General features: G+C 44.1%; 1 protein-coding gene across 1 annotated transcript; it reads right to left on the bottom strand.

Annotated features, from left to right (window-relative positions):
* Window positions 1–43,843: 43,843 nt before the first annotated feature.
* On the bottom strand, window positions 43,844–138,895 carry NUAK1 (NUAK family kinase 1). Its single transcript, XM_066591477.1, has 7 exons — window positions 138,326–138,895; window positions 97,085–97,205; window positions 69,374–69,525; window positions 64,057–64,122; window positions 51,210–51,329; window positions 49,429–49,561; window positions 43,844–49,237 (listed from the first exon to the last, which is right to left on the bottom strand). Exons 1-7 carry the CDS (start codon window positions 138,599–138,601, stop codon window positions 48,126–48,128), a joined length of 1,980 nt encoding a protein of 659 aa, XP_066447574.1. The 5' UTR covers window positions 138,602–138,895; the 3' UTR covers window positions 43,844–48,125.
* Between the last annotated feature and the right edge of the window lie 5,284 nt (window positions 138,896–144,179).

The raw sequence follows: 144,179 nt of genomic DNA, 5'->3' as shown, positions 1-144,179 counted from the left end.
CAACATCGGTTTAATCTGCCAGTGAACCGACTGCTGTGCGACGTGCCCACACAGTGGAACTCTACGCTCCACATGTTGGCCAGGCTCTATGAGCAGCGTAGAGCTATAGTGGAATACCAACTCCAACATGGGCGGCGTAGTGGGAGTCAGCCTCCTCAATTCTTTACAGAAGAGTGGGCCTGGTTGGCAGACATCTGCCAGGTCCTTGGAAACTTTGAGGAGTCTACCCAGATGGTGAGCGGGGATGCTGCAATCATTAGCGTCACCATTCCTCTGCTATGCCTCTTGAGAAGTTCCCTGCAAAGCATAAAGGCAGACGCTTTGCGCTTGGAAACGGAGGCGGGGGAAGACAGTATGTCGCTGGATAGTCAGAGCACCCTCCTGTCTATATCTCAGCATGTTGAGGAGGAGGAGGGGGAGGAGCATGAGGAGGAGGGGGAAGAGACAGCTTGGCCCACTGCTGAGGGTACCCATGCTGCTTGCCTGTCATCCTTTCAGCGTGTATGGCCTGAGGAGGAGGAGGAGGATCCTGAAAGTGATCTTCCTAGTGAGGACAGCCATGTGTTGCGTACAGGTACCCTGGCACACATGGCTGACTTCATGTTAGGATGCCTTTCTCGTGACCCGCGCGTTAAACGCATTCTGGCCACTACGGATTACTGAGTGTACACACTGCTCGACCCACGGTATAAGGAGAACCTTTCCACTCTCATACCCGAAGAGGAAAGGGGTTCGAGAGTGATGCTATACCAAAGGACCCTGGCGGACAAACTGATGCTAAAATTCCCATCCGACAGCGCTAGTGGCCGAAGGCGCAGTTCCGAGGGCCAGGTAGCAGGGAAGGCGCAGAGATCAGGCAGCATGTACAGCACAGGCAGGGGAACATTCTCCAAGGCCTTTGCCAGCTTTCTGGCTCCCCAGCAAGACTGTGTCACCGCTCCCCAGTCAAGGCTGAGTCGGCGGGAGCACTGTAAAAGGATGGTGAGGGAGTACGTAGCCGATCGCATGACCGTCCTCCGTGACGCCTCTGCCCCCTACAACTACTGGGTGTCGAAGCTGGACATGTGGCCTGAACTCGCGCTGTATGCCCTGGAGGTGCTTGCTTGTCCTGCAGCTAGCGTCTTGTCAGAGAGGGTGTTTAGTGCGGCTGAGGGAATCATCACAGATAAGCGTACCCGCCTGTCAACCGACAGTGCCGACAGGCTTACACTCATCAAGATGAACAAAGCCTGGATTTCCCCAGACTTCTCTTCTCCACCAGCGGACAGCAGCGATACCTAAACAATACGTAGGCTGCACCCACGGATGGAAGCATTGTTCTCTATCACCATAAAAAACGGGGACCTTTTAGCTTCATCAATCTGTGTATAATATTCCTCCTCCTCCTCCTGCTCCTCCTCCTGAAACCTGACGTAATCAAGCCGAACGGGCAATTTTTCTTAGGCCCACAAGGCTCAGTCATATAATTTTTGTAAACAATTTTTATACGTTTCAATGCTCATTAAAGCGTTGAAACTTGCACCTGAACCAATTTTTATTTTAACTGGGCTGCCTCCAGGCCTAGTTACCAATTAAGCCACATTAACCAAAGCGATTAATGGGTTTCACCTGCCCTCTTGGTTGTGCATGGGCAATTTTTCTGAAGTACATTTGTACTGTTGGTACACCAATTTTTTGGTGCCCTCGCCTACATTGTAATCCTAGTAATTTTTCGCCCACCTGCATTAAAGCTGACGTTACCTCAGCTGTGCTGGGCACTGCAATGGGATATATTTATGTACCGCCGGTGGGTTCCAGGGAGCCACCCATGCTGTCTGTCCACAGGGACTTCACATTAGGGATTTGTACCTGCCTGTGTCTATGTATTAAAAACCCCGGTCAGACTGGGGCATGCAGTGTGGGCCGAAGACCACCTGCATTTAATCGGCCGTTACCTCAGCTGTGATGGGCAATGCAATGGGATATATTTATGTACCGCCGGTGGCTTCCTGGGACCCACCCATGCTGTCGGTCCACACGGAGTTGTAACTCCATGTGTCCACTTCTAAAGAACCCCAGTCTGACTGGGGCATGCAGTGTGGGCTGAAGCCCACCTGCATTAAACCTGACGTTACCTCAGCTGTGATGGGCACTGCAATGGGATATATTTATGTACCGCCGGTGGGTTCCAGGGAGCCACCCATGCTGTGGGTCCACAGGGACTTCACATTAGGGATTTGTACCTGCCAGTGTCTATGTATTAAAAACCCCGGTCAGACTGGCCGTGCCAACCCTCTGCAGTGTGTGCCTACGGTTCCTCCTCATGGCAGACGCACTTATAAATAGACATGAGGGTGGTGTGGCTATGAGGCCAGCGTGTGGCATGAGGGCAGCTGAAGGCTGCGCAGGGACACTTTGGTGTGCGCTGTGGACACTGGGTTGTGCGGGGGGGTTGGGCAGCATGTAACCCAGGAGAAGTGGCAGCGGAGTGTCATGCAGGCAGTGATTGTGCTTTGTTGGAGGTAGTGTAGTGCTTAGCTAAGGTATGCCTTGCTAATGAGGGTTTTTCAGAAGTAAAAATTGTTGGGGGGGCACTCTTGCCACTATTGTGGCTTAATAGTGGGACCTGGGAACATGAGATGCAGCCCAACATGTAGCCCCTCGCCTGCCCTATCCGTTGCTGTGTCGTTCCCATCACTTTCTTGAATTGCCCAGATTTTCACAAATGAAAACCTTAGCAAGCATCGGCGATATACAAAAATGCTCGAGTCGCCCATTGACTTCAGTGGGGTTCGTTACTCGAAACGAACCCTCGAGCATCGCGAAATGTTCGTCCCGAGTAACGAGCACCCGAGCATTTTGGTGCTCGCTCATTTCTATATGTCACACATTAGTCACATACCTGATATATCTACCTGTGTACTGAAATCTGACTACACTATCCACCTGCTCCTCTGTACCCCAAACTCATACCTACATGTGTATCAACCTCTAACTTCCCTGACCACGCTACCGATCCACACGTTACAACAAAAGACTCCAACCCTTAACCGGATCGTAACTCCCTATTTATTATCATGTACTGTACTTTGTTGTGGAATTTTGGTATGGACGCAACAACTTAAATTTTGCAATTCGCCTTACACATTACACAGTATTTGGAATTTCATTGGTACTTTTCCCAGAGTCAGAATGTAGCACCATTACTATGTACTAATCGATATAGGAATCTGAATCCAAAATGAATTAAACAAGATCAAAAGCAGACTTGACATATCCATCCATGGAACAGTTCTTTGATCAATACAAATGTCTGGTTATTATATACTGCTCGCTTTGAAAAACAGGGAAGACATTGCATTCTTCCAATGCTTACAGCACATTTTCTCTGGTTGTTTGGATTCATGCCACTGTTTAAATATAGGCAGGTTTTTTTTTCCTACCAACATCTGCAGTTTGATTATTTGACTATTCCTGGCATATAGACAAGCCACAGCAGAACACACTATTCTGTGATTAACAATCTCTGAAACACAAAGGAAATTGTTTTCATTTTAGGTAGGTCTTCTTTTAGGTATAATTCCTCAGTATATGGTGAATGTGATGCATCAACCTTTTTTTTTTAAATTGGATAATATCAGTGAAGAGTTGCTTGAAAGATAAAATGCTACCTTCCTAGATTTTTCCTATACTTTGCTGCACCAAAAACTGCATCAAAATTGCATAGATAATTTTCCATTCTCAGTAACAGCAGAACACCTGCTTTAGATCAAGTAGCTTTTCTCTGTCAGCAGGGTCCTAATAAGGAACAGAGTCAGTGGTGTAGTTATAAGGGTCACAGGGGTTGCAGTTGCAACGCAACCCCTAAGCCAGGGGAGCCCAGAGGCCCCCCTTGGCACTGTAGCGCAGCATCGGGAGAAAGTTTCCCCAGCTTGCAGCCCCTTGCACTGCATATCTGCGCTATCTGTACAGAGGTTATCACATTTTCCGGTTACAGGCCTCGTGCTGCTGCTAAGCACCCAACTCCTTCCTCAACAGTATGTTGCAGTGCAGGATGAGCTAGTGGAGGAGTTGAATACTTAACAATAGCATGAGGCCCAGAACTGAAAGATGTGATAACCTCTGTGCAGATAACATCCTGGAGTTGCAGCGCGAGTGGGTGATATGGACCATGCTGATATAACCTGGGTATGTTCTGTATATAATTATATATGTACTGCTGGTATAAGTTATACCTCCTGTTTATAGTGATATGGACTATGGTGGTATAACATAGGTGTATACTGTATATAATTATATGTGTACAGCTGGTATAGGTTATACATCCTGTGTATAGTGATATGGACCATGACTAAGGGGCTCCAAACAAATTTTCATTTAGTCTAGGAAATGAGTCATGTTTGGAAAGCTTATGCCAAGGGGCTAGATCATGTAAGTACATTTATTTTTCAGCTGTACACAGAATGGTTATGTTTGGGTACAGACGCAGATGACCGCAGGCTGTATAATTTAGGTACTAGTAAAGGTGAGATGACTGCAGGCTGCATGTTTTGGGTCTTGAGGGATAACTTTGAGCTGGACACTGATCCGGAAAATAATAATAAACGATAGATGTCACCAATCAGAGATGTCACCTGTGATCACTGGAGGTAAGGGCATTTTTACAAGGGGCAACAATTGCTCACATAAGCAGTTTTCAGTGGTAAATGTCTTGTGTAACCACAGGACAGATGACTGCAGATTGTGTGGTTTAGGTATGGGTGCAAGTGCAGGTGACTGCAGACTATATGGTTTAGGTATGGGTACAGGCACAGATGACTGCTGTATCTAACTTAGCCAACTAGATAGATGGATATGGGTGTGTATTTATTTTTTTACTGGTGGAGGACTGTGGGTGAGGCATACATTTTGGAGCTCATGCCCCTAATCTTTTCAGACTTCAGCAACATCCCTGGTTGCTAGTGTCACATGTGTGGGTTTTCTAAGAGACCCAGTGATGCTGCAGAAAGCTCAGAGCAGACCAGCAGTCATCAAGTGCGATAAAGGGCGGTGGGAGCCCTGAGCAGAGCTTTTACACCTTGAGCCTTTCACTGAACAGAGTATTACAAGTATACTTTAACATGAAAAAAGTCGCTAAAAGGCTATATTCACATGTGATAGATTTGTTTCAAAAGTTTCTGCAACTGTTTCATACATCTGAAAGGAGCTTGCAGAAATCCATGCTGCAGAAACAACCCCATTCAGATGTATTAAACATGTGCAACAAATCTATTTCTATGGTGTTCAAGTCAGGTGACAATGGCCACTCAAGAATTTTCAGGACTTCTTCTGAAACCAAACCTTGGTGGACTTTGAGGATCATTGTCCTGTTAAAAGGTTCAATGATGCCCAAGCTTCAGTTTCCTCACAGAAGTTCTAACGTTTTCTCCTAGGGTTTTCTGAAACTTCATTGAATTTATCTTGCCCTCCACATGCTTGAGGTTTCCAGTACAAGTGAAAACAACGCAGGCCCAGAACATCACTAAGCCACTGCCATGCTTCAATTGGACAGGGTCCTCTTTTCAGCACGTGCTTTATTTTTGCTCCTCCAGACGTACTGCTGTTCCATAAGCCCCCAAGAATTCCACTTTTGCTTCATTGCTCCACAGAAAACAATCCCAAAACTTCTGGGGCTTGTTTATATGATATTGAGTGTAATGAAGCCAACTTTTGTGCTTTTAGGTCAGTAGACGTGCACATCTTGGAGTTCAGTCATGCAGACCTCATTGTTTAGTATGTTTCTTACTATGCAAACAGAAGCCTCGGTGCAACTAAATTTTGCTGCAGGTGTTTTGCAGTCACTGGAGATTTTTTGACCTCCTGCCTGCCCAGGAATCTGGTGGCATCTGGTGATAATCCTCTTTCTGCCATGTCCAGGTAGTATATCCAGCATGTTTTTAACTTTGAACTTGCAAGTATGCTTCCAACAGTTTCTCTTGTGTCCTTGCTGTCTTTTTGTATCCTTTTCCTTGTGTGTGCAAGGCATTGATCTATTCTCTTAACTTTTTGAACTACTGCCTTCACTTTTCCATATTTCTAACATGCAATCAAATATCACAGTCAACAAAGTCCTAGCTAGCCCAGGAATTCCATTATCTAATGCACACTTGATGCAAGTAATGAAGTCCTTAATTATGCCAGATTCAACAGATGTGGTTTTGTAACCTTTGTATAGCAGGAACAAATGTCTTACCAGGATGGATGTCCTAAAGGCAAAGAACATTGGAAGACACTATCTTCTCAGATTCAATGCGATACTGAGACTCTGGACAGGTATGAGACACATCAAAGGACTGGAAAGAGCATCAGCCTTAACCCTTTCCAATCCAATGTTGGGCCTGCCCCGACATCATCATTTCCCTCCACAGCTCCGATGTCTGGGCAGGCCCGACACTGCAGTGCAGGAGTGGATCTGCACCCGATCGTCAGACACATCGGGTGCAGATACACTCCTGCACTGGTCCTCATAGAGGACCCCCGAGGAGGAGGCAGAAAGAGTTTTTAACTCTTTCTGCCTTCTCCTTTACACATTACATAGCGCTCAATTAGTGCTATGTAATGCAGGAGATTCCGGACGGCGATCATGTGACCGCTGGGTGCCACCTGACCCCCAGCAGTCACATGAACGCCGAGACGGGAGCCTGCACCGTGGCCGCATTCTCCCTTCTGTCTCCCGGCTCGGCGATCATGTGAGCGCTGGGTGCCACCTGACCCCAGTGGTCACATGATCGCCGAGCCAGGAGGCAGAGGGAGGTAATCAGCCCCCCCCCCCCCCACGGTGCAGTGAGCACCTGCACCCTCCTGAACTCTGTCAGTTCAGGAGGGTGCAGGGAAATGTATTTGAGAATGAATGAGAAAAAATAATTGGATTGGAAAGGGTTAACATTCTTATCAGCAGAGTGGAAATGAAGCAGAAAATTGAATTGTGCAAAAACCAGGGAATAGCAGGCCTGTTGGCGCTTTATACTGAAGGTATGCTAAATCATTATGGTCCATGAATATACTGACTGGCAAGGCAGAGCCCTCCAGCAAGTGTCGCCCCTCTTGTAGAACTAGTTTAATTGCCAGAAGTGCACAGTATAAAATAGAATAATTTCTTTCTGAGGGAGAAAATAATTTTGAAAAGAAACCACAGATGCCATTTTCTTTAACCTTGGAAGCAGAGGTGTAGCTAAAGGCTCATGGGCCCGGGTGCAAAAGTTTATCTTGGGGCCCCGCAACTTCTCTAAACCCCCCAAATTTCTTTAACACTACTGCTATTACCACAATGGAAGACGTATCAAACTTGAAGTAGAAAGGCTCAGCTGGATCTGGCTGGTAGAGTATGGGCGCTGAATAAAAGGCAAATTTGAGGCCTTGAAAGGACTTCTCAGTGTCTTGGGACCAAATTCTAGGATTAGCACCACATCAGGTCAATGCTGAGATGGTAGTAATTCTCAAAGACCAGGGAACATTGAACAGTTCAGGGCAATTCCAAATAGCAGACAACTTCTCTGGATTTATGCGGAGGCCTGTGGCAGATATAATATAGCCTAGAAATGGAAAACTGTTCTGCTCGAAAACAGATTTCCCAAGTTTCGTGTAGATCGTTGGCACGAAGGCACTGAAATATTTATTGATGTGGGAACCAAATAGAAGAAAAAAATTAAAATATCATCCAGATATATGACTATGGAGGAATATCATAGGTCTCGGAATATATTATTAATGAAATTTTGAAACACTGCTGGAACATAACATAAGCCAAATGGCATGAGAAAAGTAATAGTGTACATTGTGGGTACTCAGTCTTTTATTTGTCACCTTTACAAATTCTAATTTAGTTTGTAAGTTCCATGTAAATTCAAGGTTAACAGCCACGATCAGTGTCAGCCCAGATTGTTGTTCAGGGGTCCCAAACGCCCGCCTTCCCTGTGATGGGATTGCAAAGGGGCGCCATTCAGTGACCATGGCAGCTGAGGGCCTTCTGATGGCCACCTAGGCTGCCATAAGTAAATGCTATCTATCTATCTATCTATCTATCTATCTATCTATCTATCTATCTATCTATCAAAATGCCGTTCAATGTAATACTGTGGTATTACATTATACTGTATGACTGATCAAACAATCACAAGTTCAAGTCCTCTATGGGAGCTAAAAAAATAAGTAAAAATAAGTTTAAAAAGTTGTATTAATATTGGAAAAAATAAAAAGAAGTAAAAGTTTTTAAAAGCCTGATTCCCATACTAATATATAATAAAAATAAAAACATATTTGGTATTGTGAGGTCTGCAAAAGTCCAATCTATCAGAGTAAGGCCTTAGTCACACGGGCGTTTTTTCGCATGACGGATGCGCATCCGCAAATCGCGTGACTGGGGCCAAAAAAATCGCCCGAAAAATCTGCTCCTAGCCGCGTTTCATTAGAAACGGGCCGGAGCTGTCCAGCGCATTGAATTCAATGGAGCCGGCAATACAGCCGGCTCCATTGAAAGCAATGCGCTGCGGGCGAGCGCGGGATGAATTGTTGGGAAGGGCTTAAATATATAAGCCCTTCCCTGCAATTCATCCAGAAAAGTGTAAAAATAAAAAAAATATATATACTCACCTTGTCCCGGCTGTATTGCCGGCTCCATTGAATTCAATGGGCAAACATCGTTCTTCTCTGCCACAGCTGTTACAGCTGTGGCAGAGAAGAATGATTTGTCTTCTATATATTCTCAATGGGGTCGGCGCTGCTGCCGCCAGCCCCATTGAGCGCATATAGAGAAGAGAACAGGAATTGCAGATCGCAGATAGGTGCGATCTGCGATTTCTGTTCTATAATTTATCGGACGAGCGCATAAAAAGCGCTCATGTGTCCGATACCATTGCAAAGCAATGGTTTTAAAAAATCGCCGGACGCATGCGCAAATCGCGCGAAAAAACGCCCGTCTGACTAAGGCCTAACATATTATTTACACAGCACTGTGAACATTGTCAGAAAAAAAATACACACCCCAGAATTGCGCTTCTTTTGGTCATCCCGTCTCCAAAAAAAAATGTAACAAAAAGCAATCAAAAAGTGACATGATCTCCAAAATGGTGCCAGTAAAAACTAAAGTATGTCCCTCAAAGAATGAGCCCTCACAGAACTTTCTCAACGGAAAAATAAAAAAGTTATGGCTGTTAAAAAATGGCAGTAGAAAATAATTTTATTTCAGTTATTTTATTCTTTAAAAGTAGTACAGCAAAAGTACAAATGTATAAATGTAGTATCGTCATAATTGCCACAATATATACACCCTGAAATCAAGACACTTCTAAAGATGGCAGAATTGCATTTGTTTCTATTTGGAAGTTTTTCAGTACATTATATGGTACATATAAAAAATACAACTCGCCCTGCTAAAAATAAGTCCTCATACAGCTGCATCAATAGAAAAATAAAAGAGTTAATAATTTTTTTGAAAATGAAGAGAAAAAACTGAAAATGAAAAAAGAAGGGCTGTTTCCTTAAGGGATTAGAAATGCTATCTTTTCTCCTTAGGGAGAGACAGTGAGTGAGGAGACTCAAAAGGCCATTCATGCTCCTCTGGGTAATATGCAAATAAGGGAGATGAAATAATACCTTCACAGTGCCACTTATTGGAAGGCAGCATTCCTTCAAGCCAAAGTTAGACTCTTCATACAAGCCTTGTAACAATGACTGGGAATTAAAAGCAAAGCCAGACTCCATGTACAGACAGCTGTTTCAGGGTTGTTGCCCTTCATCAGTGTGCATTAGGAGTCTGGCTTTGCTAGTGAGAGGCCTGGGATTGGGGTCAGAAATACTATCTTTTCTCCTTAGGGAGAGCACCTAGACAGTGAGTGAGGAGACTCAAAAGGCCATTCATGCTCCTCTGGGTAATATTCAAATAAGGGAGATGAAATAATACCTCCACAGTGCCACCTATTGGAAGTCAGCATGCCTTCAAGTATGAATGACTTTTTGAGTACCTGCACATTTTACTTTACTATTTTATGCTGCTGGGATCGTTAACATCGGCACGGGACACAACCGCACCATGATTGAACCAGCTGAGCAGCTTAACTAGTCTCCGGTGTTATCAATTAACACTGTGAAATCGCTCAGTTTCATGTGCGATTTCATGCAGACTGGGTGCGCATTTGGGCACTCCCATAGACTCCCATGGAGATTAGGGTGTGCAACTGCGCAAAAAGTAAAGCATGTCACGTATCTTTTCACGCGCCCGAAAATATAGCGCAAAAATGCTGAATGTGAAGGAACCCATTGAAATCAATGGGTTTTATTATCTGAGGTTTGCACAAGAGATTTTACGCACATGAAAATACGCACAAAATCGCTTGTCTGTAGGAGCCTTAACCCTTAGGACGGGTTCACCTGGCCGTAAGCATAAAACACTGCAGGGGTCCCACTGCGGTTTTACAGCTGTGGAGCCTGCCGTGACCCTGCATACTGCAGTGTATGGCGTCAAAATTGTACTGCGCATGACAGCGCATCTCACACATGCTGTCATGCGCGGTATTGTTTTTTTTTTCTTATATTTCCCGCACCGTAATTCAACAATGGGCTCTATTTCTTGAATATCTATTGTATATACATGGCAAAATAGAACATGCTGCGTTCTTCTTTGCACCTGTATATTATGGAATTCCAACATGCTAATGTGATCGGAACTGCATAAGGCAATGTAACTGATAGCCTGCGAGTTACCACGTATTACATGAGCATACAGAGCCCGCGTAATACACGGTAAACATATGCCCATGTGAGCTCGGCCTTAATTATATACAGTATGAGGCTAGCAAATATTTTAAGCTTCTATGTGTGGTTACTTTGGGAACTGCATAGGTAATAATTAGAGATGAGCGAACGCGTTCGTCCGAGCTTGATATTCGTGCGAATATTAGGGTGTTCGGGATGTTCGTTATTCGTAACGAACACCATGCGGTATTCGGGTTACTTTCACTTCCTTCCCTGAGACGTTAGCGCGCTTTTCTGGCCAATTGAAAGACAGGGAAGGCATTACAACTTCCCCCTGCAACGTTTAAGCCCTATACCACCCCCCTGCTGTGAGTGGCTGGCGAGATCAGGTGTTCGCCTAATATAAAAGTCGGCCCCTCCCGCGGCTCGCCTCAGATGCCTGGTGAGTTAGATGAGGGACAGTGCTGTTTATACCGGAGCTGCTGTAGGGAAAGAATTGGTAGTTAGTGTAGGCTTCAAGACCCCCCAAAGGTCCTTATTAGGGCCACTGATAGCTGTGTGTTGGCTGCTGTTAGCAGTGGAATTTTTTTTCTTCTCAAAATCGGCTCTGCAGAGCGTTGCACCTGGCATTAGGGACAGAAGTGCTGCATAGGCAGGGAGAGTGTTAGGAGTGAGTGTAGCCTTCAAGAACCTCAACGGTCCTTTCTAGGGCCATATTTATCCGTGTGCAGTACTGTCCAGGCTGCTGTTAGCTGTGCTGCATTTTTTTTGGGCTTCTCAAAATCGCCTCTGCAGAGCATTCCACCCTCCATTGATACTGCAGGGAAAGAATTGTATAGGCAGGGCCACAACACAGTTATTATTCATTGAATATGCGCAGTGCTGCCTTTTGGTGGAAAAACAACTGGAAACAAATCTATTTGTCCAGCCTGTGTCCGTCCTTACGGGCGGTGGACACGTGTGAGCTGCGTGAAAAACATTGCTAAATCATACGCACCCAGCTACGCTTTACTGCTGGCTTCGCCATTTCCTTTCCTTAATTGGGAAAAAAAATACCTGCTCTGCCAGAGTTATAATAACTCTGCTACCCTCACGTTCTGTGACACATAAGCAGGGACACAGCACAGTTATTACACTTCTCATGTTCATTGAATATACGCAGTGCTGCCTTTTGGTGGGAAAAAACTGAAAACAAATCTATTTGTCCAGCCTGTGTCCGTCCTTACGGGCGGTGGACACGTGTGAGCTGCGTGAAAAACATTGCTAAATCATACGCACCCAGCTACGCTTTACTGCTGGCTTCGCCATTTGCTTTCCTTAATTGGGAAAAAAAATACCTGCTCTGCCAGAGTTATAATAACTCTGCTACCCTCACGTTCTGTGACACATAAGCAGGGACACAGCACAGTTATTACACTTCTCATGTTCATTGAATATACGCAGTGCTGCCTTTTGGTGGGAAAAAACTGAAAACAAATCTATTTGTCCAGCCTGTGTCCGTCCTAACGCCTGTGGACACGTGTGAGCTGCGTGAAAAACATTGCTAAATCATACGCACCCAGCTACGCTTTACTGCTGGCTTCGCCATTTGCTTTCCTTAATTGGGAAAAAAAATACCTGCTCTGCCAGTTATAATAACTCTGCTACCCTCACGTTCTGTGACACATAAGCAGGGACACAGCACAGTTATTAAACTTAGATTATTCATTCACTAGAGGCAGTGGGGCCTTTCGTTTTCCCAAAAGGGCAAAAATTATATTTGGCCTGCAGTCTTGCGCCAATTTATTTCCTGCCTGTTAAATCAAATCACTGGTAATACAGCATGCTGAGGGGTAGGGGTAGGCCTAGAGGACGTGGACGCGGCCGAGGACGCGGAGGGCCAAGTCAGGGTGTGGGCACAGCCCGAGCTCCTGATCCCGGTGTGTCGCAGCCGACTGCTGCGCGATTAGGAGAGAGGCACGTTTCTGGCGTCCCCACATTCATCGCCCAATTAATGGGTCCACGCGGGAGACGGTTATTAGAAAATGAGCAGTGTGAGCAGGTCCTGTCCTGGATGGCAGAAAGTGCTTCGAGCAACCTATCGTCAACACGCAGTTCTGCGCCGTCCACTGCTGCAAATCCGAATCCTCTGTCTGCTGCTCCTCCTTCCTCCCAGCCTCCTCACTCCACTACAATGACACCTGCTCAGGAGCGGGAACACTCCCAGGAACTGTTCTCGGGCCCCTGCTTAGATTGGGCAGCAGCGGTTCCTCTCCCACCAGAGGAGTTTATCGTCACTGATGCCCAACCATTCGAAAGTTCCCGGGGTCCGAGGGAAGAGGCTGGGGACTTCCGCCAACTGTCTCAACAACTTTCTGTGGGTGAGGAGGATGATGACGATCAGACACAGTTGTCTTGCAGTGAGGTAGTAGTAAGGGCAGTAAGTCCAAGGGAGCAGCGCACAGAGGATTCGGAGGAAGAGCAGCAGGACGATGAGGTGACTGACCCCACCTGGTGTGCAACGCTTACTCAGGAGGACAGGTCTTCAGAGGGGGAGTCAAGGGCATCAGCAGGGCAGGTTGCAAGAGGCAGTGCGGTGTCCAGGGGTAGAGGCAGGGCCAGACCGAATAATCCACCAAGTGTTTCCCAAAGCGCCCCCTCGCGCCATGCCACCCTGCAGAGGCCGAGGTGCTCTAAGGTCTGGCAGTTTTTCACAGAGACGCCTGACGACCGACGAACAGTGGTGTGCAACCTTTGTTGCGCAAAGCTCAGCCGGGGAGCCAACACCAACAGCCTCACCACCACCACCATGCGCAGACATATGATGGCCAAGCACCCCACAAGGTGGGACGAAGGCCGTTCACCGCCTCCGGTTTGCACCCCTGCCTCTCCCCCTGTGCCCCAACCTGCCACTGAGATGCAACCCCCCTCTCAGGACACAGGCACTACCGCCTCATGGCCTGCACCCACACCCTCATCTCCGCTGTCCTCGGCCCCATCCAGCAGTGTAGTTCAGCACACCGTTCAGCCGTCGCTTGCGCAACTGTTGGAGCGCAAGCGCAAGTACGCCGCCACGCACCCGCACGCTCAAACGTTAACCGTCCGCATAGCAAAATTCATCAGCCTTGAGATGCTGCCGTATAGGGTTGTGGAAACTGAGTCCTTCAAAAGTATCATGGAGGCGGCGGCCCCGCGCTACTCAGTTCCCAGTCGCCACTACTTTTCCCGATGTGCCGTCCCAGCCCTGCACGACCACGTCTCCCGCAACATTGTGCGCGCCCTCACCAACGTGGTTACTGCCACGGTCCACTTAACTACGGACACGTGGACAAGCACAGGCGGGCAGGGCCACTACATCTCCCTGACGGCACATTGGGTGAATTTAGTGGAGGCTGGGACAGAGTCAGAGCCTGGGACCGCTCACGTCCTACCCACCCCCAGAATTGCGGGCCCCAGCTCGGTGGTGGTATCTGCGGAGGTGTATGCTTACTCCACTAAAGCACCCTCCTCCTCCTCCTCCTCCTCCTCTGTCTCGCAATCAAGATGTGTTAGCAGCAGCATGTCGCCAGCAGTCGGTGTCGCGCGGTGTGGCAGCACAGCGGTGGGCAAGCGTCAGCAGGCCGTGCTGAAACTACTCAGCTTAGGCGATAAGAGGCACACGGCCCACGAACTGCTGCAGGGTCTGACACAGCAGACCGACCGCTGGCTTGCGCCGCTGAGCCTCCAACCGGGCATGGTCGTGTGTGACAACGGCCGTAACCTGGTGGCGGCTCTGCAGCTTGGCAGCCTCACGCACGTGCCATGCCTGGCCCACGTCTTTAATTTGGTGGTTCAGCGGTTTCTGAAAAGCTACCCACGCTTGTCAGACCTGCTCGTAAAGGCGCGCCGGCTCTGCGCACATTTCCGCAAGTCCCACACGGACGCTGCCACCCTGCGCACCCTGTAACATCACTTTAAGCTGCCAGTGCACCGACTGCTGTGCGACGTGCCCACACGGTGGAACTCTACGCTCCACATGTTGGCCAGGCTCTATGAACAACGTAGAGCTATAGTCGAATACCAACTCCAACATGGGCGGCGCAGTGGGAGTCAGCCTCCTCAATTCCTTTCAGAAGAGTGGGCCTGGTTGGCAGACATCTGCCATGTCCTTGGTAATTTTGAGGAGTCTACCCAGGTGGTGAGCGGCGATGCTACAATCATTAGCGTCACCATTCCTCTGCTATGCATCTTGAGAAATTCCCTGCAAACCATAAAGGCAGCTGCTTTGCGCTCGGAAACGGGGGCGGGGGAAGACAGTATGCCGCTGGATAGTCAGGGCACCCTCCTGTCTATTTCTCAGCGCGTACAGGAGGAGGAGGAGGAGGAGGAGCATGAGGAGGATGAGGAGGAGGGGGAAGAGACAGCTTGGGCCGCTGCTGACGGTACACCGGCTGATTGCCTGTCATCCTTTCAGCGTGTATGGCCTGAGGAGGAGGAGGATCCTGAAAGTGATCTTCCTAGTGAAGACAGCCATGTGTTGCGTACAGGTACCCTGGCACACATGGCTGACTTCATGTTAGGATGCCTTTCTCGTGACCCTCGCGTTGCACGCATTCTGGCCACTACGGATTACTGGGTGTACACACTGCTCGATCCACGGTATAAGGAGAACCTGCCCACTCTGATTCCCGAAGAGGAAAGGGGTTCGAGAGTGTTGCTATACCACAGGACCCTTGCGGACAAGCTGATGGTAAAATTCCCAGCCGACAGCGCTAGTGGCAGAAGGCGCAGTACCGAGGGCAAGGTAGCAGGGGATGTGCGTAGATCGAGCAGCATGTACATCCCAGGCAGTGCAACAGTCTTTAAGGGCCTGGCCAGCTTTATGGCTCCCCACCAAGACTGTGTCACCGCTCCCCAGTCACGGCTGAGTCGGCGGGAGCACTGTAAAAGGATGGTGAGGGAGTACGTAGCGGATCGCACGACCATCCTTGGTGACGCCTCTGCCCCCTACAACTACTGGGTGTCGAAGCTGGACATGTGGCCTGAACTAGCGCTGTATGCCCTGGAGGTGCTTGCTTGTCCTGCGGCTAGCGTGTTGTCGGAGAGGGTGTTTAGTGCGGCTGGGGGAATCATCACAGATAAGCGTAGCCGCTTGTCAACCGACAGTGCCGACAGGCTAACACTCATCAAGATGAACAAAGGCTGGATTTCCCCAGACTTCTGTTCTCCACCAGCGGACAGCAGCGATACGTAAGCAATACGTAGGCTGCACCCGCGGATGGAAGCTACGTTCTCTCTCACCATCCAAAACGGGGACATTTCTGCTTCATCAATCTGTGTCTAATATTCCTCCTCCTCCTCCTCCTGCTCCTCCTCCTGAAACCTCACGTAATCACGCTGAACGGGCAATTTTTCTTAGGGCCACAAGGCTCACTCAAATAATTTTTCAGAACAATTTTTATAAGTTTCAATGCGCTTAAAAGCATTGGAACTTTAACTTGAACCAATTTTTCGTTACACTGGGCTGCCTCCAGGCCTAGTTACCACTTAAGCCACATTAACCAAAGCGATTAATGGGTTTCACCTGCCCTCTTGGCTGGCCATGGCCAATTTTTGGGATGTACATTAGTACTGTTGATACAGCAATTTTTGTGGGCCCTCGCCTACAGTGTAATCAAATTAATTTTTAGCCCACCTGCATTACAGCTGACGTTACCTCAGCTGTGTTGGGCAATGCAATGGGATATTTTTATGTACCGCCGGTGGGTTCCAGGGAGCCACCCATGCTGTAGGTGCACACTGAGTTTTTAATACATCTGTACACTTCTAAAGAACCCGTCTGACTGGGGCATGCAGTGTGGGCCGAAGCCCACCTGTATTACGCACGACATTACTACCTCAGCTGTGTTGGGCAATGCAATGGGATATTTCTATGTACCGCCGGTGGCTTCCTGGCACCCACCCAGGCAGTGGGTCCACAGGGAGTTTAACCTACATGTGTCCACTTGTAAAGAACCCCAGTCTGACTGGGGCATGCAGTGTGGGCCGAAGCCCACCTGCATTAAGCACGACATTACTACCTCAGCTGTGTTGGGCAATGCAATGGGATATTTTTGTGTACCGCCGGTGGGTTCCAGGGAGCCACCCATGCTGTAGGTGCACACTGAGTTTTTAATACATCTGTACACTTCTAAAGAACCCGTCTGACTGGGGCATGCAGTGTGGGCCGAAGCCCACCTGTATTACGCACGACATTACTACCTCAGCTGTGTTGGGCAATGCAATGGGATATTTCTATGTACCGCCGGTGGCTTCCTGGCACCCACCCAGGCAGTGGGTCCACAGGGAGTTTAACCTACATGTGTCCACTTGTAAAGAACCCCAGTCTGTCTGGGGCATGCAGTGTGGGCCGTAGCCCACCTGCATTAACCCTTTCCAGTCCACTGTGTGACCTGTGAAGACATTAGGGTTTAAGGCTGTACAGCTCCGTTGTTGGTAGACGTCCGTCGGGGTTCTCTTACTGTATATTGCCAGCCTCTCTGCTGTCGGAGCCTATCCTACGTGTCAGCTCATGCAGTACTGGCTTTAGCCAGCATATAGCGCCGTTGTATAACGGCAGAAAAAGAGTAAGCCCCCTAGGAAAACCATATACAAATTGGATTGGAAAGGGTTAAGCACAACATTACTACCTCAGCTGTGTTGGGCAATGCAATGGGATATTTCTGTGTACCGCCGGTGGGTTCCAGGGAGCCACCCATGCTGTGGGTCGACAGGGACTTCACAATAGGGAGTTGTACCTGCCTGTGTCTATGAATTAAAAAGCCCGGTCTGACTGGGGCATGCAGACACCTTGACAGAATGAATAGTGTGTGGCACATAGGTTCCCCATTGCTATGCCCACGTGTGCAGCTCCTGATGGCGGTGGCACAGGATTCTATTTCTCATTGCTTCTGTACAGCATTGTGGGCTATCGCTCCGCCACTTTTAAAGAGGGTCGCTGCCTAGCCGTGCCAACCTCTGCAGTGTGTGCCTGCGGTCCCTCGTCATGGCAGACGCAATTCTAAATAGACATGAGCGTGGTGTGGCATGAGGGCAGCTGAAGGCTGCCCAGGGACACTTTGGTGTGCGCTGTGGGGGGGGAGGGGGGGCGGTTGGGCAGCATGTAACCCAGGAGAAGTGTCAGTGGAGTGTCATGCAGGCAGTGATTGTGCTTTGTTGGAGGTAGTGTGGTGCTTAGCAAAGGTATGCCATGCTAATGAGGGCTTTTCAGAAGTAAAAGTTGTTGGGAGGGGGGGGGGCCCACTCTTGCCGGTATTGTGGCTTAATAGTGGGACCTGTGAACTTGAGATGCAGCCCAACACGTAGCCCCTCGCCTGCCCTATCCGTCACTGTGTCATTCCCATCACTTTCCTGAATTGCCCAGATTTTCACACATGAAAACCTTAGCGAGCATCGGCGAAATACAAAAATGTTCTGGTCGCCCATTGACTTCAATGGGGTTCGTTGTTCGAAACGAACCCTCGAGCATCGCGGGAAGTTCGTTCCGAATAACGAACACCCGAACATTTTGGTGTTCGCTCATCTCTAGTAATAATCTACTTTAAATAAAAACACTTAAACATCAATATACTTGATCAGCAATAATATGAAAAATCCAAAAAGTCTTCAAAAATTTATGAAAACGTTTAAAATAAAAACTTGATTTAAACAATAGGTCATTATTAGAGATGAGCGAGCGTACTCGGCCACGCCCATTTTTCGCCCGAGTACCGCGATTTTCGAGTACTTCCGTACTCGAGCGAAAAGATTCGGGGGGCGCCGTGGGTGAGTGGGGGGTTGCAGCGGGGAGTGGGGGGGGAGAGGGAGAGAGAGAGGGCTCCCCCCTGTTCCCCGCTGCTACCCCGTGCCCCCACGCCTCCCCCCGCCCCCCGAATCTTTTCACCCGAGTACTGAAGTACTCGAAAATAGCGGTACTCGATCAAGTAATTACTCGAAATGAGTGCGTTCGCCAAATTTCCTTTAAACAAGGGGATCAATATTACATCAGCAGGACTTTCTCAAGCAGGAGTTTTGTGCCAGAAAGGAGTTTCCGGATGGGGGCTTTTCCGAACAAACAGGCAATGCGAAGGACCAGAGATGCAGTGCTCTGCCGTGACAGAAATGAAATATACTGTATATACAACATACCCTGTGCCTCCTGAACTACAGAAATCCATCATTGGGATTAGCTGTGAACTTAGTGCCTCTTCTTGGATGAGTTGCTGCACTAAAAAGTCATTCCTCAGTCAGTCGACATAAAGCCGCGCACACAACACAAGAAATTGGGTGCTGAACATGTGAACAGTTGCTCATAACTGGAGTCGAAACTTTTAACATTTCATTTGCATCCCTCTTGTTACAATTATTGCTGATTCAAGCATTGTGGACTATTGGTGTCCATAACCAACTAAGATATATGCTTTTAATTCATTAAGGGGCGCAGGAAAATATGCACTTTTTAAAAAAAAAAATTAAATTGGATTTCATTTGAATATATTTTAAAGGTAAGATTGACCAGCGGCCATAACCACAGCTTGATCCATTCCATCTGCACTATGTCAACTTGTCTGCTACCCAAGTGTCTGGAACATATGCGGGTATGTGGCATATGAGTAAGACTTTATTAAGCCGAAAGTGGATTTGGTCCCTTTTATAGATCTCATATTATGTCTGGTTTTAACTTTGAAGCAAAGCGCTAACTTTCCAGTGAAAATTCTGCTGGCAGAAGTTCATTCTATTATCCCTTAATAAGATCCCCCTGTTTAGATGGACATTTTTGCCATGAGGTTCATATGAATACAGCTAATCAGAAATATTAGCTTTTTTAAGCTTGGTGTAGATTTGGAATAATTAGTGAAAGAACATGACATGATTTCTTGATGAATGAGAACACTGTATATTTAGTATTCATTTATTACTTAAGTGTACAATTGGCAATAGCAAAGAGCATCCAATGAATATGGCAAAAGCTAGACATAGTTAATAATGTCTGTATTCAGATGAACAATCCCTATTACTGTGTGAACAGGAACAATCACAATTTTTTAACAGGGTCTAATGGGTTCTAGAAAAAAAAAGTTGTTGACCATTTTTTTTATTTTTTACAAAACATTTAAAACACTAAATATGGAAGTGATTTCAGGATGATAATCTTCCCAGGAAAGAGAAGTAGACCCCTTTGACGTGTTGATCCACATTTTTTTTCATGGTTATACAGTATATTGTTTAGGCTACATTCACAAACAGTGAATTTTGATGTGGATCTGCATTAAAATCCACACTAAAATCCACTTTAAAATCTGCATGTAAAACATGGGTTTTTGTTGCAGAACTTTCGTATAGATCTCATCTCTTCAAATGAGGAAGTGAAATTCGCATTAAAATCTACAGCGAAATCCGCGTGTTACATTTTGACACACATTTTCTTTAGAAGTTAGTTGTCGCCAATAAGCCTGCCTTTTACATATATAAGGAAAGGATACTAGGAAGATCACAGATAAAACACGAAGCCAAAATTGATACAATTACTCTTTCTTACTGCTTTTTCCTCCAGGGGGCAGTAACATGCCTATATAACTTTAGTCATTGAAGATATGATATCTCAGTTGCTTCAATCCATTGCTGCTGTTTTTGGATCCAGCAAATAGATGTGATAAAGCATATTTATTTTTGCTTCAATAATATTTATTTAGAAACATTTGCAGAACAAAGTAAGATACATTACAAACATTAATAAACCAAAACATATGATGTAAAAGAAAGTACAATACAAAAGCATGCAGTAGCCATGTAGTATGTGCCTTAGGTTAAGTAGGTTATGGAAGAAAGAAAATAACTATTGGTTTAAACAATGAAATAACAGAATAAGTATGTAATACCAGGTAAAACAAAAGAAAATTACTTCCATAGCTCCTGGGATTTAATGACTGACTGATAGAAGAAAGGAGTTTATACAGGTGGAAGAATATACTGCGGTCATCCAGATATGCACCGATAGCAAGAATCCAGGTTTACCATATATATTGAAATTTCAAAAATAAAGATGTTTTGCATGCAATTATTTTTTTCATATACAAATGTCTGGTTGTATATGATGGCAGTTTCTCCTATATGGGGATATCAATACTCCTGCAGTGTCTAAGTATGACTAAGGCCGTCTGCACACGAGCAGATTTGCATTGCAGAATCCGGAGCAGATGAGAGAAAAAGTGATTCTTCCTGCACATGAGCGTAAGCTAATTGCGGTTTCCGCTCAAGAAGGAAAATCGCAGCATGCTCTACTTTTAAGCAGCACAGATGAAGATACAGAAAGGCTGATATGCGCAGACACCGCTGCTGCCAGGGCCAGATTCCACTGTGGGATTCCGACTCTGCCGTGTGCGGGCCGCCTAAGTTTGATATTGCCAGCATTTCACATGCCAGAGTTCAGAACTGTGGTAGGATTACATGGGAACCAACATTCATCCATGCCAGTTTTCTGGACAGCATAACCAGCCAGAGAGGATAATAATTGAAAAACAAAGTCCCAATATTAATGAAGAAGAGGGCAATTCCATAATATGCGCAACAAGGATCCCCTTCCGCTGCCACAATTTCTCCAACAATTAGCTGAACAGTTGGGATACATTTGGGCCAGACGAACTGGTGTATAATACCATCTTAGTGTGATTTTCATTAATGTTCCTATATGTGTGGTACATTTGAGTGTTCTACGAGCTAAAAAGAGGGCTTGTTTCCTTTCTTCGTCGCTAAATTTCTGATCTAGCTCCTCTTTTTTGGAAAGGGTAAGTTCTTTTAACCCCTTGAGTGGCAGGTTTCCTACCACCCTGTCGTGCCCACCAGGGCAGGTTTTTTAAAATGGTCTAATCATTGAATTTCAACTAGTTTCGTCCAGGACTCGCAGAACTTCAGGCGTGCTCTAAAAACGCACCTCTTCAGGGAGGCATACCGCATTCCCTAAACAAACCTCTCTGTACTCCGCCTGATAACATGCTCCCTGACCTACTGACTGCAATCCCTGCTAGCCATCATAAACCGCTCCTGCAGTCACACCGTTTCTGCCGTCACACGGCTAAATGTCTGACCATTGTCTGTGTATATCACCCCTCACTCTCCACCTCGCCATACCGTGCACATCTCCAGCCCCTTTACCTTCTGTATCACCCCATTACTTGTAGTATGTAAGCTCGTTGGAGCAGGACCCTCACCCCTATTGTTTCCATCAACTGATTACTATGTAACCGTGGTTCTGTAATGTTTGTATTTTGTCTTTCTGTATTCCCCCCTGTCTATGTAAGCGCTGCGGAATATGTTGGCGCTATACAAATAAAGATTATTATTATTATTATTATTAGTTTTGCAGTTGCGTCTTAAGAGCCATAACTTTTTCATTTTTCCATTGACAGGGCCATATAAGGGCTTGTTTTTTGCGGGACAAGTTGTGATTTTTTAAACAGGGGGGAGGAAAAAAAGAAATGGGGAAAAAAGAAAAAAAGGGGCCATGTCATTAAGGGGTTAAATAATGTATTAACTTCCTTCTCTGGGTCATTACGATGCACACGGATACCACATGTGTGATTGTATTTTTTATTTTTTACAAAGTAAAGGGAGACAAGTGTTTTTTTAATTTTTTAAATAATTTTTTTAACTTTTTTTTTTTTATTATTTTTTTTTTAATTCTTTTTTTTTTGTCCCTTTAGGGGACTTCCACAGGGACCCATCAGGACCCCTGATCACATTCCGGGGGTCCGATGGTGACAGCCCTTTACATGCTACATGACAGCCCTTTACATGCTGCAGTCACATAGACTGCAGCATGTAAAGGGTTAACACAGCAGAGATCGGAGGTTGTCTCTGATCTCTGCTGTAAGAGCTGGTACCTAGCTGTCCTCTGACAGCTAACAACCAGCTCTCCCTGCCACAGAGACCATCGGCTTGCTTCTGACAAGCCGATCGTCTCTATGGCAACCTGTAAACAAAGCAGGAGGTTGCCGACATATCGGCAATATCTTCTGCTGGTTTTTCAAAGCCCTTGCACTGCTCTGTGTGGGTCTGTGCAGGCAGAGCACACTGTCACAGCTTGTGGCATTGTGCTCTGCAGCTCCCATAGTGATACATAGCCCGGAAATCTTCCGGGGTATATCACTATGGGCAGTGGAGCTCGTCACGGAAAATTTCTGGGCGTGCCACTCAAGGGGTTAAAGCAAGCTGGACCATGTAGTATTGTGTATATTAGCCTTAATGCTTTAATTCCTTTAGAGAAAACTTGATATTTAAATTGCCCTGGAATAATAGTGGTTTGTGTACTTGTAGGAAGTTTTGTTTTTGCATTAGTCCCATGGGGTCAAATGATATTGAGATTTTAGTTGCTTAAATGAGACCAAAGATTTCTGTCACAATAAGGCAGGGCTCACACGAATGGGTCAGATTCAGTATGTGGATTTCTGAAGCAGAAGACCTGCTATCTTTCGCAGAAAGTAATTGTGAATGATCGCGGAAAAGCGCGTATGCAAGCATTTTTCCGCACGGATGTATGCTGTGCACAGTGCATGGCCGTACAGAAGAAAGATCTCTCTCTGCCCTCTGCTACGGCAAAAATGTATGGCCATTTAAGGAAAGCTGAGTGTACCTTGTGAATGACGTTATATGACCCATGCTACGGCGATAGCCTGCTGAGGGACAGCAGAGTGTACCCTGTCATTGAAGTCCAGGTGGCCCTGCAGTAGGGCTGCTCACATCAAGGCTTCAATACGTCATATGACGGAGGAATTAAATGACAGAGCCCACACAGTTATGGATTCATCCAAGAATTCCTACCTGATGGCTATCAGGCACCTTTATTTATAACTCCAATACATTGGGTGAATCACTGGTGATTGGACAGTTAACTTTGCAAGGTAATTGGTTAGTTTTCAATTCTACATTTCATAGGTTAATTTTGTAAGACATTCTTGTGTCCATATGATTTCTAATTTCCAAGAAATATCATAGTTCATTGGGCAGTTCTCAATTCAACCTTTCATTGGTCAATTAAATTGCACTCATTGGACATATTCTTATCCTTCATTTGCATACCCTCAAGAAACTTTTAAGTCGCAGTGAATAACCTCTTGACAGAGTGCCAAGAGCCCAAGTAGAAACTTATCTTAGCATATGTGTCCCTGTACATAGCTAAGAACATGGTCACGTGGTTTATCTAATACATTCCATGATTATTTTGTGGCGTAGGTAATAATTTAAACATTATATATATATATATATATATATATATATATATATACTGTATATATACATATACATGTACACACACACATCTAGTCCATGATTACTTTATATTTTATTATTACATTATTCTATTGTTTAATAAAGGCATCAACACTGCCTCTTAGTTATATTTTGATATTTTTGGTACAGCTTCTAAGCCAAATGTGGAATCTTCTTTATACTCTTATCTTGACTTATGTCTCTCGGTATATACAGAAATTAGAGAAGTTGTTTTCTGGCATATTCGACGGTATTTGCTACTGCATAGTTTAAATTCATACAATATATATATATATATATATATATATATATATATATATATATATATATATATATCTCAATTATCCATAATCAAATATTTTTCGTTACATCCCCTTTGAATTTGCAAGCATTTCCGCCACTCATATGCACTGCAATTCCGTATGGGCGACGGAACACTCATATCCATTGACTTCAACCTGCACTAAAATAGAGCATGCTGTGATTCTTCTTCTGTTCATGGAATACGCAATTCGTATCCATGAGTGTTAATGAAAAAGCAAAAATGTATGCCTTTCAATGCCCACGTTTCACTGTGGCTCACCCACGTGGACGGCGATTGCAGAATCTGCAATCCAAATCTGCCCGTGTAAGCCCAGCCTAAATGTGCGAGTATAAGGATACTTAATGATCTCCACTTTGAAATATTCAGATATGGGATGGCATATTGAAACAGGTCTAAAGTAATATATTCTTTACGGAGGAAGCTTTGGGATTTTGTCTGGTTGTGGAATTTTTCCAATATTTTTAGAGATGTTTGAGGGAGCGGAGATAGGTGGGGCGGCAAAGGTAAATGCCATGGAGGAATTATGAGTAAAGATTTAAATGGGACAAGAGAGGCTAAGTGGTATGCAATAAGAAACCAGTGCTTCTGGTTCCCAAATCGCCACCATGGAGCTATTTGGGAGACTAGAGTAGCTATATAATAGTCTTGAATATCTGTGAGGCCTAGATCTCCTGCACGTGTCCCTTGTAAGTATGGCCCTGGTCTCTCGTGGCCAGTCCAAACAAATTGAGGTAGGATTTTGTTCATGCTTATAAAAAAAATGCTGTTGTAGTTCAATAAAAAAGAGTGCGGAACATACATGAGTCTTGGCCAAATTCTTTTATGATCTCCAATGCATTCTAAAGGGAGGATATGGGATCTTATAGTATCAGGAGAGTATCATCAGCATATAATGATCAAAGGTGAGAACGATCACTGATCTCTATTCCTTTGAAAGAAGAATTTGCTCTAAGAGCTTAAGCTAATGGTTCCAAGTAGAGATGAGCGAGCACCTAAATGGTCGAGTCCGCGTTATTCGAGTAAAATTCGAGAGCTCTACTTGAGTAACGAACCCCATTGGCTACAATTGGAGACTTGAGCATTTTTGTATGTGGGACGCCGGGTGCCGTGTTTTTTTTTTCTCCCTAGGTTCGTCTCTCTCTCTCTCTCGCCTACAAGACAAAAAATTTGCCAATGACGCGTGCTGCGTGGCAGCGCAGAGGGGCCAAAACAGGCACGTCACAGTGGGGAGGAGCCAAAAACTGGGGCGGGGTCGAACATGGCTTGATGCTTGTTCGAGTAACGAGCACCATCGAGTACGCTAATACTCGAACGAGCAACTTGAATGAGCATCAAGCTCGGCAGAGTATGTTCGCTCAACTCTAGTTCCAAGGACAGTATAAAGATCAGCGGGGATAGAAGACAACCCTATCTAGTACCATTGGTAATTTTGAACTCATCTGATAAAACACAATCGGTGAATACTTGTGCCAAAGGGTTTGAATACAATATGGATATGGCGTTGAGAAAAAGGCTGTTAAAGCCCATTTTATCTGGAGATGTGAAGGAAGGTCTTATAATAAGCATTTGTAAAAACCATCCGGGCCAGGTGATTTGCTGATTGGTAGGGAGTTGATATGTTTGAGCACCTCTGTAATAGGTTAAGATCTTCTTGTTGAATTTCTGAGAGATTAGGTAAATTGATTTTTTGGGGGAGAAATTCTTAAATTTGTTGCTTTGCACTTGGGAACGTAAAGGAATTGTCTTTAAGATTGTATTAAGACGAACAATAATCCAGAGAATTATTTACTATATCTATGGCATTAATGAGTTTTCCTTTGTTGTATTGGCCAATTAGATATGGAATTCATGATTTGAGATGTTGAGCTTTAAGACAAGATGCCAATAACGTCCCCGATTTATTATTTTTAGAATGATATTGGGCATTAGTCCTATTTAATTTCATCTCATAGTTTTGTAGTAAGTGACTTTGAAGTTTATGTCGGTACTGAAAAAGCTCTTCTGCTTGTTGGTGTGTTTACATCTGTTTACTCTGTGATTTGAGATATAGCATTCTGTTAAAAAAAAATCATTTAAGGTTTTAGCCCTTTCTTTTTCCACATGGCATCCTATTCTGATAAAAGAAGCTCTTACATATGCCTTATAAGCCACAAGGTATGCTGGTTCACGTTGGGGGACGTATTGTGAGTCAAATAGTCCTTTAAATCTCTGTCCAGATTGTTCCGCCTGAATTAATAATCATTACTACACCAAATATATGTTGGTGGTTGGTTGTAGGGTTTTGCAAGGGTCAAGGAGATTGCAACATGATCAGAACAGATGATTGTTTCAATTGTTCACTCTTGCAAAAGTAATAGTAGATTTCTATCTAATATAAACAATTCGATCCTTGAATAGCTGTTAAGAACAATCGAATGAAATGGAGTAATGCATCTTGGAGCTATGAATTGCTTGCCAAACATCAAAAAGCCCTTCTTTCTCCCATAGGTGCACAGTTGTCATCGTGGGATCAATTTTGTTATGCCATATCAGGCTATGGTCATACCTGGTATTTGATAAAGAAAGGAGATAAAAAGAGACAAAAGAAAACAAGAATAACAATACACAGTCTTTTACAAACTTGCAGATGAAAAGGGAAATGTACCAGCAAGGCAGATTTGAAAGTCAACGATGAACTTATTAGCGAAATTTCGCAGTGTGCGATACTTCCAGTAGGCGATGTCTAGACGATGTTTAGGTTGTCTAGGATCTCTAGTAGGCAAGAAGATGTCTAAAATCCATTGACATTAGAGAACAATTCATTCATCCAACGACTTAACAACAAAGGGAGTGTCTCTGTGGATTATTAGTAGACACACAGGAAATCCCCATTTATATGCTATTTTATTGTCTCTGAGCAATTTGGTGGTAGGAAGCAGTTATCACCAAAGTTGCAGCAGATAAATCCTTAAATAAGGACAATACTTGATAGGGCGAAGGTAATGGACCTGTTTTCCTAACTGCCTTAAATTGTTTTTCTTTGATATGAAAGAAATGAATGTAGGCCAGGAAATCTCTTGGTACGTTATCCATTAGATCTTTAGGACAGGGAAGTCTGTGTGCCCTATCATTTATAAGATCCTACAAGGAGCACTTTGGTAATAGCGACTTCATCAGATTCTGCAAGTAAAGCATCAACTCAGAGGTGCAGACTATTTCTGGGATTCCTGTCCTCCAAGTTTGCCACTTTATATCAGAGTTTTTCCAGTTGTAATTCCAAGTTGTAATGGGAGCCTATAAGATTATTTTGCGATGATGTTAATTTAGCCATTTTAGTCTCCATGTGGGTGATTTGTTTCTCAGCATCAGTGATAGCCAAGTTGAGATGTTAAATAAGTTGAGCAAAGTTGGATTGTAAGAAAATTTGCAGTGCTTTCAAAATTGTTTTCATGGAGGCAATTGTGACTGATGCATCTTTAACAGGAATATCATCAAAAATGTCTGCAATAGTTTCAGATAAGGCACGGTCACTCACCCCTGCATCAAATACCGTGTTTCCCCGAAAATAAGACAGTGTCTTATATTAATTTTTGTTCAAAAAGGTTTAACATTTTTACATGTATAGCTGCCTGGACACTATTTAAATTGTCTTTTTTTAATTAACTGTTAGCAGGGCTTAAAGGGGTTGTCCCGCGAAACAAAGTTGGGGTATACACTTCTGTATGGCCATATTAATGCACTTTGTAATGTACATTGTGCATTAATTATGAGCCATACAGAAGTTATTCACTTACCTGTTCCGTTGCTAGCGTCCTCGTCTCCATGGTGCCGTCTAATTTTCAGCGTCTAATCGCCCGATTAGACGCGCTTGCGCAGTCCGGTCTTCTCCCTTCTGAATGGGGCCGCTCGTGCCAGAGAGCTGCTCCTCGTAGCTCCGCCCCGTCACGTGTGCCGATTCCAGCAAATCAGGAGGCTGGAATCGGCAATGGACCGCACAGAAGACCTGCGGTCCACCGAGGGTGAAGATCCCGGTGGCCATCTTCGCAAGGTAAGTAAGAAGTCACCGGAGCGCGGGGATTCGGGTAAGTACTATCCGTTTTTTTATTTAAACCCCTGCATCGGGTTTGTCTCGCGCCGAACGGGGGGGCTATTGAAAAAAAAAAACCCGTTTCGGCGCGGGACAACCCCTTTAAGTTTGGAGTAGGGATTATATTTCAAGCATCCTCAAAAAGCTTGAAAAATCATTTTGCATCCTCAAAAATTCTGGAAAATCATGCTATGTCTTATTTTCAGAGAATGTCTTATTTTCAGGAAAACCGCGTAGTACCTCTGGAGGAGTCATTCTCTGCTTTTGTTTTGCTGTTCTAGCCAAGGGAGAGAAGGCCATGTTTGTCATGCAAATGGAGAAATTATGCTGATGATGATAAGGCCATTGCTGGAAGTCTCACTCGGTTTTCAAAGGACTTTCCCTCGGGCTTATGAGCAAATTTGTGAAGTAAGCTAAAAGTGCTCGTAAATCAATGGAGCCACATGCTCAGATCAAGGAATGCTTCCCAGCGAGCTTCAGGTGGTGCCTTCTTGGTCCCTTGCTGGAGACTAAGAGAAGTAGGAATTAATCAACTTCTCCTGTTTAGTAGATGATCGCTTCCCTCTCCACAATATCCTGGATGGATGAGAAGCAGGTGAGGTCCATTTTGCCATAGCTTCAGTGCTTTGAATCTATGGTGGATATCACTTAGAATAGTGATAGACTTTTAAGAGACACTATTGGGATAAGCAAAGATAATGTCAGCAGGGCCAGATTATAGTTGGAGCAAATGTAGCACTGGCTCCAGGCCCCACATCCCTCCTTATTAAGGGGACCAAAGGTTGTTGCCTCTCTCTTGTAGGCTTAGAGGGGCCTCCTAATCCCTCTCCATAACATTCTTTTGCCTGTTCTGACATAGCGGATGGATATCTCAGATCCCTGCCTCCGCTGATGTAATTTAGGCTCACCTCTGGCTTCCTCAAGCACACTAGTTGGCAACTTTGTATAAACTCCCACCCCTCAGCACGGCCTTCCTCTGGTCTTCGTCGATGGTCAATAAGCATTTTCTCTTCCCCTGCAGGGCCCTTGCATGGTGGCAACGTCCTCATGAGGTGAGTGACTGATGAGCGCAGTGAGCAGCAACAGGCTGGACTGGTAACTGTCTGTAATTAACTAGCTGATATCTTATGGTCTGGATTAAAAAGAGTTATCACTCATCTCTAAACTTGTTACTCAATCTGCTCAGAGTGTTAAGCAAAATGTGATGGACTCTAAGTCAGTAACATCTTCTTCTACACTATTTGCCAGGCCGAGGGATTAGCAGGAGTCAGAGAGGAGAGCTATCTCAGATCAGATAGCAAGCAAGCAGCAACAGCATTCCTACAGCGTTTTTTACTGCACTGAGGGATTCCGTCAGGGGGTTCCATCACAGGTGCAGAAAACAGGATTGTGAGGGAACCCCCAAAAGGAAAAGAACACAATTATTCACTGTCATTAGTGAAATTACACATTGGTGTCCATTTTACAAGGGTTCTGCTATATATGGAGTATAGCATAACATAGTCAACTACGCTATTCATACTCCAAATATAACAGTAACAAAATGAACACTTGAAAAATAGACACCAAAGAGGTGTCAGTTTCACTAATGACAGTGAATAGTTGCGTTCCTTTCCATCTGAAGGTCCGTTGCAGTTCTGTTTTTAGCACAAGTGATGGAACCTTCTGATGGAATCCTACAGCATAGTAAAAACAGTGTAGGAACACTCCTTAATTGCACGTTCAAGTTCCCCAAGGGGACTTAAAAAAAACCTGTTTCATATAAGTGAAATTCAAAAATCCTCCTTTTCTAATTTTCACAAAATTTTCAAAGCAATTAAAAATATATAGTTGGCCACATCGTCACATCCAAAAAAGGTCAAACTACCTCTGGATGGCTTTATGTATCTCATGGTGAATAATGTAAAAAATCGTAATGCCAGAATTGCATTTTTATGCTCACCCCGTTTCCCGATAAAAATGACATGTCGTATTCCTGCCCATAGAAGAGACAATAATTAGAACACGCAGATGCATGTCAATGTGTGGGCTGTCCATATATTGGATAGAAAGGCAGCATTGCTGCAAGTCAAAGACTCTTTATACAAGCCTTGTAAAAATAACGGAATTAAAAGCCAAGCCAGAATCCATACACAGACAGTTGTTTCAGGGTGTTTGCCTCTCATCAGTGTGCAGTAGGTTTGTATAAAGAGTCTAACATTGACTTGCAGGAATGCTGCCATCCAATAGGTGGTGCTGCAGAGGTATTGTTTCATTTCCCTTATTTGCATATTACCCAGAGGAGCATGAATGGCCTTATAAGTCTCCTCACTCACTCACCTTCTAGGTGCTTTCCCTAAGGAAAAAAGATAGTGTTCCTGACCTATATCGGATAGCACACAGACAGGCGTTCGTGTGGTATCTGATGTGAGTTCTGTTCAAACCTCTCAGGCACAACTCACACATTTGATAAGTGTACACCCGGCCTGAGGGCTTAACCACACAGGTGTGTTTTAGTCCTGTTATGCGTGCATGAAAATCATGGCCACACAACAAGATGAAATGAAACCATTGATTTGATAAAAACAAAAATCCCCAGTTCATGCGCTAATACACTCCATAGCGGCGAGCGTATTAGTGCATGCACCCACCTGTTTTCTGGCTGAACAATGAGTTACTTCTCTTATGGGGAAATATCTTGTTTTACACTGCAGTAGTTGTATGGCTCTTATGGGGAGATATTTTGTTTTGCGCTGCGGTACTTGTATGGCACTTATGGAGACATAGTTTATTCTGCAGTAGTTGTATGGCACTTTGGGGGAAATACGTTTGTTCTGCACTGCGGTAGTTGTATGCCACTTTTGCGGACTTGCATTTGTTCTGCACTGCTGTAGTTGTATGGCTCTTATGGGAACATAATTTGTTCTGCACTGCAGTAGTTGTATGGCTCTTGGGGAGATATAGTTTGATCTGCACTGTGGTAGTTGTATGGCACTTCTGCTTTCACCAAGCACTTGGTGGTGTATTTTGTGGGGCACAGTTTATCATTTCAGATATTGTCATAGGGACCATATGTTAGTTGTGGGAACTGGTGGGTCCCATCATAATGGAGTTGCTCCATGCTTTAGGCAGTCTTAGGGCAGAGACACGTGAGCATTTGCGCAAATACGCTCGCCGCAGCTTTGCATATTTGCGCCTGAACGAGGTTTGAAGAGCAACATAATTAGCATTGTGCACGTGTCTGCACATATTACTGTAATTTTTGCGAGTTTACACATGCATGACACACCCCTTCCGTGGAATGTAATGGCTATTTAAGCCTAATAAGGCCTAGTCTTCTTTGCCTGCATTTTGTGCAGTGTTTCATCCTTCCCCCTGCATATGTGCGCAACTTCCATAGACTTTTATCACAGTTTCACTGCGCAAACTGCAGGAAAATAGAGCACGTCCTATTTTTTTTTTGCTCATGCAAACACACTTCTGAGAATGAACCTAGTAAAATCAAGGGCTTCTATTCTCTGTGTTTAGTGCTTGCACATAAACACGCTTGTGTGAAGGAACCCCTAAAATAACAAACAGAACAGTTCTCACCCATTCGCTGCTACAGGGTTCCATCGATATTGTCTCACCCTCCTCCCAATCATTGCTGAGAAGGATGACATCAGTGAAAGTCACCTGACTGCTGCACAGTCCCCGTACTGAACTCTTGACATAATGGTGCGCAGGGTGTCGGCACTGATGCCTTAAAGGGGTTGTCCCGCGCCGAAACGTTTTTTTTTTTTTCAATAGCCCCCCCGTTCGGCGCGAGACAAACCCGATGCAGGAATAAAAAAAAAAAACGGCCAGTACTTACCCGAATCCCCGCGCTCCGGCGACTTCTTACTTACCTAAGTAAGATGGCCGCCGGGATCTTCACCCACGGTGCACCATGCGATGCACCGTGTGGTCCATTGCCGATTCCAGCCTCCTGATTGGCTGGAATCGGCACACGTGACGGGGTGGAGCTACGAGGAGCCGCTCTCCGGCACGAGCGGCCCCATTCAGAAAGGAAGAAGACCGGACTGCGCAAGCGCGTCTAATCGGGCGATTAGACGCTGAAAATTAGATGGCACCATGGAGACGAGGACGCTAGCAACAGAACAGGTAAGTGAATAACTTCTGTATGGCTCATAATTAATGCACGATGTACATTACAAAGTGCATTAATATGGCCATACAGAAGTGTATACCCCCACTTTGTTTCGCGGGACAACCCCTTTAAGAACTGACGGTGATGCTGCAGCCTCTGATTGGGTGCAGTAGTTAGGCGACTTCCACTGATGTCATCTTCCACAACAATCACCGGGAGGCGGGTGAGACAACATTGATGGTTCCCTATGGCAGAGGATGGGTAAGAACTGCTCTGTGTGCTATTTTAAGACAGTTGGAGCTATTGCAGGAATGTTGTCTGGCAACCAGACAACCCCTTTAAGACCAAAACCCACTTTATTTTCATCTATGCAAAACATTCCTGGCTATAACCAGAAGAACTCTGCAAATTCTTGTAGCAATCTGATATATCTCTTCATGGAATACTTTGTTCATCAGCAAGACTAAATTGCCCAGAAATTATGTTATAAAATGATAACTATAATCCTATGACCCATCTATTTTATAACTTTCATGTGTTAAATGGGAAGTCAGGGAGGGTATCGTTCTCCTCAAGAAGAGCACCTAGAATATTCCCATTTATGGCCTCTTTCACACAAGTGTCATTTTGATGCTGAGTAAGTGCGTCAAAAAAAATCACAATCTAAATGAACTCATGATTTCCTATGGGTTCTTTCAGATGAGCGATTCTTTTTGACGCGCCACGAAAATCACCTCTCAAAAGACAATCGGCGTGGTTTTTCAATGTCGAAATTTCTCGCTGTCAAAAGATAGGACATGTCTATTTCTTGACGGCGCAGTGCCGGCGGCTTCTATAGACTCCTATGGAAGCCGGTCGGCAGAGAGAGGGGAAGCGGCAATCTCCAATAGAAGCCGCAATGCGCTCGTGGCTGCTATTAATTCATGCGATTTAAACGCTCAAATAGCAGTGCTGTTTTAGCGTAGCTATCTGAGCGTTGAAACAATGCTTGCGTGAAAGAGCCCTAAATGGGAGGGAAATGTTTTCCAAATAGTATCCCATATTAGCTCTTCACACACTGTTCGCATCAGTCCAAATACACTCATGCGAAGAAGCTCTTAGGGTGCATTCAGATGACCGTATATCAGCTGGGTTTTAACGCCGAGCCGATATACGGCGTCTCTCTCTGCAGGGGGAGGAGGCTGGAAGAGCCGGGAGCAGTGCTCTGAGCTCCTGCCCCCTCTTTGCCTCCTCTCCACTATTTGCAATGAGAGGAGGTGGAATGGGGGTGGGGCTAAGTGTTGGGAATTAGCTCTGCCCCCGTCCCGCCTCTCCTCATTGAAAATAGTGCAGGGGGGTGGAGAGGAGGCAGAGAGGGGGCGGGAGCTCAGAGCACTGCTCCCAACTCTTCCAGCCTCCTCCTCCTGCAGAGAGAGATGCCGTATATCAGCCGGTGTGAAAACCCAGCCGATATACGATCGTCTGAATGCACCCTTAGGGCGCCCACCCACTGGCGTTTTTTTTCACTGCGAAATTCGCAGGTTTTTTTTTTCTGCAGGGGGTCTATGGGACTTGTAATGTAAAAATCGCGATCGCGCAAAATCGCGATTTACCGCGATATCGCGATTTTGCGCGATCGCGATTTTAGCTTTGCATGTCCCATAGCCCAAAGACCCCTGCAGGAAAAAAAAAACGCTGCGAATTTCGCAGTAAAAAAACGCTAGTGGGTGGGCACCCTTATGGTGAAATGCCGAGGTTTCTAGACCTTATAAAAAACAGATCCCAACTGACCCGATAGAATATGTTGCAAGCTGTTGAATTTTTCAGCTTGGATCCCATAATAAAGGTGGGATGTCTTTTCTTTCACAATTTTTTTGAAAAAACATTTAAAAAATGAAAAGATACATGTGTTTCTAACCAAAGATCAGACTATTCATTACTCAATGGTTTCAGTGTAACGGAAAACTGATTTAAATTAGACTAATGCAGATTTGTAACCCTTTTTGAAGGAAAAGTTTTTGTTTTTCCACCCTTAACCAATATAAAATGCTTTTACTGAACACATCTATAGTAAAAATAGACCAAAAATAAAAAGCAACAGAAGTCAATGGTATGAACAGTCTAATTTCAAAGCATTCCTGTCCATTAAGACTCATTAACTTGTCTTCTTTCAGAACAGATTACAACGTTCATTTCTGTAACATGCAGTTCTCTCTTCACATTCACTGGGACCATCTGTTTTTAATTTGGGTCTTGACTGCACAGCAGGCAGGTTAGCAACGCTCAAACGAATGCAAAGAGAGAAAGAAATACTATACAATACTTCCAAACAGAATATATCCACTTACTTAAACATTTTGTGTATTTATAGCCTTGACCTGCTTGGAAGGAAAAGCCATTTCAGGACAGGACAAAATACAGATTTTTGTCTAGCGCCTATTCCAGAGAAATCACACATATAAATAAAAAGATATTTTAAGAATTTGCAGTATGAGGGCTCGTTTACACCGGCGTTAGAGTCAGGTAATCATTTCTGTTTCTCTGTTCCGTTAGGGGGCTGAGAAACGGAAATAAAAAGAATTAAACGGTTCCATTGATTTCAATGGATTTGCCTAAAAACACACACAGCCATGCATTAATAAAATACTTAACACTATTTTTTCAAGGTAATGTTTTTCCTTTTAAATGTCTTGTTTTTCTTTTCTTACCTTCATCTCTAGATTTTCAAATTTCTGTTTTAATAACAATTGCTGTATGCATTTTTGGAATCTTTGATAGGAAAAAAAAGCAGCCAGTAGGAAACCTCGCAATTAAATGTCCATCATATAAAAGCAAGGAGATAAATATGTGGACAAATGAATCACTGCAGGAGCTACATGACTTGCCTTAAAGGAGTTGTTGCAGAATTTCATAGTTAACCACAGGATTGGGGTAACTTCCTGATTGGTAGGGGCCTTCTCTGCCGGGATTACTACATCCTCCTCAGTGAGGAGGAGACTGAATGGAGCACCAGTCACTCAAGTGCACCAGTGTTCCATTAACTTTCAATGGCCCTGCCGAACTACCTGAGCGGCACTCACTCGGGTATTTCAGTAAGCCCCACTGAAATGAATGGAGCAATGACGGCGCATGTGCAGGCAGCACTCCAATCTTAGTGATGTCACTATGGCAGGAGAGGTGACCCTACCGTGACAGGAGAGCGGGACATGGAAGTTTAGTTCCTGAGATTGGCAGGGGTCTCAGAGATCATACCCCCACTGATCAGCAGGATAGGGGACAACTTAAAATTCTGGTACAACCCCTTTAATGTGTTTTTAGTAGCGGAACATTCATGGTCCATCTGCCTATGCTATAAATAAAGCAAAGCATGTCAGTTTTGTTTCTCCCCTTTAGATTCAAATGTACCACTGCAAAGTAAGGGTACTTTTACACAAGCCGATCGTTGCCTGAGTAATCATTCAAAAGAGCAATTAAGGGCTACTGTCATCCCATATAAACGCGGGACACAGCAGGGCACGTGAGCGAGAACTGTCACCTGTCAGAGTCGCTTGTTTTTTTAGCTTACCTAACTGTTGGCTCATTTGAACAGATGGTCATTCATTCAATTTGAGCCATAATCATTTAGTGTGAATGTGAAAAAAATCGCTCATTTGTCATTTGTGGTTGTTTAGGCTGACTTTTCAGTCAGCTTAAGAAATCTCGTTAGCTTGCTGGCTTGCCGTCCTTTGTAAATGCTCCCCGCCCAGTGCTTCATGGGGGGTGAAGCGCAGAGTGAGAAGCAGACAAGAAGCCCGCAATCCAGCAGCAAGTCTTTCAGTTTAAATGCTCTGCACAAGTGCTGATGACCTTAGTGGTGACGCCAGCACTCGTGCAGTCATTTAAAAGACTGTCGGCCCTTGTAAAAGGGCACACGGGCCTTAAGCGCCCAACAGTCATCCCATGTAAAGATACCCTAAGGCCAGTTTCACATCTGCACTGGAGATTCCGCTTTCCTGCTCCGTTCGGGGCAGCAGGAAAGGGGAATCCTTGCAGCTAATTGTTTTCGTTTCTGGATGGAACCAAACAGTTCCGGGCAGACCCCATTGACTATAATGGTGTCCACCATTTTTCCGCCCAGCTGACCAGCTGTTGGATGAAAGCGAAAGAGCAGCATGTAGCACTTTTTCTTCTGGTAAGAACAATCAACCCCATTTATCTGTGCTTACATGTACTCCACGTAGTCAAGTATAGTCGCAATACAATTTATGCGATTGTAACTAGAGATGAGCGAGCACCAAAATGCTCGGGTGCTCGTTACTCGGGACGAAATTTTCGCGATGCTCGAGGGTTCGTTTCGAGTAACGAACCCCATTGAAGTCAATGGGCGACCCGAGCATTTTTGTATATCGCCGATGCTCGCTAAGGTTTCCATTTGTGAAAATCTGCGCAATTCAAGAAAGTGATGGGAACGACACAGCAATGGATAGGGCAGGCAAGGGGCTACATGTTGGGCTGCATCTCAAGTTCCCAGGTCCCACTATTAAGCCACAATTGCGGCAAGAGTGACCCCCCCCCTCCCAACAATTTTTACTTCTGAAAAGCCCTCATTAGCAATGCATACCTTAGCTAAGCACCACACTCCCTCCAACAAAGCACAATCACTGCCTGCATGACACTCCGCTGCCACTTCTCCTGGGTTACATGCTGCCCAACCCCCCCCGCACAACGCAGTGTCCACAGTGTCCCAAAGTGTCCCTGCGCAGCCTTCAGCTGCACTCATGCCACACCACCCTCATGTCTATTTATAAGTGCGTCTGCCATGAGGAGGAACCACTGGCACACACTGCAGAGGGTTGGCACGGCTAGGCAGCGACCCTCTTTAAAATGGGTGGGGCGATAGCCCACAATGCTGTACAGAAGCAATGAGAAATATAATCCTGTGCCACCGCCATCAGGAGCTGCACACGTGGGCATAGCAATGGGGAACCTATGTGCCACACACTATTCATTCTGTCAAAATGTCTGCATGCCCCAGTCAGACCGCGGTTTTTTATAAATAGTCACAGGCAGGTACAACTCCGCAATGGGAATTCCGTGTGCACCCACAGCATGGGTGGCTCCCTGGAACCCACCGGCTGTACATAAATGTATCCCATTGCAGTGGCCATCACAGCTGAGGTAACGTCCGATTAAATGCAGGTGGGCTTCGGCCCACACTGCATGCCCCAGTCAGACTGGGGTTCTTTAGAAGTGGACACATGCAGTTACAACTCCGTGTGGACCGACAGCATGGGTGGGTGCCAGGAAGCCACCGGCGGTACATAAATATATCCCATTGCATTGCCCATCACAGCTGAGGTAATGTTATGTTTAATGCAGGTGGGCTTCGGCCCACACTGCATGCCCCAGTCAGACTGGGGTTCTTTAGAAGTGGACACATGCAGTTACAACTCCCTGTGGACCCACAGCATGGGTGGCTCCCTGGAACCCACCGGCGGTACATAAATATATCCCATTGCAGTGCCCAGCACAGCTGATGTAACGTCAGCTTTATTGAAGGTGGGCAAAAAATTTATTGGATTACACTGTAGGCGAGGGCACCAAAAAATTGGTGTACCAACAGTACTAATGTACGTCAGAAAAATTGCCCATGCCAAACCAAGAGGGCAGGTGAAACCCATTAATCGCTTTGGTTAATGTGGCTTAATTTGTAACTAGGCCTGGTTAAAATAAAAATTGATTCAGGTGCAAGTTTCAACGCTTTAATGAGCATTGAAACGTATAAAAATTGTTTACAAAAATTATATGACTGAGCCTTGTGGGCCTAAGAAAAATTGCCCGTTCGGCGTGATTACGTCAGGTTTCAGGAGGAGGAGCAGGAGCAGGAGGATGAATATTATACACAGATTGATGAAGCTAAAAGGTCCACGTTTTTGATGGTGATAGAGAACAATGCTTCCATCCGCGGGTGCAGCCTACGTATTGTTTAGGTATCGCTGCTGTCTGCTGGTGGAGAAGAGAAGTCTGGGGAAATCCAGGCTTTGTTCATCTTGATGAGTGTAAGCCTGTCGGCACTGTCGGTTGACAGGCGGGTACGCTTATCTGTGATGATTCCCCCAGCCGCACTAAACACCCTCTCTGACAAGACGCTAGCCGCAGGACAAGCAAGCACCTCCAGGGCATACAGCGCGAGTTCAGGCCACGTGTCCAGCTTTGACACCCAGTAGTTGTAGGGGGCAGAGGCGTCACGGAGGACGGTCGTGCGATCGGCTACGTACTCCCTCACCATCCTTTTACAGTGCTCCCGCCGACTCAGCCTTGACTGGGGAGCGGTGACACAGTCTTGCTGGGGAGCCAGAAAGCTGTCAAAGGCCTTAGAGAGTGTTCCCCTGCCTGTGCTGTACATGCTGCCTGATCTCTGCGCCTCCCCTGCTACTTGGCCCTCGGAACTGCGACTTCGGCCACTAGCGCTATCGGATGGGAATTTTACCATCAGTTTGTCCGCCAGGGTCCTGTGGTATAGCATCACTCTCGAACCCCTTTCCTCTTCGGGTATGAGAGTGGAAAGGTTCTCCTTATACCGTGGGTCGAGCAGTGTGTACACCCAGTAATTCGTAGTGGCCAGAATGCGTGTAATGCGAGGGTCACGAGAAAGGCATCCTAACATGAAGTCAGCCATGTGTGCCAGGGTACCTGTACGCAACACATGGCTGTCCTCACTAGGAAGATCACTTTCAGCATCCTCCTCCTCCTCCTCCTCAGGCCATACACGCTGAAAGGATGACAGGCAAGCAGCATGGGTACCCTCAGCAGTGGGCCAAGCTGTTTCTTCCCCCTCCTCCTCATCCTCCTCATGCTCCTCCTCCTCAACGCGCTGAGATATAGACAGGAGGGTGCTCTGACTATCCAGCGACATACTGTCTTCCCCCGCCTCTGTTTCCGAGCGCAAAGCGTCTGCCTTTATGCTTTGCAGGGAACTTCTCAAGAGGCATAGCAGAGGAATGGTGACGCTAATGATTGCAGCATCGCCGCTCACCATCTGGGTAGACTCCTCAAAGTTTCCAAGGACCTGGCAGATGTCTGCCAACCAGGCCCACTCTTCTGTAAAGAAATGAGGAGGCTGACTCCCACTGCGCCGCCCATGTTGGAGTTGGTATTCCACTACAGCTCTACGCTGCTCATAGAGCCTGGCCAACATGTGGAGCGTAGAGTTCCACCGTGTGGGCACGTCGCACAGCAGTCGGTGTACTGGCAGATGAAACCGATGTTGCAGAGTGCGCAGGGTGGCAGCGTCCGTGTGGGACTTGCGGAAATGTGCGCAGAGCCAGCGCACCTTTCCGAGCAGGTCTGACAAGCGTGGGTAGCTTTTCAGAAAGCGCTGAACCACCAAATTAAAGACGTGGGCCAGGCATGGCACGTGCGTGAGGCTGCCGAGCTGCAGAGCCGCCACCAGGTTACGGCCGTTGTCTCACACGACCATGCCCGGTTGGAGGCTCAGCGGCGCAAGCCAGCGGTCGGTCTGCTCGTCAGACCCTGCAGCAGTTCGTGGGCCGTGTGCCTCTTCTCTCCTAAGCTGAGTAGTTTCAGCACGGCCTGCTGACGCTTGCCCACCGCTGTGCTGCCACGACGCGCGACACCGACTGCTGGTGACGTGCTGCTGCTGACACATCTTGATTGTGAGACAGAGGTTGCGTAGGAGGAGGAGGAGGAGGGTGGTTGAGTGGAGGAAGCATACACCGCCGCAGATATCACCACCGAGCTGGGGCCCGCAATTCTGGGGGTGGGTAGGACGTCAGGCGGTCCCAGGCTCTGACTCTGTCCCAGCCTCCACTAAATTCACCCAATGTGCCGTCAGGGAGATATAGTGGCCCTGCCCGCCTGTGCTTGTCCACATGTCTGTTGTTAAGTGGACCTTGCCAGTAACCGCGTTGGTGAGGGCGCGTACAATGTTGCGGGAGACGTGGTCGTGCAGGGCTGGGATGGCACATCGGGAAAAGTAGTGGCGACTGGGAACTGAGTAGCGCGGGGCCGCCGCCGCCATCATACCCTTGAAAGCCTCCGTTTCCACAACCCTATACGGCAGCATCTCAAGGCTGATAAATTTGGCTATGTGCACGTTTAACGCTTGAGCGTGCGGGTGCGTGGCGGCGTACTTGCGCTTGCGCTCCAACACTTGCGCTAGCGACGGCTGGACGGTGCGCTGAGAGACATTAGTGGATGGGGCCGAGCACAGCGGAGGTGAGGGTGTGGGTGCAGGCCAGGAGACGGTAGTGCCTGAGTCCTGAGAGGGGGGTTGGATCTCAGTGGCAGGTTGGGGCACAGGGGGAGAGGCAGCGGTGCAAACCAGAGGCGGTGAACGGCCTTCGTCCCACCTTGTGGGGTGTTTGGCCATCATATGTCTGCGCATGCTGGTGGTGGTGAGGCTGGTGGTGGTGGCTCCCCGGCTGATCTTGGCGCGACAAAGGTTGCACACCACTGTTCGTCGGTCGTCTGCACTCTCAGTGAAAAACTGCCAGACCTTTGAGCACCTCGGCCTCTGCAGGGTGGCATGGCGCGAGGGGGCGCTTTGGGAAACAGTTGGTGGATTATTCGGTCTGGCCCTGCCTCTACCCCTGGCCACCGCACTGCCTCTTCCAACCTGCCCTGCTGCTGCACTTGCCTCCCCCTCTGAAGACCTGTCCTCAGTAGGCGTAGCAAACCAGGTGGGGTCAGTCACCTCATCGTCCTGCTGCTCTTCCTCCGAATCATCTGTGCGCTCCTCCCTCGGACTTACTCCAATTACTACTACCTGAGTGACAGACAACTGTGTCTCATCGTCATCGTCCTCCTCACCCACTGAAAGCTCTTGAGACAGTTGCCGGAAGTCCCCAGCCTCATCCCCCGGACCCCGGGAACTTTCCAAAGGTTGGGCATCGGTCACGACAAACTCCTCTGGTGGGAGAGGAACCATTGCTGCCCAATCTTGGCAGGGGCCCGAGAACAGTTCCTGGGAGTCTGCCTGCTCCTCAGAATGTGTCATTTTCATGGAGTGAGGAGGCTGGGAGGAAGGAGGAGCAGCAGCCAGAGGATTCAGAGTTGCAGCAGTGGACGGCGCAGAATTCTGGCTGGTCGATAGATTGCTGGATGCACTTTCTGCCATCCACGACAGGACCTGCTCACACTGCTCATTTTCTAATAAAGGTCTACAGCGTGGACCCATTAATTGTGAGATGAATGTGGGGACGCCAGAAACGTGCCTCTCTCCTTATCCCACAGCAGTCGGCTGCGATACACCTGGATCAGGAGCTCGGCCTGTGCCCACACCCTGCCTTGGGCCTCGGCGTCCTCGCCCCCGTCCACGTCCTCTAGGCCTACCCCTACCCCTCAGCATGCTGTATTACCAGTAGTGCAGAAACAGAACGCTGTAATTAAATGTGCCGCTTATTGGCCTATGGTCGGAGGCTGACTTCCCTTACAGAACGCACAGCAGAGCCAGGAAACAATTTTCCGCACGCCTGTAGTGAGACGTAGGTGCGTATGACTGAGCTAGTGGAATTCACAGCGCAGAAGCAGTCAAGTGGCCAAAGGCCAGTAGTAGGCCTTAAGTATTTTGCTTCTATTTTTTTAAAATGCTGAGCTGATACAGCAGACAGATACTGTAGGCAGCGTATAATATTATGTATACTCTTTCCCTCTGGCGGGATGACGGCAATCATGTAACAGAGACAGCAGATCCAGGAAACAATTTTGCGCAAGCCTGCTGTAACGCTTAGCTGCGTATTAATTAGGACTACTGCCCCCAGCAGATAGATACTGTAGGCAGCGTATAATATTATGTATACTGTTTCCCTCTGGCGGGATAACAGCGCTGAAGTAAGAGAGACAGCAGATCCAGGAAACAATTTTGCGCAAGCCTGCTGTAACGCTTAGCTGCGTATTAATTAGGACTACTACCCCCAGCAGATAGATACTGTAGGCAGCGTATAATATTATGTATACTGTTTCCCTCTGGCGGGATGACAGCGCTGAAGTAAGAGAGACAGCAGATCCAGGAAACAATTTTGCGCAAGCCTGCTGTAACGCTTAGCTGCGTATTAATTAGGACTACTACCCCCAGCAGATAGATACTGTAGGCAGCGTATATTATGTATACTGTTTCCCTCTGGCGGGATGACGGCGCTGATGTAACAGAGACAGCAGATCCAGGAAACAATTTTGCGCAAGCCTGCTGTAACGCTTAGCTGCGTATTAATTAGGACTACTACCCCCAGCAGATAGATACTGTAGGCAGCGTATAATATTATGTATACTCTTTCCCTCTGGCGGGATGACGGCAATCATGTAACAGAGACAGCAGATCCAGGAAACAATTTTGCGCAAGCCTGCTGTAACGCTTAGCTGCGTATTAATTAGGACTACTACCCCCAGCAGATAGATACTGTAGGCAGCGTATAATATTATGTATACTCTTTCCCTCTGGCGGGATGACGGCAATCATGTAACAGAGACAGCAGATCCAGGAAACAATTTTGCGCAAGCCTGCTGTAACGCTTAGCTGCGTATTAATTAGGACTACTACCCCCAGCAGATAGATACTGTAGGCAGCGTATAATATTATGTATACTGTTTCCCTCTGGCGGGATGACGGCGCTGATGTAACAGAGACAGCAGATCCAGGAAACAATTTTGCGCAAGCCTGCTGTAACGCTTAGCTGCGTATTAATTAGGACTACTACCCCCAGCAGACACGCAGTAAACTGAAGACGGTCACAGGCAGCCCAAATATAGTATTTTTCCCCAATTTTTTGGAAAAAGCCCACTGCCTATATAGCCTGAATATCTCTTTCCCTGCCTCACCAGTACTGGCCATATACTCTGTACAATGACTGCAGACTGCGGACGCAATGCTCTGCACGCCCGATATACAAAAAAAAAAAAAGTGCAACACTGCTAAGAGCAGCCTCAACAGTACTGCACACGGTCAGATGTGGCCCTAAGAAGGACCGTTGGGGTTCTTGAAGCCTAAAATAACTCCTAACGCTCTCCCTATAGCAGCTCCGGCACCAGCAGCACTTTCCCTGATCTCTGTCAGAATGCATCTGTGGCGAGCCACGGGAGGGGCCGATTTATATACTCCGGTGACACCTGATCTCGCCAGCCACTCACTGCAGGGGGGTGGTATAGGGCTTGAACATTGCAGGGGGAAGTTGTAATGCCTTCCCTGTCTTTCTATTGGCCAGAAAAGCGCGCTAACGTCTCAGAGATGAAAGTGAAAGTAACTCGAACATCGCGTGGTGCTCGCCACGAGTAACGAGCATCTCGAACACGCTAATACTCGAGCGAGTATCAAGCTCGGACGAGTACGTTCGCTCATCTCTAATTGTAACCTTTTAAAAAACACTTTGCAAGTTATTGCATGGAAAATGGACAATGGAAAAGATTAAAAAAAGCAATAATCACGGTATTTTATTCAATACAAAAATCAGATAAAAATTCCAAAATGTAAGCGGTTAACACTTCATAGGCAACATCCTTGCGTACAAACTCAACTTTAATTAATAAACCAAAAATTGGCATAAAGTTGCACCAATTAAATTACACCAAATATATTACACTTCTGAAAATGATTTAAGAGCAATAAATAAAAGGCAGAGTCAAATAAAAATCACAATTGCATTACAAAAATATTAAATAAAATAACAAATACTAGTAACAATGTGCAGTCAAGTTTTTTTTTGTCTTCTAGGAATGAAAACATGCCAGTAAGTCCCTAAATAACATTTCCAGTTTGGCAATAAGCACATAATTGCTGCTCATTCACATCATTGATATTTTATATTCCACTTACAAAAACACAAAAGGCCTGGGCAAACACCGTCTGTACAGAGTACCAGTTCTTTGGTAGCATGCACTTTCAGAATTACATTAAAGGGTACATTCATTTGGGAAATATGGCCTTTTGTTACCTCAAGCTACATATACTGTATAGTTCTTCCCCACATATTCTATAAGTATATATAAAACCCTACAGAATAATAGCATATAGAAAATAGTATCCACATTATGAATCATTACACATTATAGATATCTATCCAAACCAAACCTATATCTATGAATAACATGGTACAATAGCTACAAAAGTCATCCCAAACTAGTGCAGTTTTAAATATAGTAGTACTATACTAAGAAATCCAAGAACCTGTCATGTTAAAAGGGGTTTTCTTATGAAGACAACCCGTTTTTGAATTAAAGATGGCCCAGCGGTCGGCTTTTATTCCCAGGGGAAATGTAGTATTGCTTAAAAGCAATTCGAATGCGTGGTTGACCACATACAGCATAAAGGTGCGGGTCCACCAGAGCGAGAGTCACGTTTGTGGGCAGCTCTCCCCTTAGCTCATAAATAAGGATTCTGAGCAGCGGACCCCTACGATGTTCGTCTGCCCTAATAAAGAGTCTTCATCAGAAAATCCTATAAACTACTATATATTGCATCACAATATTTAATTTTCATTTTCTGACAATAAAAATAAGAATGATACAAAATATACAAAATTGAAACCTAATAAATACCATTATTATGCCCAGATGACTGAACAGCAAGAACGCAGTGAAAGGGCCCAACATGCACAAAATAAAAAAGTTGTATCTTAATTATAAAATACTTAAAAGGAGAACATGAGATAATTTTATCACTTTAGTTTAGATCACTGATTTAAAAAAAATGGTTTTTCATCCATCTAGTTGTCCGGTAAGACCAACCACCATAGCTTTCGGAGCTAGTCTGTTGTTGACCATAAAAAAATGTTCTATCACTTTTAAACTCACCAGTAAAAATGGCTTACCATTTACAATGTTTTGATGGGAGGGGGAGCCCAAAAAGGATGCCTGGCATCCATACCCATTATATACTGTCAGACCCTTTTAAAATTATAGGATATGGTGATGTAACTCCAATGACTATGGCCAGCTTTTGTGTACGATATACAACGACACGAGGCATCAAATGTCATACGACCGTAAAAGCTACGCCGTGTAATGGCCATATAACTGCTTACGCAATTTACCACTGATATCTATTGGAATCAAATAAAAGTATCATTCGCATTGCATGTTGTAACCCACATCACACAGCTTAATCTAGCATAAATACTGGGAATACACTTCTAATAAGCATGCTTTTACGCTGTCACGGGATACTAACTTACTACCTCGCCGTTCACTTAATATACATGGTTCTACTATGACGTATACAGCTATCTGGCAGGATTTATAGGTATATTTAACATTATTGGTAATCTCCCTGTGCAAGATATTCAAATCTTTTGCGTGCAGGAAAACAAAATTGACTTTGCATCCGTTCCCATTAATGCTAGTCTCCATTCTATTGGTTTCCTCTTCCTTTTCGATGGCAAGATTAGTGTAGTCTACAGCACTCTTCTCCTCCATGGTTGGATTAAAACCAAATCTGTGAAAGCTGTTATGGCTTTGGTAATAACAGAAGCCTGGACACCAACATGAACAGGTCCTTAGACTGACAGGGAAACCCTTTTAGTTACAATGTACACAACTCATTACTATACTTTATGTCTAGTCTACACAAACAATTCATCTTAGTATGTGCAATACACGTTTCCACATATAGTTTGCCCAGGCCTGTCACATAACCAATGTGTGCATGTTTTCAGGAAATCCAGTTGACCACTGAACACTTTTATGGCATACGTTACGTCTATCGCTTTCTTAGACCTAACACCTTCAATATTCTATTCAATCTTCTGTCTTCCGTTACCTCCCACATACTTTCTACTTGCTACTTTATTTCCATTTCTCAATATACATCCCATTGCATTCCAAGTGAAAAGCTTTTCCTACTTGCCATGAGCCACTTTTATCAACATTTTCTAAACAATCTAATCCAAGATCACATATCCTACTCTGAACCCATAAATACTTAGCATCTTTCATTTGCTGACAGTGAGAGTAAAGACATTTGAACTGTATGCTCCATGGAGTATTTGCCAACAAAAATGGCTGTAATGGGTTCTTCATGTGAAATACATCTGGAAGTGTGTTTCGGCTACAACTCAACCAAGGAGAGTGCCTCTTTCATTTTTAGCTAGGCGTTCTCAAATTATATTTGGCATGTATTTCCAAATGTGCTTTAAATCTTAAAGAAAACATAAGAGCAGGGCACACCCATAACCAGAAACGCTTGGGCACCTGTCACTACATTTTCTAATTGATGTTTTTTTTTAAAGAATCCCATAAATTTTGAAAGTAGACATGATTGAAAAAAACGTCAAACAGTGGCAGCAAAGTATTTAGCCTGTTTCTATATTCCAACATTTATTGAAAAGCCACAATGCTTTCTATAGGTCTGACACGGTCTACTTTCTCTCAAAGTTTGCCCTCACACTGCCAGCCATAACATTTTAGATTTATGTCCCTCTGAATTTACCCCTACTAACTGCTACTACTAACGACATAACCCATAAAAGGTGAATAAAACTACAAAATGGTAACAATATATTAACCAGTAGTGGCATTATTTATACATTTAATAATATTAACAGACATAAAGGTGTTGTCCCAACTGACAACCCCTTATAGCATAGAGGCTGGCTGGCCCAAGGAGCAGCTAATCACTGTGGGGCGAGCTTCAGGAACCCCTGATTACAGATGTCAGCACATTACCTCTGCAATAGCCACTGCAAAAGAGATGTAGTGCTATTACTGTACCTACTAGTACAATTTGAATACATGGCCAACTATCTAAACTATTGACGCTGTGAGTTTGCGTGACCGGCTCTTGGTTATAAGTTTGCCACTCAGGCTCATAATAGGCATTCCAGAGTGGAGGATCCCCCTATTATGTCCATACTCCCCTAAGCATATGAAAAGGGGTTGTCTTCATGAGACAGTTCCTTTAAGTTATAATACCTAAAGATCTCTAAAAAAAAATGTAATAAATAATAATCTTCAATTAGATCTTCAAACAGATCTTCAATGAAGAGTTTTTGTGTTTGAGTACCTCTCACAACACCTTCACGTTGGCAGCTCAGTGTCCATAAGGAGACACGGGACGTCATAGTAAACAGTTAGAAACTTTCTTTTATGGGGCAGTAAGGGAGTAAAACAAGAATTCTGTTTGCTATCAGGTCAACTGTCACTATGAGCTTACTATACTGCCAAGACACAGGACTGGAAGTGTTGTCATAGAGTCACACGAGAGTGCTTTTGACTTTAGGAGGTCTATAATTTCAACCTCTGTAGCAGCACAAGAAGCTGCTATCTAAAAATCGTTTTCGGTTTTCTAAGACATGCCAATGAGGCTTTAATAGAGATCTGGTATTCTCATAAGAGTTAGAGTAGAATATCCTACTCTTACAAAAGGCATATATTATTACTATACTTTACATACTACTACATTTGATAAAATCCCCCTAAGTGCTATCAATTCATTCCCAACAAAAGAAAATTAAAAGTCGACCCAATAAGGCTCATAGATTATTGACTAAACGTAAATCTTTTTACACAAGTGAGAACTATATTGTATAATTGAGCAATACAAATATTTTGTTATCCACCCACTTTCAATGTGAAGGAACCACAGAACAATGTTCCTTCCCATTGTTTTGATATGTTCCTACAAGAGGCGACGTTCTAAACCATCACTGTCAGCAAAGTAAGTTCCTTGCCATAAAAGTTTAGCCTCTCCGTAACTACTTGAGTTTGTTGCAAATCTCTAAAGCTTTTTTGTAAACCTGAGTGACGTCATCCATATCTGTAAGTAAAGAAAAACTGCTGTCCGTAAAACGATTACGGTAACGTTTCAGGTTTTGCGGCCGAGGACTTTTAGGAAGTCCTTCGAAATCCTTAATAAAAAGTATATTTTCAGCTGAAACACAACTACGTATTCTTTGTCTGTTTGGTCTTCCAGCTGATAATTCAAGCAATTCAAAAGAGTCATTAGACAAAATACTGTCATCACTAATGACACTAGAAGGACGACTGTAGCTGCGAGACAGACCTTCCCCAGCCATGGATTCCAGTGATGTTGTGGCAGGACCGGCCACTGAGGAGTCTGTGTTGCTATTAGAATATTTACTGTTGTGCTTCAAGATTCCTTTCCGCCTGTACGATAGACTGTGAGAAACTGTTCTTTTTGTTTCGTTAATAACTTGAGATGTCTCATGGCTCTCTGTCCCGTCGTTGTCCAGTAGCTCTGAAGACTCACTTCTTTCCGGCGATGAATAGTACCCAGACTCCCTCTGCTGTGTCTTTTTTAAAATGCCTTTCTTCGGCATTGTTGTGGACTGCTTTGAGCTGTATGATATTGGTTGCTCAAGTTCCCCAGTACTGTTAGAACATGTATTTGTTAACACTTTCTCCGTGTCAGCTTTACATGTAGGAGACAATACTGGGCTGATAACCCCTTCTATATGACCGGCACTGTGGCAACGGTGCTCACTGTTACTTCTCTTTTTTAAGATACTCTTAGGCCTCTTTGATATGGTGGTTTCTTCTTGTAATGCCTGTGCAATGTCGTTGTCCTTTTTGGATTTCTTCAAAGACCTCTGTCGATCAACAGATGCTTCAGATGGCTTTGAAAGGCACTTGGTTTTGTTTTCAGATTCTGTCTGCCGGTTAGTGGAGCGATGATGCCAGTCAATGAACCTGGCAAGCAATGGGGATTCTGAGTCTCTTAAGACATCACAGTCACACACACTAGTCTTGTAGCTCCAGTTAACCCACCAGTGGTTTGCGATATCTTCAATGGTTGCCCGACGCTCAGGATTAACCATTAGCATCCATCTGATTAGTCCACGGGCATCTGTAAAGAAAAAAAAAATGTATGTGAAATCTAAATGCTCTACATACTCTATGCAGTCATGTGCATTAATACACGTCTTGTTTTTACATTTATCATTTTGAGTGAGTCAATACAATACACAGCTAAAGTGAAACACTGTCATACAACATCTGCAAATAATACCAATTTTCTGATTCCCACCATATAATTACCTGAGGGCTGGGTTGGCTCTCTGTATTCTCCACTACTTATTTGGCGAATTAGGTTTTTATGGTCAAACCCATCAAATGGCATGGTGCCGTAAACCAAAGTATAGAGAAGTACACCAAGTGCCCAACTGTCAACCTGAAAGAGAAATGTGTAGTTCAGAATATTTTAGCTATATCAAGAATTATACATATAGAATCGTTGTGTCATGCTAAGAATACAATGCGCTATGCTTACTCTATTCTAAACTAACTAAACCTTTAAAAGGGAACCCATCACTTTGTATAAGCATCAGTTATGGTCCTTCTGGATAGGTCCCGCAGAGTCTGGGAGGGTACTTAACCCTTTCCAATCCAATTTGTATCCTGGTTTTCCTAGGGGGCTTGCTCTTTTTGTGCCGTTACACAATGGCGCTATATGCTGGCTAAAGCCAGTACTGCATGAGGTGACGCATTGGATAGGCTCCGACAGCAGAGAGGCTGGCAATATACAGTAAGAGAACCCTGACGGACGTCTTCCAACATCGGAGCTGTACGGCCTTAAATCATAATGTCTTCAGACGTCAGACAGTGGATTGGAAAGGGTTAATATATTTACCCTTTCTGCAGTTGTCACTCCAGGAAGTTAGTGCTCCATCTATCTGCATGACACTTTTTATTGAGTTCGTGCGTGCATGCTCCAATAGAGAACAGTGGAGTGGATTGGATGGAAACAATCATACTGATAGACAGAGCACCGAATTCCCAGGGTGACAGAGCGGGAACAGGGAGTCTGTTAAGTATAAAAAATTATACCCCTGGACTCCACAGGAGCTAGCCTATAAGCATCATTACTTAGAAGGTGAAAAGTTCCCTTTAAGTAGGTGCACCAATAGACCCTGACCATTATTTTTTTAGGAGGAGTCAGGGTCCTCATTATTATACTTATTGACTGGGTCATGAGGCTGGCTTGCACAGCTATGTTTTTGCATATTCCAGAAAAACAAAAAAGCACCTATAGAGCGTTGTCTGTCATGTCCATGATGAGATTATTTCTGCAACTCTTCTGATATACTGGCCTTGCCTTGTGTCCCAAGCTCTGCAGATAATACTCTTTACTCCAAACTTCCCAGCACAAACTCTTCTATGCTCCCTTATTGCATCAGCAGGACAGAACTGCCGGTTACAGGACCTGTGGGTCATCTATTCTGCTTCCCCCAGGAAGAGATTCATTAATCTATTAGATGGATAGTAAAACTCCTTATAATCCAAAAGGGAGCGATGTGACAGTGAAGGGATTCAGCTCATGTTGCATTACAAAAAAAACTACTCACAAAAGTGCTAGATAAAATAAATGATGAAATGCCTGACGAGGCAATTTTACAGATTTTAATCAGTGTGCCGGGAATTCTTAAAAAACAAACTCTAGCCAGAATCTGGAAATATCCTATGAATTTATTTGTTTGAGTAGTACATTTTTGTACTAGAATGCTACTTCACTTCCAAGGAGAAAAATAAAGCGTAGCTGCTTCTTCATCATCCCATTGCTTATTTAGTCAATGTGTGCCCTATTTGCCCTGTTTTGGGGTGCTTTACACAGATTAGCCATTACTTGTAACTGAAGAGAACTGATCAGATAACAAAAATGATCAGATCCAAAGATCATTTGGCACATTTATTACAGCCTGCAATACCGCTACATGTGAGTTCAGATAGGCAAGAACAACAAACGTAGAATGAATGATCACCATTAAGGTTTGGAGGAGAGAATATTGCTAGAACAGTGTTAAATAGCAGGCATTCCTTACCTCTGGACCTCGATAGGGCTTCCCATTTACTATCTCTGGGGATGCATATAGAGGACTGCCGCAAAATGTCTGCAAAAATTTGTCTTTTTGATAGAGATTTGACAGACCAAAATCTGCAATCTGCAAGAAAAAATGAAAATATTTAATGACGGTATTTTCCTATGTCTTTATATCAAAATCAACAGCAATCAAGGTATTAAGACCAGAGAGTCAACCAGGATGGGAATGAAAAGCAAAGAATTAATCTGCTAATTAATATTAACTTTATTTTAGCTTCTACCCACACAGTAAAAGCCTTCTGTCCATCCAATTTCACTAGAACGTCTATGAAACAGATGATGGCCATGATATGATGCATGGAGGACAACGGCATTGGTTGATGAATTTCTTTCTAGTGAAACGACATGTATTGGACCATAAAACATACTTTATTACCAATATTTGAATCTCTGTCCGGACCTCTTGGGGCCAGACACGTTTTTATATAGTCTTATAAAGTAAGCATAGAAGCTGGACACCTGAATTAAACAATGTCCAAGTTTCCGAAGAATGAGAGTTCGATGGGGATTAGACCGTAACAGAAAAGTTGGCGTATTTGTGCTTGACTCCCTTCTGAAGCAGCTAGCTACCCTTTCGTATTCTTCCACTATCTTTTCATAGCACCAAAACGTAAGGGGTACGGACACCTTTTATTTCTAAAAGTACATGTGATGCAATAAAAAATGCGATCAAACAGATTTGCAATTGATGCGCAAATTTTTTTTCCTTTGTTTGGCTTCCACATTTGCACCCTACAATACAAACTGCTCCTTGCCATTCATTTTGTCCTCGTTTGTCAGACAGTTCTGACAACTCGGTCCAACCTCCCCTGAAAGCTATACTGTGCATGAGAGACATCATAGCAGCAGATTGGGCAGCGTCCGTTAGTATTAGAGCGACATAGCAGTCCCTAAGGGCCCATCATTCAGATTTCTGCCTGTTTGCTGTGAATGGAGATCATTTTGACCCACCCGCCTCCATTCAGTAAGTGATCCTCGCTCCTTTGTGAAAGGGCCCCAAGTAGCAGAGATATGTAGTCTGAGAATACAGTGAATAATTATGGCAATACCTTACACCTTGTTATATAGGGGCGCTCAGAGAGCTCTAGATAGAGGCAATGTTAGTGGGAAGGCAAAGGAATTATGGGAAGTAGTTATTTACATAATAACCCCACCCACAGGAAGCCCTGGCCACATCCAAACAAAGGTCCAGCACAAAACTCAGCAAGATGATTGAAGTAATCAGCATTTCTGAGCTATGGTAGCATCACAGGGAGCATTGGGGCACATATGGGGACTTTGCTGCACGTTCATAAGCTTGGAAAAATAAGTGACATAAACCCCACTGTAAAAGATAATTGTACGGTTAATTAACATCAATATATTAAACAAACTTTCTGTCAATCCAGATGGATGCAGACACTGTGTTTTCCTAACACTCTCTTCTGAAAAGACTGGCAGAATTACTTGGTTATAAACTGAAAATAGACTTGTCCTCGCCAAAGTTTTTACAGTGTTCTCCAGGAATATCCATGGGAGTTTTCTTCAGCGTTATGATGGATAAATCTCAAACATTGCTTTTTTTTTGCTGTGCAAAAAACGGTTAATACCGTACATCAAGCTCTGAACACCACCTTACATACAGAATAAACCTGCGTAAAGACTTGAGTGACTTTATAAACATAATGCATGATTTCTCTTCTGCTGATCCAAAGTTACAGCCTGTATTATAGTTCAAAGCTGCATTCACAATTCTACAGGCTTCAGAGCTGAACGCCTCCTGCATTAAATGCAGAATCAGTCTATTTGCCCGCTCACAGTGTGCTTGTTCCATCATGATCATATCGACCCATAATAGGCACAACCAAGTGCAAGCTGGATGAAGCTAAGGGCAAAACGTGCGCAGGGTTTTGCAGACCCTCGGTCACAAGCTAACACTTTATTATGTGCATGATTTGGAGCTTGGTTGCGCCTATTGTAGGTTGACATGATTTTCTAGGAGTTTCTCATATGTGTGACCTGAGATGTATTTCCCTGTGTATTGATGCTGTATGTTCGGTTGTTTTAATGTTTTAATATATATGTAATTTTCCATAAAGAGTTTTTTAATGATCATTTTTGCTGTCCTGTCTTGGCCATTTTTAGGGGGTTATTAGAAGGAAGCAAAGTGTATGATTGTGCATATATACAGTATTATATATGTTATATCATACTGATACTGCAGAAAGAGAATGCACTATTTAATACATGTATATATACAGCACGGTATTAAAAATAATACACTATTTCCAAAAACATGCAGAACTATAGGAGGTCATTTGACCTGCCTCGAAACCTAATTCTCATACACATAGATTTCTTTTCATTTCCCTTATCAATTCTCACTGGCTGCGTTGCAGGAAGATGCCCTTGTGCCTTCAGTCAAGAAGAGAACACTACCAATGAATCTATTGCTAGTCCATGACCTTTGTCCATGTTCTCAAAAAGCATTTTCCCTCAAAATTGCACATTATGCTTTCCTTAAAAAAAACAACCGTGTTCTTAATAGCAGGGAATGTATGAGGCATGAAATGCAAGGCATAATGTATTTATTTTCTCATGAAGGAGCGGTTTCTGCAGCCATGTTTTCATTATGGCTATTCAGGAAAAAAGTATTTACATTAAAGTCCACTCCCATCCTCACAGACTGATGCTTATCAGCTTTTCCCATTAAACTTGTCAGACTCCTTGAAGCAAGATTAATAGGATTTCAGATTACTTAAAGGTCTTGGCACTTAAAACCCAGCAATTTAGTTCTGTAAAAGAGGCAAAATTATATGAATGATTTTAGAGAAATATTTTAAGCCTATTTTTGGAATATGTACACGTTTCCTATCATAAATCTGCTGTTTGACACGATGACAAGCTCTGCGGAATGTGTTGGCACAATGTAAATGGCTAAAATAAATATATACAATATTCAAACTGCACTGTGGGTAAAAGCATGACACTGCCCTGGTTTCATATCTTCCTCGGAACCTTCGGCCGGCGGTTAAGTCACCGATCCGACTGAAAATAAAGGGCAACTGGGCAGAAAGCAGACGAACCCCATTATAGTCAATGGGGTCCGTCCGGTGCTGCTCCAGTCTGTCCAGAGATGGAACCGTTTGGCTGCAGGGATTCCATGTGTTCGAATGCTCTATGATTGCTGCCACAGCTTAAAACAGCTTATTTCGGTGGAGTGTGAAAAGAGACTTAAGGTTGCCGCTGGACTCCAGTGCTGACCTTACGTCCCGTTTCACACTCCAACACTACCATCCAGTAGACTCAACCACCAGCCCCTCTGGAATTGCCCTCCGATTACTCTACATTGGACTCTTGATGTTTTCACTGAAGGGCTATACTGACCGAAATGTATCACATCTATAATAAAAGCATTCACAAACTCTTGAAGATTTAATTAGTGTATGCAAGCCTGTGTTTTGACTTCTTGGTACTTCTAGATGTCATGACGGTGTGACTTTTTGCAACACACTAGTATTGGGGTGTCCAGTTTTTCATGAAGCTACGGACTGATGTTATAATATTTTCAACTTAGGGCGCCCACCCACTGGCGTTTGCGATTTTCGTGCGTGAAAAACGCAGCATTTTCCGCAAGTTTTTCGTAGCGTTTTTCGCGGCTTTTTCACGCCTTTTCCGTTAATTTCCATTGACATTCATGGGTGCATTAAGAGAAAAATAAGGACACATATGCAACTGACAGTTCCTATGTTAAAAATTGCAACGGACTGAAAAAAAAAACGCAAGTGGACAAGAGCACATTCTATCCTAATTGCTCTTCAGAAAAAACGCAAAACGCAAAGGAAAAAAAATCGCCAGTGGGTGGGAGCCCTTATATTGTCAACTCAAAACCAACTAAAATTGCAAATTGAGAGACAATTGTATGTTAATTATGTATCTAAGAGAGCACAATTTTGGTTTTCACATGTGGCGCCATGACATGGTTTCCATTGAGGACCTTCTTATAAAAACTTTATGAAAAACAAAACAACGTACTTGAAAACCACAGTAAAAGAATAATTTTTTTATTGCGGTGGTGGTGCTTCTGCTGCAACCTTGCCAGCATGTTTGACCCTATACTTGTAATTTGCCCATCCCCATGTCATATTATATGAAGAGGCCCATATAGTAATAGGCGGGAATCTTCTCCAAATTTCCAGTGATTTTAGCATGGCATCACTTTTCAGCTTCATCCAAAATTTGACAGAAATTGCCTGCATACATTATAGTCCCCTAACTTTCTGGGAGTGCAGTATTACAGCTCGGTACCATTCAGAAGTGATATGGAGCCATAAGATGGGACTTATGGAAAGCTTTCATTCTCTCCTTCTCACTCCTTGTTTAGTTAAAAGACTTTAAGGTAGATTTTCCTTATTCTGCCAGTAATAATACAGCAATGTTATTTGGAATATGCAATTAGGATTAATAATTACAAAGTGTTCATGCATGTTCACCATTTACTGAACATAAAAGGTGCATTTGTTTTCCTACTCCGTCACAGTGTTTGACTTCACCTTGAGCCTGGTTTCATAGAAAAAGAAGATATTTGCATAGATACGGAGTACAAACTGTTGCACTTGTCATTTCTGACCCAGAGTTGACAACAACAATACGGTCTTTGGCATGTGTGGGTCACAAATGCTCTCATTCTGCATTTTTGCATATTAAGATGACAATTATGCAAATCAGTCTATGTTGACCACAGCACAAATTTTAAGACTGTTTTAGTCTATGCAAGCAAAGCCGAAATAACGAGAAAAGGTCACTTCAGGTTAATGACATGAAAATGACACATTGTCTCAGTTAATCGAGGATGTGTAACTATTGTATCCAAAATATAGAGAGAGGGTTTGATTATTGTTCTTTGCCTGTATATACAGTCTAATATGATATACAGTGTTATACGTGAGAGATAAGATGTGTAAACAAGCTGGCGGTGGGCGAAGGAGGAAGCCATGCTGTGGGTACAGTGCGTGCTAGTTATACAAGTGCTGTGGGTGGTACTTTGTACTTGGCTGCTGGCATGGGAGTGCGAGTCTCTGGAAGAACACTGCACGTTTCTACATGATTACATAGCATATGGGTGCCAGCATTGAACTTTTGGTTTGGAGGGATATATGGGTACAATTAAATACCTGCTATCCAACAGAATGAGTAATGGGTGAGAAGCAAAAAAAAAAAAGAACATTAACGCACACCGCACAAGTAAACACTACCAACATGAGAATACAAGTTGTGCTGTGAGGTGATCCTTGGCCTGTCTGTTTGTTCCTAAATGTTCGATAGAAACCATATGATGTAACATTTTAAAGCCAACTGCAGTAACTACATTATTGTTTTTCACAGTCAGAGATAGCACAGCTTGTAGATTATCAGCCACAAAATATATTATAATACCGGTTCTCCCCAAAAATACGCCCTACCCCTATTTTGGGGGGCTATAAGCCCCCCTGAATATAAGCCCTAGCAACACTAGGTTAAAAAAACAAAACAATACTCACCTAGCCGCTGGTGTCTGTGTCCCTCGCACTGCTACAGTCCACAGCGCTTATAGGATTCTTTTCTGCAGACAGGGCTTTGAATACCCCGCCTCTGGTAAGAGAACGTTGTGATTGGATCGAGTGCCAGCTAATCAAAGCCGGTGCTCGATCATTCAAAGCCATTCAGTGAATTACATCACTGAATGGCTGTGATTGGTTAATTGAGCACTAGCTCTGATTGGCTGGCGCTTAATCCAATCACAGCACTTACTGGAGGTGGGGTATTCAGAATTCTGTCAGCACTGAGTATAGCGAGGGACACAGACGCTGGCGGCTGGGTAAGTATAACACCCAGCCCCCTCCCCCCCCCCCCCCCAAAAAAAAAAAATAAGACACTGTGCCTTTTTTGAGGCAAAAATAATATAAGACAGTGTTTTATTTTGGGGGAAACACGGTAGGACCCGCCACCTAAACGGAGAGGACTTCAATAAGATGGCATCTTATATATGGAGCAATCATATCAAAACTCTATGCTGACTATATATGCTCATGTATAGCACAATCACTTTCTCACACGGCAGCGACCCTTTGCTGCTTGATGATTGCCCATAGATAAGGAAATTGGAGTCAAGACTTCCATAGGATACTTGAGACCCTCAGCTGTCCACAAAAGATAGATTGCACGATTTTCAAAAATAAGCCCAAAGTAGTTAATTTTCAATATCTCCTCTAAAGTAAAATAAACTTTGATATGCTACTTCTAAAAAAGCTAATAAATGTCTTTATGGAAAGCTAGAATATAAAAAAAAATTATCTTTGCGATGTCTTACCCAGACAAAGACAAATCTTGAAGTGTCCCTCCAATTCAGGGGTGTACACACTTTTATAGTATACACATGTCCACAATCACAAGTGACAAATATTCCTATGCACACACACATACACATATATTTCTACACACTGTGGCACATACATTCACACACAGATATATACACTGACACACGGACACCTACGCAGATCAGCCATATTATTAAAATGCCTAATATTGTGTAGGCCCTGCCAAAACCGCCGTGACCTGTTAAGGGATAGACTTGTGAAGGTGTCCTGTATTATCTGGCACCGAGACATTAGCAGCAGATCCCTTAAGCCCTGTAAGATGCAAGGTGGGGCCTCCATGGATCAGACTTGTTTTTCTAGCACATCCCGCACATGCTGGATGGTATTGATATCTGGGATAGTTGCAGACCAAGTCAACACCTTGAATTCTTTTTCATGTTCTTCAAACCATTCCTGAACAATTTCTGCAGAGAGGTAGAGCACATCATCTTGCTGAAGGAAGCCACTACCATTAGGGAATACTTGGCCTGCAACAACATTAGGTAGGTGGTATCTGTCAAAGTAACATCCACATGAATGGCAGGACCCAAGATTTCCCAGCAGAACCTTGCTCAGAGTATCACATTGCCTCTGCTGGCTTTCCTTCCTCCCATAGTGTATCTATATGTCATGTCTTCCCCAGGTAAAGCCTCCTGCAAATGACAGAGTCGGATCCTGCATGCGGGACCTCGCAGCAGGACCCGACCCTGACCCAGCTTACTTGTCCCGATTCTCCTTTTTCTATACTGCAAAAGCTCTGGCCGGCGTACATGTGCAGTACAGATAGAGCCGCCGCTAGGCAATGACGCAGGCCCCCGCGACCCTTCTGCAGTGTTCACTGCGGAAGGGCAGTGGGACGGATAGCTTCCATTGACTTTAAAGGAAGCTGTGAGTGCAGAAATCCGCATAGAATGGAGCATGCTGCAATTTTTCTGCCACAAGTGGAAATTTCCGCTCATGTGCAGGAAGCAGCGGGTCTCCATAGGAGGCCATGTGCTGTATTTGCTGCGGAATCTGGAGGAAGCTGCTGGCCCCGGATTCTGCAAATCAAATCTGCCCGTATGCAGGAGCCCTAAGTTAGGCACCCGGCCGTCCACATGATGCAAAAGAAAATGCAATTCAGCGGACTAAGGCCGAGTGTCCACAGGCGATTTGTCATAGCATGATCTGCAGCGATAAATTGCACGCGGAGCACGCATGACACGCTTTCCATTGGATAACTATTGAAAGCGCAGCCCAATGTACACTAGTGGAAAATCGCCTGCTTTTTTCACTCGTGTCTAAAAATTGCGGCATGCTGCGATTCTCCGCGATGAACCCATCATTAAGATAGGTTCATCCCGGAAAATCGCAGTGACATTAGTGCTCTCCGCGGTGGAATATCACTCGCGATATTCTGTCCCTCCCGTGGACGCTCGCCTTAAGCAAGCTTCTTCCATTGCTTCATTTTATATGCCCATTGCACTCACATTTAGTGGTCAATAGACATTGTGACTGGTCTGTCGCTACACAGTCCCATGTACAGCAAGCTGCGATGCTCTGTGTTCTAACAACTGTCTAGCACAATCAGCATTAATTTTTCCACAATTTGTGCTACTGTACCTCTTCTATGGTATCAGAACAGACTGGCTAGCCTTCATGCCTCAAAAGCATCAATAAGCCTTGGGGATCCTTCCTTGGACCCCTTTTGTAGTACTAACCACTTCATACTGGCACTATACCCCAAGACCTGCCATATTGAGGATGCTCTGACCCAGTAGTCTAGTCATCACTATATGGCCCTCATCAAACCTGCTTACATCCTTATGCTTGTAAATTTTCCTGCTTCCAACAAATCAACTTTCTGAACTGACAGTCCACTTGCTGCCTGATACATTCCACCTCCTGACAGGTGCCGCTGTCACAGGATAATCATTGTTACTTACTTCACCTGTAAGTGATTACAATGTAATGGCTGATCGTTGTATGTACAGGCACACACATATACATATTGCAACAGACAGACAGCAGGACAAGTCTACTCCGGTCAACAACAATTTGGAGAGGATGCAACTATGAACCTTCCCCTCCTTTCCCTCTCTGCCTGAACTGTTGTTTGTAATGTTTGCTGGTGAAAGGTGAACAATGCTCAAGTAATGTTTTCCTTTCACCAGAAGATGGTAGATGGTATTAATTACAGACCGTCTAAACAGCTGAAGGAGAAGAGCCATGGTGGTGACCCCGGGAAGGACCCAAGGAGAAGGTTTCACCCCATAGTTCCCGCATACGCCCCTGCTCCAATTCCAGTCTCCCGGCTGATCTGACATTGGGAATGGAGAGATACTACTCAACATTAAGATTTAAGGCAGCCATATAACTTACATAACAGAGCACACATTCTGCTGAGAGCCAACAGCTATTCCACCTGACTCCCCTACAGTCATACATGCTCGACCGAGTGTGCATGTGTTTGTAATGGAGGGAGGGGAATAAGCCACTGCCAGACTGCTGCCCCTATTCTTCTTTCCTCCAACATCTGTCATCGAAGGAGAGTCAGGACACTATGCATATTAGATAGTTGACTAGTCGTACAGCAATCAGTGGACTAAGAGGACTTAAGGTAGCTTTACATGGGGCGATTATCACTTGAATTAGTGCTAGAAACAACTAATTTGGGTGATAGTCATCCCGACAATGCACTAAGCGACAATTACCTCATTTGTCGGAGTTGTTTGGTTTTTAGTTCACCCAAAAAACCAAGCGACTGTCGGATGTGTAAACCGGAGTTGCTCAATTTTTTCAGCAACTGCCTGTTTACTGTGAATTGAGGCAGGCAGGCCAAAATGATCTCCGGCCCGCTCTGCCTCTATTCACAGGAAGACTAATCGCTCCTGCGTAATAGCTGCACAGCAGCGATAGTCACTGGGATGACTGTAGTTGTCTCATGTAAAGGGACCTTTACATCGTGATAATGACGGCCTAGTGATAGATAGAATGCAAAGAATATTTAAAAAATGGGAAAAAAAAGTATTTAAAGGGAATATATCACCCAAAATGTTTTATTTAAAAAAACTGATAGAGAGGCATTTTCCATTTTTCTAATCTTTTTTTATTTGCTGATTTTGGAATGTTTTATTCTGCTATCTCTATATGACTATGGGGACTGCCATCTTTCCTGAACTGCATTTAACTGCATTTAGAGCATTTAAAAGATATGTTTTTCAGCAGCTTCAGAGACCATTCATACAATGGACAAGAGGGGACCCATTGACTTGCATGTGGCATTGTTCTAGGCATCTTCAGTAACTTTTGTGCAGATATCATTTTGCAAGGAGAAAAAGTAGATAGTCACAGCTAATCACCTTTTGGAAATAGTGGATCCAGTGTTATCTACACATAAATGTTGTCTTTCAGTGTAATCCTGCCTGTGATGTTAGTGAGATGACTGCTGCAAAGCTCTCTTTACAGATCAGGAAGCATCTGCCTATTATTAGGCTCTGTGGTCAGTGTGAAAAATGCAGGATTTTCGTTTAGTTTTTTTTTTTTCCAATACAGATTGTGACTGAAAAAAGTTACCAAAAATTCTTTAAATAAAAGTTTAACAAACATGTGTTATCTATAGTAAGTATAGATGAGCGAGTATACTCACTAAAGGCAATTGCCTTCAGCGAGTATCTCCCCCGCTCGAGACTGTAGGTTCGGGTGCCGGCAGCAGGCACGGAGCTGCGGGGGAGAGCGGGGCGGAACAGAGGGGAGATCTCTCTCCATCTCTCCCCCCTGCTCCCTCCTGCTGACAGCCGCTACTCACCGCTCCCCCCCACCGGCACCCGAACCTCCTCTCTTGAGCGGGGGAGATACTCGCTAAAGGCAATGATCGCTCGAGCAATTGCCTTTAGCAAGTATTCTCGCTCATCTCTAATAGTAAGTCATTTTCTGAAATATTACCTTTAACACCATTTTCAGAGCTGTGGGGTCAGTAAGCCAAACCTCCGACTCCATTGTCTCAATGTTCCCAAGAACCTGACTCCAACTCCTTCATATATGTTTTTAAGTGGTATATTTACTGTATTAAAATGGTATTATCAGGCTTTTCATCACCACTATGATAAAATAACCAAGCTACATCCTACATCCCACATTCTAGTTGTCAATGTTTTGATAAATAGGAACTTAGATGAATAAAAGAAAATATATAAAAGGACATTTAAAACGTTTTTGAAATTCTTATGAAAGGAAATATTCAACACCTTCTGCATTGAATTAATTATACCATATTTATATTATGTATTTTTTATAAGCCGGAGCCGGTACATTTCTACTGACTGACTCCACAGCCCTTCTGTCTATTTAGTTGATTATGAAAACTTCTTATCATCCTTCCAAAACAACGAATCACACCTCTAAACTCACTCGGTTAGTGGGAATATTGCTGATAATACCAGTGTCATGACTCAGGTTGTGGATTCAGCCTAACTCACAAACCACTTATTTTCTGGTTATAAAGCAATAAACACATTCAAAAATAAGGCACTTCGAAGACGATCAAGCCACTGAGGATAAGACGCGCAAAGCAAAGTTAAAACTCAACATGGTACGTAGGTAGGCGAGAAGGTAACTTTCAGCACTGCATACAGTCATAGTCAAACTCTTGCCATCGAACAGCATTTGCCAATATAAAAAGGCCATCCATGCTGGTTACTGGTGGCCAAATCATCTGTGTGGTAATATCTAGGTTAATCTTCATAAGATTCTCTAAAATTGTAGGGTACATAGACAGTAGGAGATCATTTTAGGGTGCAGTACCTCCAGACGTTTGGAAACACCCTTAAATATGTACATTTAGAAGAAGAAATAGTAAGATGTTTGATGCTTTGAGATGTATGTGTTTAGTAAACTAAAAAACAAAAACAGCTTGATTTTATGAGTCTTGGAATCTGGAAAGAACTTCAAATTTTGGACTCCTCAGATTATACACCTTTTACCTATATGACAGCATATCAGCATGTGATGGATCAACTTTTATGTTTTTTTGGTTGAAATACGGTTCCATTTTTAGTGTAGAAAGTTCCAGAGGACGTTTCTGTCTGCTGATTTACAATTTGAAACATGAGGTGCTTTCAAACTTCTGGAGGGCATTGCATGTTGAAAACTTTGGTGCTACACTAATATAATATGGTTAATGTTTGAAGCAGTGAGAAAGTCTATGCCTCCATATGAAATCATATGATACATTCCATGTTGAATTACAGATATAGCCTTGACTAGAAGCATTGCTTCTAGGGTAGGATGTGGTCCCGTACAGAGGCACCATATGTGGCACAAAGTCATGGGAAGGGGAAATTCTGAATCTTAACCCTTTGCAATCCAATTTTTGATTCAGGGTTTCCTAGGGGGTTTTCTCTTTCTGCTATTATACAATAGCGCCATCTGCTGGCTAGAACCAGTACTTTGGAATGGGACATGCTGGAGAGGCTCCCGACAACAGAGAGCCAGTAATATACACTTAGAATACCCTGCCGGACATCCTCCGACATCGGAGCTGTACAGCCTTCAATCAGAATGTCTTTAGATGTCAGACAGTGGATTGAAAAGGGTTAAAGATTGTGATATTAACCCTTTCCAATCCACTGTCTGATGTCTAAAGACATTTTGTTTGAAGGCTGCACAGCTCTGATGTTGGAAGAGGTCTGGCAGGGTATTCTTACTGTATATTACTGGCCGTGGTGTTGTCGGGGGCCTCTCCAGCATGTTCCATACCGCAATACTGGCTGTAGCCAGCAAATGGCGCCATTGTATAAGGGCAGAAAGAGAAAACCCCCTAGGAAACCCTGAATCCAAAATTGGATTGCAAAGGGTTAAGGCTGCCTGCACACGGGCGGGTCGGACCCCGCATGCAGGATTCCCGCTGCGGAGTTTGACCCGGTGCCCAACCGGTGACCCCAGTTTACCTCTCTGCCGTCTTCTCCTATGCTGCGTATGTGCTGGCAGGGGCGCCAGCCAGCACATGCGCAGTAAAGAGAATGCTGCGCCGTTGCTATGGTGATGATGCAGCTCCTGCGGCCATTCTGCAATGATGATCACAATTGATTTCCGCTCGTGGGCAGGAAATCACGTTTTCTCATAGCATGCTATGGGCTGGATTTGCTGCAGAATCCCGCTCCAGATTTCGCAATGCAAATCCGGGCCTGTGCAGGAGGCCTAAGATATGTCAGAAGGACATACGGATGGACAAGAAATCCTCTCTGCTGACACATCAGTAGATAATATTAATGAAAGACCCACAGAAAGGGGTTGTCCCAATTTTTCCTCTGCAACAGTTTTCAGTAGATCTCTGGGATAGTTTACTTTTCCACTTAGGACAAACCCTTTACTTGACTGTTATCTCCTTGGAATCATAACATATTTAGAACTTCTTCAGAAATAATTGGCCCTTACCTTAATGTTACCATTTTCATCCAGTAGGATGTTTTCCAGCTTGAGGTCCCTGTGCACAACACCATTCTGGAGAAATAAAAAAAAAATGATGGAAATGAAATATTCCATAGAAATAATGCTCTGAATGCTATCCACTGAACAAGCTTCCTTCTCTACGCTTTTACCATCCTGAATTCTAGCAGCAGTCTATCTATTAGTCGCTTGCTATGCGGTTAGGACAAGAATGAGTGGAATCCATCCTCCTACAAAGTATATGAAACAACAGAAGATTCTACTGGTACCTTATTTCAACTCCCTTAGTATGTAGTGTGCAGGAGTAATATAATCTGCAGCTTAGTGCCAAGATCTGGAAGTGCAAGTCTAATTCCATTTGGGTGCCTCTCAGATATGCAATAAACATTTCACAAAGATATGCTTTGATTACAGAGGAAAAATGTGTTATAGCTGTGGGTTAAGCTTATTCAAGCTCGAACATTTTTCATTGGCGCATAAGAATCTTAGCCCTGCGAGAAGTGTCTAGCGGTGTTTAGTCTGTCAGCTAGACAGCAGGAAGGATCTTCTATAAAAAGAATAGCGGAAAGATAGTCTTGTAAACTGTTTGTGTGATAAAACAAATAGAAGTTTATCACTTGGTTCACTGGAAATGCAATAATGTGAAATTCTGAATAAAAGACTTTTAACTTTAACTCAAAGGGTTTGCCAAAAGCATTGAAATGACATAGTAACATAATGTGTAGGGCTAAAAAAAGATATGTGTCCATCCAGCTCAGCCTAACATCCTGCAATGTAGATCCAGAAGAAGGCAAAAAAACCCTTCCTGACTTCAATCTGGCAATCAGAATAATCCCTGGATCAACAACCCTTCTCAAGTACTCAGTGACTAACATGTAAAATTGTTACACTCGAGAAAGGCATCCAGGTCCTCTATATTAGTGAGAGTTCCATAGTCTCACTGCTCTTACAGTAAAGAACCCCCTTCTATATTGGTGTAGACGTCTAGACGTTGGTCTAGACATAGAAGATGTTCATTGTTTTAGTCACAGTCCTTGGTAATAATATCAGACCACTGATATATTTATATATATCTTTTATTATTATTTCTGTTTTACAACACCTCTAAGCAGTCTTAACTGTATATGGAAAGCACTACAGGCATCCCTCTATCATGTCTATGCAAATAGCAACAAAAGTGTATCTGTTATATCAATCCATTTTGTGAAAGTACACTATGGAGACACATCATCCTTAAGAGCTCATGCCCATGGACGGAGCGGAATACGCCCGCGGTTTTACGGAATCCTACTGGGATAAACACAAAAAGTCCCCGCTGGCGATCGCTGTGTTTTTCTGCGGTCTCCATTAATACTATATTAATAGAGACCTTCCATCGTGGAAAAACAAAGTAAAATAGAACATGTCGCAGTTTTATATCGCGGCAGAATCCAGCATGTGAGGACTGGGCTATTAGGTTCAATAGAACCTAATAGCTGCGTTATTCCGCCACGGATTTACGCCACGGGGAATGCAGCATAAATCCGTCCATGGGCATTAGCCCTAAAGATACAGGGGCTAGAGAATGTAAACCCCACTGCCAGCAATGTAATAAAATACTCAGCAAACCCCTTTAATCCCTTAAGGACCAGGCTGTTTTGTACCTTAAGGACCAGACACTTTTAGGGATTTTACCCATTTGGTGGTTTAACTGCCCTACTTTTTTTCCTTCAGCTGCCAAAGTTATTTTTGCTGTGTTTTTCCCCCATGACATATAGGGCTATTTTTTTAAACAGCTTTTTCACTGACATTTTTTCCATTTTTTAGTTTTATTGGGGGTAAAAAGCTAAAATAAAATGTTTTTTATGAACATTTCAAGTTATTTTTTTAAATGAGTATATTTACGCAAAAATAAAGTATGGGAATGGGTTCCTCACTTTTTTTCGGACGTTTTGATATTTAATATGTATGGTTTTGGATTACATGGCACATACGGCCACGATTTTGGTTGGCATCGGCTTTAGGTTATTTTCTTTCTTATGTATATAGTTTTATTTTATTCTGTAATTTTGTTTTACTGATGTATGGAATTATGTTTTTAACTATCTATGTCCCCCATGATGTCAAATAAGACTTCTGGGGGATATTCACATGGTTTTGTTTTTATTTGACACTTTTCCACTGTAGCTGGAACATCCATAAAAGCCCCAGTTACAGGGGTAAACATCCCCTTTAGTGACAGTAGTCACTGGCAGAGCTGATAAGGGTCTTTTAGGACTCTACAGCTCTGCTGCAGCAGAGGATCCTGGCAGTCACGTGACTGCCAGCTTGTTTAGTGGAAGTTATACTTCCACTTTCACTTTTTAGTACATAGCGCTCATTGAGTGCTGTGTACTCGGGAAAGAAGAAGGCAGAAAGGGTTAAAAACCCCTCCTGCATTTCCTCCAGGCTATCAGCTGTGACTAACAGCTGACAACCCAACATGCTCCTACTTGTTCTCAGAAGCAGGGGCTTTAATTCCCGCTGTATTTTTACAATCTGCTGGGTTTAAAGCCCAGGACCAAGTGCCGTAAATTTACAGTGGTTGGCCCTAAATGGGTTAAGGATCAAAATTTGGTCTGACCCACATAAGCAGAGTTACCTACTATTCTTGTTGGATGTATCCTACTGTTTTAATGCCTGAATAAACTTTGTGGACTATATGCCTATACTTGAAAGTTGGCCTTCTTTCTGCTTCCCTTGAGTGCTATGGAATGGGCATGTGTGGCTGCCAGTGGAACTGGGTCACAGGTGTTTGATGTGACTGTGGATAGATGTAACAGTATGAATTATGAAATGCACAGAGCGGTACTTTCCTAAGATTCAGTCAAATAGGGTAAAATGAGAAGATGATGATGCTTCACAGTTTAGATGGACAATGGCCAAAAACATACCACAAAAGCAACCCAAGAGCTTCATAAAACAAAAAGACGGAATATTCTTCAATGCCTGAGTCAGTCTGACCTCAAGCTGATTGAGCTTTTCGCTTGCTGAAGAAAAAAGCTGAAAATAGAAAGAAAGACCCAGAAACAAGCAGCAACTGAAGATACTGCAGTAAAGACCGAAATGTCTAAGGGAGAAACAGTATTTAGTGATGCCCATGTGTTCCAGACTCCCCACTGGCTGCAAAGGACTTGTATCCAGGTATAAAAAAACAATGCTTATAATTTTGCTAGTTTATCCAATTACTTTTAAGCCTATGAAAATGGAGGACTATGTAAAAAAGTATCTAATTCTTTAATGCCTAATGCAATATTTTTGTAAAATGTCCATTGTGGTGGTGTCCAGAGGCTAAAATTGTGTCCCTACCCAGATAGTTCTGCACCCAGCTATGTAGGTATGAGCAGAATTTTTAAGCACTCCAAACAAGGTAGACAAGGAAAATCGGTGGACACTTTATTTACCCATCCGCAGCATGTTGATCCACTATGAAGTATTGGCCTGACCCCCAACAGAAGGAAGCATACATGCACACAACACTGCACCTTCATGGATCAATCAAAGTAACACAAATATATAAAACTGTTACCTATCTGGCTGTATATTTAGGTCTTTGATTGCAGTAACATGTTTTGTTGCATGGAGGTAAATCCTTGTATGCATACTGTATATGTTTTTTATAGTGGTGATATAGTGATGTTATGTCACACATGGAGGTTTGCGCTCCCTTGTAGTACTTGTGGCATCAAAACCAAAAAAATCCTTTGAAAGACTGTGAATTATTTGTTACTTGGCCTAATTAAGGGCGGCTTCATACGAGCGCAGGCACAATAGCGCTTCGTCCTGCACAATGTTTTTGCTCATGAATGAGGCTGTTGAGGTATTTTTGCATGCATGTCTGCACAAGTTGCTTTACTTTTTACGCATGCAGTACCGGGTCACATGTGCACAAGACACACACTTTCCGGCGATTTAATGGCTATTTAAGCCTAATGAGGTCCAGGTGATTTCTTTTCTCTGAGTTTGGCACAGTACCAGACCCTTTCCCTTGCGTATCTGCAAGTGCCCCATAGACCTCGATGGGATTTTGCTGCGCAAGATGCAGAAAGATATAGCAGGTCCTACTCTTTACCTTGAACGCAAAATGCACGTGAAAAATGTGCTCCTGAGAACGCACTCATTACGACTAATGGGTTCTATTCTCTGTGTTTTGCACGTGAATATTTTCCCTGCACAAAAACATACAAAAAATATATCCGTGTGAAGAAGCCTTTAACCCCAATGTCCACTTGTACACACGGATCCCACTGCTAAATCGCGCAGTGGAATCCAACCGTGCCCGTAGACATGGACAGGAAAAGGCATTTTCTTACCTGTGCAGCTCCAGTGCAGATCTCCTCTGTGCTGTCCGGATCTTCTTTCTTCAGCCCAGCTGGAGCGTCCAGACGTCCCGGCAACATGCCGGACGCATGCACAGTGCAATTTTTTTAAAAATCTCCTGCTTTTCTGCGGAACAACCACAGTGACAGCTGTGACTGTCCCGTGGATCGGACGACTTCCATTGACTTCGGGATTCGCAGAAAAATGGAGCATGCTGCAATTTCTTCCCGCACGTGCGATGCGGACACCGGGAAAAAATCACGGCTGCATGCTTTTAATTGTCTTGCGGATGCTAATGCATCCCTATGGATTTTGCGCAATCACGATTTTAACATTACAAGTCCATTGACCCCTGCAGAAAAAAAAACGCGGCGAATTTCGCAGTGAAAAAAAACTGTAGTGGGTAGTCACCCTTAAGGGTTAAGTTTTCCACCTTCTCACCAAAAATGGCTTTTTTTCAGCACCATAAAATGCATTTCTACAAATGTGATCATCTTCATTTTTCGTGCCCATAAAATGCTACGGCTTTGTAAAAAACGCCAATGCTGTTCCTGAAAGGTCAGCAGGATCTGAAAGGTTTCTTATCTGCACAAATATTTGCGCAGTGAACACATCCATGAAATTTGTGTGTGATCTTTCAATGTCTGAAATGACTCGTGGCACTAAAAATACACTCAGCCGACTTATCTGTCTTGTCAGGAGAAAAGTTTGTTCCCTTTTTGCATGTTGCTAGGGCCTGTAGTGGAGAACAACCATTGTGCGACCACCTTGGCCAAGTAGAGGTTGGACTACAGTGAGAATAACACACAGCACATGGTGAGCAATGGGATATTTAGGATTTAGCAGCATAACCTCACGATCAAGACAGGCATAAATCACCAATTTATGGCAAAGGAGACGTTAATCCAAAACCACTATCTGCAGCCAAAGAATAAACCTAGCAAATCCCAACATGTTGCCTCCTTACCTTATGACAGTAATGCACAGCAGAAACAATCTGACGAAAGAAATGCCTGGTTTCCCTTTCACTCAGTCTTCTCCTCTCACTGATGTAATCATATAGTTCGCCTTTGCTTGCGTATTCCATGATGATCACTATCTTATCTTTATTCTCAAACACTGCAAGAAGAATAGAATGTCGTAACCATGCAAGTTTCAACACAAAGCAAGGCTGAAGAACACAGAGGCGAAATCATACAATACATACCCACAAATATGTCAACGCAACGGAACACAAATGTTAGCACTTACAGAACACATTGTACGCTTCAGCACGTTTTCATGGAAAAAGTCATCATTGAATGCAAACGACAATCTCTAAAGATCTTTGTTTGTTCCTGGGTTAAGCCCCCATACCATAAAAAAAAAACAAAAGTAAAACATTCCCATAATTCTAGAAATGCTTACATCTGGAGGACACTCTGAAGTTTTATCATTCCATCTACATATGGAAATGTCTAGTACAGATTATAATTTCATTAAAAATGTATAAAAAAAAGTTTATGATAATATCCACAGACATTAAAAAAAATGTAGACAAGGAGCCTTGAAGTTATAGAAAAGCTTATACAGGCAAAGACCCCCTCGGTCTCTATGAACATTGGCTGGATGGATTAACAGGCCAAGACTGGTTATCTTGGCCACAAGCCATCAGTTGTCCTCGATCTACATCAGTAGCGAACACCTGCCTAGACGCCGGAGAATGACCTTCAAAATGGTCAACTTCACCCAATAATCAGATCATTGAGATTCTAATGTATATGCAGTGAAAATCCCACCAGATAACCACAGCTGAAGTTTAGGCTATAGAGTTCATGCAATAACAATCGCTGTTACTTCTGTCTACACAACCTGTAGGCTCATTGCTTGGCTGGAGTGGTTGAACTTTAGATTTCTGAATTAGTGCAACAATAGTGTAAAGCACAGAAAACTCAACCCAGTGGTGGCCATTTTTTAGATTCAAAGATGTTGATGCCCAATTCCAATCACAGTTTTATATTTTCTTTTTTTAGCATTATAGAAGATGGTGAGCTAAACTACATAACAGCCTCTGTATAAAAGGAATGGCATATATGAATGTTTTCTCCCAGCTTCCTAATGAAGTAAGAACACTGCTGTAATAAAGCTTAGACTGGGAAAGGAAGCAATACTATGTAAGCAAGTCTGAACGATGTGTGCAGAATCTTGCTAACAGGTTCCTGTTGCTGATGCACTGACAGACCAGTGCAAAATATTGCACCTATGTGTGCTGGAAAATATACGCCAATACTCATTCCTGACTTTGTCTAAAGGCCACCATTTAACTTTCTTCGCACATCCACAATCACGTCTTTTATACAATACGTTATAAAGCTTGTCTCACGTAAAGAATTTGTCAGTAACCACTGCAATCAAAGGGTCGTGCTAACTTGTGATGAGCCTTTACATCGCTAATGAGGAATTCTGGCCCTCTCTTCTTTGCAAAACAGTTTTAATTTGGCCATATTGGTAGGTTTTCCAGCATGAACTGCCTGTTTAAAGTTCTTGCCATATCAACTTAATGGGATTTAAGTCAGGACCTTGATGAAGCCCCTCCAAAACCTTAATTTTGTTGATTTTGAGCTATTTAACGGTGGACCTACTTGTGTGTTTCCGTTCGTTGTCTTGCTGCATAACCCAAGTCACGGACTGATGGGCGAACATTCCCCTTTATGATTTTCTGATAAAGGACAGAATTCATGGTTCCATCAAGTAGTATTCATGGTTCCAACAATGTAAGACTAGCCCCAGTGGTCTTTTGGCCAGATGCTGTTTGTGCCTTGCAACTCTCCCATGGGCACCATTTTTGCCCATTGTCTTTCTTGTTCTGGAATCATGTACATTGACTTTAACTGCAGAAAATGATGCCTGCAGAACTTTAGATGTTAGTCTGGGTACCTTTGTGACTTCCTAAATGAGTCATTGATACACTCTTGGTGAAACTTGGGTATGCCCTTTACACCTGGGAAGGTTTGCCACTGCTCAAATTTTCTCCATTTGAGGAAAATGTTTCACACTGTTGTTTCGTAGACTCCCAGAGCCTTGGCTGTCCACGGATCATGCTCTGTAAAACTTTATATAGTGTTGCTATGGAAAGCGCAGTGCTGGCGTCCACGAGCGGAGAATCATAGCGATTGCTGCGATTCTCCACGGTGAGCCTATCTATCAGAAAGGCTCACCTCGGAGACCTGTCAGCGCTCCTCCCTCCTCCCCAACAGTGGAATATCGCTAGCAATATTCCACCTCGCTCGTGGACAGGGGGCCTTAGCAACAGATTTGTAGCCCTATGCAGACTGATAGATTTAAATTACTTTGTTTGGTGTCTGTATTTGAATCTCTTGGCATCTTTTTAAGACCTTCTAGGCTGCTTCACATTGCCAGGCAGGATCTATGTAAGGCCACATTCAGATATGTATTGGAGGCTCTGTGAGGAGCTTCCAGCACAGATCCGGAGTGAAATCTTGGATGAAACAGCTCAATAAGCTGCGGTATTTAGTATGGGAAGATACTGGAAGGCATAATGGAAGCCTGATGAACCCCATTATAGTCAATGGGGTTCATTTGGTACCATTGGAGTCTATTACAAGATGGATTTGTTCAGTTAGGGATTTCGTTTTCATGCTCCCATAATGGAGCAGGAAAACAGAATCCCGAACACAGGCGTGAAAGTGGCCTAAGTGATGTTTAGATTAAACCTACGTCTCGCAGTAACGATGCCTTCGTGTGGCTAGTGAGACTGAACTCAACTGCAAATTAAATTTACTTAAATGACTTATTTAGTAGCTGGGGGGGGGGGGGGGTAGCATGCGAGTAGCAGTCATCTATCGCCCCCCAGGTGCTGCTCGCCTGTTTTTGGACCACTTTGCTGCCTGGCTCCCCCACTTCCTATCCTGCGAAATCCCAACCCTCATCTTAGGCGATTTTAACATCCCCACTAATGACCCCATCTCCCCATCTGCCTCTCAGCTTCTTTCGCTCACCTCCTCCCTTGGTCTCTCTCAACTCACAGCCTCTCCCACTCAGAGGGATGGCAATACTCTGGATCTGGTCTTCCTCCGGCTTTGCTCTGCTTCCAACTTCACTAACTCCCCTCTCCCACTCTCAGATCATAACATCCTCTCTTTCTCTGTCACACTCCCTAACATCTCTCCACACCCACCTACCTATCGTACCTACAGGAACTTAGAGGCCATCCACACACAAGACTTTGCTGAATCCCTACAGTCCTCTCTGTCCCCCATCTCTCTCCTCTCCTGCCCCAACCTGGCTGCCGCTCACTACAACACCGCTCTCAAACATGCCCTGGAAGAAGCGGCGCCCCCCAGGACCCGAGCCATCCGATGTAGACCACGGCAACCCTGGCTCACACCTCAAACGCGCTTCATCCGGCGGTGCTCTAGAAGTGCCGAACGGCTGTGGAGGAAGTCGCAAACGTCTGCAGACTTTCTCCACTACAAATTCATGCTCAAAACCTACAACTTCGCCCTCCACCACGCCAAACAAGTCTACTTTACCTCTCTCGTCTCCTCACTATCGCACAACCCTAAACAGCTCTTTGATACTTTTCACTCTCTTCTCAGCCCTAAACCGCAGCCCCCGGTGACGGATCTCAGTGCTGTTGAACTGGCTGCCTATTTCAAAAAGAAAATTGATGACATCCGTCAAGAAATAACCTCCCAATCCCAGACTAGCCCTGACCTTAGTCTTGTCAGCACTGCAGCTAGCTCCTGCTCACTGTCTGTACTCAGACCAGCAACAGAGGAAGAAGTCTCCAAACTGCTCTTCTCTGCTCGCCCCACCACCTGCGCTAGCGACCCTCTCCCCTCACACCTCCTCCGATCCCTCTCCCCAGTGGTCATCTCGCATCTCACCACTATATTCAACCTCTCTCTGGCCTCTGGCATCTTTCCCTCTTCTTTCAAACATGCCATCATATCCCCATTGCTAAAGAAGCCGACTCTTGACGCAACTGACGTTGCCAATTACCGACCCATCTCAAACCTCCCCTTCATCTCCAAATTACTAGAACGGCTGGTTTACTCCCGCCTTGTAAGCTATCTATCAGAGAACTCTCTCCTTGACCCCCTACAGTCTGGCTTCCGACCCCAACACTCCACAGAAACTGCCCTTACAAGGGTATCAAACGACCTACTGTCAGCCAAATCGAGGGGTGACTACTCCCTACTGATCCTCCTCGATCTCTCTGCAGCATTTGACACAGTTGACCACAAACTCCTCCTCAGCATGCTTCGCTCCATCGGCCTAAAGGACACTGCTCTCTCCTGGTTCTCCTCCTACCTATCTGACCGCTTTTTCAGTGTCTCCTTTGCTGGCTCTACCTCTCCTTCTCTTCCCCTTGCTGTTGGGGTCCCCCAAGGCTCGGTCCTTGGCCCCCTCCTTTTCTCTATCTACACAGCCCCTGTTGGACAAACCATCAGGAGCTTTGGCCTCCATTACCACCTCTATGCTGATGACACCCAGTTATACACCTCTTCCCGTGACATCTCTGCACCTTTCCTCCAAAACATCACCAACTGTCTGTCTGCTGTCTCTAACACCATGTCCTCTCTCTACCTAAAACTAAACCTCTCTAAAACTGACTTACTGGTGTTTCCTCCTTCCACCAACCGACCTCCTCCTGACATCTCCATCTCAGTGTGTGGCGTCACCATAACTCCTAGACAACATGCCCGCTGCCTTGGGGTCATATTCGACTCAGATCTCTCATTTACTCCCTACATCCAGTCAGTGGCCCGAACATGTCGGCTGCACCTAAAGAACATCTCAAGAATCCGCTCCTTTCTCACCATAGACACGCTGAAAACGCTTGTTGTTGCCCTCATCCACTCACGGCTCGACTATTGCAACTCCTTGCTGGTCGGCCTCCCCTGCACCAGACTCTACCCTCTACAATCCATCCTGAATGCGGCAGCCAGGCTCATATTATTGTCCAGCCGCTACTCAGATGCCTCTGCCCTGTGCCAGTCACTGCACTGGCTGCCAGTTAAATACAGAATTCAATTTAAACTTATTACCTTCATCCACAAAGCCCTCCACAGTGCAGCGCCCCCCTATATCGCCTCCCTCATCTCAATCCATCACCCAGCCCGGGCTCTCCGCTCGGCAAACGAAACTAGACTGCACACCCCTCTAATTAGAACTTCTCACTCCCGCCTCCAAGACTTCTCCAGAGCAGCACCGGTCCTCTGGAACGCACTACCAAAGAACATCCGGGCAATCCAGGACTCGAAAAACTTCAGGCGTGCTCTAAAGACGCACCTCTTCAGGGATGCATACCGCATTCCCTAAACAAACCCTTCTGTACACCGCCTGATAACATGTTTCCTGACCTACTGACTGCAATCCCTGCTAGCCATCATAAACTGCTCCTGTAGTCATATTGATCCTGCCGTCGCATAGCTAAATGTCTGACTGTTGTCTGTATATAGCATCCCTCACTCTCCAGCACGCGATACTGTGCACACCTCCAGCCCCTTTACCTTCTGTATCACCCCATTACTTGTAGTATGTAAGCTCGTTGGAGCAGGACCCTCACCCCTATTGTTTCCATCAGCTGATTACGATTGGTTCTGTAATTTTTTGTACTTTTGTCTTTCTGTATTTCCCCTGTCTATGTAAGCGCTGCGGAATATGTTGGCGCTATACAAATAAAGATTATTATTATTATTATTTTACACATAGCGCCAGGTAGGCTTTACAGTATTTTTCCTTCAATTTCCTTTAAATTACATCATCATTTAAAAAGAGTTTTTGTGATTACTTGTGTATCTTTATCTAATATTTAAAACAGGGTGATGATCTGAAACATTCAAGTGTGACCAATATGCAAAAATGGAAGAAATGAAGAATACGGCATATACTGATTAACAGCACTATATATGCAAATAATATTTTAGTAACAGACATGCTGTAATGGGATTTTTTCTTAAGGAATCAGCAAGCCGTAAATTACTGAGAACTCTTAGACATTTAGATGTGAAATTTCACATTTATCATTTCAAGTTACCCCCTCCTCCCCATTATTTGTCTTGGACTGCGTGCCAAAATCTGTTTCATGCTCCCACCCTTGTGCTACCAGCCAAGAAGATCTGATAAAGAAAGAAAGGAAGCTGAAGCATGCATGTACCCTGCCCTGAAGGCACAGCTTGTCTTCTCCTGTCAGAGATTCCCAACTGTGTAATCCTCATTAAAGGAAAGACTTCTGAAACCAGGAGAAGCTGTCTCTGGATGGATGACTTGATCCATAACGCTCTCCAAAAATGAGCACATTATTTTTATTTTTTACTACGGGGATAATGAGTTTCCCAGGCATAGGTCTTCACATTTTGTTTGTTACTGGTTAGGTGCCAGCAAGAAACATGGTTTTCCTCAACAAAACGACAGTTATTGAATAAAGTATGTTCAATTATATTTAGTACAATATTACTGGGTCAGGATACCTTTCCAACTAAATATTAATTGTGGCGTCAAAAAAAATTGCATGGTCCACAGTAGTATTTATAAAATTATGGTCGGAAGAAACGTAAGCCAGTTTTCTTTCATGAGTTTACAATCTACGGTCAATGGTAAAATGTTTAGAAAGAACCGCACATTATTATTTCCTCTTTGAGCTGCTTTACGCGTCCAAATGGAAACTTCACTTCTGTAACACAATGCTCGTGTTTTTCTTTCCATGTATTTTATTATGGACAACAATGTGGCTTTGTAGATAACAAATTAAGCTGTAGATTCCACATGTTTTAATCATAAGAACACATATAAGCTGAAGTAGCGCATGCGACATATTCTAAGCCAGAGTTCATGAATGCAGTAATTCAAGTTTCCATGTTTTTTAGAATCTGGCTAAAAAAAAAATGCGGAGGAACAATGTACTGCGCAATAAAGCCACCAATAGGAATAAAAGCCGGTACGGCTACAAAGACTACGTAGCCGTATTCTCCAACCATTACAACAGTTACACAGTTCAGGCCATTATTCTGCAATGTTGTGTGCACCATCACATTTAATTTATTTGGTAGAAGTGCTGACTTTGCTTGTTTTGTGTTGCATGTGCACTGGTGGAACAGTGGATGCTTCACTTTTGTCATGTACTTTATTAACCCATCTATCATGGGTGTTTTATTAGGAGTATTTGGATGCTTTTTGCCCAAAGACAGATCTTAAGGACCCGTCCAATAAGGTTTGCCTGGACGCGGTGGATGGGTCTGCGTATTTTGATCAAAAAGCCTGCTAAGAATCTTGCATTTTCATACACTTAGTTGCAGTTGCACAACTTTATTCAGCACATGTTCCAGTTATTGTAATTGTCACAGCCACGGCTTATGAACACCTTTACATTTTATTATATTTGATGAAAGTGCTGACTTTGTTTTGTCGAATATTACCTAGCAATGTTGATCCAGAGGAAGGCAAAAATCCCCATGAAGTAGAAGCCAATTTTCCGCATATTAGGGGAAATAAAATCCTTCCCAACTCCATCAGCAATACTGCTGGCAGCACACTGTAGGGTCAAAGGATAGGGGGATATACTTACCATTCTGGACAGTTGTATCAGCAGTAGGACTCTGAAAATGAACTTTTAATCCCCCCACGTGCCGCTGCGTGTAGTCCTCTGGAAGCGGGACATCTAGCTCAAGTGCTCTGCTATCTGTCCAGTAAGTTGCCCTAAAGCACTGATTGACAGCTGTAGGGGTTCCCTGGTTGGACAGTACAGCTGACAATCAGAGCTGTGGAGCAGCTCATTGAACAGAGGCGCAGAGGACTTGAGCTAGATCTCTGGCATCCAGAGGACTTCCCAGAGGTGATCTTCACAGTACTGCTGCTGATACAAGTGTCCAGAAACGGTAAGTATAGTCCCCTCTCCCCTGACTCTACATGATGCTGGAAGCAGGTTTGCCAATGCAGACTATTGACAGAATTCCCTTTGAGGCTTCAAGAAGAATTCCTTTAAAATACATGAATATTATTCTAATCTGCTTCTGAAGTCATTAACGCAGATTCATAGGTTTTACTACACATTTTTAGCACTTTTTAATTCATACTTTTAATATTTTAAATGGGTAGTGTGCTATAGGTGGATCATAGACTACAAAAGACATAGTTGATAAATTGAGTCTTATGGAGAACAAGATACGGTATGTCACTTACATTCAGATGATTTGCGGTCAATACACATAGATAAATGCTCTCAGGCCTTTCACTTTAGCATCGGGCATTCTAAAGATGGCTACAGCTTCTTACCTCTTCCCGGAAAGGGGACTTAACACCCCCATGATTTACATAATTACATAATTGAAGAACATGTGAAATTATAGCATATGTCCTTTTCCTGCTACGACAAGAACTTATGTTGCAGAAGACAACATATATCATCCAGACAATACCATTTAGGATTACTGTCAGTACAAACTATTCATGCTTCATTACGTTTCACATTGAGTGTATGCACTTTGGACACTTGTATTTGTTTAACTGCAATAACTCTCCCTGCACTATAGAGTCCTATGTAAACGCACAGATGACACACTAGGATACTGCATCAAGTTCAGCCACAACAATCTTCAAGGTATCAAGAATCTGCAGCTCATGTATCACCTCAGTGGAGACATACTGTATATCTGCTCGTAGTATGTATATAGGCAAGCCTTGGCTGAAGCTGCCTAAGCTTCCTTTCACAACTCCCATTGGTATCCTTCTCACTTGACATTCTGGTTGATGGACAACTTTTGTGCAGTGGTGGTCCCCCTCCCCTTTTTTTAATTTTTCTTTTTCCCCTTCTTTTTCTCTCTCCCTCTTTCCTAATTTCCGACTGAACTTTGTATTAGCAATGTGTTAATTCTGGCTTTCCGAAGTTACTTAGGACCCTTATTAACTTTCTCTATGCTTTTTTCCTTCTGTAATCCTATTCTGATGTAGACCTGATTTGCTCAGTAGTTCATGAATTTTTTTTTTTATTACAATTGCATGAACGCAAGACCTGGCATGTCGCCCTTGTTCCATTTTGCAACCCATAGCGTGTTCACTCTTTCTACTGTTGAAAACAATAAAACTCATGGCAACTGAAAAAGGCCATATTAACATATTAGTATTATGTTACCTTATATAATGCAACACACTCTAGATGATCAAAGTGTTATTATAGTATATAAAGACTACTGACAATGATAAAGGGAATAGATTGAGGCGCTTTCACACTGCCGAGAAAATCGTGTGAGATTTGTGCTTTGTGAGATGTACAAATCTCGCATAACATGAACCCCATTCTTTGGAATGGGATCATATACATCAGCAATTTTGTCCGGCATCACGGTGCAGGTAAAAAAAATCGTGGCATGTCCTATCCTCGGGTGTTCCCTCGGAACGCCTCGCCCATTGTCTTCAATGGGGCCGGAAAAAATATTGCACGGTGCGTGAGGTGCATGCTAGTTCAATGTTTGTCATTGTAAACAACGAGAAACACTTGCCGATCCTTTCAGTCGCGCTGGAGGATCACTACTTCCCTGAAGTGACGTGACAAAAAATCCGCGGGAACATCGCACGTTAGTGCAATATCGAGCCGAGTTTCACGGCCCAATATCGCGCTCACCCGAGTGAAATTATCCCTAAGATGACAAATATATCTGTTTTATTGAAGGGGTTGTCTGAGTTATTTAAAACAGGCTGCCCGTATGTAAAAATAATAACAGATTGTATATCCAACTCTCCTCACATGGCCCTCACTGAAAGCTCCGGTTTTACCTGTGACGGATTGCTTACAGGCTGCAGCAGCCTGCGTATGGGACGTCACAGGCTAGTAACATAGTCCACTAGGCTAAAAAAAGACAAATGTCCATCTAGTTCAGCCTGTTTCCACCACCCGCATGTTGATCCAGAGGAAGGCAAAAAAAAAACCCCAATGAGACAGAAGCCAATTTACCTGATTTGGTGGGAAAGAATTCCTTCCCGATTCCATAATGGCAGTCATTATAATCCCTGGATCAACATTTGAAAAGTTCCAACAAGACTTCAAGTCCGGCAGTCAGAACATACCCGGCTTAACAAGCCATTCTGACTATGTAATGTCTATATCCTGTAATATCGTAGTGCTCTAAAAAGATGTCCAGTCCCCTCCTAACCTCCTCCATCGTTCTGGGCTCTGTGATTGGCTGCAGCAGCCAGTGACATCCAGTACACAGACTGACTGCAGCTTCAAAACAATAAGTCGTAGAGGAAACCAGCAGCTGCAGCACTAGACATAGCGGGAAGTTGGGATAGGCGAGTACATGATCTGCTATTATTTTTACACACGGGTATTCTATTTAAATAAAAATCATATAACGGACAACCCCTTTAACAACAGAATTTTATATAGTAAAAGCAGTCACTGTGGATAATAAAAAAAAATAGCTAGGAAATAAACAAGACAGCCATAGCTGGTTTTAATGGAAGACCCAATACTTCAGATGGAAAAAAGTCACGAGTCTGCAAGCCCACTACTTCAATAGCTGTGTAAAGAAAAAGCTTTGTTTGCTTTGCTACATCTTGGAAAATATGTAGCTGAAGTTATTGTTGGCTTGATGTACGCAGCCTGATAAGGCCACAGCAAATGCCGTCTGCAGCTGACAATAGAATACCTTCAGTCTCTGCTTATTCATTGGCTTGCCTGTGACCGTAGGGAAAAATTCAGTTTGTTGGTTCAAAGGGACAGCCCAGTTCTTGCAATGAATCTGCGGGAATTCTCCCTATGCTTTCTGTCTCAATGTGAGTAATCTAGCTAAATTAGTTCCAGTATGTTGACATTCCTTCCATTTGGTGTCTTTCTATGCATTGGTATTTTTATTACTATTCTAGCAACCGCAGACAGGAGTACCTTTCCACAGCTACAAAATGGTTCTTTATTAAAAGGTCGCCAATCAAAAAAGTACAGGCCTGCATGGTTTTCATTTTAACCGTACTGACCTAAAATAGCTATATAGCTAATAAAATGGTTTAATGTTACTTCGTTAAAGTAACAACCTATAAATTGTTCTTATTGCTTTCCCTTTCTAATGAGCAGGGTATGCAAAACAGGTCAGCTGTATCTCGAAGCATAGTGGATTCATTTATTTTGTGGGCTATGAGTAACATAGTGTGGAAGGCTGAAAAAAAGACATATTTCCATCCAGTTCGTCCTATTATACCGCAATGTTGATCCAGAGGAAGGCAAAAAAAAACCCTCAAATTGTTACTGTTGTCTGCGACATCGATAAACCAATGTATTGTGAATTTTAAGAATTACGTCAGTGACATCATTGATTTTTAGAAAGGTACATGTGATAATTACATTTGCCATCTCTTTATGGTGAGCCTAACATAAGATAATTACTAGTGCACTGCGTATTGCGTAATACAGACTATAGTCTCAGCCCAGCTATGGGTCTACTGACCAAAACTCTGAGCACCACAGGTATCTAGGCTACTCCAAGTCTGTATACAAAATTCTACAAGCTGATAAGCTCAAATCTGCAAGCACCCCCTACATGTTCAGAGCTTGTTCTGGGGGTCTAAACACTATAGTCTGTATACTAGGCACCTGACAGTAATGCGGCATACAAAATGTAACGTTCTAGAATGCAAGGCAACAGACAGTGCTATTGGAGATTAGAAATGCGTTTGCGAACAAACCATAGACTGCTTCTAGTACCAGCAAGCAGATATCTGAATACTGCTTTAGGGCTCATGCCTACGGCCGTGACGGGCTCTGCAAGCGGAATACCGCAGCAGAGTCCATCACGGTGCCCCCCCCCCCCCCCCAAAGACCCTATACTCACCTCCGGATCTACTGTGCAGCTCCCGCATGATGCGCCGGCGCACAGGCGCAGTACAGCGCATGACGTGCCCAGCGGTGGGCGGAGTGCATATTCACGCTATACTTCCGCTGTGCTACAGCAGAAGTATAGCATGATGGCCGGCTTCTATTGACTACAATGGAAGCCGGACGCGCATAGTCCCACCGCAAATAGGACATTATTTCACGCTGCGGAATTCCGTGATGGAATTCCGCAGCGTGAACATTGAGCTATTAGGTGCAATAGAACGTGGCGGAAATCTGGCCTTAGGAGAGGTTTGGGATTGATACAAGACAGTTACCTAAAAGGTACCTTCAAACAGGCCAATAGTCACCCGAATAAATGCTCAAACAAGTGATTTTGGGCAAATGTCAGCCAGTGTACACACAGCCCTCTGACAGAGTACTGAGTGAGAAGTTGCTTAGTTGTTGCTAATTATTCCGTTTCAGCTCACTCAACCTGAAGGACTACCGTGGAGCTTCTCGCTTAGTCTTTGAATGACTCCTGTTTAAGTTGAATGGAGGTGGGCGGCTATAAGAGATCTCCAGGCGCTGTGCCTCCATAACCTGACACACTATTGCTCCTGTGTAAAAGCGCAGGAGAGATAGCCTTACCTTGTAAAGGTACCTTAAAGGGGTTGTCCCGCGCCGAAACGGGTTTTTTTTTTTTAAACCCCCCCCCCCCCCCCGTTCGGCGCGAGACAATCCCGATGCAGGGAAGTAAAGAAAGTTTACCGGAGCGCTTACCTTAATCCCCGCGCTCCGGTGACTTCAATACTTACCGCTGAAGATGGCCGCCGGGATCCTCTGTCTTCGTGGACCGCAGCTCTTCTGTGCGGTCCACTGCCGATTCCAGCCTCCTGATTGGCTGGAATCGGCACGTGACGGGGCGGAGCTACACGGAGCCGCTCTCTGGCACGAGCGGCTCCATAGAAGACTGCTGAAGACCCGGACTGCGCAAGCGCGGCTAATTTGGCCATCGGAGGCCAAAAATTAGTCGGCACCATGGAGACGAGGACGCTAGCAACGGAACAGGTAAGCAAATAACTTTTTATAACTTCTGTATGGCTCATAATTAATGCACAATGTATATTACAAAGTGCATTATTATGGCCATACAGAAGTGTATAGACCCACTTGCTGCCTCGGGACAACCCCTTTAAGTGAACCTTTTGGAATTACCTGGATTTCTGCATTGATTATTGAATATTTGTTTCCTAATCACTATGCTCCATTTACATGGAACGGTTATCGTTAAAAAAAATCGTTCAAACGAGCGAAACTGAATGCTAATCATCCAGTTTAAATATGAGCCAACGTATCGTTGTTCAGTTTCATCTGGCAAAAACTCAGCGCCGACTCGGGCACTGAATGATTAGTGAACAAGTATATTGCGGTCCAAACACGCTGCCAGAGACCGAGTGAGCTGGTGATGACGTCCCGTGTAAAAGGGGGATTACCCCATGTAAACAGGGCAGCGATCAGCTGACTAACAAGCAAACGCTTATTGGCTAATAAGAGGTTTTGTGCTGCTAATTATCAGCAGCACATCTCCTGTGTGAAAAGGAGAAGTGCTGCTGGAAAGGATAAAAATACACAGGGAATACAGAACTGTATATATGATCATTTGTGAAAAGCATTTAAACGAGTGCTGATCTTTTAGTCTGATTGTTATCTAAGTCACAATTATGAACAAACCCAACTGAACAAAACTAATAACACACAAACAACTGTACAATGTTGAGGAGAAATTCTGGACTATTCCCCACAAAAAAAACAACAACTTTGCAGTTCATCAATATTTCTGGGAGGCCTTGCATGCACAGCCCTTTTCAGATCAGACCACAGCATCTCAATAAGGTTAATATCAGGACTCAAATTTGGCCATTCCAATCCTATCAGTATTGCCCATTCTGCTCTTGGAGTGAAGTTAATGGGATGCCCACTCCTAGGGAGAAAAGCAACAGTCCTGAATTGTCTCCATTCGTAGGTAACTTACCTAACCGTGGACTGATGTCCACCCAGGTTTTTCGCAATGCTTTTGAAGTCTTTTCCAGCTCCATGTGTCTCTATAACACATGTGAGGACTTCTGAAAGTTGTTTGTATTGAGATATGGTTCACACTGACCAATTTTTCTTGAGAAGAACAGACTTATCAGTAATAAGGCTTTTTGTATGCCCTTATTTCACGAGCAAAAAAGAACCTGTGAAACACTTCCAAATTCATCTCCTTAACTGAAATACTTATTGAAAATTAGTTCTTGGAGGAATCATATACGGTGATTTTACCTGGATCGATCTCAGCCATTTGACGAGTGCCAAACGCTGAGATCAGCACTTGTTTAAATGGCCTTCAGCATGAATAAGACTGTATAAGAGATGACCGATCACACATCTGATCATCCATCTACCAAACATTTTCATCGGTTCTGGCAGCACTTCCCCCATTTATCCAGAAGACAACAACAAAGATTTTTTTCGTCAGCACAAAAGACCCGATCAGCCGACAAAACAGCCTTTGCTTATTCATCAGCTGATTGCAGAACAATGATCCGCTGAACGAACATTCCTTTAAGTCAATGGGCTATGTAAAATTTCCTTTATTTTTTCCTGCACCGTGGATGTTGACTCAATGTGGTCAATAAAAGGCATGACTTGTACAACTGTATTAGTTATATACATTATAATTATATAGAAAGAATCTAACAATCCAACCACATTTTCTTCGCAATTAATGCAGAAATTCAGGTAATTCCAAAGGGTTCCCTTATAGAGATGAGTGAGCATACTCGCTAAGGCAAACTACTCGAGCGAGTAGTGCCTTATGCGAGTACCTGCCCGCTCGTCTCTAAAGATTCGAGTGCTGGCGGGGGGCGGGGGAGAGCGGGGAGGAGGGAGATCTCTCTCTCACTCTCCCCCCCCCCTCCCCCGCTCCCCCTGCTCACTCCCGCAACTCACCGCTCTCCCCTGCCGGCACCCGAATCTTTAGAGACGAGCGGGCAGGTACTCGCATAAGGCACTACTCGCTTGAGTAGTTTGCCTTAGCCAATATACTCACTCATCTCTATTCCCTTACCTTTTCTTGTAACTGTAAGCTGTAACATGATTTTCAAGAGGTGAATATAATATTTTAATAGTTATGCCACTGTTCTTCTTTTACAGCCATCATATTTCATGTTGGCTGTAACAATCCTACATTTTCAGCATCATTTCTTTTAAGTGGTATACTCTGGAAAGTCTCCACGGATCTTCGGTGAACTAATCACATAGGTGTAGAATAATTATGTAAGGAAATCCAAGATCGGTGGAATGTAACCAAAGGATTAGGTTCTTGATGTAATGCCAGTATCATCTATGAGATGACAAGGTTTAAGTTCAGGGTGCTAACAATGAAACACAATGAGATGTTTAGCACTCTCTGACGTCACTGCTCAGCCAGACAGGAAATTAATTAGAAGCACAGCCTAATGGCGAGGTAAAATAATGCGAGATTTATTATCCTTTTTCTATGTTAAGAGTCTGCTGATCATTTCATTATTTGTTTTTCAGCTCATTTTCTCCTCCACGAAAGGTCACCTCATTCCAGTATACTCAGTGGGAATATACAATGGTTCTCATAATTTGTAAAACCAGTCTAATGCGTTTTTATCACATGAAATGAGCAAAAAAAAAAAGGTGTGACCTAAAAATGAAAGTCTGCACATATTTTCGAATTTCTTATGTATTAAATAAAAAAAAGTATGGAAATGGTTATGGAAATGACTAAATGTTAGTTCAAATGTATCACTTTTCAGAATTTACTTTCAAAACAACTGCACCCATTAGAAAATGTGTGTACAGGATTGAATGGAAATAAGTGATATATTTTATACTCTCTTACCTTTCAGTGGTATAATAACCCCGATTATGATATGGTGTATAACCTATATTCAAGGTGAGCTACTCCATATGTACATATTGTAAAGCATTATCTATATGGAACGACTATATCATAGTTCAGCAAAGCAAATAGAGGTGAGGGGAGCAGATAGCAAATATTAGCATGGTACTAATTACCACCACCACACTCCTAATTACATGGATGGTGGGAATGGGGCTAGTTTGGCCTCTATCATTTTTCAAGTTACAGTAATTCTCCACCTTTAGCCCGTTTCAGACGAGGGTATTGTAACACGTCCATAACACAGATCCGTATTACAGATGACATTACATCAGTATGTCATCCGTATATCATCACTAATTGTTAATAGAGATGAGCGAGTATACTCACTAAGGCACATTACTCGAGCAAGTAGTGCCTTAGCCGAGTATCTCCCCGCTCGTCTCTAAAGATTCGGGGGCCGGCGGCGGTGACAGGTGAGTTGCGGCGGGGAGAGAGGGAGAGAGAGATCTTCCCTCCGTTTCTCCCCGCTCTCCCCCGCCCCTGCCAGCCCCCGAATCTTTAGAGACGAGCGGGGAGATACTCGGCTAAGGCACTACTCGCTCGAGTAATGTGCCTTAGTGAGTAGGCTCACTCATCTCTAATTGTTAAGCATTTGCCTCCATATATGTTATTTACTACTGGGCAAATACTGATCCGTTATTACTCAACAGAAAAGAATAGCAATACAAGGGCAAATACGCAAAAAAAATGCTATTAAAAAATATCTGAAAAAATACAGCCATGCTCGTCTGAACATGGCCTTTGTCCGATAACAGTGGGAGGCCTGTGTATTCCTGCACACAGGATGCAGGAATCATGGTCTGGGCTCCTTTTCTCTAGCGGCAGCGGCAAGTGCAGTTCTGCCTCTATTGTACATACATCTTTAACATAGTTATACACACTGATTAAACTTGGTATACATGTTTCAGGAAACCTTAGTTCCATATGATGAATTGCTTTTCCATTGAAATATCTTCTGGTATGCAGAAGTATGCTTAGTCTGATAGTGGAAGGCAAGGATTATGTGCATTAGTGAATAGCATACATATACAAGAGTTGGTGGGGATGTAAAACCGTTTCTATGCCTAGACAGAGTTTTGTTTCTCTTAAAATATACCCCTTTTTAATCTCTTCAACTACATACATTTAGGCCAGGCTCCCACGGCCGTAAGCGGAATCCACTGATTTCAGCTGTGCGTCTGGACGCAACTCTGCATACGACCAAATGTAATTGCATATGGGCTGCGGGTATAACAACGACCATAGAGAACAGTGGGCTCTATGTCGCGGATATCCACGGTAAAATGGAACATGCTGCATTCTATTTTCTGCAAGCTGATTATACAATTCTGAAATGCTTATGTCAACAGTATTGTGTAATTCAATGCATTTGATTGAACTGCGTATTACCGCGGATCAATCGCTTGTGGAATTCGCAATTCAAATCCAGTCGGGTGAGACCGGCCAAACTTGTAAGTAACCTAATTCTGCTCCTGCAATTGACTGTTGCTTCAATCATGTCTTTGCCCCTTTCCATATCCCAACAGAGAAAGCCACAGGGAACCTCTAACTAATCACCATGCGCTTCATAATCAGAAGAGACCGTTAATTCTGCATGTAGAGTTATTTGTGAATACAAAATGAGTAAATACGTGCCCAATATGTTGGCACACAACAGATAAAAGGGAGATTAACTAATTGTAAGGCGAGCAGTAGGCCAGGGTCTCTTCCTCGCGAAGGTGTGCCCAACATTTAAGAACAGAGCACACTCACTGATAATAAATGCAATGCAGTCTACAAAAATGTTACTAAATGTATAGGAAATGTATAGATATGTGCATATTCTGCAGTCCTTTAACTGTGCTATGAGCAGCGACAGCATCACATTCAGAATAAAGCAATATGCTGAAGATCCCAGTAGCATGCAGGACAGGACTCCATTGTTTCCGGTTGGAAGGCGCAATGGTGTACATAAACAAGAGTTTGCTGTATAGCAAATATTAAAATACCCTCCTACATTCTTTAATACCACCACCAACCCTCATATCTGGACAGGAGGGCGGTGCATCCGCCTCCCCACCCAAGCCTTCTCACGCCTTGTTGGGGAGAAGGGTGGCATGTATCTATCTGCACACTTAATCCTTCTACAAGAAACACTTTTACTATACACATGAAGGTAAGTTAGATACCATGGAGATGATAGCATTGGAAAAGGTTAATAAACCAATCCAGGAAGGAGACTGGAGGAGTGCTCTCCTGAGCAGGAAGGCATTTTGGATCATGGCGCTAGATTGTAGATTCCCTAAGGGCCTCAATTATAAGACTGAATTTGTTTGTAATCTTTCTTCATCAAGTGCTGTAATCTACCTTTTCTTTCTTTGTTCAAGTGACCCGCTGGCAACGTGGTGATGAAAGCTCTGTATGCCTGCTAAATGGGAGGAACACTCAACCCTGCACTCTTGGCATCTCAGCCCACATCCTGAGAGCCCATTGCTGTGTAGAGGTGTAGCCTTGTATAGAATCACACCTTTAACCCCTTCAGTGGCAGGTTTATTATTACCATGTCAACGCAACAAGCCCCGGTAATCCGAAGTGGCAAACGTGTACAGTGGCACAATAACTGTGTGTCCTGGCCAGCATTTCAGCACTAGAGCTGTCCACAGAAATCTCCTGGGGTTTAACTGCATGGTCAGTGCAGCAAGCCCCGGAGATTTTCCGAGTGTGCCACTAAAGGGGTTAATGCTAAGCAGGTGAACCGGACTTGGGAGAGACTCCTTCCCAGCAATAACACAGTAGCCAAAGGGTTCCCTTTCAGGAGACAACAGACTACTGTGCTTATATTAGAATGTATGACATAAAATGACAAAAAACAAAGCTAATCCAACAATATAAAAAATTGACAATCTAAATCTTACTAGAAGAAATTCTCTTTCATCTTACTGCACCTTGGTATTCTTAGACTCAACATGTAGCACTTAAGAGCATGCTTTCATGACAATCCGAACAGATTAAATTTATACTCTCAGAAGTAAAGATTCTGGCAAAGGAAGCTCTAGCTGTTCACTACCATTCAAGATGTTTTAAGTCACTTCAACAGTATTTTCCTCCCAGCTGTATGAAGCCAATTGCCAACTTCTGTCCTGCTGAGCGGATGGAATTTCTCCGGACTGAGAATGAGGGTCTACCTCTTCCAGTTACTTCTGGAAATAAATGTGCTCTGGTTGGGTTACAGAATTCTATCACTAATATAGTATAAGCCTCATCGTACTTTTGAAACGGTCTTGAAGAACCATAGAATTTTAAATAAAATTTAATGACCGTACCATATGTATTTAACTAACCAGACAATAACATTTTATTAGATCTAATATTTCTATTAATACATAAAGTATGTGTAAGCCAAATGAATGAAGTAAGTAGATGCTTAAAGGGAACCAGTCAGGCCCCCATTGCTACTTGGGCTACGGGTAGAAGGGTATAGTGACAGACGCGACAATTTCAGCAGTCTCTCTTATACTGATCGGTTTAGTTGCTAATATGCAAATCTTACTTTCAAAACTTTGCAGAGCTGGAAAAGAGTCCAATGAAGTTCATGTATATTCATACATGCGCACTCTTCTCCAGATGGTGATTGGCAGGTCCCTCTGTGTGTACAGTTACAGCCAATCAGCATCTGTAGGGAAGAGGAGGGCAGGGGGAATGTGCATATATGAATATATATAAGCTTCAGCGGCAATCTGAGCACCGATGCCATGAGTTGGGATGGTGACGCTGCAACCTCTGATTGGCTGCAGTGGTCACTTGACTTACACTAGGTCGTACACCAATAAGCCGGCGCTGGGAGGTGTGCGTGCAGAAAGAGTCAGGCACACACTGACTTTGCCGGGGGACACTGCAGGAACAGAGAACTGAGTAAGTATAACACACAACTCCTCGGACTCCCCATCAGCCAAACTATAAGTACCATAATTTAGTTTATGGTTCTTATAGTTGCTGACAGGTTCCCTTTAAGCTAATATTCACCAGATAACACATAGAAAAAGTAACACAAACAAGCAAATTCACATACAGGGTGGTCCAAAGGTATAGAGATACCCGAATAAATGCAAAACGGTGGTTGGGAATGCCATCCGGTGTGTGGCATGTTGCTAAGACATGTCCTAGTGTTCTTCCAGCAGGATGGTCCACACTTCCCCCCACACTCACTGGATCTCATCTCCTTGGACGAGTGCGGCACACATCCAACAGCGGGTCCTGGACCCCTGTGCAATCATTTCTGCTAAGTTGTTGCTGTCAATGCATTGTGAATGGGATGATTCAAAACAACGGGGAGCGCAAGGAGAATATTCTACAGTGAATCACCATTGTGTTTCATGTCACAGAAAAATTGTTAATAAACTTTGGTAGGAATAAATGCGAAATGACATTTAAGCACCGATTCGCAATTTTTGCCAAATCCTCTATCAGATATGTGTGTCACATGCACCCCTTCCCGTTTGAGAATATCAATTTAGATCCAAGATGGTGGCTTTCAAAATGACCTCCATGCTGGACACTGCCCCTGTTAGATTTTCCCCCTTCCCCTCAGCAGCATGCCACACATAGGATGGCATTCCCAACTGTTTCCCATTTATTCAGGTGCTTCCATCCCTTTGACCCACCCTGTACAATAATGGCAGTGCGCAGATGTGTAAAACGAGTTAAACCGGAGTAGATGTTATCCATGTTTTGCTATTTTTCCTTGACATAAACTTCTGAAATTCTCTGTAAATTACCTCTTTTATGGGAATATTTGTTTAAACAAGCCACACACAAAGAAAAGTGAAATCAGATGTGTTGTGTCAGGGCTCCGAGCCACAGAGAATTATCTATCGAGACATTTCTTTGTGACTGGTGCATCATCAATAGTTGTGTAAACTCTTTTTTATGTGTCACACTTTAGATGAGGCTAAACAACATTGTAAACACTTACAGTGGTTATATGGGCTAAACATCAGTGTTCCTTACATGTCACTCGGAATGGTAATTCACATTGCGGGACATTCTATTAAAATCTGATTTTCAGGGCAGTGTGTTTAACCTTGTATTGGCTCAGCTGGCCCAATGAATGAGCGCCTTACAATTATCACTGCGTCACCTACTGAACAAGGAGGAGACAATGCAAGTGCAGACTCATTTATCTTGGGTGTACTATGGTTGTCTCAGTTGCAATGGGCACCATAAGTGTCTCTGCTATGAAGGCACTATGGCTGTCTTTACAGGTTAATGTGGCTAGCTTCATTATCAGAGGACCATGGTTGTCCTTATGAGGCACTCACTAGAATCTTAACCCAATAGTCACAAGTTAACACTCTGAACTAAGTGACACAAATGTGCAAATTCATATAGATAGAAGACTGTGCATTGATGTATAAATTGGGTTAATCCATAGTTGGGGGTATATACTATCCTACCAAAAGTATTTGGACAGCTGAGCAAGAATTGTGATGGCTTTGTAATGAACGGCTTGTGTGCAGCGGCTTAACCCATATATTCAATAATGTGCAGTTCCCATCATACGGTGCTGACACTGACTTGTATTCCAATCACTTGCAGATTCTCTTGGGTAGTGGAAAGGTGAGCGCTGCCAACAATCCCTACCAGCTGTCATTTGTCCCTATCAGTTAATATTTTGGGTCATGCAGTCCTTGGTTTAGGCGTGGGACATCCCTCTCTATTCCACCTTGTGATCACATAACTCACAGTTGATCTGGCGACCCAGGTTTTAGCGTAAATGTTGCAATAATAAGCAACCAATAATAATACCATGTGACCTCTAGGTTCTTTGGAATGAGGCAGGTTAGCCATAAACAGTTTTGCTTTGTTTGGCCTGTCACCTCCAAGGGTTTGCATCTTATGTAGTATGGTTTGGAACACGTGACATACGAATAAGACACGCTCCATTTAACTGATATAGGTGTCCATTACCTTTCATAGCATAGTGTACATGAAAAAAATACTATATGCAAACTCTTTGTAAATTACTTTTAGGTAATTTGTTTAAACGAATCACACTATTATGGGTTAGGACTTATTCACAAGACCGTGATTTCGGCGGGTATTACGCCTGTGATGCACGGCCATATGGCATGCGGTGAATGGAGTGAATAAAAGTAAATAGACTTTCACTGATCCGTTCACATGCTGCGTGTCGATATGCATGAGAAATACATCGCAGCATGCTCTATTTCTCTGCGTACCATGCAGCCTGAGCCCTATGTTTCATAGCGGGGTTGCTTCCGAATCATCACCCATACGCAATATATTACATATGGACAGCGTTTCATACTACGCTGCCCATACAAAAGTATAGGGCTCAGGCTGGGGGATTAAAAAAAGGAAAGGAAAAAAAGACAGTCACACTGCGCATGAACGCGTGCGTGAGATACAAGGTCATGCGCAGTACACTTGCTGCCATATGCGGTCCCTATCGGCTCTCACCCGGCATCCCACAGACTGGGTGTCCCCCAGCGTTTTAGGGTTGTGTGATTGAGGCCTTAATTTGACTAAAGGCCCATTTAGAAACAACGATTCTCGCTCAAAAGTCATCTTTTGAGCAATAATAATTGCGTCTTAATGCGTGGCCGTCATACAAGCTAAAAGTCAGCGATCAGCCTTATCAGGGCCGCTTAATGAGTTTTCAGCGAGATACCGCTGATACTATTGTTTCAGCTGGTATGCAGAAGACAAGGGGTCCAGTTTCTCTTCTGCATACCCCGCTCTGAGTGCTCAGCTGTATACCAGCTGAGTGCTCCAAAAAGACAACATCTGTATGCAGAAGACAAGTGACCCCGTTTGTGTTCTGTGTACCCCACTCTGAGCGCTCAGCTGTATACCAGCGGAGCACTCCGAGATGAAAAAATTTGTATGCAGAAGACAAGCAGCCCTGCTTGTCTTCTGCATACCCCGCTCGGAGCGCTCAGCTGTATATAACAGCTAAGTGCTCCAAGAAGAGAACACCTGTATACAGAAGATTGCAGTCCTGCTTGGCTTCTGTATACAGTGTGAGCTTCATTTACACACTAATAAGCTGTTAAGTAGCTAATTAGCTACTAAACAGCTTATGCAAAGTGAACGCTCAAAACTGTCACTCAAACTGCCCCTTGAGCGAATTTTGAGCGATCATCTTGCTATGTAAATGCACAAAACGATTATCGCTCAAAAGATGTCTTTTGAGCGACTTTTAAGCGAGAATCGTTGTGTCTAAATGGGCCTTAACTTTGTAGGAGATGCACTGTGACACCCTCCCTTTTATTGTTACAATATTAATTGTTTAGTGTGCAGATACGGCTAAGAAAATATTACTGAACTAACAGATTAAACTCTAGGTAGTCCTAACTGTTAGGCCGGCTGCACACTGTCGTGACGGGCTCCCCGTTACGGCGCCCCCCAGAGACCCCAATACTTACCTGCGGATCCGGCGTCTTCAGTCCCGCATGACGCTTCGGCGTGACGCGCCACAGCGTCACATGACGCGGCTGGCGGTGGGCGGGGAAGCGGTTTCACGCTATCTTCCGCTGTGCTACAGCGTGACGGACGGCTTCCATTGACTGCAAGGAAGCCGTCCGCGCGTACACCCGCGGCAAATAGAGCATGCCGCGGGTGAGGTCGGGTGATTTCACGGTGCGGAATTTCGCGATCGAATTCCGCACCGTGAGCAGCTGCGTGCAACGGGGCGGATTTTCACCGCGTATTAAGCGGCGGAAATCCGTCCGTGGGAAGGAGCCCTTAGGCCGCTTTCTCACGTGGTGGAATTGCTGAGGGCATTACACAACTGAATACCTGCAGCAATTCCATGGCAGCCACATTTGCACCTAAACGGTGTGAATTTGGCTGTGTTTTTACTTGAGGAACAGCTGCATAAGACAACCCAACTGCAATTTTTCGCTCACGGAGGAAAAATCGTAGCATGCTCTATTTTTGTGTGTAACGGTCGCAGGACCCGTGTCATCGCCCAGCGACGGCGTGGGAAAATCTATACTGCGCATGTCCGACGGCTCGTCGCCTGAACCATCCACAGTTCAGAAGAAAGAAGACAACTGACAGGTACGCAGGGACACTGGCTGGGCACAGGGTCGGATCCTGCATCTGGAATCCGACTCGGTCGTGTGCAGCCGGCCTTATACAGTATCCATTCTGCAAGAGGATATTCACAGCGTTTCCACCATCTGAGAAGGCGGCCCTAGACACTGCTGTAATAGGAGTTGTGCGGGATTAGAAAAACCTGGCTGTTTTCTTTCACAAACAGTGCCACACCTTCCATAGGTTATGACTAGTATTGCAGCTTCGCTGAAGAAGAAGGAGTTGAGCTCCAACATCACTAAAACTGTGCTCAGATGCAATGCCATTTTTGCAGAAAGCAGCCATGTTTCTGTAAACTTGCGCAACCCCTTTGAGTACGTACTGATGAGCTGAGACCAAATAGCGTCCATTGGGTGTATCTATGTGAGGGCAGATCTTACACATAGAGACATTTGTCCCTTTACATGCCGCACCTGATGCATATATGGGCAGTTGGGATCTATGACATCCTAATTCTAAAACACCAAGCTAAAATCTGACCAAACTAATCATTGCTGGAATACCTAATGTATAATCCGTCAGACACAGAGCGTTTAGTATGTGTGAATTGCCAGCGACTAGCCCCTAGGCTTCCATCCTCTGGACAATGTGAGGTCACGGTTAATTATCTGGCAGCATTTCAGTAATTCTCCCTACAGACCCGTCACTCACAAAGAACATCAGATTTTGTAGAATTCTGTATGAATTTGCCCGACGTGTATTTCAACAGTCTATTCAGCTGATTCTGGTTTTCCTCCAGAGTAAAGGAAATCCCCATTAGGTGTTTCTACTTGGCAAGTGCTGCCCTTGGACTAGGGTGTGTGCTTCAATCATCATTTTTCAAGAGCCCATTGTACGCACTGCTTGTTTCTCCGCTCCGCTCTTATTTTGGTCTACGATGCTTTTCTGTAACTTCCCTCACTGACCTAACCTCCTCGCCTGATCCTTTTAGACTTGGCCTCTTGTGACACTTCACACTCCTGTCATCTCCTCTTGGCGGCTGCTTTCTGTAGCTGGTAGGGCGGGAGCTTCATATAAACTAGAAGGAACCCTCGGCATGATTTACTTGTGTGATCCTTTAGACTTCTTTCACTTTCCCATCTGGAGCAACAATATCATTTCTTGGCAGTAACGTTTTAGGTTACTTTGGGACAGCCAGGTCCATTTTATAGAACTGATGGGAAAATGTATTTCTTGCCTCGTGTTTTTTTTTTTTTTTTTGCAAAGTTCAGATTATATAATTAGAGAAAAAAATGACTTGTCACCTAACAACCTCCTAAATTACCTGATTATATAACCATGTGACAATGGGAAACTTCATTTTAGAAGCACTTTCAATGTTATTTTAGGAAATTGTATTACAGAATCCGGAGCTATGCAATGTAGGAAAGATGAAGTAACAACTATGCAAGGCTACTGCCCAACAGAAGCTGTATACTGACAGTGTACTGCCCACACAGATCAACTCCCTACCTGTCAGTATGCTACTATCACAGCCTGCATGGAGGATATAGCCTACCATAGACTGTGCCTATACGCTGCTGACTGCTTCAGTAAGAGAGCAGTGGGTAATGTAGAACTCGCTCCAACACTGCAGGGTTATTAGAGGAATGATCACATATTTCCACTTACTATTGCTTAAAGGGGTTGTCCAGTTGTAAACTACTTAAGGCCTATCCTTAGGATAGATCATCAATCGTAGATTGGCGAGAGTCAACCATCAAGTACCTCTACTGATTAGCTGTTTGCCAACTCAATGCATTAATGCGCTGTGCCGATTTCTGCAGGAAGTAGACAGCTCTGTTCTCATTGTAGTGGCCAAGATTGGTATTACAGAGGAAGTCCCCTCTCACTTCAATGGGAACTTGATTTGCAATACCAAGCCTGGCTACTGCAGCGGAAACAATGTTGTCTGCTTCCTTCCAGTTTCATTTACAAGCATACTGGCCAAACAGCTGATTAATGGGGGTCATTAGCAGCAGACCCCCATGATCTACTATTGATGGCCTAACCTGCACAAAGGCCATTAATAGTTTACAATTGGACAACCCCTTTAATCACTACTAGAGATGAGCGAGCGTACTCGGAAAAGCACTACTCGCTCGAGTAATTTGCTTTATCCGAGTATCGCTGTGCTCGGGTCTGAAGATTTGGGTGCCGCTGCGGCTGACAGGTGAGTCACAGCGGGGAGCAGGGGAGAGCGGGCGGGAGAGAGGGAGAGAAAGATCTCCCCTCCGTTCCTCCCCGCTCTCCTCTGCAGCTCCCCGCTCCGTGCCGGCACCCGAATCTTCAGGGACGAGCACAGCGATACTCGGATAAAGCAAATTACTCGAGCGAGTAGTGCTTTTCCGAGTACGCTCGCTCATCTCTAATCACTACGCATTCATCAATATGAACCCATGTAATGCACAGACATGCTGCATATTCAAGACTGAGGTTTTCTTCATAATATTTTTCACTCTGCTGGAATAGAAAACGGTCCCTCACCAAATGGGAGTCCCTAACCCCCAATATATCTACATGTCCTAATAGGTTATAGGAATGAGGGTAGTCTTGACTAGACAACTCCTTTTAGAATTGTGAAGATCTTTAAGACAGTAGTCAGTATCTCTACTTCTTGGGCCCCTGTATGATTTGGCAAGAGAATGACAGATTGAGATTTACTGCACTCAAAGTTGACTTTTTTTCTCAGATTTGACTAGATTGCTTCCTCATTTCAGGTATTCAAAATAAGCAGGTATTTTATGTATCGTGAAAAGCCAACCATGTGATATAGGGATCTAGACAGTTTTAGTTGGATACAATAATTGGAAATGTAAATGGGAATTATGAGTTGGAGATGAAAATAATGCATGAATGTATTGCTTACTGATACCCCATAAATCCAACAAGTCAGTCATCCACAAAGCATGATGTCCCCAAGTCCATTTCAACAGTTTTCAGAAAACCCAGTGGCAGTTATTTAATTACCGTGTTTCCCCCAAAATAAGCCTGTCTTATATTAATTTCTGCCCCAAAAGAGGCACTAGGGCTTATTTTCGTGGCTCAGCCAATTCATAAATCCCACCTCTACAACGTGATGGCTCAGCCAATCAATGTAGCGCTCGAAGAACCAATCACAGCCATTACTTCCTGGAGGTGTGGATTTATGATTTCTGTAACCAGGAAGTGATGTTGTATGAGCTTCCAAGGACTGTGGGAACCCGGTCAGAGCTCTGGAGAGCAGCAGAAAGGACCTGGACCGAGCCTGCTAGGTAATATATTCCTTTATTTTTTTATGTAGTGTAACTAGAGCCTTTTTTCAGGGTAGGCCTTATATTTCAAGCCTCCCTGAAAATCACAAAAAAGAAAAATCAGGCTAGGGCTTATTTTTGGGGTAGCTCTTATTTTCAGGGAAGCACAGTATGTAGTAAAGTATAGTATGCGTGGCTTGACACCAGGTGTACTTGCTGCAGGTGGGTCCAGAGCTTACCTGTTTGCTCTGCCTCCGCATTACATACAGTATAGACCCTGGGCCAATGTCACAATACCGCAGATAATGTAGGGTAAAGGGGATCTCTACTGGACAAGAGTGTGAGATTTAGATTACCTGCAAAATGCAGATCTAAGATGAGGGTAAGCCTTGCAGTTACATCCGCACAACACTGTTCTGCGTGTATCCCGCACATTCTCTAGGAGCATATTGTACAATGTTAAATGTCATTATTTGCACAATTTAATGATGTGCATCCCACGCAAGCCCAAGAATGGATGAGAAGCAATCAGGGATGAACTGAAACATCGGACCACACAAATTTCACATAAAATATTACCTTCATATATACTTATGATATGCGGATGGCTGAGTGATGACATTATTTCAATCTCTCGTCTGATGTGAACCATATCTTGCTCATCTCTTATTTTGTCCTTACGGATAGATTTTATGGCAACCTAGAATATTTAAAACACTAAGCGTTACTTTGGGAACAGAAACAGATGTTAGGCAACAATTAGAACTGCTCAAAAATCAACACAGATGTTGTTTGCTGGCAATAAATACACAGTAAATGGATCAGACCGAAACTAAGAGACCTCCGCTAAGAACAGTCCTCAAATGTGAATATTACCAAAAAATCATACAACATTTATACATCGCTCCATACTGACAAACACAGCTAACCACTTGGAGCGAGGTACGATAAACCATGAAAGGGATGGAAGAATGCAGATCACAAGGTTAGACTTTCCTTGGTAGTTGTCCATGTCTGAGGTTGTCCGACGATATACCATGCCATGATCATGTAGTATAAAAGGATTGACCACATCAACTGACCTCTACGTGTCCACACAGATGTACAAATGTACCTTTGTATAGACCACTCATCAAGGTCCGGCAACAATGGTCCTCGAGACTAACAGCTACTGTAGCACTCAGAGAACATGTACAACAGCACACCACTACCATTGCTGCTTACCCCTCATACACAAAAGGTCAGATGAGTCTGCAGATTGCGCTGATTTAATGTAGCATTTTACTAAGTGGGTTCTGCTAAACTCTGGCGGGATCTCCGAGATTTTGTGGATTGATTGTTTGCACTGTGCATGTACTGATCCCCAGAGGCGTAACTTGAAGCTTCCTGGCCCAGATGCAAAACTTGTAACAGGGCCCCCAACTATAATGCTTTACTCATAGTACTGGGTTCCCTATATGGAGAAGAGAGGCTTTATGGGCCCCCTAAGGCTCCTGGGCCCGGGTGCAACCGCTTCCCCTGCATCCTCTATAGTTACGCCCCTGCTGATCCCATTGGGTGACATGTATAATGTGACCCCTCTGTGCAGCAGCAGTCTACAGCTATCCACCTCTAGTAGTTTGTGCAGGTAGGTGCAGCTGTATCCTGGGGAATGAAGTCTAGGGTCTCGATTATTTTCAGGGGTTCAAAATCTGAGATATTAAAGTTAACTGTTGAGTCTGAAGTCAGGGGTCTGTTTAAGTCTTGATGGGTGACTAAAGGGTCCTGTGCTTTATTTGGTTTTACAGCCGGAAGCATGTATCATCGTGCTGTTCAGTGTGCGATTTTGTGTGGACGAGGTGCGCATTTGCGCAACTCTATAGACTCCAGTGGCGCCTTCGGTGCACAAAATAAAGCATGTCACGTATCCTGCAGAAGCCCTAAGAGTGCTTTTACACGGGATGATCTGTCGGGGGAACAGATGCCCAACAGGTTGTCCCAGCGAATCGTTCCTGTGCTTTTACACAAGAACGAGCGTGGCTGACTGAAAGGAGGTGGAGCGAGCAGAGGATCATTCCGGCCCAACCGCTTCCATTGACAGTAAACAGGCAGTCGTTCATAAGTGAACGTCTGCTTACACGGGACGTTACGTCATTCAGTTTTCTCGTTAGTTGTTCAGTTGGTACATGCATTGAGGGCTCAGTCACGTGGGCGTTTTCACGCACGTAAAAACGTTTGCACTGCGTGCGTTAAATAAAAAAACGCATGCCCACGTCCATTGCCACCCACGTGTTCTATCTTTGGTGGTCACATATTTTGTTTAACGCACGCAGTGCAAACGTTTTTATGCGCGTAAGAACGCCCCTGTGACTGAGCCCTCACACTGAACGATAATTGTTCTGAATCCGAATAGTTCCGTGTAAGAGCATCTTTATAAGACTTTGAATGGAGCATTGGTCGAGTGCACTCCCTGCAAATTCATCTGTGCTACTGATGGAAAAAGTGGAGTACAGCTCAGCCCCAACAACGCAAGGGTAATAAATGGTTCTGCCTGACATATCCCTTTACATATAAATATGTAGGCTACCTATGTCTTTTGGCTCAGTTGTTACATGTCGCCCATGCTTAGGACACACCACTTGGTCTTAGTGGTGAATTGTGGTGCTTATATGGGGTGACGTCACCATGGGTGTCACAACGGTGGCATTCCAACAATGTGCTGTCTATATGCAGAATGTGCTAGCACTCTACAGTGAGATTTCCAGCTGGTTTGAGGTTCAAGGTCTTCAAAAAGTTTTGAACTAATGTGCATGGGGGTAACTCAAAAGTCACTTAATGTCATGTAGTGTGTGTAACAACCCAAAACAGTTTCACGTTTTTTCAACTAGAAAGGAGAAGAGAAAGGTAAAATAAGGTAAGAGCTGAGGCACTGACATCCATGCTATACAGGCTGACAGAAGTGAGTTAGAATGATAAAGTATTTCCAAGAAAGATATCGTTTTTACTTCACTTTGCTTTCAATACATATGGTGGCAATCAGCCTCCCATTGACAGAACAGGCAGCTGAGACACCGCTAAATCCATCTTCTGGTAGCTGAACTTTATGTGAAAAGTTGCTTTTGAGGTTTGTTCACTCTTTTAAAGGCTCGGGGTTTTTAGGCCATAAAAACAGGATTCCAGAAGCCATCCAGCACTTCTGTGTATATTTGCTGAAAGTGTTTGTTTTTCCGTGACCTTTACAGCAAGTAATGGAGACCAAGCTGCTTTGTCACTAAAAGGCTAGCGATTCTTACGGAAAGGCTAATATAATCTAGTACTACCTATGTAATGTAAATGTGACCTGAAACTAAATTAAACAGCAGACATTAGTTGGATAACAAGGAGATGCAAAAAACATTCAACTGTAAAACTATAGGAGATGAAAAAATGAGGCTCAACAAATCAAAGCTGAATATTAAATTTTACCACTCTTCGAAAATTACATGCTCCAGTTGAAAGCCCTCGAAACAGATGGAGCAGACTGTAACAATCATACTCCCCGAGGTGAGAAGGAAGCCAAAGGCAGCACGACCCTGGCTGGAATATACTTCTTTAACTTTAGTAAGTAGTAAAATGTACAATACAAGACTTGTGTAGATTCTACTAAGACCATTTCCATCGTGTGAAAACACGAGGGCTACAAATAATGACTACTTCTGAAATATCCGAGTACTGCCTATTTACCCTGAATGGAGGTAGGCAGCCAGAAGAGAGCTCCACGTCCATTCAGTGAGCGATTATCATTCATGTGTGAAAGCACAGGAGCGATGACTGCTGGGACGCTTAAGAGCTCAACATTCGTTCCATGTAAAAGTACCCCAACTTCTCCCCTCAAAGTATGGCTCTCAAACCCATGCGAGATCTTCTTTTCCTTTTGTATTTCACTACAGCTTCAGAATGCGTGTCTCTGCATCTACCATATGAACAGCTGTGTCTGTACACAAAATAAGCAAATCAGTCTCTCTAGCCAAGCAGGAAGTCACAGCACAATCTCAGGCACCAGCATAATAAAATGATATCTATCCAATCAGATACATATACACAAAGCCAAACTCCCTCAACAGTCAGCAGATATTTGTAGGTTCGAAAGGAAGCTCTACTGACAAAAAGGTATTTATGCAATGAAAACTTTTTTTATTTTTTAAAAAAGGTAATTTCTTTTATCCAATACTGAGAGTCCACTGAATCCTAGGATTTTGTCAGTTTTCTGTTTATCACCCCATAGGGTCCTTCTAGAAGGTATGATAATCACTCCTTCACATAGGAGCGGTAATCATTCAGTGATTGGAGGCGGAGTGGTCCAGAAATCTCTTCTGGATGCCTGCCTCCATTCACAGTAAACAGGCAGTCAGCCATTCATAGATGAACAACTGCCTGTTTACACAGATCGATTATCGTTTGATTATTATGCCTGCCTAAACTGAATGCCGATTTATCGTTCGTCGTTCAGTCACTGGTAGTGTTTACACCTAACAATTAGCGTACAGTTTCCACTATCCAGCAATAAACTTAACACAAATTGTTCCACTTCAAACTGCTATTCAAACTGCTTCGACAGTGCAAATACTTTATATTTGCACGTGAACGCGGTTTGGAGAGGACAATAAATGGGTTCTTGTGCATGAGTCTGCGCATAGCACTGCAATTTTTCCACTTGAAGTGCCATTTCACACGCGCGCATGACACTCCCTTTCCATGGAATAGAATGGCTATTGAAAGCCTAATAAGGGCCAGCTGTCTTCTTTTCCCTGCGTTGTCCACAGGGTCACACCCTTGCCCTTGATTTTTTGAACCCGCCATAGACTTCTATGGCAGCTTGCTGTGTAAAACACAGAAAGATAGGGCAGGTCCTATCTTTTCTGTGTTTTAGAGTCGAGGTCAGCGGTGGTCGTCCATTGGGGAGTGCAGTTTGCCTCTTTTCAAAGTTGGATTTTCGTATCTTTGCTCACATGCAGGAATTGCACATGAGAAACACGCTCATGAGAACGAACCCATTGAACTCAAGGGGCTCTATTCATCACATTTTGTCGTTGTAATTTTCATGCATTCAAAAACGTGCACAAACACGTTCGTCTGTTTAAGGCCTAAAGGCCCATTCAGACACAACAATTATCGCTCAAAAGCCATCTTTTGAGCGAGACTCGTTGTGTGTAACTGGCCTGACATCGTGCAGTTTTCGTTAAGCAGTCGCTCATCGTTGTCTTTCAGCGTGCTTAAAGATCAGCCTTATCAGGAATTCACAGCGGGATACAGCTGATACTATTGTTTCAGCTGTATCCCGTTCCCTGATCACAGGCTGAGTATGAAGAACAGAGCGGTCCAGCTGTGTTCTTCATACCCCGCACGGAGCGCTCGGCTGTATAACAGCCGGGCGCTACGTACAGAGAACAGCTGGATGCAGAAGAGAAGTGGGGCCACTCCGCTTGTCTTCTGAATCCCCTGCTGGGAGTGCTCGGCTGTATGAGTGCTCGGCCCTCCGCTTGTCCTCTGCATCCTCCGCTAGGAGGGCTCGGCTGAATGACAGCCGGGCACTCCCAGCGGGGAACAGCTGGATACAGAAGACAAGCGGCCCCGCTTGTCTCCTGTATCCCCTGCTGGGAGCGCTCGGCTGAATGATAGCTGGGCGCTCCCAGCAGGAAACAGCTGGATGCAGAAGACAAGCGGCTCCGCTTGTCTTCTGTATTGCCCGCTGGGTGCGCAAGGTTTGAGTGATCACCTTGCGGTGTAAATTGACACAACGATAATCATTGTGTCTAAATGGGCCTTAAGACATTAGGTTGAATACTTCACGTTTGGTTACACAATCTGGCAGCACACATGACTAACTGTAGATTGGAGATTCGAATGTAAAAAAAGTGCTTGACTTATAGTAGAAGACTTGGAAATGAGCCTTGTTATGCATTACCACTGCTAATATACAATGAAAAAATACAGACTCAACTGGTTCATGCGCAAATGCGCTCCATTGTGGCGAGTGTGCTTACGAACAATTCTGTTTTAGCCCTTACTGCGTCTTTCACGCACCCAAAAAAACTGCAAGTAGGTCTCATTGATTTCATGCATATGTATTTGCACAATCCCATTGACTTCAATGGTCCCTTTCAATCCATAGTATGAACCAAAATAGGACATGCGCCATTTCTTTTTCAGAAGCGTGAATATGCTTGTTAAAAACACTCCTAATGCAAATCAATAGGGGTTCAGTACCGTGTATTACATGTAGCGGAAATATTCCCGTGTGAGTGAGCCCTTAGAAAACCGGTGCTCGTAGCATAGGCTGCCTACTGGCCTGCTGGGGTAATGCCAAGATAAGTCTTATCTCAGTTAGGTTTCTTTTTAAAATCTATGTTTATTTATGTCAATAATGGAATGTTTTCTGAGACAAATGGTGATGTTCCCAGACCCGGGGTTGCACCAACGTGTAAGGTTGGGCAAGCAGGTACACGTTAAGAAAAGCTATACAGGCGTTAATTACCTATTTATTTTCTTATCAGAAAGTCACATAAAGCAAGCCTTATGCACACAGTAGGGATGGAGTATACAAAGGCACGCAAATATTTTGAAGATTGTCCTTCAGTATTGACGTATGACCGTTTCTTCTAATGGACCGCTTGAATTTTAATGTATCCCGTATTTTTAAATGTGGCCATCATATATGTGTTAATTTTAAAACACCAGTTAGTATGTTCATAGAAACGTGTGCGAACACAAAACATCCTGTATTGGATTTAAAGACCAACACAGCGATCCTTTTGCTACACCCAGTCTACCTTCGATCATCGCTCAGTGTAAATAGCAGCCGTTCAGCACTGGTGTAATTCTCGTCCAGCCGCCCCACTGAGAAGCAGCGATACTCACTCCTGTGCAGAAGCATGGGAGCGAGTACATGCGGAGATGAGTGTCGGGCATAGTTTGCCTGACAGTCGTCCGATCTAAATGGAGCTTTACAGTATCAACCGCAATACTACATAAAAGGGCCATCTACACCAGTGTTTCCCAACTCCAGTCCTCATAGACCCCAGCAGGTCATGTTTTCAGGATTTCCTCAGTATTGCACAGGTGATGTAATTATTGTCGGTGCCTCAGACATTGCTTACTATAGAATATCCTTAAAACATAACCTGTTGGTGGTCCCTGAGGACTGGAGTTGAGAAACACTGATCTACACTATGCAACCAAGCGTATTTGGACACACTTATCAGTAGAATGGATTGTCTCTTATTAGCATATCACTTGTCCTAAACCAAGCTACATAAGATCCACAGCCTTGGAGGTGTCAGCCATAGTTTGTGAGGGCAACTGCATGCTATTGGATACACGTTATGCCTCTGAACACAAGCCGTCCATCACAAAGTGCAATGCATTGGCTAATCTATACTGGAGCAAGGAGCATCGTCATTGGACAGTTGAGCAATGAAAGAACGTTCTATGGAGAGGCAAATCACACTAATCCATTACTCGAATCAGATAGACAGGTTTTGGGTATGGAGGATGCCTTGGGAATGCCTTTTGCCTGAGTGTGTTATGCGAAGCGTTAAGTATGGCAGAGCTTCCATTATGGTCTGGGGATGGGTTACGTGGCATGTTCTTGGTCCATTGGTTGTAGTGGCAAGAACCACAGTTTTACAAGGGCAGCTGAGTCCCAGTTAAGACTACAGAGAGTTTACTGCAAGGACCTTCCAAACTAATAAAATTAAAAAATACCTTTTATTAAATAACTACTTTAAAAAGAAGAACAAAACATACATAGACGATCAGATGAGGAGTTATGATGCAAAAGCCACCTATATAGTGACCAAAAAAGTATGAGTCATAGAATAGAACTCGACTTATAATATAAGGCACTTGCCACTTATGTATTATGACCAATGAAATTTTGAGTTATACAATAAGGCTCAACTGATGTTGATCATTGATCATATGACCAATGATCAACATCAGTTGAGCCTTATTGTATGACTCAAAATTTCATTGGTCATAATACATAAGTGGCAAGTGCCTTATATTATAAGTCGAGTTCTATTCTATGACTCATACTTTTTTGGTCACTATATAGGTGGCTTTTGCATCATAACTCCTCATCTGATCGTCTATGTATGTTTTGTTCTTCTTTTTAAAGTAGTTATTTAATAAAAGGTATTTTTTAATTTTATTAGTTTGGAAGGTCCTTGCAGTAAACTTTTAGTGGCAAGAACCACGAACACAGAGGTGTGCCTTTACATTCTAAACAATAATGTGCTGCCGACAATGTGACAATACTCTGGAAATGATCAGCAATGATTCCAACAAAACAATGCGTCTTTTTACAAATCCAACGCTGTTTTACATTGGTTTTGGGATATGGATGCACCCAGATGGGACTGGCCGCACAGAGTCCCGACCTGTACCCTACTGAACATCTTTAGGACAAACTGGAACATCTGGTCAGGAAATATGAACAGCATCCATTTTCTTTGAGAGAACTTTCCAGGCCCTTGCAGGATGAATGGAGGGAAATACCAGACGTTAGTAAATAGTAGGCCTCGGAGACTATTTGATGTCATTAGGGCCGAAGGAGCCCCACTAAATAGTAACAGATGTAAATAAAATATTATTTTCAATTTGATTACTTAGGTATCCAAATACTTCTGGTAGGATAGCGTACAGTGCCCTCTATAACGGTGCCATCTACAAAACTTGCCATGACTGTGCCATGCAAAATGCAAACTGTTACCAGTGCCGTTTACAGTTTCCCACAAAACGTGGCCAACTATAATGTTCCCTAACAGTGAGCGGGCGGGCAGTAAGTTTACTAACGGTAGTCCTCTATTAGTTATGTTGGCCAGTCAGTAGCTGCTCCCACGTAACTTTTTCCTGTGTTGGTGGTGATAGACGGACAGATATCTAAATTACATCGCCTTTTATTGAAATAAACTTATATCTTTGGAAGGCATAGCCCTCTTCTGCCGCATAGCATTTAGCTAATCCAAAAGCGGGAACTTTTCCAAATACCTTGTAAACCTGTCAGATGCCCACAGAATAAAGTATTTAATGTTCTGCTTTCGTCTCGTTCCGGAGAGCTGAACTCTTACTTTCAAACATGTTTAATTTCAATATATACAAGCGTATGTTTGGCTTGTGGGTGAAACCTAAAGTGTGTGCCAGTTCCAAAGTGGGCTTCAAAGCCATTAGTGTATTTTAATGAGAGATGCCGGGTAGACAAAGGGAGGAGTGGAGTGAGACATTGCAACAAATAACCATCCAAGTTTGTACAGGCTTCTTATGGCAGTACATCACAAGACATATCCTTTAAACACTGTCATATTCCTGACCACATCCCAGCTAAATTGAAGATGAGATTTCCTTTCTATTCATGCATACAAAAAGCAAACGTTTGCCAGATGTTAGTTACACACATTAAGAACAAAAATATATTCGCTTTCCACTCAAAAAAAAAAAAAATCTGCTCAGCTGAAAGCATTTAAACATGACTACAATTTCCTTACATATCCCCATCTGCCGAGAGATAAAACACCGAGTGTAAATGAAAAGGTATTTCTTGATTTATGAGCTTTTATGAAATGGCAGCCCATAAAGTATCTGATCCCCTAAAGGCAGACAATTCCAAAGAGGGTTGCATTTGAAAGATTCAAATACATAATCGGACATGATGGCTTGGCAAGTATGTTATGACCAGCTGACGGCCATCCATGTTGAGGAAAATATGTATTTGGATCATAAAGTCACTCTGACATCCATCAAATAAACATCTCAGATAGTAAACTTGTCGTCCGGGGTGTAGACATCAACTATAAAAAGATAAAAGCCATTATACATGAACATCGTGTTTCATACCGGGGCCACTTTAGGAGATGTAAACATATATACTGCTGGTGTTGGGTATCCAAGGGAGATGTCCATACCTGCCTAGGGGAAAGCTTTCCTAATTCTCTGCATAGTAAGATAAATACACTTACCCACCAGCTTTATCATCATCATCATCATCATTATCTCGGTACACATTTATATAGGTTTTACAATACTCCGAACAGTTATGTCAACCATGCTACTGCAGACACATTACTGTACAGTAATGCCTATAGACTAGACTGGAGAGAATTGGGGAAATGAGTGGCCATCTTTCCATTCACTCAGCACCATTGAAGAGACCACCTATAGGTGATAGGCACAGCTCACTCCTCCCCCTCCCTGCACAATGACCTCCGCACGTGTCACAGAGCATGGCTTGAACAGCCTTCCCTAGACGTCAATTGGCCAGCTGCTGTCCATTCTGTAAATGGTCCATGAGTTCAGCTGTAAAGTAGATCTCTAAATGTTGCTAATGGCAGCTCAGGCAAACTGGCAGGCCCCAAAGTCCAGACAATGTACGGACAATAGAATAGAAAAAAAATCTACAATCAGAAAATAAAAACAGATAGAGAAACTTCAATATTTCACTATCTGGTTTTAATTAGCAAAAGGATATATAAGTGATACATTCCCTTTAAAGCTGCTGGAGCCCCATTGGTCACACACGTAATAAAGTTAGTCACTCATTTAATCCTTTCCAATCCAATTTCTATCCTGGTTTTCCTAAGGGGCTTACTCTTTTTCTGCTGTTATACAACGGCGCTATATGCTGGCTAAAGCCAGTACTGCATGAGGTTACACGTTGGATAGGCTCCGACAGCAGAGAGGCTGGCAATATACAGTAAGAGAACCCCGACGGACATCTTACAACATCAGAGCTGTACGGCCTTAAATCATAATGTCTTCAGAGGTCAGACAGTGGATTGGAAAAGATTAACCCCTTCCCTCTGCAACTAGTTTTGGCCTTCCCGATCCAGTCCCATTTTTTCAAATCTGACATATGTTACTTTACCTGGTAACTGTTGAATGTTTTTACTTATCCAGGTGATTCGGAGATTGTTTTTTTCATGATCAATACGTTTTGTGTTTATTTATTTATTTTTTAAAATAAGATTTACGGATTTGAAAATTTGCAAACTGAATTTCTCTGCTTGTAAAACATATCAGAAAGATCACTATTTTTCTAATTTTGAAGAAAATATCCCAAAACTGTTATAATCCCAAATCCCAAAACTGTTTAATGGCACCAAGGTTGCTCTGAAGTGACTGTGAGGGATCCATATGTTAGAAACCCACATAAATCACATTTTAAAAAACGACACCACCCAAACTTATCAAAACAGCATTTACGAAGTCTGTTAACTCTAGGTGTTCTAGAGAAATCAAAGCGAGGAGGAGGATAAATTTAGAAATGTCTTTTTTTTTTTTGCAGACTTTTGATGTTTATACATTTTTTTTCTGTAACACCACAGAAGTTAGTTCTAAAAACTGCAGCTTTAGGACAACAAACATTGAATGTTGCTATCGCACGTGTGGCCCTAGTATACAGCATGACTCAGCCACAGGCCTCAAAAATGAAAGAGCACCTTGTAGATTTTGGGGCCTCCCTTTTCAGACACCGTTTCAGGTTTGCAAAAGCTTTGTAGGGGCAAGACATAAGGAAAAAACCTCCAAAACCTCTAACTTAGAAACTACACCCCAAAAGAAATGCATAGGATTGGCCCTAAATATTTCATTTTTATGAGTGTCAATAGGAGGGGGGAAAAAAAACACCCCAAACTTTGCTACTTATTTTCTACCAAGTACAGAAATGCCCTATATATGGATGTAAACTGCAGTTTGGGGACATGGCAGGGCTCCAAATGGAAAGAGCGCCATTTGACTTTTGGAGATCAGATTTTGAAGAGCCTTTGAAGAGCCCCCAAGGTACTCATTACTCTGGGAACTCCCCCTAAAAAGTGAACCCATTTTGGAAACTACATCCTTTAGAGTAATCATCCTGGAATTTAAGTAGTAGTAGTTTAGTTTGGGGTCTTCGTGGTAAGGTAATTTATTATGCGGTGGAGGGGACTGTATATAAGTTCTACGGACTTAGGGCTTAAAGGGGTATTCTCATGTCAGGAATTCGATTTCAAGGTGTTCAAAAATTGCAAAACAATGCCCTCAACTATCAGATATGTCCAAAATGCTCCATTCTCCAGATATTGCAGATATGTTTTTTTCTATCGCCCTGGTTTTTTACTGCTTCTTGCCAGGGAAACGGACCACTTCTTCTATGTTAAGAAATAGAGGAGTAGAGGAGGCTGCCGCTTGCGCACGTCTTTCCTCCAAATCTGATGGCCAGGATCTCAGAAGCTTTTTTATGTGAAACTTTTTATGCTGTAGTCATGTAATGTACTAACTTTGCAATCTGATACTCAATTTGTGAAAAGCATGTAAAAGCATATAAGCGTTCTATAAGCTTCAATTTTCCATACAGGCAAAATAATAGTATCTTGGCTGCTATACATATTGAATGAAATAGGAAACAACGACATTGTTCCACTCCAATGTCAAAACACGTCTGGATATCTAGACTCTGGAGAGCCGAGCCAGTATCATGTCTGGCAAGGAGCTCGACGGGATATATATAGAGTGTGAATACTGCTATGTGTTAGGCTTACATTCATGTTGTTAAAACAACAGCAAAAGCATCACAGTCTCTTGTAAATAGGCGGACATTCAAAAATGTGAACTAGTCATTCCGAGGAATTTCTAGAGATGGAGAGTAGTATGCAAGTAACAGTAATGACGGCCCAGACTATTAAAAGCAGAAGTATTCTTCTGATGAAACCCTGTGAGCATTAAGTTGTATTTTTTTTTTTGTAATTTTTATAAAGGATCTTCTAAAAACTGGCAGGAACATCTACCGGGACCTCGAAGAGAAGATATATTGCTCTACTAGTCAGCACTCCAGTCCATATTCGTGAGGACCACAGCAGCGCTGATCTTCTGGTTTAAGTGCAGTGGTTTATAAAAAAAATAAGACCCCTTCCGAGTTCTCCTTGACATGATACAGTATACTACTAACCATCACCCCGATCATCCCATTTTCATGACTCACATAGCCTTTCTACTTTATTTGCCAACATTGCAGTATCTGTGAAGATCCCAACCCTGTGCAGGTTTAACATGGGTCCAAGACCAAAGTGGAAATGGCTTCCTCCTTCTAGGGGGCCGGGGGCAGCCCTGTGACCTGTCTCTATGGTACATGTGGTTCTGTTAATAGTGTTGAAGTAATTATTGGTGGCTGATAAGCTGTGGATGATTAGGTCACACAATTCTAAGCAGCCTCATGGAGACTTTAAGCGACCCTCCAGTTTTGGGACAAAAAAAACTTTGTCCTAGGACAGCAGGAGCAGGGGAGCAGATTACCTGCAATTGTTCTTCTCCGTTCCCCTCCAATACAACGGTTTGGGGCTCTAATTTTAGCTAAAATGGCTGCAGCCATTTTCTATCTAGCTAATCCACACTGTGCGCTGCTCTCTGACTAGGCAGTGCTGCTCACATGAGTAGCTCTGGTCAATCAGAGAGAAGCTATAGTGCATTAGTAGTCCTAACACTAATAATGCAATGTGGGGATTAGGTAGTCTAACGATTGCGTCGGCCATCTTGGATAACTGAAAACTGAATCAGGAATCGGAGATCAGAGAGAAAGCAGAGAAGAACCACTGCAGGTAATATACCCCCCCCCCTCCCCCTCCGGCCCTGGGACAGAATTTTATCCCAAAACTAGAGGGTTACTTTAATAATCATTAGATGCATAGCCACTAGTCACTGATTTGTATGGGCAGTCTGAGGTTTGAAAGTTTCACTGTTGTACACCTTTACAATATTATCCCTCTTTTTCTTCATGAGATTCAGATTAAACAATACATTTGTGTCCATTGGGTTTTGTCCATTGCAGGCCAACCATTAATTTGAATGACCACCTATGTATTATTTATTGATTATATGTAGTTGTTGCATACATAGAAACTAGTTTCTACATTACAAAAGGAACTAAACATGTACTAAAATGTGATTGTTCTCAGTAAGAGAAACCAAGTAATCTTGCAGATGTGATATCTTTTAATAGTTTTCGAACCTATGCAGGGTTCTTCTTCAGGTTTAAATGGAATAGATCTGAAGAGGCATTATAATATATATATATATATATATATATATATATATATATATATATATATATATATTTTATTACACACACATACATATAAAAGGCACAGACATGGTGTGATTAATTTGCACTTTAAAACAATACCAGAACAGGATGAGTAGAGGAGTAAATACTTAATTAGTCCACTGAGAAAGGCCGCCTGCAGACGAGCGGGTCGGATCCGGCAGCGAGAAATCTCGCCGCGCGATCCGACCCCAGAGCCTGCAGGGACGAGCGCGTACTCACCCGCGCCTGGCGGCCCCGGCTCTTTGATGTGCCGGCTGCCACGCAGCCGGCGCATGCGCAGACCGGAGCCGGCGGCCAGGTGAGTGCGTGCCCCGCAGAAAATTAGAACATGCCGCGGTTTGTTTGCCGCGCGAGATTTCGCGCGGCCAAACCGCGGCCGTCTGCATAGGAGTGCGTATTGTAATGCACTCCTATGCAGACTTTAAGCGGCGGAAATCCCGCGGGAAATCCCGCGGCGGGATTTCCGCTCGTCTGCAGGCGGCCAAAGGATGGGAAAGTTTTATTAAATCTGAATTTGTGTTTGGGGGTCACCAGGCCAGCGTGTTATCTCTGCTGCAGTTTTTTTCATATTTTACACTGATGCAAAAAGCCCCCTTCGAGGTTCATTGCGGTCTCGAGAGTATCAAGGATGATTATAAACTTATACTCCCAAATTCTATTGTGATGCTGAGATTTCAAATTGCCTTTTAATATAGCAACTTTTATATGTTCTATGTTGTGTCCATGACTAGAGAAATGCTCCGACACAGGTAATTATGTCTTTCTTTAATTGTTTGGCGATGAGATCTCATCCTTGTTCTAAGTTTTTGTCCGGTTTCTCCAACATAAAGGCCCCCAACAGGACATTTACTGCACATGATCAGGTACACGACATTGGATGTGGAACATGTGAATGTCCCAGGCATCTTGTAGTCCGGCTGTGTGTTGGGAATTTGTATCCTGTCCGTAGTCAGTACATGTCTTGCAGCTGGCCTGGTGACCCCCTAACACCAATTTAGAGACTATAAAACTTTCACATCTCTCATCGGTGGACTAATTAAGCATTTACTCCTCTATTCATCCTGTACTGGTATTAATCACACCATGTCCGTGTCTATATATATATATTATGTATATCTTCGGAGCTATTCCATTTAAGCCGGAGGAAGAACCCTGCGTGGGTTCAAAAGCTATCATGTGTTTTTATTAGCCATTAAAAGGTATAATATCTACGAGATTACTTTGTTTCTCTTACTGAGAACAATCATATTTTGCTATGCTGGCTAACATGGCACCAAACCTTTTTATTTTAACAATGTACTAAAACTCTCAAACTCGGCTATAAATTCATGCTGAGAGTTGTAGTTCGACGAAAACCACAACACTACATCTGCGCTGCTTCCATTCCTCTATAAAAGTATTTATTTTACACATAATATATAATTTACATTAAAGCCACATGACTTTAGCAGTAAAATATTTTTATGACCACTGTTAAACCCAAGTTAGGCAATCAATCATTGGGATAAGAAGGCAGAGTAAAGGCTATAAAAGTTGAAACTATGTCAAAACCAGTAGAGTAAATGTATAACTATCAGCAATATTTGCCATTCAAGACACTTAATGAAACCCCTTGAAAAGGTTACGATGCCCCAGGTCAAGCTGTCCTGTCTACAACCTTAAATTAGTAGATATGATTATTCAACTTCTTTTGTATAATTGTTATTAAAGTCAAGTAAAACACAAATCTCCTATACAGTATATCATTACACTATACTTGCTTCACGTGAATCATGCTTAGGGGCCAACTAAAAAAAGATCAGTCTCCTATAAAAGATTGAACTACTAAAGGAAATGTTTAGACTTGGCTACCTTGTTAATAAAGGCTGTTCACATGGATCAGTCTTTCAAGCCATCAACCAATATTTGGACACTTCCACCATCTCTAGTTAGTCGATAAAATACCCGTAATTGCCCTTCCACCAACCTGCTGTGTAGCGCCCAAAGATAATACTTCTGTGAAGATCCTATGTGGTCAGCATCTCTTCTTCAAGCTACATTATTGGAAGTAATGTCCAACACTCCGGAATTATAGCTGCACGATAGCTGCTCTACGCTACTTTTGGCATCACTTTCTAGGCACCTCCTAACTTAAAGGGGTTGTGCTATGAACATAACCGCTGTTCATATGCCCTATTAGGGCATATAAATGTCACATAGTGGGTCCACTTCTTAGGACCCCCACTATGAGCCGGAACTGGTGCACCGTTCTTGTATCACAGGCCAACCATTAATGACCACCTTGTAATACTACATTACTTCAATTTGCCTGGCTGGCCACAGCTAATTCAGTTGTTTGCCAGGGGATCCAACCCCAGAGGATGAGCTGTTCACTGCGTTCCATGCATACTCAAAGCGGAGGTCTCCGATGGGACAATTCCTGTCACTTCCTGGTATCAAGCTGTCTCCTGATAGTGACCCTGTAAGGACCCTACTGTGGTGTGTATGTTATTTGCTGAGGTTCGGCATGGCACATGGCCTCAGATGCTCTTACATGGGATAGAGGTAAGTTAGAACAGGGTACATACTACAACGTTGCCCTTCATTCCGATTCCAACCTCTTGGGAGCCATTGTGTTAAAGTGGAAGCTCCTCAAAGGGATTGCATGCAGTATTGAACCAAGTGAGTAGAGCTGAGTTCCAATATTGCATACAGCCTACAGACAAGCATGGCGCCGTTTTAAGAAGCAAGCGGCCATGTTTTTTGTAATGTCATGAAAACTCTAACACTAATAACACAATAAGGTCAAACGGAACACAATGATGGCAAACCCCAAACCCTCAAGCTCTGACCCCGATCCTGCATTCCCTTTTTGCAGTTAGCAATATTTCCAAAAAGTGATGTCATATTTTAAAAGATACGAGTTTCGTGTTGCATATATCCCGCTGAAATTTTCACTTCTACTGTTCTGTCCATGAAATATTTACATTTTTGGAAGTGAGGTATAATGATGAGTGGAAAGATTATCAGCGGTGTCCCAGACTGCTGCCTAAGCTGGAAAAACACATTATGGTTAATGCATGAAACTCATAAAACGTTCTGCCTCGCTGTAACATTGAAGCCAACTAGATTGAATGACAAGGACGTGTGCCAGGCTAATTCTGGAAGGGCTCTCTCTGCCTCAATTGCTCATCAAGTGAAAAGTAGAACACTGGGGCAGAGATCCACAAGAATGTCGGCCTCGTTACACATGTCCGATTCCAGGCGGCCGCGAGAGCCGTACAGTGCAAACTTTATTTGGTGCTGAAACACACTGACACTTTTCATAAACTGACAATGGAGGATTTATTAGTTTTATTAAATATGTCATTACAGTACATCAGCATTAGCTGCTACCACCTCAACTGACATATACGGTGCAAAGACAACGTACTACAAGATTCAGGGGGAACCAAATAGGGGTTCTTGTAATCTGCATGCATAGATAAGCCCGGCCCTTCAAAACAGAATGACTATCCTTCAAAAAAATCATTGGATCGTGCAAATTTAAACAATAATCGTATCGTGTCAATGCGGCCAACGATAACGCGTTCGCTTATTGTTCGGCATTCATTTCATGCAGGCATAAAAATCATTGTTTGCAGCCTGTTATGTGTAAACAGCGATCATTCAGTTGTTCACATTCACTGGCACATCTGAATGATGGAGCGAATGACATTTAAACAATTTATCTGCATGTATAAACTGCCTGCATGAGCGAACTCCATCATCATCCGCTCGCGCAATTTTTCACTGCGTATGAAAGAACCTTTACACGGGCCGACAGTTGTTTAAACGACTGCATGAGTGCTGACGTCGCCGCTAAGGTCGTCAGCGCTCGTGCAGAGCGTTTACAGTGAAAGACTTCACCGCTGGATCCTCGCAGGCTTCTCGCTCAGCGCAACACCTATGTAAGATGATGAGCGGGGAGCGGATGTCTAATGTGCTTATTACAGGCATCTTTTACATGGAAGTCATAAACATCATTTATTGGACAGGTCAGGTTTTAGGAAAAAATCTATTTAAAGATCCCCCCTGGTCTAGAGATACCTTACATTAAACATTAGGGAACTGCAGAAACAAGATGTGTCCCTCAAGAATGACCGAACAGGATCTTAGAAGTGCAACAAAAGTAATTTACTGAGTGTTACTTTATTTTACTTGTAGACTGGCAATATGTGAACAAGGTTTTTTCTTTTGTGCCCTTAAGGCCTCATTTCCACGAACGGATCTGATGCCGCATGAAGCTTAAGGCGGAATCCGACCCCGCCCACGGCCGAAGGCACTGCGGGTCTTTTCTTTTTTTAAAACTCCTGCTTGGCCGCGGAATCCGCAGCCCGTCCGCAATTGATTTGACTTTAATGGAAGGTCCTCAAATCAAATCCACTTTATTTCATTTGCAGACGCCCATGTTTCCCTATGGGAGGCTTGATTTATCGGGCACCCGCACAGAGTCCACAAATCAAACCCACCCGTGGACATTAAAATGAGGAACAAAACAATAAAAAAACTGCCCATGTTTTACTGGTAGTTGCCGTGGATTTGCGATGCGTTTATTGTCTGCATGTTTTAACAGGTGAAACCCACAGGCAGAAAATCACGATAAAATGATTACCTTTTTTAATAAAAACATTTTTTCTGCTTTTGAAAAACACAAAAAGACTGCAAAAAATACAAGAGAAAAAAAAGCTCAAAAAAACCACAGCATGTACACCCACGCTGTAAATGGAGTTTTATCATCATTTATTCCCTAACGACAGGACAGGGGATGAATGTCTGATTGCTGGGGGTCCCACTGCTGCCGACATCTGTACACCCTGAATGCCCCATGTGAATGGAGTGCTGGCGTGCATGGAGCATTCAGGATGCACAGATGTGGGGATCACTGGGAGTCACAGCAATAAGGGATAAATGTCATTAGTAGGAAAACCCCTTTAAGGAAATCTGTCATATCCTATGAGCTGAATTTATATAGGCTCAAATGTCAGGGGCTGCGGAATTCGGTGATGTGACGTTACTCTCCTGCCTCCCCATTCCTTCGCCTGCACTGAGCCCATTAAGCAGATTCTTTCTCTTCATTGTCTGTGAACACACACTGTCCTCTCATCATGGATCGTGTGCGCTGGGGCATGCAATGAAGAGAAGCAGCCCACTGAATGCACCAAGTGCCAGCTTTGTGGGCAGACAGGTAGGGGATGTACAAGTCACATGCCCGGCTCAGCGCCCCCTCTCCTATGAATCCATAACCTTAAAGGAGATGTCTCGAGGAAGCAGTTAAATTTTTTTTTTGCCCAGTCCCCCCCATTAAGTACACATTACTAAGCCCCCCTGTAAATGACATTTCTAGCTGGTTCGTACTTACCGTTCCAGCGTTTCAGCAACTTATAAAAGTTTCCTCAAGATGGCCGCCGGCTCTTTCCCCGTCGCTCGCTGCAGCCCGACGTGCGCGCTCCCGAGACGCCGCCAGCTGTGTCTCCATGGCAACCGGACGCATCGCAGCCGCCGACCAGACGCCCCGCAGCCGCCGACCAGACGCCCACCGCCAGGCAGCAGGTAACCGGCGCTAGCCCCCGGCTCCCCAGCGCTAGACCCTCAGCCCAGGTGAAGGCCCCGGAGCCCAGCGCTAGGTTCCGGAGCCCAGCGCTAGTTCCCCCGGCCTAGCGGCAGCCCCCCCCGGCCTAGCGACAGCCCCCCCATCGCAGCGACAGCCCCCCCGGCCTAGCGCTAGTTCCCCCCATCACAGCGGCAGCCCCCCCCGGCCTAGCGGCAGCCCCCCCATCGCAGCGACAGCCCCCCCGGCCTAGCGCTAGTTCCCCCCATCACAGCGGCAGCCCCCCCCGGCGCAGCGACAGCCCCCCCGGCGCAGCGGCAGCCCGGCGCAGCGGCAGCCCCCCCCCCCCCCCCCCCCGGCGCAGCGACAGCCCCCCCCGGCGCAGCGACAGCCCCCCCCCGACAAATCACTTACCTGGGAGGCTTCTCGGGGCTGCTGGGCTGGGCTGGGCTGGGCTTCTCCGCTGGGCAGCTCCAGTTTCTGCACCTTCCTCTAACAGAGGAAGGTACAGAATGGCCGCTGCAGCGCGCTCCCGAGCAGTGACAGCTCGTCTGCGCATGCGCAGAAGAGCTGTATCGGGGAGCACACTGAAGCGGCTCGTGCTGAATGGAGAAGACCGGACTGCGCAAGCGCGTCTAAAAAAGCAAGCTGCCGGCGAATTTAGACGGAACCATGGAGACGAGGACGCCAGCAACGGAGCAGGTAAGTGAATAACTTCTGTATGGCTCATATTTAATGCACGATGTACATTACAAAGTGCATTAATATGGCCATACGGAAGTGTATAACCCCACTTGGTTTCGCGAGACCACCCCTTTAACCCCTTAGTGACGAAGCCTGTTTGCGGCTTAGTGACGGAGCCAAATTTTGGAAATCTGACATGCGTCGTTCAACGTGGCATAACTCCGTAAAGGCTTTACATATCCCAGTGATTCTGACATTGTTTTTTCGCCACATGTTGTACTTCATTTAGATTGTAAAAAGAGACCGATATAATTTGTGTATATTTATTAAAAGTACCAATATTGGAAAAATTTTGAAAAAATTGTCATTTTTTCACATTTTCAACCGTAATATCTCAAATATGTCCAAACATACTGTACAAATTTTTGATAAGATATGTATTTCCATCTGTTTACTTTATTCTGAATGCACACTTGAAAAACTTTTGTGTTTTTTTTTAACCATTTAGAGGACGTACAAATTTAACATTACTTTTCAGCATTTTGAGGAGCACTTTGTTTTCCTGCACCAAGCCAAGTTTGCAGAGGCTCATAAGTGTCAGAATAATAGATACCCCCACAAATGACCCCATTTTAAAAACTACACCCCTTAGTGTATTCACTGGGGGGGGTCATGAGTATTTTGACCCCACCAGTTCTTTTCAGGAATTAGTTCAATTTAGGGGACAAAAAATAAAATTTCATATTTTTGCAAATATGTCATTTTAAAGACATATTTTTTTCCTATAGAGCCCATGAAAATGAGGATTTACACACCAAAATGGATACCCCCGTTTCTCCCGTGTTCAGAAACATACCCATTGTGGCCCTAATCTTATGTCTGGATGCATAACGGGAGCCAAAATGAAAGGAGTAGTCGGTGTCTTTCAGAACATAAATTTTGCTTGAAGGCGTTTTAGGCCCCATAGCACTTTTGTAGAGCTCTTGAGTGGCCAAAACCAAAGAGAACCCCCACAAGTGACCCCATTTTGAAAACTAGACCCCTTAACGAATTTATCTGGGGGTGTACTGACCATTTTGACCCCACAGTTTTTGAATGAATTCAAGCCAAGCAAAAGGAAAAAATTGTGATTTTCATTTTTTTGTCAATTCTGTCATTTTAAAAACAGCTTTTTTTGTACAGCACACGCATGAATGAAGCCTTTCATCCCAAAATGGATACCCCTGTTTCTCCCGTGTTCAGAGACATACCCATTGTGGCCCTAATCTTATGTCTGGATGCACAATGGGGCCCAAAACGAAAGGAGTAGTCGGTGGCTTTAAGAACATAGATTTTCCTTGAAGGAGTTTTAGGCCCATAGCACTTTTGTAGAGCTCTTGAGCGGCCAAAATCAAAGAGAACCCCCACAAGTGACCCCATTTTGAAAACTAGACCCCTTAATGAATTTATCTAGGGGTGTACTGCCCATTTTGAGCCCACAGTTTTTGAATGAATTGAAGCAAAGCAAAAGGAAAAAATTGTGATTTTCGTTTTTTTGGCAATTCTGTCGTTTTAAAAACTGCTTTTTTGGTACAGCACACACATGAATGAAGACTTGCACCCCAAAGTGGATACCCCTGTTTGTCCCGTGTTCAGAGACATACCCATTGTGGCCCTAATCTTTTGTCTGGATGCACAACGGGGCCCAAAATGAAAGGAGTAGTCGGTGGCTTTCAGAACAGAAATTTAGCATGAAGGTGATTTAGACCCCCTTGCACACTTGTAGAGCCCTTGAGCGGCCAAAACGACAGAGAACCCCCACAAATGATCCCATTTTGAAAACTAGACCCTTAACGAATTAATCTAGGGGTGTACTGTGTATTTTTACCCTACAATTTTTGAATAAATCTAAGCAAAGCAGTAGGAAAAAAAATACAATTTTCATTTTTTTGGCAGTTGTATCAATTTAAAAACTGTTTTTTTTGTACAGCACACATAGGAATGAAGACTTTCACCCCAAAATGGATACCCCTGTTTGTCCCGTGTTCAGAACCATACCCCTTGTGGCCCTAATCTACTTAAAGGACGCATGGCTAGGCCTATAATGGAAGGAGCACCCGTTGGATTTTAGGGTACAACGGAATAAATTCCAGGCCCCATTGCCCACTTATAGAGTCATTGAGCGTCCAAAACTATAAAGACCCCCACAAATATCCCCATTTTAAAAACTAGACCCCTTAACGAATTCATCTAGGGGTGTACTGCGTATTTTGACCACACAGTATTTGAATAAATTTCAGCAAAGCAGAAGAAAAAAATTACAATTTTCATTTTTTTGGCAATTTTGTCAATTTAAAAACTTTTTTTTTTGTACAGTTTACATAGGAATGAAGACGTTCACCCCCAAATGGATACCCCCGTTTGTCCCGTGTTCAAAAACATACCCATTGTGGCCCTACTCTACTTACAGGAAACATGGCAAGGCCTGTAATGGAGGGAACACCAGTTGGATTGCAGGGCATAACTGAATAAATTCCAGGCCCCATTGCTCATTTGTACGGAATAAAAATTGACTCCCTAAAATCCTCCCCCCCCCCCCCCCCCCCCCACGCCCTTTTCGGCGTTCCCCAAATCTTAGATAAAAGTAATAATGTGAACTGTGTAGTATTTCCAAAGACGGGTAATTATGGAGGCTGGTTAGGATGGGCACATGGGGCAATAAAACCGGGTATCCCCCCTCCTCTCATGCTTTTTGGGAGTCATTTTTTGACCTCAGTGGCGGGGATGGGGTGTAAAAAGTGGCGCTCTGTGAGTCTCCGTAAGCTTGATGAGGTGCGGCGGTCTTACACAGAAGGCGCTCAACAAGGTGCTCCTGGAACTGCATGAAGGCGGGCGTTCCCGGGGCTTCTTGGAAATTGCGTATTACAGGTAGCGGTCTGAATAACGCCGGGCTCAGGCAGCCGTATGGGGAATCCGCTTGTGGAGGCCCGCAGCGGATCCCGGCTGTGAGCCCGGCTGTGACCCTGCGTACGGCCGCGTAATGTACTGCGCATAACTGCGTACTTACACGGGCGGTCATGCGCAGTACACTTTTTTTTTTGTTGTTTGTATTTCCCGCACCGTCGCTTAGCGATGACGCGGGTACCTGCAGCCCGTATACAACGTAGTAGCGTATGGACTGTGGGTATATCCGCGACCATGGAGCACAATGGGCTCTATGTTGCGGATATCCGTGGTAAAATAGAACCTGCTGCGTTCTCTTTTCTGCGAGTGGATTACGCAATTCCAACCCGCTAATGTGAGCGGAATTGTGTAATCCAATGCGATTGATCTGCGTATTACCGCTAATCAAACGCATGCGGAATCCGTAATTCCTATCCGGTCATGTGAGACCGGCCAAAGGTAGATCGCTACCATTTTTTCACGTGACCGGGGTCCGCTCAACGAGGTCACCCGTCACTGCTCCAGGCTCTCGGTGACCGTTGGTCGCCGAGAGCAAGGAGATATTAAGTTTCCTGGGCTCCCCGACTCCTGCGCATGTGTCCGGTGTTTTGCCAGCGGTCGCATGCGCAGAATACGGGAAAGTTCACGGAAGAAGATTGCGTCGGGGTGTAAATATGGAGACCTCCGGTAAAAAATTTTATCTCCTCTCACCGATTGCATCAGTGAGGGGAGATGAAGCTTCACCTTTTTTTAACTTTTACGTGATCGCCATTATTCTTTGGATAACGGCGAACACGTGATCAGGAACCGCTCACCGCGGCTCTCCGTGAAATCTCCAGGCTCTCGGCTAAGTTTTGTAGCCAGGAGCAGGGAGATTTTAAAAAACCACGGCTTTTGCGCATGCGCCTGCCACATTGGTGACGGGCTCGTGCGCAGAAGCTGAGGTGAGGTCCACGGATAAATCCGCAGGCCTTAGGTACGTCATTTCATCCTCCCTCACGGATATGATCCGTGGGGGGAGATGAAACGCAAGCTTTTTTTAACTTTTTAAAACTTTTTTTTTACTTTTTGCACTTTTTTTTTTTAACCTTTTACCCCTTTTTTTATTTATTTTTTTTTACTTTTTGCACTTTTTTTTTTACTTTACATGATCACTGTCATCCATTGGATGACAGTGATCATGTCCCTGGTGACATCCCTCTGCTCTTGGCTAAACATGGCAGCCAGGAGCAGAGCAATTTTGAATTTCCCGGGGCTCGAGCCCCTCTGTGCACGCGCCCGATGTCAATCATCGGGCGCGCATGCGCAGACGGGGATTTCGGGTCCCGGGACATCGGGACATCGCAGAGGACCGGGGGTGAGTATCTTCACCTCCCCTCATGGATCCGATCCATGAGGGGAGGTGAAACTTTACTTTTGTTTTACTTTTTAAACTTTTTCGCGTTCACCGCTATCGCAATGGATAGCGGTGATCGCGGGCCCGGGGACCGCTCACAGTGGTCCCCGGGAACACCTCCTGGTTCCCGGCTACCTTCAGGAGCCGGGAGCCAGGAGATTTTAAATTTGCCGGGGACACCCGGGCTTTTGCGCGTGCGCGTGACGTCATCGTCAGGCGCGCATGCGCAGAAGGCCGCCGGCGGGTCCGGGAGGACCAGATCTCCGGGGGACACCGCCGACAAGCCGTGTGAGTATTTTCAGCTGCCGTGATGGATCCGATCCATCATAGCAGCTGAATTACTACTTTTTAACACTGTTTTCTTTACTTTTTTGCGATCGGCGCTATTCATTTTATAGCGCCGATCGCAATGCCGGGGGGGACTGCCCGCATCCTGGGATGACAGCTCCATGCTGTCGGCTACCTGCGGGCACCGACAGCATGGAGCTGTCACGTCCTCAGGCAAGTGGGCATCAATCCAAAGAGGATGCATAAAACTACGTCCTCTAGGATTAAGGCCCACTTTTTGAGGACGTAGTTTCCCGATGGGGCCGTCGTTAAGGGGTTAATGTGTGGGGTTTATAGAACAGGACAGATTCCCTTTAAGATCCTGTTTTCAGTCTTCTTCTTTTACTCCGTTACCTACAATCTACCCTTAAGAAATTCATTTCAGCAGGAGGACCAGCACCAAGTGTTAACAGCGTTCTAAAAAACAATATAGGCTGAATGCCCACGCACAGATTATCATTGCGGAATTCGCAATCAAACACCCACCGAAAATTCTGCAGCAATGTCTGTCCATAGACGTGCTGTGGTAAACGATTCTCCTCTGCCCACGAGCAAAAGTCAACATACACACTCTTAAGTGCTGGAGGGACCCCAACTCTGGGACAATACACTGGCTAATGTTCTGCTGGGAAACCTTGGGTCCTGGCGTTCATGTGGATGTTACTTTGACATGTACTACTTACCTAACCATTGCTATAGACCAAATACACTCATTAAAGGGGTTGTCCCGCAAAAGCAAGTGGGGTTCAGCACTTCTGTATGGCCATATTAATGCACTTTGTAATATACATCGTGCATTAAATATTGGCCATACAGAAGCCATATAGACTTACCCCCTCTGGTGCTGGCGTCCCCGTCTCCATGGCGCCGACCGAAGCCTTCTTCTCCCTCGATTAGACGCACTTGCACTGTCTGCTCTTCTGTTCTCTTGAATGGGGCCGCTGCGGCGTGCTCGCGCCGGAGAGCTGGTCTGCGCATGCGCAGAAGACCTGTTCGGCGCGAGCACGCCGGAGCGGCCCCATTCAACAGAACAGAAGAGCAGACAGTGCAAGTGCGTCTAATCGAGGGAGAAGAAGGCTTCGGTCGGCGCCATGGAGACGGGGACACCAGCACCGAAGGGGGTAAGTGTATAACTTCTGTATGGCCAATATTTAATGCACGATGTATATTACAAAGTGCATTAATATGGCCATACAGAAGTGCTTAAAGGGGTTGTCCCGCGGCACCAAGTGGGTCTATACACTTCTGTATGGCCATAATAATGCACTTTGTAATGTACATTGTGCATTAATTATGAGCCATACAGAAGTTATAAGAAGTTTTTCACTTACCTGCTCCGTTGCTAGCGTCCTCGTTTCCATGGAGCCGACTAATTTTCGGCGTCTAATGGCCAAATTAGCCGCGCTTGCGCAGTCCGGGTCTTCTTTTCTCAATGGGGCCGCTCGTGCAGGATGCCGGCTCCGTGTAGCTCCGCCCCGTCACGTGCCGATTCCAGCCAATCAGGAGGCTGGAATCGGCAATGGACCGCACAGAAGCCCTGCGGTCCACCGAGGGTGAAGATCCCGGCGGCCATCTTCACCAGGTAAGTAAGAAGTCACCGGAGCGCGGGGATTCAGGTAAGCGCTGTGCGGGTTTTTTTTAATTCCCTGCATCGGGGTTGTCTCGCGCCGAACGGGGGGGGTTGAAAAAAAAAAAAACCCGTTTCGGCGCGGGACAACCCCTTTAACCCCACTTGCTTTTGCGGGACAACCCCTTTAAGGGCAATAGTATTCCCTAACAGCAGTAGCGTCCATCGTCGGAGTAATGTGTCCTGCCACACTGCAGAAATTGTTGAGGCATGGTTTGAGGGACATGGCAAAGAGTTCAAGGTGTTGACTTAGTCTCCAAATTCCCTAGATCAAGCATCTGTGGGATATACTGCAAAAACAAGTCCAATGCATGGAGACCCCACCTTGCAACTTACAGGATTTAAAGGATCTGCTACTTAAAGGGGTTTTTGTCATAAAAAAAAAAAATTATCTAAACTTACCTATTCCTTCCCTGTCTGTCTCCTTATCACATCTTCTCCTGGTTGAGCTTCTCCAGTGCCCCAGATCAGCTCACTGCAGGCTGGGCCGAGCTTGTTATGAAGGCTGCTTATCACAAACTCCTTCCAGCTGGGTCAGTGAAGGTCACATCCCTATGCTGTAGCTTCACTGCCTAGGAAGGAATTGTAATCTATTTCAGAGACAGCTCTCATGAGCAATCTCTGAAGAAGATAGGCAGTCCACCTGCTGGCCTGTGAGCTGTGATGTAGCGTTCATTGGCAGACTGCCAACCTAATGTATGTAACCTCACAGGAAGGAGAAGAATCAGGCAAGTGGAGGTGAAGTGACAACCTGGACTGCAGGAAACAGGAGAAGATAAGGGAGGTGAAGATCTGGTAAGTAGACGGATGGGGGAGGAATAGATAAGTATAGGGTTTTTCTTTTTTAGTGACAGAATCCCTTTAACTGATTCATACCCGATACCAGAAGACACCTTCAGAGGTCTTTGGAAGACCAGGTCTCAACAGGTCGAAGCTGCTTCGGCAGCATGAGGCATACACAATATTAGGCAGGTGGTTTTGATGGTTTGGGGGATCGAACTATACATACCTTACATTATTTTCCAACATAGAAAGTTTTTTTTAAGCATCATGCAATAATGTTAAAGCAATGAATTTAGGCGTTCTACCAGCAACCATATTAAAAACCACACAGAGTGAAAACCTAAAATTGACTTTTGAGTTCTTCTTGACCGTATTTCTACAGTGGAGAAAACACCCAGCATGCATTAAACATCTGCTAGGCCATTTCTGGTAGGAATCCAGGATATTGGATGGATATATGAAAAGACACACCTCTCGTCTCTCCTGTGTATCTCCGTATGATACAAACACTAAGATGCTCGGAGTGGATGACTCCGCATAACAGATGTTACATTGCTATAGTTACTCGCTGGTTGCTCATAGAATAGACAATTCAATGAGTTTTATATTTTTACCCTAAATTTAATGCACAGAGCTATGGAGTTAATAACATGCGAGTTCTATCTCAGAAGAAAGACTAAATATGTCTGTAATTATTTCCTGCTGAGTGTGAGGGTTTGTCACTTGGCAGCAAACAGATGAATCGCTTCAGTCCTGTTGACAAGTGAACATCAAGATCTGTGTGGGATGACATTGCAAGGAACAGAACAGCAATACTTCGGCCGCTCTCACATCTGCGCTGGAACCTGTGTTTGGAGGTTCAGTCGGAGATTCGGCACAAAATTCCGGGCAGCTTAGTGGAAACCGAACAGACCCCATTACAGTAATGGGATCCATTCAGCGATGTTCAGTTCCGTCATAAAACAGAGCCGTTCGGCCAGAAGATTCCCTTTTCCTGTCGTCGCCTGCACTGCCCTCAGCCACCCTGAGTGTGTTGGTCGGGGGTAACACAGTCACCTAGTTTGTAATACAAAGGCTGAAAAGAGACACATGTCCATCCAGTTCATCTTATCTTGCAATGTTGATCCAGAGGAAAGCAAACAACCCCGATGAGGTAGAAGCCAGTTTGCTTATTTTAGGGAAAAATATTCCTTCCCAACTCCAAATCTGGCAATCAGAATAGATAGAGGAGTCATTTACAGCCCCATAAAAATCCACAAAACATTATTAAAGCATCCATAAGACTTAGATGCATTTGTTTTGCACATTACTATATAGTATGGGTAAAGTCCCATGGTGCATGCACCGAGTCATGACTGACTCCTAGGGTGACGTCACATCGCGACGTTTTCTTGGCAGACCGTTTCTGTGGGGTAGTTTGCCATTGCCTACCCAGTCATCTTTTACTGCCCGGCAAGCTGGGTACTCATTTTACTGACCTCAGAAGGATGAGTCAAACTTGAGCCGGCTACCGGGACCAAATGGGGATTGAATCCACAACCTTCAGGTCACGAGTGAGAGTTCCGAGCATTTCTGCTGCCCTAACACTCTGTGCCACATGGGGCCCTTCACATTAGTATATACTGGAATCCAAATAAATAACTGGATCAACAACACTTCTGGAGTAACCGGTGACTATAATATCTATTATTCTCACATACAAGAAAGCCGTCCAGGCCCCTCTTGTACTCTTTTAGTGAGTTCACTATCACCACGTCCTCAGACAGAGAGTTGCATAGTCTCACTGCTCTTACAGTAAAGAACCCCCTTCTATGTTGGTGTAGAAACGTTCTTTCCTCTAGAAGTAGGGGATGCCCCCTTGTTACAGTCACAGTCCTTGATATAAATAGATGATGGGAGAGATCTCTGTATTGACCTCTGGGATCTTCAAGATTCCCATTCCTGTGATCGGAGGGTGTCCTTGTGGTCAGACCCCATAAATCAGATAGCTTATAGGTAGGGGATAACTTCATTTTGTTAGAGAACTTCTTTTAGTTGGATTTGTATATGACTGAGCAACCCCTTTAAGATTTGAGTAATCTGAGATAGACTGGTTGCTAGGGACGCCATGTAAAAGGCTTTTAGTGTATCCCTAATGACCAATCTATTACAAATGACTGGGCTGTTCATCTCAAAACTGGATTAGAAGTGCATGGACAGCAGAAAAGGGGAAAAGCAGCAGCCGTGCCACTTCATTCCTCATTCCCACCTGCATTATTTATCATATTTCCTTAATGCAGAATTGGAGATACACTTTAAAATGTTGAGCCCCTCTGCTGCTAACTCTGAACTACCACATGAGGCGCTGGTCCTACAGACAACGCCAGCGAATAACAAGGATTATTGCCAATGATATACCAACACATGACAAATCATCTAAACATCTTTCTGCAAGCCCCCTACTAAAATGGCCCAGCTTGGCACAAGACCCTTCACAGACCAAGTGGGATTTTCTGTTCCGAACTTACTAATAGCATCAGATACAGGAGTGTAATGTGCGCAGAACAAACATGACTTGGCCGTGCAAACCACTTGTTTGTGCAAACAGCATATTAGATGCATTGCTTGAATGTTTAGTGTTTAAAGACTAGCTAGAAGTATGCATACATTACATAGCCCATTGTCCCCAGACAAAACCACTATTGTGCTCCACATACTTTGTCTACAATGTACGCTATTGCACTGCTTGGATAATGTTACATACTAAGAGAATGTCATGATACCTCACCTGATTCTGACAGACGGAGTGGACGGATGGACAAAGAGAAATTAGGGATATAGAATCAAAAACATCCAAAAGAAGGCTAATTTTACACAGCGCTTTCCTATACAGAGGGTTACCACAAAAAAAATCATATACCACATGGTACAATATGACTATACAGTGGCGTAGATTAGAGCCCATCTAGGGGTCTCCTGGATGTAGAATCTAAGACCCCCAGCTAGTGCTTTTTTTGTCCATGTGGAACCAGTTTAAGGACTCCCCGTGGACAGCATACAGCCTCAATGTGGAAAGCACAGCACCGAGCCTGTTCCCACACATACGGACTGCACTCAGGTGCCCTCTGTGTGCGGTCCGAGAGTACAAGCCCAAAAGAATTGGGCTTGTTTCAGTTTTATACGTGGATGTGAAAAACGGATGGTATATGGAAAAAAAAGACACACAGATTGCTTATGGATGGCACACGGAACTGCACACATAATAATAAGACGTCTTGTGGAAGTAACAGTGATTCTTTTACAAGTGTGCACCAGCCTAAGGAAAGGCAATCTGCACAGAGCATTTTAGAACAGCAAGTCTAGTCAATCAAAATTATTCCCTTCTTTGCCCTTCGGCTATATGTATATATTGAACTGCTAACGTATAGCATAGATACAGTCTGTAAGGGTAATTGAGGAGCAACTTTCCAAAATGAGTCAAGTCCATTTTTAAAGGGAACCTGTCAGCTGGAACACACTGCCCAAACTGCAGGCATGATGTTATAGAGCCGGAGTAGCTGAGCAGATTGATTGAGATATATATATATATATATATATATATATATATATATATATATATAGTTATAGTGTTATGGGGAAAGATTCAGTAGAACTTGTACTTTATTCCTTTATAGCTCGGCTCATTCTGAGCTGAACGGTCCAATGGGCGGGGCTATCAGCGACAGCTACCCCTGTAAGTACACTCATACACAGATAATTGTCAATCACTGATAGCTCCGCCCACTGGACTATTCAGATCAGAATGAGCAGAGATATAAATGAATAAAATACAAGCTCTACTGAATCTTTCCCCATAAAGCTATATATCAATCCGCTCAGCTGCTTCTGCTCTATAACATCATGCCTGCAGACTGGGCAGCGTGTTAGAGCTGACAGACTCCCTTCACAGATTTTGCACCTTCTGATACAGTCCGAATCCCTCTGCTCCTGTTTATATGTCTAGAAGGCGATGCTTATTTCCCATTGTATAAACACTTTGCTTGAATATTGCTTAGAAGACATGCAAACAGAAGCAAAGGGATTAGTACTGTACCATAAGGCATATTGGGGGAGATTTATGAAACTGTCTAAAGGAAAAACTGTTTTAGTAACCAATCAAAACACAGCTTTCATTTTATATTCCTCAAAATGAAAGCTGTGATCTGATTGGTTGTAAGGGGCGACTAAAGGCTGATTTAGACACAACGATTATCACTCAAAAATAGCTCGAAGCCGTCTTTTGAGCGATAATCGTTGTGTGTAACTGCACTGACATCCTGCAGTTTTCGTTAAGCAGTCGCTCATCGTTGTCTTTCAGCATGCTGATAGAGAACGATCAGCCTTATCAGGAGTTCACAGTGGGATACAGCTGATACTATTGTTTCAGCTGTATCCTGCTCCCTGAACACAGCCAGGGTATAAAGAACACAGCGGTCCAGCTGTGTTCTGCATACCCCGCTCGGAGCGCTCGGCTATTTAACAGCCGGGCACCCTGAGCGGAGAACAGCTGGATGCAGAAGACAAGCGGCCCTGCTTTTCTTCTGCATACCCCGCTCGGAGCGCTCAGCTGTATATCAGCCTGGCGCTGTGAGCAAAGAACTGCTGGATGCAGAAGATAAGCATCCCCGCTTGTCTTTTGCATACCCCACTCGGAGCGCAAAGTGATCGCTCAACCTTTGAGCGATCACATTGCCCTGCAAATGCACACAACGATTATCAGAAGTCACTCAAAATACATCTTTTGAGCAATAATCGTGTCTAAACCAGGCAAAATTTTTTATTTTAGACGGTTTCATAAATCTGCAGTAAAATCTTTAAAAATGAACTTGAATCATTTTGAAAGAACGCTCCTCCATCTGTTCCTGTTGCATATAGCAGACTTGTTAGCTCTCACCAGTGACAGCAATACAAATCAGAGCGAGTCCTAGCAAAGGAGTGCCATCCAATATTATAAGGTTATGATATGGGTGGATAAAAAGCCAAAACACATCGACTCCAAAAACTTGCTAAAATGTTTTTCTATAAATTTACTGCATTGTTTTCCATGCTATAACCACAGATGCAAAGTCCATATAGTCAAACTCTAAGCAACCGAGTGAATAATAATGCAGCTAATCCCCCAGGATCTAGGCGTTACTGCTCAATAATGGTTTAATCCTAAACAGAGCTATTACTATATTATTGGCTAAATGTTTTATTTCGAGATACATCTGGAATTCTGCATTCTTACAGTTTGTATTGTTTTGCCAACAGAATTAGACTAAAATTGTATTTAAAGGCAAATTCCATCTTAAAGACAGAAAGGCTGTTTATGTTCTACAAAATACTAGAAAGCCTTCTGAACTTCCCCGGGACCTTCATAACCTTTATATCCCACCACAGTGCTACATAGGAAAACACGCTTCAGCGTCACAGTACGGGTATGTTCACAATGCAAAATTCACCATGGAAAAAAAAAAAATCGCATGAGAATTCCACCTCTTTGATGCGGATTTTCACGCAGATCCACTTGTGGAATTCGTACTGTCAATGGGCAAAATTCACGTGCGGAATTTTTAAGTGGAAATGGCGTGAAAACTAAAAATAAGTGACATATCAGTTCTTGATATTGACACGCACGTAGACTAGATTTTCCGCTTGGAAATTCCGCCCACACATTTTTGCCTATTGACATGTGGACCCGTGTGAAAATTTGCGTCAAAGGAAGCCGGTTTGATGTGGATTTTAGAGGCGAAACTCACCTGGAATTTTTTCACAGTGCATTCTGCCATTCGAATATACCCTAAGGCCGTGGTCACATCACCCTTATGTATTCTGTATTCCTTCCCCATCCTGGGAGCAGTACAATGGAAGGCCAATGACAGAAACAAGCAGCGCTGGATGGACTCCACTGACTATAATATAATACAAGTATACCCGCTTTTTAAAAAATTTTTTTACAAGTGATGGGTCAGAGGATAGGTCATCAGTAGTTGATTGACAGGGACCTGCCGCTCAGGATCCCTATCCATCAGCTGATCGATTGGCCTACAATGATCATCAGGAAGCGGGTGTGCAGAAGATGGTGACATCACCAGCTGTGCTCGGACACTAAATTTACTAACACTGTGCCGATATCTAATAACAGGCGTGAGCAGTGACAGATGCATATGAAGACTACCACTCTACCTATATTGCCATTTCAGGGAAAGTGTAGTCTGAAACTACAGCAACATCAGTCACCATTACTGTAAACTGATCTTACAAAACGATTGAGTAAAAGCTGCCCTTCACTTTTAATTCATAGAGTCCTATGTGATAGAGCGCTAATGAAGCAGAAATGCAGTCCAAAGCTCTCACTCACGACCTGAAGGTTGCAAGTTCAATCCCTGCATGGTTCAGGTAGCCGGCTCAATGTTGACTCATCCTTCTGAGGCCAGTAAAATGAGTACCCAGCTTGCTGGAGGTAGCAGATGACTTGGGAAGGCAATGGCAAACCACCCTGCAAAACAGTCTGCCAAGAAAACGACCCGATGTGAGATCACCCCAGGAGTCAGTCATGACTCGGTGCTTGCATTAGGGCACTCTACCTTTTACCTTTATTTGAGCATTTTTAGAATTTTTTTACTCCTCTCCAAAATGTATATACTACGGTAGAAACATAAAGTCCATTAAAAAATCCCCTAGTTCAGAAAGCAAAGTCAGAAGTGTGTATACGTCAGAGTTAGCACATATACACCTGGCAGTGAGAAGGTTACTCCTATTGGGTTAGCGCCATGAAATGCGCTGTGTTTAACCTCCTCATATATTTTAATTAAGCTCCATAAAAGCATTGTAGTCCAGCAGTAATTGTTCGTATAGGATGTGGACCCTGGACACCGACAGACTGCTCAGGAATAACAGGGTAGAGCGTGTACTGGGGATACTGAATAATGCAGAGGGCAGGCTTACATTATTTACAGGCTCCCTCCTGTTTGTTTGAATCCGTAATGAAATGAAGTGTTGACGTTTTAATTAAAGTTCAAATGAACCCAATATCAGTCATCTGCTCTGTTCTTGTATATTAGTATATTAGATCATGAAAAGAATCTAGCTGATACAATTCTAACTGACTGCAGTCACCACTTGTAAAACATTACATTACTTCATATGTTACTGAGCTCAATGTACACTCATTGACAGAAACAATGACGTTGTTGGAAGCGGATGAAACTTTATGGGGCACATTTATGAAAACTTTTCTGACAGTTTGTGGCATAAAAAAAAGTTTTTTTGCAAGCAAGTAAGCAAAAACTTGCGCCTTTTCTTCTTTCTGCGCAGGCCCTGCCACTTTGTGGCTGCCCCGGAACTACAGATTCATGTATAATTTACACCAGAAACTGGCAAATATTAAACTAGAAATGTACGCTAGGTCGGAGCTGACAAGCCAACGTCCATCCCTTCGATGAAGCAGAAAATGGGACTCATCGGAGAAGGTAACCCCTTGCCAATCAGCGGTGGTCAAATTCCAAAAATTGCACACAAGAAACGTGCTCGTGAAACCAAAACCATTGAAATCAATGGCTACCCTTCATCACGTTTTGCTGGTGTGATTTTCACAATTTGCAAGCACATCCATATCAATGTCACAACCTGAGGTTTCCCAGCAGAACATTGACCAAAGTATCCCACTGATTCCACCAGCTTGCCTTCTTCCCATAGTGCATCTCTTCTGCAGTTAAGCAACAGACTTGCACTCAGCCATCCACACAATGTAAAAGGGAGTATTATTCTCCAGACCAGCCTACCTTCCTCCATTGCTCCATGGTCCAGGTCTGAAGCACACGTGCTCTTTGTAGGAGCATTCTGAGTTGGGCATGGGTCTACATGGGCACTCTGACCAATCTACGACTACACAACCCCATATGCAGCAAGCTGCACTGTATGTTCTGGCACCATTCTATTAGGCTGACGTGAAAATCATGTGAGATTTGTGCTTTGTGAGACGCACAAATATGAACCCATTCTTTTAAATGGGGTCATACACGTGAGCGATGCTTACCTGCACAGCATCGCATCACGGTGCCATGTGGGAAACACATCGCAGCATGTTTTATCTGGCTGCGAGATCTCGTATCGCAGCTCCATTGTTTTCAATGCGGCCGGTGGCAGCAGCACCGGCCCCAATGAAAGCAATGTGCCAGCCACGGATTTCCTTCATCCCCACAGTAATGCTGGGCTGTTTTCACATGAAAACACCTCGCATCACAGGGGCTTTCACAGGTGGGGAGCTCAATATGGGGGTGACAGTCACGGCCCCATATCGCACTCGCCTCTGTGAAGGCAGCCTAAGGGCTCCTTTACAGGGGCCTATTTGCACGCGTTTCTATGCTTGCAAAACTTGCGTGCACAATAAGCAAAGAATGGAACCCATTCATTTCAATAGGTTTATTCACATCTCCATCTTTCTGCGCATTTGTGCACCAGGGGTCTATGGGAGTTGAGCATTTGCACACGCATTTGCACATCACGCTGCGCCATTACAAGGAAAAAAGACACAACTGGGTCTCATTAGGCTACATAGCCATTTAAATCAGGGCATGGCAGTGTCCTGTGCACAAAAAAAAAACATGCCCTGCATGTGCAAAAAATACATTACAATGCACCAATACGTCCACAAATCTACCTCGTTCGTAGCACAAATACTTTGCACTGAAGCGTGTGCGATTGCACATACGCTCTTGTGAAAGAGCCCTTACTGTCCACATGCACTAGTCTACTACATCTGCTCCAGATCCTCGTGCGCATCAAGGAGCCTTGGGCATGCATGATCCTGTCCTTTGGACCACTTTTGGTAGAAACTAACTACTACATTCTGCGAATACCCCACAAGACCTGTGGCTCTGACCCAGTCATCTAGTCATCACAATTTGGGCAAATCTTTGAAGCCCCTATACCCATTAAAAGTCATCCAAACATGCCAATTTGGGGCAGGACTAGATAACTGTCATATGTGTATAGGAGCCTTCCAACATTTCCTGTACAGATAATGGCAAAATTCTAATTCTAATAAACCTTTTTATTCCCTTTCTATGTAAAACATATGAAGTTTCGGCCATACTCAGCGTTCATGCGGAGATGGGAGAAACAGCTGTCTGATGGACAAGTGTTGGGCCTACAGTTATTGAGGAGCATGGGCAGCTTTACACTAGCTCTTTGTTCCTGATGCCAACACATCAACATCATGAACCAAGGGTGGTTTCACATCTGTGCCCAGAGTTACACTTTCCTGTTCCATTCGGAGAGCAGGAAAGGGGAATCCCCGTTGCCAAACAGATCCGTCTCAAGATGGAACCGAACAGCGTCAAACGGACCACATTGACTATAATGGGGTCCATTCGGTTTCCACTCAGTTGCCCGGCTTTTAGACAGAAGAAAAAGTGCTGCATGCAGTGCGTTTTCTTCCGGTATTTAGATCCGGATCTGCGACAGAACCTCCGGTTAGATGCGAAACCAGCCAAACTTCAACTTCCCTTGTAGTTGTTCCATTGCTGCCTAATATATCCCTCCCCTTGATACAATCGCACATTGTTTTAACTTCAGCTGCCAGTGGTTTGAATGCTATGACTGATTGGGGTGTATGGTGAACCTGTCTGATTGTATTTTGCGTGTGAAGTCAGGAGGTACACGGGTGGTACGTGCAATAATGTGAAGAGAAATCACAAGTTCATGTTAGAAAATCCTGAAAACTCAGGAGATGGAAAAATGAAGCCCAAAGTTGGGAAGTGCTGCATTATTCACCAGCCCGGGACTGTGCATTGGATCTGACTGTACCCCTGGCAGCACACATCTGTTCTATGTCACATCTGGCTAGGGTGAACGGCAGAATAAAAAAAAAATCTGAATATGAAAAGAAAATCACAACATTTTCTTGCAATTCCAGCAAGTCTGTTGGAAAATATCCCCAACCTTTCACTGCACAAAGAGTGTTACAAGTATTTAATGCCAGTGAATAACATAACACATTACAACACTCGGAACGGGAAGGCTGATATATGAAATCACTTGCATGTCACCTATACAATAACGTAAGCCACATACCTACTGTGTGACATCATCCAAATGATGGACTGTATATAATATCCATGTAAAGCTACTGCCAAGGGCAAACGCTACAGTAAAGTCTTGTCTTCTCCATCTGCAGTCTACTCTTGGCTGGAAATGAGCACTTGGATACATCAGTGGGGTCCCAGCTCAGACCCCCACCAATAAATTCTTATGATCGTCTTCTGTGGGAAAATTCAATCCTTAGTATACTCTTTTAAGTTTATACTTTATTGTGAACCACAAGCAGAACGAGAACATAAGCAGAAGGACGCGGCACGTACATCATTTCGGCCCAAGTAGGTCCGTCGAAGAAAAATCCTGCTGCTCATCTATCTATAGGGGACCTGACTTACATTTTTCCGATAGGTTTCAGTTCTTGCCCAATATTCTAATCCCACGGCCTCGCACCGCCATGTAATACAGTAACGCCGGCAGAAGATGCCACGTTGCTATAACAACAGGCCAGCTCTGTCACTTGCTTATGTATTACCATTCTTCATGTTCTTGTTGTGCAGAAGCACTTATCTGACTGATGAGAACTAGAAGCCGTATTTACAGCAGTTACCAAGAAACGTACAGTACAATATCATACAATGCAAAAAACATAGCAATGGATAAAGGGTGTCTAATAAAGGTAATCTGCAGTGCTGCCGTAATGGGGGGCAAGCAGACCCCACGTAGGTGCATGTACAACAGAGGTCCATAGTAATACGAGTAGTAGCATCGCTATGGATTGCAGCAATGACAGGGCTTTCATCGCCCATTTTGCACAAAGATGTAATACTTCAAGCTAGAGAGATAGAACCTATGTGATATGATGTCAAGATACATGGCAGCTCATGACTGCTGATGAGGTGGGTCGCCTAAGTGCCTAAGTTTTTGGGTTATCTATTAAAGGCATATTCCCATCTCATGGCTAAATTGAGAATACAGGTCCGCTGCTCCATGCCACCATCGGTGGGCGATGTTATGGACTCGCCGTTCTATGCTATTTTGGTAACTTTTGAGATTCAGAAACACTATGACTCACTGCGTTACACCGTTTACACAACTCCCGTTGACTTCAGCCCCAAAACAGCATAGAACAGCTATTTCCATAATATTGGCCACCACCAAGGAAGTAAGCTGGGACGGGATCAGTGACAATTCTGGAGATGGAAGAGGGTTCCAGAAGTTGGGTCAGCATATATCAGACACTTATGGCTCTTTTAGACACAACGAGAATCTCACGATTCTCATTTGCCCCAGCGGACAAGCTGGTGACGCCATCACGGCTCGTCCACGCTTAGGAAGCGTGTTTAGACTGCATGATTCTCGTTCATTCCTACGTGCACATACCTGCCAAAACACTGGCAACTCGTTTGCTGTAGACCCTATTCTGGTTTGTATCACGGATAAGTAATACGACATGCTTTATCCACTGTACCCACAGATCAGACCGCACACAGACGGGTATACTGTCCGATGCAAGTTGCACCCAATTGTCTCTGGCGCTACTTGCATAGTACCAGGCCTGAATGTGAAAGCTCTGCCAACTACAAAGGTGTCTGCTTTGCTCATTCTACTTGTTAATACAACAGTATTTAGTCCATTACTGATCTCATGCCAAGCTGTAGCTTGCAGGTCATGTGCTCTGATGATAAATTTGTGATTGGTCGTCCCTATTTATAGTAGTGCTGTCCTTTCACATGGCAGGGGTCTTTGACCCCTGCAGACATCAGAGCTACACTACATGCCTTATATATAAAGTTATCCAGAACAACCAATCACATCATTGCTTGTAGCACCTAATCTGCACTGGAAAAATGAAAACTGGACTGTAATTGGTTGCTTTGGGCAATGGTTTTATTTACGCCTTCTCACTATGATGCAGCTTACAGACAGCAGCTCTCACTCCGGTGGATGCAACCATCCATGCACCCTGGTCGGCCATTCACTTCTATGTATATACAACCAATGACAAAAATCAGCTGTTTGTTGAAGGTATTAGATGCAACGATCAGCGCAGCTTCCATATGAAGAGTCGTGAGAAAAGCCCTTTAAATTGGCTCTGGATTGCTTACAATGGAGTGACGGTTATAACAGCATGATTTAATAGGTCACATCATGCATGCGGCAACGCTTGGCTGCATCACAGGCAACATATTTGGAAGATTATCTGAAAATACACTTAACATGCCCCTGTGCTCCAGTCCTTCCCTCTGGCATGCGGGAGGCGAGGTGCCAGACGTCACTAGGAATATCTCTCTTGGACCTGACACCCCCTGGCTTGTCCCTGCTTTGCATCCAGGCTGGATCGCTGGCACACTGAGCCGCCTGACTGAGAGCAGCAGCGACACTGTTACACACAGCTCTGTCTGCAGCCCGTTTGGGTCCAAAGGTTAGATAAACTGTTGTGAGACCTCACAGGGCGCTCATGGGATAGGAAAATGCTGGGAGGGGTCCAGAACAAAGTGACCATCATCTACATGTCACACATTGTATCTTGGAAACTTCGTCCATTGTCTGCTTGCTGTCAGTGAATCTTCTACAGAAAACTGCACAACAGTATTACATTTACAGAGCTGAGTATCTGCTACAAGTGGATCTAGTCTAGGCAATGTATTGTGTATGTTACCAGAGACTGAAAACGTTTTCTATACTGATACATTGTAACAAATGTTCAAGGTATAGACGTGTATATACAATGTATCAGACATTGTTTTCCCTGATGAGTGTAAATAAGAGTGTTCTCATTTAGGGACAGCAAGCAGAATCTTACAGATGGTTAGGGGTTAATAGACAAAAACAAAGAAGTTGTAGAATTCTTCATTAAACAAATGATAACTCATTGGAAAACCCCTGTTTAAAGGGCAAAGAACCTGAGCAGTAAATCCTTATCGCTTCTTCCCGGAATCAATCATTCCCTAGTCACGTGTTTCTTGGAAAGCTGGGTGACAAACAAGAAGGCGGCCCTTACACCTTCCTTTGGGCTTGGAACTCAACTTTTCGAAGGTTCTTAAAAGGATTGTACCAGAATTTCAAGTTATCCCCTATCCAATCACAGGAGTTGCTCATCGGTGGGGGTCTCCTAGCTGATCTCGCTCTCCTGTCACTGTGGGGGTCTCTTCTCCCCACAATGACGTCACTCAGAATGGAGCGTCGGCTGCACACGTGCGATCAGCGCTCCATTCATTTCAGTGATACTGATGGAAACACCCAAGTGAGCGCCGCTCAGGTATTTCACGACTACCATTTCTCGCTTCCCTGTCACTGTGGGGGTCTCCCCCCCAAGTGATGTCACTATGAATGGAGACCCCCACTGATCAGCAAGCTATCCCCTATCCACAGGCAATTTTCCGTTCTATCCGATGGCGTGATGGGCAAAACTTTACAAAAAAGAACCCATTGAATTAAATATGATAATTCACATGATCGATTTTTCTTCTCGGACCAATTTTGGCGCGCGTCCTGTTCTAGAATCGCCCATTATTTTCTAAGGGAACCTGAAAACAATACATCGCGCTCGCGGGCCGTGTGATCTGCATGAGAGTGCAAAGCGTTCTTCAACCATTTTATTATTGGAAATGCATGCAAAATGTTTCAAGAGCGTGAAAAACGTGCGTGAAGAAACGGTATAAATCTGATGCAAATTATGCGTTTTTATCTCCAAACAAATCGCACACGCAGGAAAATTATTGTAAAATCGCAGGTGGCCGACATCACACCCATCTGTGCAATGACAGCGTTCAACAGACGAGCGTGAAACGCCGTGACGGAGAGTAGAACCCATTGATTCCAATGGATTCATTCGAACTTTCTTTTTTGTGCCCACTGAGGTCTATGGCAGCACATACCCACGATCACGGGCACCTCGTTAGGCAAACTAGCCTTTTAAATCAGGGCAGGGTGAACGAGTGGTGTCTGCACAAATTCGCTCTGTAACTGCGCAAACTTGGGCGCTAAATACACGTTCACTTCGCAAAAAACTGCATAGGAGCGTGCGTATTCCGTTACACGCTCGTCTGCCGAAGCCTTATCACTGATCTGCAACAGACTTTGTCATGGCACATTTCACCGTTTTAACGGAACTTAAAACGGAAGCGGCGACATCTGACCGAAAATCTGCCGCAAATCAGCAACATGTGAACACATAGCATTAATGAGGAAATGTAGATGACAAGCGGTAAATGCGCTATAATGGCGGCCATGTACATTTTATATAGGTCCTCTAGCTTTGGCGCATCACCATAGAGACAGACGGTGATACGATATCACAACTGCGCCCATTTTTACATGGCGCTCAGAAAAGTTCAGAAGAGCGGTGACAAGCTTAGACACAAGTTGCGGAACATACTTACCACCCGGCCAGAAAAGCGCTCTATGGCCCTCTTGACTTTGCCGTAGGTGCCCTTGCCCAGCGTCTCCAGCAGCTCGTACCGATGCTTCAGGTTATGCTTGTGGTGATGCCGCTTGACCCCATGTTGCTTGAGCAGCAGCTCTGGAGCACTCTCCTCCTCAGAAGGTGAATGGGATGGGGAGGACAGGTTCATCTGCTCCACCATGCCCACTGTGCCCTTGTCTGGCCCCATGTGCTCTGTGCCATCCAGTCTGTCCAGCTCAGCATCACCATCCATGATGCCCGCAGGGAGTCCGGCTAGGATGCTCACAGAGTTTGGCACATTAGAATCAGCAGTACCCCATGAGGTGTGCCCTCAGCAGGGCATGGTGTGCCAGGTGTGCTCTGCAATGGCTGTGCCCGGCTGCAGTCAGTGTGAGCCGACGCCCTGAGGTGCGTGCCGCCCGCTGCCAGGATGCTGCTGCCCCTCTGCCCATGCCATGTTCCCCTGCCCTCCGTGCTGGGTGATGCTGCTGGCGGGCTGCAGCAGGCTGATGTGAGAGGCCCTTTTCATCCCCCGTTCTCTCCTCTTGTGTGAGGGAAAGCCCATGTGGGTGGAGCGGCCTCTCCCTCCTCCTTCTCCTCACATTCCAGGCGGCAGCGGTGGAGCCGGGAGCCGGGGTCAGCACACAGGACAACGGTTGTCCGCGGCCGCCATGCCGGGGGGCAGTAATGGCGGAGTACCTCACGCCGGAGGGGATGAGCCCCACAGTCATTGATAGCCCATTCTATGGCTGCTGGACCATAAATGTGCACAGCTTCTCCTTGCTGCATTGATGCTTCCGCAGACCAGCCGGTTTTACAATGCGCTCGCTTTTGCGCAGTGAACGAGTGTATTTTGCGCGATCAGATCGCGAATCACTCCGCCCTGATTTAAATGGCTAATTAGCCTAACGAGGTGATGCGCAGCAATTAGCGCACACCGATGTGCGTGTTTTTTCGCACCTCCCATACACCTCTACGGGGCTCTTTGCTGTACAAACACGCACAAAATAAAGCAGGTCATGTTTTTTTGCGCCCGTGAAAATGATACAAAAAAGAAGTGAGAATGAACTCCTCTATGCCCAAACAACGCAGTAAAACGCGCCCATCTGGAGGCGCCCTTAGAGCTCTATTGTTCTCTATGGATGCGTGTGAAAGCGCTCTACATACATAAGCTGCTCTTGCACGTGCGGTTTCGCGTGGCGTTTTCGAACGCATGTTACAGCGTTTTTTTTACATACCCCGTCACTGTGAGGGCTCTTGCACACTTACGTTCTTCTTGCGCATTTTTTTAATGCGAATGTCAATAAGACTGTCTGATGGCGGCGGTGTAACACAAGAATTGTGCTAAACAGCATCTGTGTAAGCGGCCTTACGTTGCGTAGGGGCGGCTTTATATACAGATGTTGCTAGGAAACAAAACAAGGAAGGTAAAAAAAAAGAGATCAGGAACCGATGCATGACGGCGTGCGTGAGATACGGGGATGCAGGGATTGAGTGCGCATTTGCGCACCCCCATAGACTTCTATGGTGCCTTTGGTGCACACAAGAATAGAGCATGTCGCGAAATGCACGCACGAAAGCGTGAATTAACCCATTAAAAACAATATATATTTTGCGCGTGTAAACAGGCTTGCGTGAAGCCGCCCTTAGAGGCATAGTATATACATTAAATGCCGGCCGTTACCTCAACAGTCATCATCAACAATGGAGAGAGCCACATGCATGGTCTCCTCCTCTCTGAAGTGTTGATGGGGGGAGGTGACCCCCATTTTCTCAATAGATGGGAGTCCTGGAGGTGGAATGTACTTCAGTTTATTATGGCATATACTCAGGTTTTAGCTTAGATGTCTCCCATGGGAATACCCTTGTGGCCTTTGGATGTGGTTCAGTATGGCAATGTGCGCCTCAGACTAGAAAAGGTTGTGCACCCCTTGTTTAGGGCCTAAATAGACAAACGTGTTTGCGTAGGTTTATGTGCGCCTGAAACTCACACTCGTAAAATGCGACAAAGCCATTGATTTCAATGGATTCGTTCTCACAAGCGTGTTTGTCTCACAATAAAAAATCGCACGTCTTATCTTTCACGCACTTGTTTTTATATGTGTGAGAAAAGATAGGACTTGTGTCATCCTTCTGTGTTTTCCGCAGAAAGCTGACATAGAAGTCAATGACAGGTTAAAAAAATCCAGGGGAGGGGTGTGACCCTGCGGACAACGCAAGGAATAAAAGATATTTGGCACTCAATGAACGAAATATAGTGAATAGAGAAAGCAGAAGTGCCATTTCCGCTATTCGATCCAGCGATCATGTGATCGCTGGGTGTCCCCTGGCTCGGCAAAGCTGCAGGGTTCTAGAAGACCCAGATCAGTCCTGCCAGTGACTATTGTTTTCCCTTGCATCTGTGGATGCTGCTCCTGTGGATGCCCCAGCTACAATGGAAAAATGTGAATCCCCCCTAGAAGTGTTACATGACATCATGGGGAACATAGATGTTAAAAAATAGTTACAAAAAGAAGTTAAAAAATTACAGAATAAAATAAATATCTACATGAAAAAAAACGACTCACTACTGACGCCAATCTAAACTGCCGCCATATCCGACCTGTAATCTGACGCTGTACAAATGATATATCAAAATGTCTAAAACTTTATTTTAGCATAAATATACTAATTTAAAAAATAAACTATACATTTTAAAAAATTAAGTTTTTTTACTATTAAAACAAAAAACGAGCCAAAATTCTGTGAAAAAAAAAAAAAAAATATATATATATATATATAAATTGCCCTATATGTCATAAAAAAAACACAGCAGAAACAATTTTGGTAACTGAAGAAAAATATAGGGCAGTAAAACCACCACATGGGTAAAATCCCTAAAAAGTGTCTGGTCCTTTAGGGTTGAAACACCCTGGTCTTTAACCTTCATGGCGCATGTACGCACCTACTTGCTCTCTTAAAGCGCCAGCACACACCTGGAAATTCTTTTCCTAGCGATCTACTGCCTATATCAGGTAGTCTTACCCTGTGGAGAGAGCCTGAGTATTGAGGTCCTTATGGACTGCTCAAGGACCATAAGGACCTCAAGTTGTTCTGACATTGGCATTCCTTGACTATGTTCCTGTCTCCGTTCCTGACCTCGTCTTGTGATATGGGAATATAGAAGTCACACACAAAACTTAATAAACTAAGGCCCAATATCCATGAGCAGAATTGAATTGCGGACGATCCGCAGTTCAAGACGCCCATAGAGAAATGTGGGTGTCCAGACTGGAATTAAAGCATGCGGATTTGTTTTGCAGAACTTTTGGTCCGGCAAACAAATCGCAGCATGCTCCATTTCAGTGCAGATCCCGCACAGTAAGCTTCCATTGAGGCTTCTTTCCCACGAGCGTATATTGGCCAGCCATTTTCACGGTCGAACAATATACGCTACGTTGGGATAAATAAAACTGGTAAACGGGCGCACAAATCAAACGTTTGTGCGCCTGTTCAGACGGCATGGGTCCCGGTGCATATACGCCGAGACTACCATGCCGTCGCACCTTTCCACTCCCTCCCCATCACAGGCTCACCTCTGCTCTCCTCCTCACTCGTTCTTTGCAATGGGCGGGGACGGAGCTAAGCGCCGGCCCATCCCGCCTTTTCCTATTGATGGCTATGGACAAGGGGCAGGGAGAGGGCGGGAGCTTAGCTCCGCCCATATCCCTTTGTCCGCAGCCAGCAATGCTGCAAAACTCCCTCCCACTTCCGTCTGTTGTCATGGGCTCCCATAGGATCCCATGCAGAGGCCGGTGTATTCCGGCCCAAAAGATAGTTCCAGGACTATCTTTTGGGCCCAACGTAAAAACACCCGGCACTATATTGGCCTGGCCGGGCGCTTTTACGTCTCAGGAATACGGCCATGTGATCTGATGCATTGGAATCCAATGCATCAGATCACAGCATATATCAGCCGATATCCGCTTGTGGGAAAGAGCCATGAAGACAATTTTGTGGGATTCTGTCGGAGTGCAGTAGTTCAAAAAAATAAAAAGTTCTGCGCATGCACGCCGACGCGGTGCGCCCGCACGCATCCACAGACCAGAAAGGACTCAGACATGTAACGCAGGGTCCTCGGCCACGGTCGGGTCCCACATGTGGAATCCAATCCGCACGTGGACATAAGGCTTTTGTTAAACTAAGGAAGATAGAATACTAACACAACTTACATGGCTGAAAAGGCTGCATACATTTATTAAGAATTACATAAACTAATCTTTAATCATCATAAATACATTAATATTGATAAAACATTAATATTAGACCACCTTAAACCGTCCACCGGGGCAAGTTAGGTGGCAGAATTCCCTCTAATAATGACCGAGACAGAACATCCCAAAGAGCGGGATGGGGCGCTGATCATAGCTGACTAAACGCCCCCTCCTAAAATAAATGATGCATTCCCGCCTGGATGAAGAACAGTTAATCAGGGGACGGCTAGCCTCAGTCACTGGAAGGTGCTGGAACTGCCATAGCAATGCTAAAGAACATGGTAACTGCACTATAATAGTAAGGGAGTCCATGTTCCTACACCAACGGCTCTCATTACGGTAGTTTTTGTTGTACTGTGCCTGCTGTTATATACCTTGAATAAGATCATACATGAATTATTAGCTTTCATGGCCGTTGCCCCATATGTTGCTGCATACGGTGATTTAGTCACTAGGGATATTTGGGGACAGGCATCGCCTCTTCAAGGTGAACTGTGAAGGGAATAGACACCTGTGGACGGCTAACAGGTCCTGTACAAGATTGTAGTCAACCATTTGGTTGGGCCTTCAAGAGTGGCAACATCTAATTCCATCCTTATTACTGAAGCCAGAGTGCCATAGGTGGCTAATTCATCTTTTTTCCATGTGTTATGGTGTTATACATGTGACCATGATCAATATCCATTGCTTGCATGCTGGAATTTTGATTATCATTAGAGTTGAGCGAACATAGTCTGCCGAGCTTGATGCTCATTCGAGTATTAGCTGGTGCTGGTTGGACACTAGTTGGACACTAGTTACCAGTAGGTAGGGCTGATTGTTTTTTCTAGTAGATATTGATATTTTGGAGAAGCTAATCAAGGGGGGATCTTATAAAGACACCCCCTATCCATAAGCCCTATTAGGGCGCATAGACATGGGGGTGCCTTTAAGGGAATCTCATCTTGGATATAGAGAAAAAATGTCATTTTCCTGTTCTGGAGACTGTAAGAATTTCTGTGAGCGCTGTTTGCCAGGCAGCGAACTAGATAAGTTCAGACAGTTGCTCAGCAACGGATGCCACAGCCAGTGGGTATCACCGCCTGATCAGCTGCACTCCATATTGTATATCTGTGCTTCTCAAACTGTGAAGTGGAAACCGGGGAGGCAGCTTTGACAGAAGAGATCATCTGCTGCATGAGACTTTGTCTGGCTTCGGCAATCTCAGGTTTAGCAACATAATTGACTCTTTTTGTTCTTGCTTTAAAAGAAAATTCCACCCTAAAGTTAAAACTACATGCTGGATAGTACAAAGAAATATTTTCATTTCACTTTTAGGAATGACTCAAAATTCCTACTTTCATTGTAACAAGCCCCTCTTGGCACGGCACTCCGTCTCAATAAGATGAAACATCCTGCTTGTTTTCTAAGGGGAGCCCCACAGCTTCATTCGCTTTCGTGTTGGGCTGTTTTTACTCTTCCTCTTCCCACGTGTCAGTTAGGAGGTTACAGGTTCTGTACTCTACTGACATAGGGCCTCTGTGAGAAAAAACTGTTAATCTCTCACACAGCATATAAGGCATCAAAAAGGTTGGCCAC

This window comes from Eleutherodactylus coqui, chromosome 2 (assembly GCF_035609145.1).
Source record: "Eleutherodactylus coqui strain aEleCoq1 chromosome 2, aEleCoq1.hap1, whole genome shotgun sequence".
In the NCBI taxonomy this organism is placed as follows: domain Eukaryota; kingdom Metazoa; phylum Chordata; class Amphibia; order Anura; family Eleutherodactylidae; genus Eleutherodactylus; species Eleutherodactylus coqui.
The sequence above is the reverse complement of the archived record's forward strand: the minus strand, read 5'-3'. Positions and strand labels throughout refer to the sequence as shown.

Excerpts from the sequence above, each read along its gene's own strand:
- NUAK1 (XM_066591477.1), bottom strand. The coding sequence starts at position 138,601 with ATGGATGGTGATGCTGAGCTGGACAGACTGGATGGCACAGAGCACATG. Across the intron at positions 51,330-64,056 it reads ATGAAAATGGTAACATTAAG|ATTGCAGATTTTGGTCTGTC; the intron begins GTAAGGGCCAAT and ends TTTTTCTTGCAG. Across the intron at positions 49,238-49,428 it reads AGAGCCAACCCAGCCCTCAG|ATGCCCGTGGACTAATCAGA; the intron begins GTAATTATATGG and ends TTTTCTTTACAG.